The sequence below is a fragment of the Ctenocephalides felis genome, unplaced genomic scaffold, assembly GCF_003426905.1.
Source record: "Ctenocephalides felis isolate EL2017-DRISC unplaced genomic scaffold, ASM342690v1 CF-g0.4_SCAFFOLD_03570, whole genome shotgun sequence".
NCBI lineage: Eukaryota > Metazoa > Arthropoda > Insecta > Siphonaptera > Pulicidae > Ctenocephalides > Ctenocephalides felis.
In genome coordinates, this window is record NW_020539724.1 from 4,310,238 (window position 1) to 4,453,066 (window position 142,829).

Here is a 142,829-nt window from a genome sequence, read left to right on the forward strand (position 1 = left end):
CCATTAGAACAATTTTAATAAAAAATATATATTAAATAGAGATAGACCAACACTTAGGTTTCCTTCTACAAACTTGCTTCTGTTCTGATCGCCGTTCAAAAACAAATAAAAAATTAATAGCAAATTATCAATTAACCACCCAACAATTTTCTTTGGCCTCTATTTTCATTACAGATAATAAATTACGTCTTAAGAACATTACCGTTACGAATTTTAATAAAGAAATCTAATTCAATTCGCAAATTGCTCTCAGACGGTAATGTACAATATAATCATTATGTAAAATCTCGATCACGTTCTGACCAATTGACCTTGTCTGGTTCATGGTAATGGACAAAGTAATTTTTAAGTTATGCATAAATGCCAAGACTGTTATTAGATTCAAATTTGAATTGTTCCAACATTATTAGCATGAAAAAAAAGTTAGGAAAACACTTATTGTATTTTTGAGACGGTTGATTCAATGATATAGACCTCCTGGGGTTCAATTGCATTTATGAATTATGATTCAATATTTTGTCTAGGTCTCAAGTTAAAGAACAACAAGATTTAAAATTTCTGAAGTTTAATTATTTAGATTCATGGATTAGCATTCGAAACTTAGTAACATAACAAGTGCTTTAAATATAATTATTGAATAAACTTATGTAATATATATTTGTTTGTTCCTATTCAATATAAAGATTATTTAAAAGCACATTAAAGCTATCATTAAAAAATGAGAATAATAATCAAAAACGTGTTAATTATATCACACATTTTTTACATAAGCCCTATACGAAATTTGCCTGGTTCATTTTTTATCGGTTTAAAATATATTGAGTAATACAAAATACAAACTCTAAAATTCAAATACGAGCGGTGAAAGTAAAAAAATATTCAATCATTGCGTCTCGGACAATCAAAGACGGTTATGTATGACTAAATTACTGTCTCATTATTCCATTATGAAGCGATTTTGTTTAATATAGCTGAAAATGTCGTGTAATAAGACGTTCTTTTTCCGACATGATAATTCATATTTTCTATTGTGGAAAATAGAATACTAGTTGGTCACTTTCGATGACCTGATGCATGATTTTTTATTAAATTGATATATAAATCTACCTAGCGATAATTTGCCAGGAAATCATTTTTGGCAATAGGAACTTGTTCGGAAAGTACAAAAGTCGCCTCGAAGATCATCCAAGCTCACTTGCCAGAGAATTCGACCAGAACACAACCAGGGCTAGATCTCAAAATCACCGTAAATGATCAGCAGATTTTGTATTTTTAAAGACTTTACAGTTATCCTTCTCAAAGTGTTATAAAAAATATTGTGTGATAAAGAAACTATTCTTGGCTGGATCATCGACCTATATTTTTTATTCAGATGGCGTTAGGATTTTGAATATATTTTTCGATTACGAATGTATGAACACCATCAATATGAGTTCGTATTTTTAATTTCATAAAATATTAATCTGCTGATTAACTTTTCCATAAGTCATATATCCATGATTGCCCTCAAGACAGCTGTACACATCTCACTCAGTGGTACACATATCAATTGAAAGTAAACCAGGGTCACAAATCTAGATCTTGTCTTAAATTCAGATCAGAATGACGCAACTAAGTATTATGGAATAATGTTTATTGTTAATACATGTCGTTGATTTGTATTTGCACGCCTTCTCGCAAAATACTTTCTGATTTCCTATTGTTGCAGAACACGAGAAACAATTCACAAATAGTAATAGTAATAGTCAATCGGTAATAAATTGATCAAAATTTATTTTCAATAGCTTCTTCGAGGCTTGAAGGACCTCACAGTTGTACCAGGTTTGATTTCTGCCTTGGAGAGCCATGAGAAAGCAATTTGGACCAACATACGTCTTATATGCAGGCATAATAATTTTTAAGTTACGTGAAATCCTAATAAAACAGTGTCAAACCACTGATTTCTGGTTCATATCAGTCATTATTTATGACTTAATTTAGGGTTAGCAACATGTCCAAGAGATAACAAATAACCATAGACCAGAGATATAAACTTGCAAATAACACTATCCACCTTAAGTTCAAATCTGCCATTCAATTCCGACATAGATTTAGATCCATTAATCATATTTAATAACTTTGAAATAATTATTTAGCAGCACCAGATAGTCAATTTGCGATTATTTGTCAATTCTGCATTATCAGTCGCCTACAAGATCATGAGAATAAATTGCTGGAGGTGCTTCTATGGGCATTCTTGCATTCAAACCTTGAAAATCGCGTTGTTTAATTAAAATTTTATTGATGTAAACTGAGATATGCAGTACATAATCATGTATATTGGATATTTAGACCATAACGTATCATAAATCTTTTAACTCCATTAAATTATGATCTTTATCCTGCGGATTCCAAATGACCAAGGGTTTAACTTCAATTTTAAGTTTCTATTATATAAAAAAACAATGAAATAAAAATTAAGCTTTACGTAAAAAAGCTTTTTTTACAAATTTTTTAGTAATATTTTAAAGATTTTCAGAAAATTAAAAATACAAGGTTATGATGAAACCTAAAGGGTTATGATGAAACCTAAACCTGGCAAACACAGGTCATCATTTTCTTTCCTTTAAATTAACTATTTTTCGAACTAAAACGCGCTATTTTGTATGAATACTGTTGAACAAATGATTTAAAATTATTTATCCTGTGTTTACATTATTTTCTACAGGTAATATAAATATTTAATTCGATTATAAATAAGCCAAATGGAACGCCGACGTATTATTGCGTTCATTCAATATGTTGTTATATGTATTGTAACCCAGATATTGCAAACTATAGACGTTGAAATTAATCATTACTACATTGCTCAGCACATATCGTAAGATTTTCATTAAAAATCCAACGAATCAGTTTAAATAATAAATTTAAGTTTAAATAATAAATATATCATTAATTATATAAGTGCGAGTTTTTAAATTTCACTGTTCGACATAGAAACTTATGTAAAGCATATTTGAATTCGATGAATGAATGGTAGTAAATAAATACTGTTATGTATAAAAAGTAGTCCAATGGTAGTTAATTAATTTTAAACATTAATAATAATTTTGCGATTGTAATCCAGTGTTTCTGAAAGGCGATATTATAATTTTAACCCTTTCGGTATAAACACAAGGTTATTGATATTGAAGCGATGAATTAGATAATACTGTAGATTTTGAATAAATTGTAGAATTACATAATGACTTATCATTGGTCAATAATTCAGTATATGCTTTTAGAGATGTTATTATCACTTATTATCTTATTATCAAATTATTCAAGAATTTATACAGCAATCGGTTGTTGTGTATAATTAGATTAGATTAGATGGATCAAAGATAACATAACGTAAATGATAAAATAGATTTATTTGAATAAAAAGTATTACTACGTTATACGGAGATATTGAGTTGACAAATTAAAAATTAAGGATCAGGAGTGAGTAACAACATCAATCATGCCAAGACAACATCGATTTTTTTTCATTCGCAAGACATTCATCCATTCATTCACCACGAAGATCACTAATGTTGGTTTTTGAGCCAAAAATTCGCAACAATTGTTCTTCGTAATCATCAAAATTTCTTTTCATTAATTCCATACAAGGTCCGAGCAATCGCTCAAAGGCATCGACGTCCAGAAATGCAAGTTTAACGTTATTGTGGGCATAGGCTGATGCTGCTCGTGGTCTAGATAGCAAATTAAATTATGGAATAGCGGTAAAAAAAATTCTAAGTGGATTTAAAATTTCAGAAATTGTTCAGATTTATAGACAGATGTTTGTGGACGACTTTTGAAAAATGTGCAATCGCTTTGTGCAAAGTCATAAGAAAAAATACAGATTTTGGGGTGACAACAAACAAATAAAATCAGGTTTGAATAATTTGTGAAGAAATTTCAATAATTAGTAAAAATTTAGAAAGTGTTATATAAATTTTCAAATTTTTAAATATTTTGCATGTTAAGCAAAATAATATAACATGATAAATCTAGCTAGATTTAGCATATCTAAAGCAAAACTTTAGTATCAGGAAATATTAATCTTACAAGGCCTTTGTACAGAATTCCAGTATTCATTCAAGAAATGATAAAGTAACGGTTCGGTCGGTTCGATACACTATTTATATTTAATTATTAAAATATCGGTAAAATTTAAAATTTTTAAGTATTTTCTAATTAGCATTTGATAATAATATTAACTTCAACTGTAAGAATATTAACTTTAAAAAATAGACGATTATTAGAATCAATGTACCAAATCAATGGTTAAATATGTTCGAATTTTGTGATTTCTTAGATTAAATCCCTATAAATTAGTTAGAAAAATAATTTTTCACTTACCTGTGCGTCACCAAAGCTAATTCACCAAAATATCCGCCTTTTATAATTTTATTCACTTCTATTTCACGACCATCATCTCCATGAACTGTTATGGTAACCACTCCATCTTCCACAAAATACATTCCATCTGCAGAATCACCTTGTCTGTAGGACAGAAATTAAAAAAATTATAAAAATTGTTAAAAATAATTTTAAATAATTAAACTCACTGTGTAAAATTTAATTTTTGCATATTTATCCTAATTTTATCAATGTGTAATTGATTCACTATACTATTATCTACTGATAAAAGGTATTTCAATTTAATTCAATGCACTTAATAAATATACAGTTCGTCTATTTTTGTGGCACATAATGCAATGTCGTTGCTTTGGTAATGTTTGCAATAAATAATGATAAAACCATGAAAGTATAACGGTATTTATTTTGTCTAGCATTTTAATTTTTAGGCAGGTACCCACCTGCTATATCAAAAGTTGTACAACTTTTATGAAAAAAGTAGATCGAATATTCGAATTAAAAAGTGTTAATTTATAGATAACAAGTGACCATCATAAGATTTTTTTACAAGTTGCAATAAAAAAGGTATCTTTATATTTTTAATTTTTCTTTTAACAATCGCTAGCAAAATTTGCATATTTTGAAGGTTTGAGAAAAACTTACTACTAATTATTAAATTTTTTTACTTCAATCCTCTTATTTATTTATACATAGTTGCACTACTCCTAACGTGCATATAACTTGAAACTAGCAAAATGCTAATTAAATGGCAAAAGTGAATTCGAACATTTTAAATCGTGAAATGTCAAGCGGAATAAATTCAATGTTGTCGATTTCGTATTATAAATGAAACAACATTTCAACCATAAACTGTCATTACTTTGTCATAAATAAGAGCCCCTGAAAAGGACTTCATTTGAAAACTAATTTAGGCAACATTGATCAAGTTTAGTGGTACGATAGTTTAGCATGAAATTAAATACTATAAAATTTTTGTATTTTAATTTATACATACTTTATTATTTGCTCTTCTGGTTTATATTCCTTTGATACCAATGCATCAGCAAGATTCATTCGTTCATAGGGCTGAAGACATTTTAACATAGGAACACTGTTGATGAGATTTTCATACATTTTGCGTTTTTTGAAAGCGGTTTTCAAAAGAATACGCCTAAACGTACACCTGTCCATAGCCCATAAAGAGCCATCAGTTATTGCCTGTAGTAAAAATATAAATTGTTAAAAAATATATTATTTTTTTTCTATTAATTCATAATTATTACTTGTATAGTAGCTGCTCTAGGCATATTGTAAAGTAATGCCAATTCTCCAAAACTACCGCTGTTTTCGTATGTATGAATTAATTTCGGCTCTTCTCCGGGAATGTTGGTTACATATGCTTTAAAAGTTCCGGTTTCAACAACATAAAAATTGTCTCCGTCATCACCCTGCAAATAGACAATAATTTTCCATATAAAAATGGCCTTTTACCAGCATATTGCTGCATCGAGTTATAAATCATCAGTATTGGAGAAATTCTAATGATACAAGTATATTTGTTACCATTGGTAATAAACAAATTATTTAATAAGTAAATTACTAAATCCAAATAAATTTTACTTGTTTAATTATGTAATCTCCAGAATGCACCCTCTTCTCAAACATTGCGTCCAGCACGATATTCATCTGCTCTCCGTCCAGAGATCGAAACAGTATTATTCCTTTCACAGACTGCATATTTATTGATCATTAATTTAATTTATTATATTTATAAATGAACAATATTAAAAGTTGATATGCAAAATACAGTTTATGGGGACGTTATGTGGTTATGGCTTAGTGACAAGTGTTGAGAGTTATATAGTAGATTTGTTGAATGGTTAATAATTAATAAATAGAAACAATATAATTTAATATTTTAAATGAGTCTTTGTCTTTATAAACTAGTCAACGCAATCGGATGGTTTTTAAAATTTGGAAATTGGTTTTATATAGAAGAAAGATCAAATTTTGGTTCACGTACCACATGCGTACAGGGTGCGCCATTTATATGTGGTCAATGGAAATGTTGAATAACTTGAATAATTTCTAATGAATTTTGATAAACTTATTTTTATTTCCAAATTTAATGCTTTACAATTTTTTCCAGCTAGGTTTGAAAAACAACATCGATCAAATGACCCCCTTCATTGCGCAAACAAAACTTCAATGTTTCTATTGACCTATTGATAGATTCAATGTTTCCATTGACATATTGATGGCGCACCCAGGAATGACTAGCAAGTCGGATTTTCTGGTGAAAACTTAAGCTACTCATTGAAAAACTTAAAAATAAAAAAATCAATTTCTACCTGTTCCAATCGTTTTCGTTGGTCTTCAGATTTTGGGTAGATTGCCACTTCATCACTGTCCATTGCGGGATCGTAAGTTTCGGCAAAAACAGAACGCCTACGTACGTTGAAAGTCATATTAGATAAAGGTTCTGCTAGTTCTGGTTCTTCTAATTCACTCTATATTCAGAAAAACATCCAACTTTAAAAATATCATCAAAAGACTCGTGTTAAGATCAGTCTCTCATATTTACTACAGATGATGGTTCCATAGTTATAGTCACTCTGTTTTCCTTTATTTTTGTAAAATAATCTATGGCATAATCTACTACATCAGCTGGCTGCTCAAGAAGATAGCTCATCGTGAATTCCATCAGAACTTCTCGCAGATCATCAGGAACAGTTCTGGCAGCACGAGATGGAGTTCCTGGACGAGATGTATCTTGTTTGCCACATCCATACATTTTGGGACTAAAGAAAATGTAAATTTGTTTTTTGCTCATGTAGAATTCATAAATATTGATGTAATACCTTTGCTTGTTAGCTGAATATTGTGGATCTATTTATTATTCTCTGCATCCGATTTCATCGGTCAAATTAATTTTGATACTACTCATTTATCGAGAGAATACTCTAACGTCAAATTTAAAATAGGCATATATTTTTGAGTAACAAAAGCCGGCTTTGTTATTTATAATAAACAATATAAGTAATTTGAAAATTTTTGTTTTTTATCTAAATATATAAATTTCGTATAATTGTTAAAAACTATTTATGATGCACCATAAAGAAATATTGCAATGTATATGAGATCAAACACATTTTTATGTTTTTTGAAGAAGATGATCATCATTTCAATAATTTCACTAATACTAATAGTATATTTGCTAATTGATTCAGCTACTCCAGGGAATGGCTATTTTTACTTGTAAACATTTTCAAATAAAACAGATATCACTACTGCTTGATATCAGGCTTGCCTTATCAATTCTATATTGATCAAGTTGTTAATAAACTTTGGAAAAAACTCATAAAAACGATTTATAAACTAAATCTACGATACTTCCGAGGTCATTTTTATTATCTTTGTTATCTTGTAAGTGATATGTACGAAACATAGATAAACTCATTGCGGAATAGTAACGCCAGGTATGCCAGATCATAAACATGTTTTAAAAGAGATTTTTCTATAAATTAATACTATAAGTGAATTTATTTATTGTTATTATTATAAGTCGAAATCTTTATAAGTGAAGAAGTGAATGTGTGAATATGATACGATTAATATTGTTCTTATCTATAGGGATTACTCTTGAATTTGGTAAGAAGCTTTAAGCAAATACGAAAGATATATTAGTTGGAATTTTGATAATTTTATTTACATTGACAAAAATGTAAACAAAAAAATATTGAGATATGTATATAAATTACAGTTTTAATGTTCTGTTGGAAATTTAAAGGCATATATATATTACATTTCTTATAGAAATGAGGTTAATGCTCTATCCACATTAATATAATTAAAAAATATATTTTAAAGAAGTAACAGATGCATTGTATTTATTACACCGCATTTCGAATCAGAAAATCAGTTTGAGAAAATATCAATCCTAATATCATTTTTGATATAAATTTTTGCTGCATACAAAAAAAAAGTCATCAATGGGGTTGGGTTGCCATTTATAAGCCCACGTCATTAAGAAGTCATCACCACAAGCTCCTACGACTATTGACTTCTTACTGCTGTTAATTATTAAGTTCATCTAATTTTTTCCCAGGTCAAATATCATGTCAAAACAGCGAAGAACTGGATTTTCAACTATGTCCAAACGGACAATACAGTATGTCTACCGGAGAGAATCTGCATGCCATTTGTGTCCCTTGTCCATGTCCAAATAGTTCTAATTGCTTGCAACTACCAGATGAGACAATGACATGTCTAAATTGCCCAAAAGGGTATGCAGGTCAACTATGCGACAAATGCGATTCTGGTTATTTTGATAATTCTGCTCTAGAATTGTCTGAATTTAATGTCAATTGCGTACCTTGCAATTGCAATGGTAATGCGGACATTAGTGATGCTGGAAGTTGTGATAGGCAAACAGGTAAAAATAAGTGAAATATAGAAAATAATAATCCAATAAGCTAGGTTGCTCATATAGATATCAAATTCAGCATTAATTTTTTATTCTCAGGTGTCTGCTATAAATGTCTAAACAACACTACAGGTGACCATTGCGAGAGTTGTGCGCCTGGATTTTATGGAAATGCTCTACAAAGAGATTGTAAACCTTGCTCTTGTAATTTATGGGGCAGTCTGAAACCACCAAAATTAACTAGTCCAATACAATGCGATAGAGACACTGGTGATTGTTTATGCGTACCCCATGCCAAGGGTAAACTTTGCGATGAATGCGAGGTAAACAAAAAAATATTTATTCAGAGAAAATTTAATATTATTTGATTCATTAAACTTTGAGCTCTTTGCCCACGTCATACCGATATCAAGCAGTAGTGATATCAGCGTTCACTTAAAAGATTTCAAATGTTCCTAAGTAAAAATAGTCCTTCCTCATCACTATTAGAGAAGGTCTTAAAATAAAAATCAATCGAATATAGATGATGGAAGCCACGTAGATTTTTTATCCAAAACTGTCATCATAACAACTCAAACAAAATTAAAAACTTTTTATAGGAAGGCTACTATTTTCAAGGCGACAATGGGTGCAAAAAATGTGATTGTGATCCAATTGGAAGTATAGGTGAAAATTGCTCTGCTGAAACTGGGCAATGCAAATGCAGACCAGGAGTTTTGGGCCAAAAATGCGATGTTTGTGCTCCTTTACACTATGGATTTTCATCTACTGGCTGTACTGAATGCAATTGCCATAAATATGGATCCAAGTAAAAAATTCCCATAAATAAATAGAAATACATCTCTAAAATCAAAATCATTCTGGATTCTAATTTTGGATATATTCATTGAATTCACGACCCGAAATAAACATCTTAATTTTTGTAAAAGAAATTATATCTGAAATTATTTTATTTTTTAAGAATTTGATTTACTATAATTTTATATTTTTATCTTTTCAGGAGTACGCAGTGTGATGAATATGGACGCTGTCCTTGCCATGACCAGGTTGAAGGAAAAACTTGTGATAAATGTATTGGCAAAAAACTAGGAATTCGCAAAGGCTGTTTCGACTGCCCACGGTGTTATGACTATGTGGAAGCAGATTTTACAGACTACAAGCAATTGATCGATCAGAAAAAACAGGTACAATTTCAATCTCTTAAAATCTTAAATACAATATAAACAAGAAAGATTTTACTTAAAGGATCTGAATGATATATCTGCGGATAACAGTACCGATACTGATTTCGACAATGAGTTCGGAGATTTAAAACAAATCGTTGATGATCTTAAACAAGATACTATTAGTTCAATAAGCGATATCAACGACAAAAATACGAATCTTACTGAACTAGCAGCCTCCATACAAACACAGTATATATTATAACATAATATTGAAATAATTTATTACTTGGACCAATATAATTTTAAATGTAATTCACAGATTTTTAGATTCTTTGCCAAAATATATTGATGACCTAAATGACATAGCTCGAGACTCGCAGGACCTTATTAATATGCTCGAAAACGAGTTGCTCAGAGCAAAAGATAGCATTTCACAAGCTGAACCTGAAGTCGAGGTAACAAGAATAAATAGACAAAAAATAAGATATTAGTTATTCAATAAACATAAAAATGCAATCTCTCTTAAAACATTTTATTAATGCATCTGGTCTCCTAAAAAATGTTCTTCATTGAACAATTAAATGTTCTTTTGTTTCATTTAATAAAATTTATGCACATAATTCTAAATAACTCGCCTTCCTGTATTTGCTCAAGGTTTTACATTTGAGGTAATTCTAAGTAAGATGAATAATTTTAATTTTTAAAAAATTTAAACAATAATTATTAAGTTAACAATATAGATGAAAAATGCATTCAAAATCTGAATGATTGTTACAATTTTAGGCCGCTTTGACCTATATAAAAACTGAAGGTAAAAAAGCACTGGAAGATGCAGAAAAGTTTTCTGAAACAGTTAATTCATCTAAGGATCTGGAAAATATAGCAAAAGAAGCCAAAGATCTAGCAACTGAGCTAGAAAACAATGTTAACACAATTACAGATTTAGCAACACAAGTTAAAAATATTTCCGATCAACTTTTATCCAAAGAGCCTGAATTAAATGAATTATTCCCTAATGAAACTGAGTAAGTAACTTAATGTTTTTATTTTATTTTTTTCTAATAAATGTATTAATTCAAAACAGCTCCTGGCTAGAGTACTTGCAGAATAGAACCGAATCGTCAAAAAATGACATGCAAGAGTTACTCGAACTTGTTGATGATACGAAGCAACTTTTATTGGATGTTTGTATTTTCCAATTTGTAGTATACAATATTTTTAAAATTAATAACCATCATTAAAATCATATATTCCAGACCAAAAATGATTATATCGAAATAATACAGGATATAAATAATGCAACTGTTCCTGAAATTAATATTCCCGAATTTGGTAACCGCATAGAAGCTATGAATAGAGTGTCTAATCGGATCATAAGAGAAGCAGATGATTTTTTAAATGGACCACATTTATATCAAAAAATTAAAAAAGAATTAGAAACAAATTCTAATGTTATGGAATCTTGGAGTGAATTGGTGAAAGAATGGAATGCAATGTTGGAGAGCGTTAATAATTATAACAATATGGCAAAGGAAGCGATAAAGATGGCAAATGATGTGTTAGAAAATGCTAAGAAAACACTGGAAGAAGTATCGGGTAAGAAACACTTTATACCAAAAATGATTAAAGAGAAACTATTATAATTTTAATATCCCAATCTGTATCGAACGATTGTAGACCTATGCCAAGCACATAAAAGCTTTGGATTCCAAATATCAAGACAACTGGATATGAGATGAACATAATAAAATATAGTTTCAAATATATAGGAATAATATAGGAAATTAAATTCACGAAAACACTTACCAGTTTCATATGTTGTAGTACCAATCCAATCCATGCAATCCGAAGTTTTAATGTACTGATGGCCCAACTCTCTTTTGTAGTAGATACCATCAAAAAATGCCGTTGGAAATCACGATTAGCCAATAACGGATCATTTGCTTCACCATCACCATCATTTACCACTCTGTCTAAACTGTCTATTAACGTAATGTAGCCTGCTTCTTGTTGGAGATATTCCCATTTTTGATAATTTCGAACAAAAAATATATATGAGTCTCACCATCAATTAGCACTTCAGCACATAACAATTACTTCATTTTTTCGTCCTTTAATTTACTCTATGGTCACTAAAGCAATGAACTTTATTTTATAAACCAACTAAAATATTGTTGAAAGCAGAACTATCGAAAATTTACATGGATTTCAATATCTATGGGGAATGTAAATGAAGTTTCCTATTCAATTCTAAATTTTACTTTGCAGAGAACAACAACTTGAAAAAAGTGAAAGAAGCCGCTAAAGATGCACTTAATGAAAGACAACAAATAAAAAATGATATGAATGAAATATCAATTGAAATTAATAATTTTGGGGGAAGAGTGTCTGAAATAAAAAACAACATAGAATACTTGAATATATCCGTGATTAATGGAGAGATTCAGGATTCTAAGCAGGTACTTTGGTTAAATAAAGAGATAACAGTGATCGAAAAAATAAACTATATATATATAAAAAGATGATTACGTTTTAGCAAGTTAAATCCACACAAGATGATGTAGAAAATATCCAAGAAAATTTAAATTCTACGGAAGATACTCTTCAAAATTTAGATGATTATCTAAAACTGACTGAAGACCGGTTTGTGAAAGAAAATGATGTATATAAAAAAGATGAAGCTTTACTAAAAGAATCTAGTAAGAACCAAAATAAATTGCATTCTGATATGGAGTCATTCGCAGAAACTTTAAATAAAAGACTATTAGAACTCGAAGATATAAGAACAAATTTAAATAACCCGATAGAAATTGATGAACAAACTCTCAACAAATTAGGTAAATATAAAATAATATAACTTTAGATGATATATAGTTATATACGTTCATATACTTCAGAAAGAAGAATTAAGCTGCTAGAGAAACAATTAAATGATGATGATATATCTGGTCAGATATTAAAACTCCAAAATATACAAGTAAAACAAACTTATTTAATTTCGATGAAAGAAGATGAATTAAAACTTTTGGAAAACGAAGTAGAAAATGTAAAATACATTGCTGCAGCACTGCCGGAGGCATGTTATAAGCCAACCGATTTGCAAAGATAAGATAAAAGATAATTATAAAGTATTATTCATTAAAATAAATATTATTATATTCCAGAATATACATGTCGCAGATTAAGTTATTTGAAGCTTATTATTTATTAACCTTATTATAATTTTTTTAAGTACTTTGTTAAAAAAGGATGATTTAACAAGGTTGTTAATTTGCATCTATCCCATTAAAACCACAATATTCTAACAATATTTTATTAGAAATATAAAATTATACGACATCTAACTATAAATTTCTTATCTAATCATATAAAACTCTATCTTTGACCAAGTCGATTAATTCTTAAATGCACTTTGTCCTTATAAATATCTCGTAGAAGCACAATTTAGATTTAAAATATACATATAAGACATACAACTAATGAAATACCTGTAAAAAGTTGACTGTAGGTGAGAATCAATTAATTCTATCAGTTCCGTAGATGGCACAAATAATATGCAAGAGATTCTAAGAGATTTATGGCGAAAAAATAATAAAGTATAAAAACAATAATAGAATATTGATGCACGATAATTTAAATTTATAATTCGGTGGTATCTATCAATCCCGAGATTGATCATTTTGTTATTGCATTTTTTAAAGATCTTTTAATTAATATGGTTCAAGGCGGGCTCTCTTGAAGCAGCCTGCTGGTAGTGCATCTGCAATTGCTTGAACTGCTTCTACTTCCGCCTGCAATCTTTCCAATTCGTCTTTGTGATCGCGTATCCAACCCTGTTGCTTTTTCTGAGTAGCTCGTAATTGCTCGATCCTAACATCCAAGTTGGCTGCTTTGATAATGTTTTCGGCATCGGTAAGTTTTCTCTCTGAAGATAAAGGTTAACTAGGTGTGAGTGGCTTTTTGCCTTGAGGCAACTTGCAATAACCTCACGATATGTGAAGATAGAAGTTCGTTCAAATCTTAACACGACCCATTATTCCAAATATTGATGATATTTTATATAACTAAGCCACTAAATCTTCAAACAAAATTATTTTAACAATAAATTACGAAGTAACGTCCCGACCAATCTTGACCAAAAACTGATCAGCACAATTTCCAACTGATATGTTTCGAATAGCTTTCGAATTTTCAAAATCCGTCCCATTTTTAGCGAAAACACGAATAAAAAATGTTGTACTTACATACTTGTAAACTGTAATAGTTTTTAAAATTTAGAAATCGTTGCAGCTGGTTTTGAGAAAACGTAGATAAAAAGTCAAACCATTTTATTTCCAAAAGCTTCAGAATGGCTTGTAGCGTCAAAAAAAAATATAAAATCGGATATAAAACATATATCGTTACCCATTTTTCCAATGAAAAGAACAACTAACAGATAAACAAAACAGTAGTAAACTTGGTTCTTAACCAAATCTTTTATCTCACTTACCCAATTCTGCCAGATCTGACTCATCGATGTCTGGTAACTTTTCCAGCTCCTTCTTTATATCCTCGACATCTCTAAGCGCCTTTTCAACTTGCTTAGAAGCCTCTTCAGCGTCGCTTTTAGCTTGGCCCACCAATGTTTTGGCGGAACTGGTAAGATCTTCTTCATCCTTGGCCTGGACTTCGAGTAACTCTATACGCAAAGCGGTTTCGTTGACACGTCTATCTAAATCTTTTGATTCGGCATCATATCGATAAACCTCTGCTTTAGTGCTATTTGCTTGTTTCAGAATTTCGTTGGCCAGCTGTAATTGGTAAAGGAAATATTAGGTAACAATTGGCAAAAAACGATGAAAAAATAGACATTTTTTCATATATTTACCTTATTAGCATTTTGTGCCTGAGTTTGAGCCTCCAAAGCAGTAGCTTTTGCATTTTCGGCATTACTTACAACGCCAGAAAGGGCAATTTCAGCAGTAATAATTTGGTCTGTAGCTTCTCTAATATCATTCTCGATTTGTACTTTATCTTTGGTAAGTGCTTCTTGGGCCGCGTTACGTGAAGACTCAACTTCCTCATGGAACCCTAAGAAAAAGATTGTAGTGACGATGTATTAGTTAACATTAATCTTCAATAATAATAAATAATTTTTACCTAATAATGTCTGTAGAGTTTTTTGTGCTTCGGCCAACGTTTTATCTCCCAACTCCACTGCTTCTTTTGCAAGTTGATTCGAAGAATCAGCTTCTGCTAATAGGGCATCAATATCATTTTGCTGATTAACGACACGATTGACTAAATCTCGCGCGTAATCAATTTGATCTTCAATTTCTGCCATTTTATCTCCACGAGGACCTACAAACAAATCTTCAGCAGCTAATTTTATTTCTTCAGCTTCATCCATTATATATTTTGCATCTTCGCGAAGCTTTGCAATATCTATCTCGGGCAAAGCGGCATTGTCGACTTCGGTGTAAATGGCTAGAGCATCTTTTTGAGCCTGGTAAAAAAATATTATTCAAAAACAAAACACATAAACGGGGAATAATTTAATTAGATCAAACCATTTATAAAAATCAAAATATTGTCATTTACCTTATCAGCGAGTTCAAGAGTTTCTCTTGAATGATCGAGTGTTGTTTCCAAACGTACTCTTGCATGGGCGACAGCTGCGGTCAGTCCTCTAATCGAATCTCTAAATATAAATGTTAGAAATACATATAAAAATTGATTTTAAATTTTAAAAATATTATTTTCATAAAACATCTTTCTTACGTCACATTGTCTTGCAAGTCCAAGGCCCCTTTAGCAACATCGTAAGCCTCTGTAGAAACGTTTAGAGCTCGTTGAGCAGTTTCTCTAATAGTCTTATCTTCTTCTTCTAAATCATGTGCAAGTTGTTGAGCTTCTTTTACAATATTCGACATTGCTTCAGATTGATGACCGAGTTGCTGACTTCTATTTGTTGCGCGATCTAAAGCCTTAACACCCTCGTCGGCCAAAAAGTCCAACGCATCCTGAAAGTAATAAATAATTTTGGTTATTTGTATTTATTTATATAATTCCATTTTTACTCACATTCAATTCCTTTGTGGCAGCTTCAATTATAGCTTGAGCGGCTTCTAGATCTTGTTTTCCCATAGCTGCTGTTTTTCGACCTTCGTCCGCCAATAGATTCACTTGATCGACTAGTGCCTCACATTTTGATAATCTATAATTGTGGGAATAATAACTCTATACCATTCGCAAAAAAATATATTTAAAAAAAAATTAAAATCTTACCTATCCTGAAGTTCTGAAACATGATCGAACAAACTCTTATCTCCACCTCCTGTTGCTAATTTAGCGTCTGCCGAGAGCTTATCGACTTGTTTTTGAATTTGATTAAGTTTTTCGTCAAATTCAGTATTATCAACAACTGTGGGATTGCTCTTAATGTCGGCCAGTACCTGAATAAAAAATAATAAAATGTTATTACGTTGGAATAATAAAAAATCATTTATGTTTAGATTAATTATTAATTATTAAATATTATACCTTTTGCATTTCATGAAGTCTATCACGATGTCTATGAACAGCGTCTCTCACCAGGTTGTAACAGTGCGGACAATCAATACATCCTCGTTTTCTGTCGTAGGTATTTTCTTTGCATCGATCACAACGTCTACCTTCTACATTATCGTTACAAGGACATTGTCCATTTACATCGCACTGCAAGCTCCTAAAATCGGAAAAAAAAATATTAGAATTTCATTTTATTTAAGAAAGGAATGTACAACTAGAATATATAAATATTACTCACTGAGATCCTGTTTCATCGCAATCACAAGGCGAACACCCGGTTGAAGAGAAACCATATTGTAAAGGTGCGCAAGAGTCACAAAGTTTTCCAGTTACACCTGGCCTGCATTGACACTGTCCAGTATCAGCATCACAAGCTGGGCCTACAGATCCTATCGGATTGCAATTGCAATCTTTGCAACCATTTCCACTTGTCAAATCATAATAACCGACCTGTAAATAATTCGAAGTTATTTGAAAGTCCACAGAATCAATAAGCCAATAAATTTTTAATATTATATTTACCTCGCAAATATCGCAGTTCTTTCCTGTGACATGTGGTTTGCACATGCAATGACCAGAAATTTGATCACATTTTGGTGGTCCGCCCTCTTTGGTATATTCAGTTCCGTATGGATTGCAAGCACAACGTCTACAATCGCCTTGGGGAAGAGCAAGGGCATCACCGTAGTATCCAGGCAAACAATGGTCACAACGTTCTCCGGCCGTGTGATGAATACATTTCAAACATGCACCTTGATAAATTAATTTTCAGATTTATACATAAATTTGTCAATACAATAAACAAAACTTTGTAAATTATTTTTTTATTCAAAATTAAAATGGGGTACCTGTGGTTCTGTTACAATTTCCTACGGCATTAACATCAACATTGTTATTACAATCGCAAGGTCTGCAAGGTTCAGCATAGCCTGTCTGTCTTCCCGTAGGGTCTCCATAAAATCCATCTGAGCAAAGATCACAACGAGGACCTGCATATCCAGCAGGACATTCTAGACAAACCACAGTCTCATCAGGAAGCTGTAAACAAGCACCTCTTTCTGGACAAGGGCACACTTTGCAATCGTAAGGTGTACCGCCAAGGGCACTTCCATAATAGCCTCTTGCGCAAAGTTCACAATTGTCACCGGCAGTGTTATGATCACAAATACACCGACCTGAAAATTATCCATTTAATATTACATAATGATTTTAAATAAATATAAGATATTTTTATTTCAAATTATCAACCTGTGTCAGAATCGCATATATCCGTATGACCATTACACTCGCAAGGAACGCAAGAAGCAAATGGTCCTCCGTTTGCAGGTGTGTGTCTAAAACCTGGTGCACAGGATTCACAATACTGGCCAATATAACCAGAAGGACATGTACATGTCTCAATCCATGTAGCTTGTTGACCTTAAAATTTATATAAGCAATTATTAAATAATCGAAAATAATCGAAAATGATAGATTATTTAATAGTAAGTTATATTTCAGTTACCCGCAGAACCACGATGAGCGGTTTCCAATTTTACATCATCCAGAAAACCGACAGCTCTACCACTATATGTTCCTCTAACTTTAATCGCGGTCAAATTACTCAAAAGTGCCAAAAAATTTCTCTGGCCTAACCGCGGTTGCCAGCCATAATCTGGGTGTTCATGTAATAAAAATGAGTATCTCTGAGGCCTGATCGAAGGAACCTGGTGTCCTTGTGCAAAGATCGGAAGGGACACGTGTCCACCTGATCCTTCTAAAATTACATCAGTCGCTGATGGAGCTGGACCTGATTCCCCAATTCGAAGTGTAAAGCTTAAATAATGATTGTACGAAGCGCGCTGATCTCCTAAGAAACGATCTGGTGCGGTGAAGAATAAAGTTTCGCCTCCGATTGATGATACCCCTTAAAGATAAGACATTTTTATATCTCATACTCTTCAAAATTTTATATTTAAAAAAAGAAAAAAAATTATATACCAATATTTTGTTCCAAAGCCTTGTACTGCACCGGAACGACAGCATTTCTGTCATCTCGAGCTGTCCATCTTTCGCTACCTCTAGCGAACATAGACTCAGTAGTTACCTGTAATACAAAAACAATATTACATAATATTATTTAATTTAAAATATAGCATTTAAAATATCAACTAAATATTTTTATTACTTTTGAATAACCCATAGCCGATGTACACTCTGAAGAATGATAGTAACAGAAACAGGGGTACATCCGAACTTATTGTCGACATCAAGACTGAAATATCCTGGCTTACACCTAATTATTAATTAGTAAAAAATTACTGTAGTTAGTCGAATATAACATGTATAATACATTGTGAAAACAATCTTACTCTCGACATTTCTGTCCTTCAACATGCTCTTTACAAGCGCAAACACCAGTGTGAGGATCACATGAAGGCTGATTGTTCAAAGATCCTGCAACACTACATTCGCAAGGACGACAGCCACGTGGACCAAAATCGTAATGGTCAACATCGCAACGATCACATTTATCGCCTGCTACACCAGGTTTACATTGACATCTACCGCTGGCATCACATTGGAGCGATCTGGAACCTTTAAGAAAAAATTGACTAATTTTGTATAAAATAATAATAAAACTTAAAATGTTAGTATGATGTGAGTGCTTTACCTGTAGGATCGCAATTACAAGGAACACAATAACTATCTTCGAACTGATGGTAATTTTCTCTGCATCTTTCGCAGTTTGGTCCATCGCGATTGGCTCTACAATCTAAACAATGACCGCCATGGCCAGTTTGTTCATATAGAGCCCTGTCAAACACGCAGCGATCGGAAAAACCGTTACAATTACAAGCTATAAGCAATAAAATAGTTATCTTAATTCAAAATAATTAACAATATAAATTCTATTTCTTTTCAAATACCTTTGCATTCATGTACATTTGTAGAAGAGGCTCTACCCCAAGGAGCATCATTATAAAACGGCAGACATTCACCACAATCTGGACCTGCAGTATTGTGTTCGCAACGACATACTCTTCTGCGAGTACCGTCCGGACCTGATCAAATAAAAGCAAATCATTTCAATGTGATAATTGCATAGGTAAATATACTGGTCGAACAATACTTATAAAAATAGGTGGTATTAATAATTTTATTCTGACTATTACCTGAAGAACTGACACATTCCGAAGCGTGGCCATTACATTTGCAACGAGCACCAACAGCAACATCGGCAATTGCATAGAAATAAGAACGCAATACCTGGGCATCTCCAAAAACTTCATCACCAAAACTGTTAAGACGATCCAATGTTATTCTAAGTTCGGTAGCTGTCACCCATTCCTAATATTGATAAAAACAAACGATTTTTTTGTAATATTAAAAAATTACTAGGGCTATTTATTATTTTACCTGCAAATCTGCGCTAGAATCGAATTGATAGGCACTAGGACGTCCTTCAAGGGTTGAAAAAGCTACATTTCCGCCTCGTAATGGTGAAATATCACTGTATTCACTTGTACAAAGTGCCCTGGTTTCAGCTTCTCCTCGACTAGCATGGTTATTGTCTGGTAAGCCGTACATATCTCGACAAGTGGCACTAAAATAAAATAATTATAAGTAAAGAATTATAGTAAATTAAAAGCATGCAAGCTTGATATTAATTGCCTTACAGATAAGTATATGATTAAATTAATATTGTCGTTTTAATGAATATTTTTCCAATTATAAGTTAATTATTTTCTACAATGTTTACCTGTAAAATTGATATGGTTCCCAAGGTCCATTGGCTTTTGTTCTCTTGTAAATTGCAAAACTTTCAGGCCGAGGTGAGTAGAACCATAAACGAACGTATGTGATATCGAAAGCCTTTCCTACAATATAAACAGAGAGCTACTATGAAAAGCAATTTTTATGATGTAAATAAAAATATTATCCAGGATGCAATATTTTAAACTTCTAATTATTACAATTAAATATTTAAGCATAGTCCTGCATATTCTTACTTAAGTTGAGCGTCAAATTCACTTGGCTAGGATACTGTATTCCCTCATACATGGTTGGAGATTGCCACCACGTCTGGTTGTCCTGGTCGTGCAGATCCGTTAAGTACCTGGGACCGTGGTCACCTGCCCTGCACACATCGCATGATTTCTTAGCTGAACTTCCCGTCTGCACACAAAACTCAATGGTGCCATCGTCACCACAAGTTTCAGTCGCCTCCATCAGCACTCCATAGGCGGCATTTTCGAATTCTGGTATACATCTCTGGGATAATAAAGGATTGAGAACTAATTATAAAAGATAAAAATTATATAAAAAAGTTTCGAAAAATCAATAATATATTGTAATTATATATTTTGATATAATTACTGCTTCTCTAAAGCTTTTGAACCATGTGACCTAGCAAAGAAATGCCTCCCTAAAAAAGCTCCTGTTGAATTTGGTTTTAAATAAAATAAACAGTTTGAAATCTTTTAGGAAAAAAGCATTATTGAGCCGAATACTCTCTAGATATTTGAAAATTTCTAGAGAAATTATATTTTGTGGTGGTTAAATTGTAATCTTGTTTAATAAATCTCAGCTAATTTGTAAAATAATAGACGTGGTTATATTTAATACAGAACATATATGTAAAATTAATTATTAATTAATTTAGATAAAATACATACGAGCTTATAATTTGCAAGGGCGTTACAATTATATTTATTCAGTACATAATTATTTACCATGATTATCACAATAAAAACTCTAATTAATATCAAGCATAATTAGGAAAGAAGAAAATCATGCTTGTGTGATTAAGTATAAATTGTAGAACTATCATTCAGTATAATTAATATTGAAAATAATTAAATTGAATATATATATATATATATATATATATATATATATATGAATTAAATATACATTATAAAATTCATACAATGCTCAAAAACTCAAATATATGTTATTATCGGATAATGACCCTGCTGGACAGTGTGAAAGGTTAAAGATATGATTTTGTGTAATCAGTTGTCTTCTTCTCAAAAATGGTACCTACTACTTTATAATACATTTATAAGACGTTGAATTAAATAATAAAATAATCTGTCACATATAGTTCGCAATACATACATAGAATATATTAGAATGATAGTCTAAATTTAACTTGTGGATAAGTTAATCAAGTTTTGAATTATGTAGAGTAGTCTCTATATAAAACTGAATAGATAACTACTATTGGAAAGTGTAAGTAAAATGTGGTGAAATAGCTACTTATGAATAGAATTCGTGTAATTCGCAAAATTTTACAAACATATAGAATCGTGCCTTAAGGCAAATTGCAGAAACTTTCCGTACCAAAAATTTAAATTTTTAAAAAAGCTTCTATATCAATTTTTTTTGAGTTATGCCAAAATGATTAGAGAGCTTTGAAACGTAAAGATATATAAAAAAAATCTTTTTGATTTTTTTGAAAATAAAAAATCAAGTAAAAATGGGAAAGGTTTTAAAACATCAAAGTTCCCATGAGCTTTAACCTACAACTTTGCCATCATCAATGGATATAAATAATTTAGAATACGAGCAAAAAGCTTGCTAAAGATGTTATTTGCATTTTTTTATTATTAATGTAAATTATTCCTGTTTTCGAAATTATTTATATCCACTGATGAAAAGTAAGCTGAAACTGCTGGGAAAATAAAGATGTTTCCAGGATTTCATTCATATAAAGGTTTTCGTGTAATATATAATATATAGTTTAACACAATAAATTTAATTGTTACAAAGATATGTTTATATGCAATACAAAATCTGTCGTTTTAAAACAGTGTGCCAACTGTATTTAATCGGAAATATTTACTGTATCAACACACATCCTGTTCTTATCTGTAGCAGGTCTTTCAAACGAAACACATGATCTCATTATATTCTCAAATATTCATTTAAATGTGACATTATAAATTCAGAAACTGCTGCATGAATTCAATTTAAGTAATTTTATGTACTAAAAATACTGCACGGCTTTAAAAAAAATGTATAAATGCTGATAATAAACGGAAGGAAAGGAAGATGATGCCAAAGGCCATCAAATTCTTAAATTTGATAAGAACAAATATAGTAATAAAGAAATTATTTTGCTTAAAAAAATTAGCTGCAGGATGTATTTTTTGTATATGCTTTATCTTTTTCTACCTTAAAAGTTTTAATTTGATATAACCATAACAAAACATCAGTTTGTAGCAATATGAGTACTGAAGAATTTAATATTGAATGAGTATTTATACTATGCAAAAGCCTTATATTATCAGTACATCAAATAAAAAATGCAACATATTTTACTGAACTATAAAGCAATAAAATTGACTAAATTGACTAAATGACTAAGGATAATTAAAAGCAATTGTTTGCTATATAATAAGTATAACAATAATTAACAGTTAGGTTTACTTCCTAATCTATGTGATTAAATTGCAATACAATTAAATTAAAAATTTATTTGATTTAGTTCCAAAATCAGTAGAGTATTTTGTTAAGCTAATTATATTTTAATGAAATTGATAGTAACGCTATTACCATCAAAGAGCTTTTAATTCCACGCAAAAATAAATTTGGCTTTTAAATTATTAAATTATTAAAAATTAGTTAAGCATGTTGTAAACATTTTGTGATTTGCTAATAAGTTTTTAATAAAATTTACAGTAACTGTATTATTTTATTATCCAAATTAAGTTCTGTGCTAGCAAATAGTTTTAGATCCAATGCAAAGACAAATTTGAGCTTTTAAAAGCACAAAACGTGATATTCTACTTTTTTCTGAACTTCCATTGAGGGTTGAAAATTAATGAATCAAATGAAAATTTTGTAAACTAATTAATTTTTAATCAAATTAATAGTGACTGTTTTATTTTTTTACCCAGACTCATTTCTGTACTATCAAATAGAAAATTTGATAGTTGTAGAAAATTTGAATTTCTGAACTTTGAGGATTAAAAATTAATCAATCAGACGAACATTTTGTGAACTAAGATTTTGATTTGATACAAAAACTCGAACTCTTTTCTGAACTTTGTAGATTGCAATTCAACTAATTATACGAGTAATTTGTGAAGTAACATTATAATATTCTGCACAATTAGATACTTTAAAATATTATAATAATATTTTCAAAACTCTAATTTGTTATTTTTGGATATATAAATTTTACAATATTATGATAATATTTTCAAAGCTTTAATTTGATATTTTTGGATATTATATATTTTAAAATACTATAATAATATTTTCAAAGCTTTGATTTGTTTAAAGTGTACAACAGTTGGAAAAGTGCATATTTCCAAGACTTGGTTCTATTAACATTAGATGAAGCTGTGTGTACTGAATTAAATGATTTTTGTTAATATATGATATTTTCATAATTTAGATAATGATATTTCATAATTTAGATATGATAATTTCATAATTATTTTTTTTTAAAAGTGAATAAATGATATAAACATGAAAATAAATAGTATACAGCAATAATAAGCAAAAAATATCATTTAATAGTAAAATTGCCTAAAATTAGCATTTTTACTAATAAAGTATGCAAGTTGTTCAACTTTCCATAAGTGTGTAAGAAAGATAAAATGTACCTGAGGTCTGTTGAAGTTATCATAGCATTTCGTGGAACCTCCATGCCCATGGGATTCTTGACCAAGCACTGTTCTCATGCAATTTAATAACAAACTAACACATGCTATATAGCAAATAGCGTTAATCCCACTAAACATGGTTATTTAAAACTTAAAAGCCACAACATACACTAATTCACGGGTGTGATAACATTTTTAATTGAACATTTCAGCTTGAATTTATCCACTTTTCTATTAAAAGCACAGTCGTGTGTATGTTTCATTCACAAAACTAAGAAATACTAAATACTAGGCACTGGCAGGCGTCGAGTTAAAGCATGTTTACTTGTATGTATTAGATGTTGGAGATCAGATGCACGTTGTGTCTGCTGGAACGAGGAAAAGAATAAAGAAACACACACAAGCGCGGCGGCTGTAAGGCTGTTTCTCTGTACCATTTCATTACGACTCCCACCACATGACCAAAAGCACTCATCAACCAAATAAGAAAAGACGTGCGTCTGAAGCACGAGCATTAAGTTTATACTTTATAGATGCAAATGGATCTGTATGATGCATTTGTTCCAGATATACAAATGCAATTTTGAAATATCTGCTTGTAAAGGGCAGACCGATGCACTACTGTTTTATATACAAGTGTAATACAAGCGCCAGTTAAAATAGCTTACTAGAAATATTACACAGTATAACCATTTATACTTATCGTTATTTATCTCTATGAGTACAACCCATTATGTATTATGGTATTAAGACTATCAATCGTGCTATTTGGACTATCAATCAATATTTAATTTTTCGTAAGGTAAGTTTTATAGAAATCTCAAAAAAATGAAAATGTAAATTTTTATGTACTGTTACGTTTCAAACATTTCTGAACATTCTGGCATATCTTAGAAAAAATTGATGGTTGTGTGTGTGTGTATGTATGTGCGGATACAATTTTTTCGCCGCCGATTTAGAGAGCACGGAACAACCGATTTGAATAATTCAAACAACATTCGTTTTGTATTACTGGGAACATGTGCTGATTAGTTTTTGGCAAAGGCAAAGGTCCAGGCGTTTCGAAGATACCAAAATGGTATAGGGCAAAAAGTGCCAAAAATGGTAATTCAGTTTTTGAGAGAACGGAGCGTCCGATATGAATGATTCAAAAAGCATTTTATTCGTAAGACGAAGCGAAGAACTGCTAAAATTTTTGGGAAGGCAGGTCCAGCGGTTTCCGAGATCCAATAAAAAATGTAAAAAATGCCATTTGGCGGTCAAAAATAACAATTAGACATTTGCACATCAAATTAACAGATATTTTATAGAGATTTTGATAATTGATACAAAGTTTGTTCATATTTCTATAGGTTCCGTACCAATATTAAATCCTTTGGGCAACGACGCTTCGATATCTGCTCTTTAAAACAGCTAAGCAGAGCGAATGCTTTGACAAAAGTTCAAAATACTCAAAAATTTTCGAAATATAAAAGAACTAAATTTTTCAAGTTATTTTCTTCAAAATTCTCAAAAATAGATTTTTTTCAAAATTTTCGAAAATTTTTAGTTTTTTTAGAAAATTTTATTTCAGTACGAGAAGTTCCAGCAACTTCCCTTAAGGCACGATGCCATGCATTACTAGCACTCCGGCTCCTTAAAAATCCTCTTAACAGAGTGTTTCATTAGGAACAACTTGAAATATTTATAAACTACTTGCAGGGTTAGATATAATAATCGTCAAAAAATAGAAAATGAATTTTTTTGCATATATTTATACTTTACAAAAGTTTCTGAACATTTTGGCATGCCTTAGAAAAAATTTGATAGATGTGTGTGTATGTATGTATGGATACAATTTTTGGTCCACGATTATCAATTGATCGGCCCAACCGTTTATTTAAAAAATTGATATGTAAAATAATAATTTAAGTTTTTTATTAAATTTAAAATTATGAATTTACCAAAGAAAAAGTTTTTTTATGCGAGAAAATCCGATTTTCTGATTTTATGCTTTCTCCATATGTTAAATTTCATTTGATGAAACTCAAACGATTTGAGTTGATTAATTTTGTGCAGCGATCGCTCGCGCCGTTTCTTTAACATTAATAAAAATGTGCAAAATTATTAAGATGTTTTAGCAAAATTTAGGGCAATAATAAGACAATATATACCATTGTCCCCATACAACAGTTTTTATCATGAGCGGATGGAGAATTCTTTTTGGCCATGTTATCTATCATGAAATGACCCGACGTGTATAGAAGCCGGATATTTGTTATCCAAAATGCGGGGGACAGACGCCTGATAAGGATCTTAAGTTTTTCAGATGCTAAATTAATAATTTTGAAAATGAATTGCCGTAATTATTTTAAATCCAAGATAATTAGAATACTAAACGCAAAATTCAATTTTTCAGAAAACAACCACGTGTTTATAAAATTATTGTAAAAATAGAAAAAATATCTATGCTAATTTGAGTCATGCCTATAATATTTTATGAAGTTAGATAATATATGAACTTACGATGCAAAAAATCAGTAAAATAATAAAATAAAAATATGAATTAATTACCAGAAGTGGCCAGGTCGATCTGTAGCAAAAACTAATCAGCATGATTCCCAATTGATATCCTTTGAACATGAGATTTGAAAACTGGTACTTGACTTACAAAAAAAACTATTTTCACCTTATACAAAATACGACACAGGAACAATTTTTACCACTTGCATATTGCAAAATTGCAGATTCCAAATTAAACTTTTTTTCATACGTTTAAAATTATCATCATAAAGCTTACTCAAAAAAAAAATATGGCAATTTATATTGATGCACAAATAACCAATTATCACTGTTCCTAAATCTGAACACACAAACCTATGCATTTCAAACTAGAAGGGAAAATTAAATTAATGACAAAATAAAGTTTGTGAATTTTTGAACTGCCCTTCAATAAAATGTGAATATTAAAAATAATTCCTAGCTATTAAGGCTACAAACATTAATTTGTTACAAAATGTAAAACATCTCAATAAAATTATTTTGGTAATTATTATGGTATTACAAAACTTATGGTATTTCCATAAAAAATATAATTATGATTAATAAAATTGAGCTGAAAGAGAAAAATCTGATATGAGTAAATTAAGGTAATGACTTAATAAACAACAATTTATTAAAATAATTTTATTAACACAATAATACAGCATATATAATATATTCCATTATGTCTCACCTCAATTTGCATCTTACCTGTAATAAAAAAAAAAGTTTTAGTAATGCTTCATTAACATATGAATTAAGAAAGCTAATTATTAAATCAGCAAATATTTTGACATCAAGATTCAGTCCCGAAAGATGAAAACATCATGATGAAATAAAGTATATAATTAGAAATTAATTACAAACTCACCTTCACCAGTAGATTCTGCATTCTATAACAGGGATGGTGTATACTCTGAAATAAGAATTATATTGAAAACATGCCTTAAGTAATACACTAAATTATACTGTAATTTGAATAAATATGCTCAGCTTAAATTGACATCAATAATAAGTCAGTCCCGAAAGATGAAATACCATCATAGCAAATAATTTTTTTAAATTCTTTAAATACATACCTCTTCACTAATGCAGGATATATGTACATACATTATGTATGGATGTGTATTTGAACAACCCTGTAAAAAATAATATAAACTATAGTAAATTTCAATCATTGCAGCATAAATTTATTACAAAGCTTAATATGCTCAGCTAAAAATTTACATCAAAGAATTCAGTCCCGAAAGATGAAATACCATCATAGCAAATAATTTATATTGAATGTTACTTAAAATACATACCTTCTCATCAATGCAGGATACATGTGTAGACATGAGATGTGATGCATGTTTTCAAGAAGCCTGTAAGAAATAATAAACTATATAGAATTTCAGTAACTGCAACGAAAATCTATTACTATGCTTAATTTGCTCAGCTAAAAACTGACATCAAAGAATTCAGTCCCGAAAGATGTAACCATCATAAGAAATATTGTATATATATTCATTTTGAAGAACATGTGCTTACCATTTATGGTTCCAGGTGCTTCTCTATGCTCAGACAGCATAAACTGTAATACAATCATGTAAATATTACAAGATTGTAGAGATTTCCATAATAAATAAGAGGGTGTTCATTAATTCAGTCAAAGAGTTAACATTCACAAACAATCAGCCCTCGGATCACGATAAACATCATGAAAATTATTTATCAGGAATATATGAAGGCAGTACTTACACCACATCCTGAACGAGTTAACTGGCGCGGTTACAGTTATCTGAAATAAATATCTCTTGAAATATTGCAAAAAACAAATAGAAGCATAGATTCATTAGAAAGTAACTCAGCAAAAATTTGACATCAAGACTCAGTCCCGAAAGATGAAACCATCATTGTAAATTTAATAATTAAATAGAATTCGAAATTATTGAATTTTAATACGTGATTATTCGTAGAAAAGTACAATGAACAAATATGGAAATAGTTAGCTATTAAATACCTCGTGGTCCAGATTTTTCCTTATCATAATATCAGATCATCGCCATCAACCAAAATGGTAGGCTGGCGTCTACATATATAAATATAGCCTTTCGAAACTAACACCATTATGAGATAATTAATTTCCACGTTTTTTTTAATCGAGCCCGACACACACGTCCTTCCATGTTGAAAAATATGTGGCAATGGCGTCTCAATCATGTTCAGCAACAAACAAGGTTCAAATATCCTGTGAAGGTAACTTCTTATCTCCCATGTTTACCAACATTAAAAAATGTTCACTCTACTGCAAAGTTGGCACAACTTATTGAACAGAACTTCATTGCAATAGTCATGCAACAGTCATTTTCAATTCTTATTCAAACTGTCTTTACTATTTAAACAAGAAAATTAAAATGCAATTTATTGAATACAAATTTTATAGTTCTATTTTTTTAGTGTACGTTATATCTTGGATATGAAATTTAGAAATTATTTGATTGACAATTTTAACACTGACTAAACATAAATCATTCAAAACAATCAGTTATTCAAAGTGCCAGTTGTGTCAATAATTCTAGCAAATTTGTGAGCCAATATATTCAAGTAAGTACAAATAGAAAGTAAAATAAACAATTGTTAAAATTTTAATGTTTATTAAAATATTACAAATTACCTCAAAACATGGTAACTACTATAACATTAAGGGATAATAAATAGTCTTCATAAATTCATAAATTTCAATAAATGCATATATCACAAACAATTGCATTTGCAGCAGTTATGTTACTATGATTTTGTTACTAAACATTTGCGTATCTCCATGCCAATTGCACGAGCTAATGGTGGTGGTACTGCATTTCCAACTTGTCTATGTTTATCAACAATATGACCATAAAATTTGTAGCAATCAGGAAATCCTTGAGACCTTGCACATTCACGGACACTAACTACTCTGTGTTGCTCAGGATGCAAGACTCTTCCTTGTTTTCCCATAGGTTCAGGATTAGTGATGGTTGTTCCAAAGTAACCATTCCAATCCAAACGACCTATAAATCAAGCATAACTTACTACTATATTCCTAATTATTAAATTTGCACAAAAAACTAAATAAACAAGATAATTTAGTGAATGATTTAAATAACATACCATAAAGTCCAGCCCAATTATTATGCCTATTAGCTGTATGAGGTAGACACCATGGAATGAGAGTGTTAAATTGTCTATCATAAGAATTGCAAGGCCTTTTAGAAGCACAAGCACAAACACCACGTTTTAAACCAGACGGACTCCTTCCATTTTTCCGATCATCATAACTATAGCGCAATAACTAAGAACATATGTTTCAAGTGATAAGTAGAATTACTATTCAAATTTTCTGGTAAAATTAAAAAACTTACATCACACATTTTTCCATCCAATAATTTCATGATTCGATTGGGAAGATCCCTCCAATCAGCTCCTACATGTGTAGGGATTAATGAAATTCGTGCTTGGACCAAAGCTGATTGATCTTTTGCTACATGTTCTGTAAGAACTTCTTTACCATCAAATCTCATCATACGTTGGAAATGGCTGACAATTAAATATTAAAATGAATAACACAAATAAAACAAATCATCCGATGAGATGTTTATCATTTACCTCTGGGGAATGTTATCATAATCTTGTTCAATGGTGTTATTTCCACTGGATATAGGTGGTAAATCTGACATAGCATCTCTAATAGTGATTGTTCTGTAAGGTGCTTGATCTTCCCAGAATATGTTATTGGAATACTTTTTGCCATCGATTTGAACAGACAATGTGCAAGCTCTCCTATTGAATACATGACTTGGTTCTGGATATGTCGGTAGTTTTTCTCCAGGTGCAGCGGCCAAAATTATAAGTCTATAATTTAAGAATGAATAATATGTTATTCAAATTTACTTGAAACACCTTTCTTATGAATTACCTTCTTCTTGTCTGTGGAACACCATAATTTCCAGCTTGTAAAATTCCAAAAGTGCATTGATAACCCATTGCAATTAAACACCGTAAAGTTAGTTTCAAAACCATACCTCCTTTGAAGGCCACAAAATTGCGTACATTCTCCAGAATGAAGAATTTTGGCCTGCAAATAATTGTTTTTGAAGTAACATGCATGTCACAAAAAAATTATATTTAAAATTACCTGTAGAAGTCACAATATGAAAGATATGTAGCTACAAGTGAGTTTTTGAATAATGAATATTCCAATTTATTGAATCTATTCATTCCGGAGAAACCTTGGCAAGGTGGTCCACCGCAAAGCAACTCTACTTCACCTCTTAAAGGTATAGGCTGGTTTGATTTTGTATGGGTTATACCTAAGAATTGTATTTTTTTTTATTAATTTGAGGAATGTGTAAAAGTTTATATGATTGAAAGCAATAATCTAAGATTGCTTAAATAAATAACATACCATCCATAGCATCTCTTAAAATATAATTGCAGTCTTCATTTAGTACAACTGTGTCTGGATTATTTAGTTTATAAGCAGATGCAGCAGATCTATCAAATTCAATTGCCCATTCTGATTTCGATATTCCTGATTGATGTAAACCTTCAGATAAGCCTCCACAGCCAGCAAATACATCCAAAGTTCTCAGTGGTGTACAAACTTCTACATATTCTGGCATAGGTTGCGTGTTTGGTTTTTTCTCTGTTACTGAACTCTTGAATTTACTACTGCCCTTCCCGCCTTTACCGCCCTTGCCTACAGATCAATTTAAACCCTTAAAATTCATTTTGCTAGATTTATTCTAATACACTTATTTAATTATTTGTTAAATTTTTCCTTATAATTATTGAAAGAGAAAAACTATCCAGTTTTTGAAATTATATTAATATTTAGAAGACTTATTATTCATAGACTTCACATGCCATTGTTATTTTATATAATTACCTTTGCCAGAGCTTCCAATGCTGGCAGGAAGTCCTCCAGTAACTGGCTTGATTTTTTTCTCTTTATAATCGTAAATGTCTTTGAAATAAAATCTGTAAGGACCTTTTGCAGTCCACTCATCTATATCTATATCTGTAGCACCAGCATATAATAAATAACATTTGCCTGCTACATTTTCCAAGAAATTTATACTTATCACTGCAACAGGAGAAAAAAATTCATAAGATTGAAACAGTTTTTATGTAGTAATTTAGTTAATAACCACTTACTCTCATCAGACCAATAAACTAAATTTAAATCAAGCATACTATGCTTAATATTAGGAATGTTTTCTGGACGATATAAACGATAAACTTTCATATAAATATCTGATGCTTCTGAGCCCTGAAAAATTGATCAAATTTATTAATTAATGGTCAAAGTTAATTAATTGCATTTAATTAACTTTGACCATTATACTGAAACTTACCTTATGTTTAGTATATATTTCTGAAATATAAGCTAGACCAAATGGTTGAGCTGTAAATACATTAGAGCCTCTCATGTTGTTATCTGCCTTCCTATAATATTCAGGATATTCAGAATCATCAACATTTTCAAGTTTAATCGCCTGAAACATTTTTTCTCAGTGAGTTTGATACAAACACTACTAATATTTTAATCAATACCTTAAGTTGTGTTTCTTCATTATAATTTTTCAAATCATATTTATCTGAATTTAATAAAATGGCATCACCAACAGAAAATCTGCAAATTTACAAATGCATAAATGAACATGTAATGTTTTCAATAATGATAAAATATATTTAAATTCAATCAAGTTACATTCAAACTTACATCAATCCTCTCCACAATACTGCATCTTTTGATTCAGTTAAATGAGGCATAAGATAGCCTTCTTGAATTTTATTAAAATTGCAACTTGGACAAAAGTCCATTTCTGCATCAATTTTAAATTCATTTATCAAAATATCAGGATCCTCAAAGCGAGCAGTTTTACTGAAGAAATAAAATAATAGAAATGGATTAATACATGAAATAGTATATCAACTAAATACTTCATTTATGTAGAAATAAAAAATGATATTGAGATGGATATACATACTCGTCATATCTCTTTTGGAAGAAAAACATTGAGTCATCATAATCCACATCATCTTCATCTTTGAAACCCCCCAACATAGCCCAATTTTTGGGCGGCACTTTATGATCCACAATTACCTTCTTACGAATAACATCAAGCTTAAGCGATTGGCATGAATTTAATATAAAAAGCTGAAATTAAAAGATGTATCAACATTCATACATATGAAAATCTGGATGTGAATTAAAATATTACCTCTTTCGAATGGCTTATACTTCCTAATATAGTTTCTGATCCTCGAGCGTAAAATTGAACATGAAACATTTTTGAACCAGATTTTTCATAAAAGTACATTATCTGAGCTATGGTTTCTGATGAATCTTTATGTTCTAGCATAACAAAATCGCCGTTTTGGTAAACATTTTCAGAAATCTATGAATTTAGAGCAAAAATACATAATATTGTACAGTGGCAGCATTTTAAGACTGCAATTTACATTTATTTCTATGTATTAAGACTAAATGTTGATTGAACAATTAAAAAGAGTATAGTTGCTGATGTTATTCACAGATAGAGATAATCTAATACTAATAACTCATTTCAACTATACCTGACAGGAATTATAATATTTATAAGAGCCCTCAGTCCGATACTCTCCTAGCCATGAAGCTTTATTATTTCCTGGTACAGAAATGAAAGACATATCAACAGTGTCTTTCTTTTTCTCTAAAATGGACTTTGCTTCCACTTTTTCATTATAATCTTCCTCATCTTCAGGATCTGACTCTTCAGCTTCCTAGTATTCAAAATATATAATATTTAAATATTGAATATTATTATATTTAAATAAATTTTTATCATTTAACTTATTACAAAAGGCATTAAATTGCATAATTAGATACTAATAGTGGATTAATGTTTATAAGAAAAATGCACAAACAAGGATTTTTACCTGTACGGCCATGTTAGGACAAATTCTATGATGGCAAGCCTTCTTGGTCCTTCCACTACCTCCAAATTTAACCATGGCTAAACAAGCTGTACATTGTCCACAATCTGGCTTTTGACAATTATCACAAACACCGCATCGTTTGCGTCGCAATGTTAATGATTTGTTTTCCCCATCCAATTGTTCAGGGAAAAATGACTCAAATATCTATTCCAATCAAAAAAAGAAACAACATTGGTTTGAGTATATGTTTGAATAGATTTTGTTTGTACAATTATATTTGTGATGTAAATATTATACCTCCTGTACTATAGCAGTAGTTGTAGCTTTAGTAAAAACCCTCTTTCTTTTCAGTGCTGACTTATCAGACTTTTTTGTAGCTGATTTTGTGAATTTTATTCCTACCAGATTAATAAGTGTTCTTATACACCGTAAAGTTATTAAAGGTGTTTCTTCAGGTTCACAGGAGTCAATGGATGCAATCTAACAAACCAAAATGATATAAAATCTAACTTATATATTTATATATTAATACTATAATACCTGGTCACAAATAAATTGTGCATGTCTCAAAATAGATTCTTCAGTATAAGGATCAAAACCTTGTGGAGGTACACATGCTTGCAAATGTGCCAGCATGTCCTCATAGGATGGGTCAGTTTCACAATTATCCAACAAATATTCTATAAAAGCTTTCGACATAGCAGCTTTTTCATAAGTCGACTGCATTATATTGGCATATTTTTTGCTAGGTTTCATTAAATAATATTCAGCGTATTCTGTGGAGAAGCCTACAACACTATGCTGTGTCCCATCATATCCAGAAATCCACCTGAAAAAATATTATTGAGACAAAATAAGAACTATTTTCTCTAAATTTGATACTGCCTGTTTTTGAAAAATATACAAGGCAAAAGATAACAAAATTTGGAAAGCATCAACTGAAATATTTACCATTCCACAATAGGAGCTTCGCTGTACATTGGTACAGCTGAATCTATACCAGTACTTTCATCAATAATACATTTCATATATCCCGAAAAGTAAAGTTTGACATTCTTTTCAATTAAACCTGTATCAAAAGAACACATATGACTAGATTTACAAAATACTGAAAATTCTGTTAGTTTAAACTGTGCTCGTTCCAACTCATGCCCTTCAATCAGTGCAACATTTTTGTGAAACATTGCTTCTAATTCTGACAGAGCTCCAACAGGATGGCCTTCATAGTATGAAACGTTGCTATGACCATCTATTTGATAGCAGTCTTTACATCGCACCGTTTCTAGAATTGAATTCCATAGTTAAAAATATAAAAAATTTTAAACGCTGTGAGAAGGTGATATATAAATTTTAAAAAGAAAATGAAGTTAAATTATTATTACCGGACATCTTAATTTTCTTCATAAGACCTTCATCGTTTGTATCTTTAGATTCTGGTTCAATAAGACTCTGATTTTCATTACTTTTATCAGATAATGGTTTAACATCATTGTCTTCTGAAGCCTAAAATAAATATGGCAACTAATGTAATGAATATTCTCAATAAATACCTTTCGACATTTTAGATTGTTGATTTAATACCTTTCGTTTACGTTTGAACATGCTTGAGATAGTCGGTTGTATCGAATTTGTGCTATTTCTGAAATATAGAATTATGATAAATAATTACTCTTAATTTTCATTTATTCTAATTACAAACATACTTTTTCAGAGCCTTTTCTTTGTCTTTTTCAGTTATTAGTTCATTGTTTCCATTTAAGTTCTCTTTTAAGTCTTCTTGTACCACAATAGATTTAGTCATATTGTTTATTTTTTCAAATTATATTATAAAACAAAAAATTAAAATAACAATAATATAAGAACAATCAAGTTATGCAGTTAAAAATGATTTTTATAAAATATGATTCATAAAAGCACACTCCTCATTAACATAAATAAAATTATTTCATATTAAAAATAATAGTTATGATAATAAAATTAAAGAAACTGAAAATTCAACAATTGACGAACAGCTTAACCTCACATGTTGCAGGTGAACGTTTGCGCGGACATCTGACATTTAAAAGAGCGCCAAAATAATAGTGCAAAACGTGGAACAAACCAGGGGTAGAAAACCGTTTATTTTATTAAATTTGATTTTATATTCTATATTTTTGAAAACAGAACACATATTAGAATTATCGTTGAATTCGTGATCTTAAACCTATATTATAATTTTATGAAATCATGTATATATTTGATTCATTAAAAGTAAACCTCAGTTTAGAAACAATGAAATATATTTCAAAGAACACTTCATTATATTATGAAAATGTAATATTATAATATGTTAGCTATAATATAATTAGATTAGCCTATTGTTCACAACAACATATATAGCATACTTATATATATAAAAGGAATCACAGTTAACATTATGTATTACTCAATAGAATTAATGAAATATTTATAATTGTATATTTGTCGCTAATTTATTGTATTTCAGTGAAGGAAACTGTACTTTAATATTGATCAGTTGTTAGTTATTCAGTATACGTTTCTATATTAAATAGAATTTAATTATTAATCTGATTGATAACATGAGTGCAATATGAATACATATGAAATAATTAATGCAAGCAATATTATCATGGATACAACACAGTGATCGCAGTTATTTGAGCAATTTTCTACTTAAATTAGATGTTCTAAAAGTTCTTCTAATTTATCTCTCCGAGTTCCCAAAATCTTGGCCTCTTTGGTTCCAAAAGCTTTGTGATTGCAATCTAGGAAATCTTGGCTGCTGTTCGTATTGGTGTCCGCCCTGCCTTCCAGTCTGATGACGATTATTTCCACTATTGTTTCGAGGATTTGCTGGATTTTTTCCGCGCTGACTGCGTTGTGTACTGCCACCGGGTTGATTTTGACCAGCAAGAGCAGCCCTTAATGTTGCTAACTGAAATATAAATTATAATGAATTGATATTTGCACTCAATAAACTTAATCTATAATACTAACTTCTCTTCTCTGGTCATCATTTTCTCTTTGAAGACATCTGACTACTCGTTCAGCTTCTTGTAATGCACCTTGAAAATTTGGATCCGATTTCTCGTTCTCGTCCATTTTTCTGTAGACAAAAATGTTTTTATTTTCAGTTTAAATATAAACTGCACTTATTATATATGCAATTTACCCGTTTTGGTGCCAGAAGTTTTGTGTAGGAAGTCTTGGAAATCGTTGTTGTTCATATTGGTGACCACCTTGTCTTCCTGATTGGTGATTGCCCATATTGCGGTTGTTTCCTGCGTTGTTTCTTGCATTAGGTTGATTTCTTCCACGTTGGCCACGTCCATTGCTTGCGCAAGCTTGATTTTGATTTGCATTCTCCTGACCAGCCACTGCGGCCCTTAAGGAAGCTAACTGAATCATAACAGTTCAATTATAAAAAACAAAAGTATAAAAATAAGCAGCATAGTAATGGAAATATTACCTCTCTTCTTTGTTCGTCGTTTTCTCTGCGCAAGCATCTCACAAGTCTCTCAGATTCCTGCAAAGCATGTTGCAAATCTGGATCAGGATCTTTTTCTTCGGAGCCTGTAGCTCGTAATGCTTCGATTTTTCTAATAAAAAAATGTGATAAACAAAAATTTACATTTTTGTTACACATTATTATAAATGTGTAACAAAAATAGTAGTTGGAAACAAAAACTTACTTATTCTGCTCGTCGACCAAAGCGGCCAAACACGCACTTCTTGTGTTCGCATGTTGTAGAGACAATTTAGTTTCCGATAACTCTTTTTCTAAAAGCTCAACTTGAAGCGGCGATTCATTGATCTCTTTTGGGCTTAAAGAAATCTAAACAGAGTGCAATCGATAATTATAATTTAGTTAATTAATATCGTATATTATTAGGATGAATAAAACAGACCTGAGATTTAGAATCATCTTCCGGAGACGAAGGAATGCTGCAAGGGGCGTTTGTCTTATTTTTGGAGAAAACCAATTGAAACTGGAGCTCTAAAATATATTATAAATGAAAATTTTATTTTGATAGCATTAAAGACTCGAATTCATTGGTATTATTCATGGTCTTGTAATATAATTTAAATCAACCGTTCTAGAACACTATTTACCTGTATTTTTCTTCTTTAGAGACTCAATCTCAGCATGCAAACCAGCTAACATCAACTGATGTTGTTCTTGCAAAAATCTTATTATCGGATCCAGAGGTCTTGGTGGGTACAATGGAGGAGAACTTGGTTCATGAACATTGCGCTGGTTATTTTGATTCGCTTTTGTCGGGTTACCCAAATTTGATTTGTCAATTTGTTGTTGATAAGATTCGTCACCAGTATTTCCATTGTTGTTTTGAGGAATATCCTATAAATATTAAATAATTAAGTGAAACTCATAATAACAAATATAAAATTGATAGGTTTGTTGGTATACTCCAACTCAACTATTTAAAAATTCCAATATTTAAAAAAATATTATAAACATGATATCATTCTTAACATGTTCTAATAATTATCACTGACTATTTATACATACCTGTGGAAAAGATACCGACGGCATTTTTACTAAAACTTTTGATGCCATATCGAAAACGATCACTGGATTATTATATTAAGTTATTAGGTTCACAATATAATTTTAAATACTGAAGTTTAGATTTTATTCTCCCAAATTTTAAATATTTATTTCTGAAATAATATATAGTATAATAACTTCCTAGTGTGTCGATAGAGTTCGTGGAAATGAATGCAAATATATGCACCGCGATGATATGACTCATAGGAAAAAATACTACATTACGTTATAGTGTCATATGTTTATATTTAAAAATTGAACAATAATTTACTGTAACAAGATTAAATTCTCTTAATTAGAACAATTTAAATAATAATATTTATACGGCGCCTAATAAAAATATGCTACTTAATGCAATATCTAAGAATATTATTAGACATTAAAAATCTTATGATTTGAAGCCTTATTCTTTGCGGGTTGAATTTGACAAAAATTAGGCAGCTGATCCAATGTTTTTTATATTTATAAAAGCAAGATATTTTGATTTTTATTTCGTTTATGTAAATGGGATTGAATCAACTATTTCTACTATTGATAAATAAGAAACTGGTAAATCACAAACACCGGCCGACTGATCACTCTACCTTCAATAATAATCCTTTCATTTGAGCAGACTTACGCCCAGGCTTGCTCGATTAATAATTACCGTTCAATTAATCATTTTCACATAAACCAATTAAGATTTTGTTAATTTATTGTATCATTATTATTGCACAAAAACTACTAATATTAGTCTGCATATGGTCAAATCCACGCCTTTTTACAAGTACTATGTGCATTTAAGGGCGCATGCGTCATATTGATTTTGATACTGGGAGGAATCACCTCCTACACATAGTTTGCACAAAAACAATATTTAAGATATCAAACATTTCTTCTTATTAGTTTTTACCATTAAATATACAAATATATTAAATATATATGGATATATTTATTCATTTAACAGCAATCAAAACTTCTAGGTGATCTAAGCTGTACCTTTAAAACACGATGCGCATAATTTTTTTGTACATTCAGTATCAATTACAAAATTTTTAGACAGGATTATGTTTTTACTAGAATTTTTTCGGAATCACTTGTAATTTGTGGTAATGTGTAGTCATTTACCTCAGTTTAAGGGTGGCGCAAATACAAAATGGTTAAGAAGAGAATCGATAATAATATACGAATCAAGATACTTAAAATATTTTTTACTTTATTTTACATATACTTACAGAGATTATAATGAAGAATACGCAAATGTGTTTGAAATTGCAAAGTTTATAACAATTGCATTTAGAATTATATAATTTGTATACAAACAATTACAGGCCTTTTATTTATTTCCAATTAAAATGTCCATGTGAGAAAATTTTGAAACAATAAGTTAACGCTTATATTTTCTAAAAATTACTAAATGTACTGCCATTGGCATCCTTGATACCAAGCAGGTTGCACAACATTTTTCCATCAAATAAAAATTAATTCAATTTATTATTATTACCTTAAGTGTTAGATTTTCTAAAACCGATGGTTCTAATTCCAGCAAAGGTGCCACCTTGTGAAGAACAAAAGTAGGACGTTGTCGAATTGGTGGCAATTTTATTCTCGAACAAACAACACCATCGGCAGTTTTAAATGGTTCTTTATTTTGAAACATCTGTTATTTTCTCTTTGAAATCATTAATTTGTTCACTTTTTTTTCTATCATGAGTACCTATGTAGTTTAATCTATAAACTACACATGACTAACCTCTAAAATTCTGATTCACGATGGCAATTAATTTTATTATTATGACTGTTACTATAGGAACGAGCGAGCATCGCTCGAACTTGGCAACATCATACAACATTAACATATGTAAACAGTTATCCAAATAATTTATTATTTATCAGCTTTATTGGCAATATATTTCATAAAGTATAAATATGGTCGATTTGTGCGAAACTAGTGATAATTTTGAGCCTGGTGATCAAATGAAGGTAAAGAAAATGAAATGAAGTGGATCACTACAATTAGCTCTACTAATAAAAAATATATATTTTAAATTTTATTTTGATGTTGTAGTATGTAATAGAAGAAGATCTGAGTCAAGTTATTAAAAAAGTACAACGAAATCGACAAAGGAAGTCAGAACTTCGTATTTGGGAAGATTTCCATGAAAGCGAAGTCTTCAATGCAGAAAATCTATTTAAAGATCATGCGCACTGGCCTGATTGTTCAAAATCTAGCTATTGCCCTAATATACTTCTGGTAACTTTTAAATATATAATTAACTAATAGGATCATATATTTATAATTTTAATGCAGCAATGTCCATGAATAAATCTTTTTATTAATATCAGGTTGTTTGCAATTTGAATATTTGAAATTTCATAAATTGCGTAGAAAAAATGACATCAGATTAATACCTATGACAGTTGACAAGATTTTTCACCCTAATTTCAATTCAATAATTTTATTCACTTCAGTATTTAATAAAACCATTATATAAAACAAAAAATAATAAAACACTAATTTTTACCTCATAGCAAGAAAATATAAAGAACACATGCTCAAAATTCCTGGAAATTTCGTTGGACGAATCTAATGAAGTAAATAGACCAAGTATCGTCGAAATAGACTCAGAAAGTCTACCAGATATTAGAATAGGAGAAACGAGGTTACTCAAAAAGCAAAAATCAATACGACCAAAATCATCACCAGTTAAAACTGATTTTAAAATAAATTCAAAATATTTTGTACCTGAAATCAATCTTGAAAGTCTGAATGAAGAACTCAATTCTGAATACTTCGATAGCATAACTGAATTGGACGAAGATATCAGCAATAATTCAGATTTATTCAAAAATTGTCATATAGATCGTGATAAAATTTTGGAAAAATCACGACGATTAAGCTTTAGCACAGAACAAATACTCCAAGAGTTATATGAAAACGAATCAGACGACATTGAATCATTCCATGATTTTCATTCATTCAAAATGTCTATTAACACAGATTTGCGCAATAATTCTTCAATAACTAATGAGATTGATAATGGAAAAAAGATACTTAGTTTGAACGATTACATAATTGCTGACCCATTTTTTAAGGATAAAATTGACAAAAGTCGATTCAAAATTGCGGAAGCTCTCGATGAATTGTAATTCAATCAATTAATTTAATTTTTAAATTAGTTTTCTTTATTATGATAATTTTACTTGTAGGAAGACGATATCGCCTAAGAGATATTTAGATGCTGATTCACCAGAAGAACTGCTGAAATCACAAAAACGAGACATAGAATTTTATTCAAGATTTTCTAGAAATTATGTTTATGATTTTCAGAGACAGGTAATGTTAAGAACAGTTAAGCAAAATAATATTAATCGCAGGATAAATAAATGCCGATTTATTTCACAGATTATTAAGTTAGGAAAATTGTTTACCGCCGCCAGGAAAACAGAAGTTTTAACTAACGAAACTTGCCAAAAGTTGCTCGTGGCTCACCAAATTGTTTTAAGGGGACTTCAGGTTATTGAAATACGCATTTTAAATTATTTAAATAAAAGTTAATTGAAATATGGATATTATAATCTCTTAGCACTTTAGTATCAATCTTGATCTTTCATAAGAAATAAGACTCCTTTGACTGATAAGTTATCATTTCAGGCTTACTGCAAACACGCCCAAACATCTCTTATAGACGAAATACCGGAAAAAATACACGAATTTATAAACGATTTTATGAAATTATCCGAAATGTGCATTGAACATGGCATTTTAATTGAAGACGTAAGTATTTAAATGGATATACATACTTAAATATATTCAACTGATAAATGAATCAACTTGTCTATTAGGAACTGAGGGAAAGTTGTATTAGAATAATGGAAGGACCACTTAAGGAAGAAATAGATAAACTCAAATTGAAAACTGCAAAAAATAGAAGAAATATTATTAAAGTGATTATATATTATTTTTACTAGTTTATTGTATATCAAATTATATATAATGTAATTTTTTTTAAGGATTTTCGCAGCTCGCAAACAGCAAGAATCTACACAAGCGTCCACGATTCACCTTATGCCAATAAACCATGTTTTAAGAAAAAGTAAGAATGCCAGTTTTAGTGCAAGTAATTAAATTAAACAAATAATAAAATTTGAAGTATTTTTAATTTTAAATTCAAAGTAACTTGTTTGTTAATAATGCTAAATGATAGTAAACATTTTTGAACTTATTCTATTTTTATTGAAAACAGGGTTAAAAGACGACTGGGTTAACATTCAGTTCGGGTTTGGGTTTCCCTCAGAAGCGCTTAAAAGCTGCAAGATATTTCCAGAAGTTAGATTATTTAATAGGTATAATATTAGAATATTAGATAGAAAATATTAAGTATTAAAATAATGTATGAATATCTACAGAAATTCTAAATAAAATATTTTCAAAAATATAATTTAAATTTTATAAACACTACTTCTATTTTATGTACCCATTTTTCATAGACTACATTAATGATATGATATTCAGATAGTTAGGAAATAAAGCTAAGAAATTATTAATAATTATAAAATATTAAAAGTATTATTCCAAGAATTTTCTGAAAATAAACAACCAATTTGGAACATTTGTATTATTTTCCATGATTTCTTTGAAGCATTTTTACACATAAAAAGAGCTTTATAATTAAAATTTGGCCTAAACTTTATATAAGATTCGTTTTGTATAAGGGAAGGTATGCTATAATATTTGGATTATTAGATTAGTTTTTCTACTTTAGTCCTTTATGCATATGTTATTAAAATATAAAATATGTTAGAAATTAGAAAAATATAAAATTTAATAACAATGATGATTGTTAATTACAATTACAATATTTTTCGGTTATGTGTATATATGCATATGTATTCTAGAATGAATATACATAAATATTATAATATATATAATGTAATATATATGTATATAATATAATAAATATATTAATGTGTATTAAATTTGAATTTGAATAACGGATTTATTCACTAACGGATGAGATTGGTACAACTGTTTGCTGCAGCAGGGATGTTTTGTTTTGGTTGTCATTTTACAGATATCAGAAATGTTGTAATACAAATGTTACTAATTAATTAATTAAAATATATTAAATGGATTAAAAAATATAAATGTCCTAAATTTAAAGTGCATCATAAGTTTCATAGACATTTATCAGCAATGGATTCCAACAATGAATCGAAACTCCAGCGTTATTCTATATGGTAAATATAACCTAAAATCGTTAATAAATATTACCAGTAATGTAATAATTATCACATATTTGATAAGAGTGTAAGAACTTAATTAAAGTTCTTTCATTTAAATTAAGATATCAAGTCCGTATTTTATAGAAAAAACGAAAATTTTCTTCTGATTAATGCCTACTTGAAAAACCATTGCTATTGAAAAAAGCTGTCCAAAATTATTTTGATCATTTACAATTTATTAATTAAGAACCAAGAAAGTCTTTGCTGTTAATATACGATTGTATCGACAGAACTATACACAGACTATCCATATCAGTAGTTTTGTCGACAGAAGGGTTACCTTTATTATTTTTTGTTTTCCTACTTAGGACAGTTTATAATTCAATAATAAAATACGTAGCCGAACTCTATTTTTTAATTAATTCTTATTTTAGCTGTACAGACATACCAGAGGCATTACTTAATAAGGGGGTAGCAAAGCAACATTTTGCACAATTTGGCAAAATTGCTACAATGTATGTTAGACCACAGCAAATGAGTTGCACAATTGATTACGTTGAAAGAGATAGTGCTGAAGATGCAATAGAGTATGGAGGAGAGTATGATGGATTTTTATTTGACATAGATTGGGCATCAACAAAAAAGTATATGATAGGATCAAAATATTTGGCATTTGTACAATGATTTTGTTAATTTTGTTCATATTTATATAATTATTTAAGTACACGAGCAAAAGTGGTTGATCCAGATTGGTTGCCTGACCCTGAAGTACAAGCAGAATTAGATGCCATGCAAGCACTTGCACCAGCAGCTCCTAGATTAAGCAGGCAACAGCGTAAGATTATATCTCAAACTTTTCAAAACATTTAATTAAGGATACTTTTTATAATATATTATTATTTATACCTTAGCTATGATTATTGATCTCACTCAAGACGTTGTTAAAAAGCCTGCTAAAAATCAACTATCAAAACCAAAAAAAGTCAAGCCACAAAAAACTATTGATGTTGATACTAAACCGATATCAATCAAGTCAGCTAATATAGATAACCTTAAAGGTAACTTACTTCTGTTAATTTTAATGAACAGTTACTTTAACCGTATTTAATTTTCAGATATTTTAACTTCGCCAGCAATAACTATTGAACAAAAATATAGGGCACTAGATGCCCGAGATCAACTTATTAGATTACAAGATTCAAATGAGGCTTCTGTTAAATCAGATCATATTAAAGGAACCTGCCCTGACATGTGTCCTGAAAAAGAACGTCTGATGCGTGAATATCAACATCAAGTATGCAAAATATCTCTTTGTTTGGTTTTTATTTAAATCTAAAGATAATTTATCATTAAATGATCTTTCAGATTGCACAATATGAGCAAAGTTTACATGATTCACGTGTAATGGATCATTACGCAGCAGTTAAACAATATTCAAGAAGCTCAGCTGATCAAGAAATTCCTCTGCCTCATGATTTAAGGCCTGTTCCAGTATTAGAAAGAACTATGTCTTATCTTTTGCTGAAGATTGCTGATATTAGTGAGGAACAAAATGTGAATATTACCATTATATATTATTATTATTATTGATTCATAAATATAAGACTATCATTCTTTTTTCAATTAAAATGCCAATTCGTTCTGTTGAATACTAAGTTTACAAATGGCATGTGAGAAATGTTGGGAGAGTATGAGTTTTTATATAACTATTAATTAATTATTAAACACTATTTATTTAACTCAACATGAAAGCCAACTTTATAAAAGTTTTATCTACTCATATATAAGGAATATATTAGTATTCATTTTTTATGATAATACAATTAGTACACTTTATTACATGAGAACATAATTCGAAGTTCATAGATTTTTGGAGATATTATATTGTATAAAAAATATTATATAAATTTTGTTAAAGGTGAACTTGAACGATTGGTATCATTTCTTCTGGGATAGAACAAGAAGTATTCGAAAAGATTTAACCCAACAAGGTTTATGTTGTACAGGCTCTGTAAAATTAGTTGAGCAATGCGCGCGTTTTCATATTCACTGTGCAGCTCGACTTGCAAGTGAAGACGTTTCAGTATTTGATCAAAGAATAAACACTGAAAATCTTACCAAATGCCTGCAGTCCCTAAAATATATGTATCACGACCTTGGCAAGAGAGGAGAAATTTGTGAGAATGAAGCCGAGTTTCGAGCTTATATAATATTATTAAATTTAAACAATTGCAATTTTATGTGGGAAGTACAAAGATGGAGCCCTGCAATACAACAGTCGCCACAGGTTCAATTTGCCATCAAAGTGTTTTTGGCAGTGGACAGTAATAATTATGTGAAATTTTTCAAACTAGTTCGTGAAACAACCTATCTTAATGCTTGCGTATTACTAAGATATTTTAATCAAGTGCGAGCAAAAGCTATCACAATCATTGTGAAATCATTTGTAGCTAGAATTCCTACTACATTTTCTTTAACAGATATGACAAACATTCTAGCATTTGAGGACATTGAACAATGCATACACTTTGTAGAAAATTATGGATTATCTTGCAATATTACAGAAGACATCATATATTTAGATAAACAAATGTTTGCTGAGCCTGAGTTTTCTCTTCAATCGAACAGGTGCTTAAATATTATAGAATCCAAGCGTTCGTGCACTGTTGGTGAAGCTATTTATGGAGGCCCATTACCAGAAATGGATTTCTCAAGATATGTACCTCATAATAGCTTTGATGAAGAAGGTTACTTAACTTCTGAAGCTTTATCAGCTAGCGATCAGACTTTAACAAATGATGAGGCAACCATTTGTTCACCTAGCCCTACATTTGAAAGTACCATATTTAAGAAAATTAATCCAGCGCCAGATGTTGAAAAGCCTTCATCTTCTGATAGTAGTTTAGTTGATAAATCTAATAATATTTTTGGTATGAGCAGTTTTGCACAGCCTAAAACCAATAACAATGTCGAATTATCAACTAATTTGCTTCAAATTCCTATTAACAATAATCTTTCAAAAACAATAATTACATCTGCAAGTAATTCATCACAATCTACTAACATTTTCAAAACTGCTTCAACGACTTCAAGTAATATATTTACTGATACTTCAAATCCAAATATTTTTGCATCTTCTGGAACGAATATTTTTTCAAAACAACCTGATAATACACAGTCAAATGTTTCTAATACCATCTTTAGTCAAACTGCTTCTAATCAAAATAATCATTCATTGAAAATAGATGTGCCTGGGGAAAAATCAGTATTTGCAGGCTCTACTACTGGATTAAGCATATCAAATAGCCCCTTTTCTTTCGCAACATCTTCTAACAATAATAATGTAACTTCACATACTAGTACACCACAAAACAATACAAATAATATTCATAATTTTACATTCGGTTTAGTTAAGCAACCTGAAATTCAGCCTGAAGCAATATTTTCCCAACAAAAGAATTTGGAGCAACAAACATCCAAAGAAACCGAAAACAAATATATTGATGTAAAGAACAAAAAATTAATTGACTTAAATAAACTTGAAGAAGAAAAAGAAAAACAAAAGCAAATTGCTGTTGAAAACTGTATAAAAGAAGCTTCAAAGTTATTTGATGAAATATTAACTGAAGAGATTTCACAAACATGTAAATCTCAAGCATTAAAGGAGCTGCAAAGGTTCAATAAAATCTGTAATAGTGCTATAGAATTGACTGATCAGTTTATTACAGATATTATAAAGACAGTTTTACATGAAGAGGTATTGTTAGAATTGAGGGTTCATAGAAGTCTTCAAAGTTTACAAACTAAAAATCAACAACGAATTGCTAAAAAATATTTCAATTTATGGTTAGAAAATGTATTGATTAGAAAGTTAAAACGAAAAGCGATTGAAGAAACTCCAATTTGGATACCTGCACGATCTGTGGATGAAGAAGCATCTTTATTATATCGAGAAAATCAGAAATCCGCTCTCGAAAATATATTGAATTATAAAAACTTTTCTGTTGATAGTATATTTGTTGAACATGAAACAGTTAAAAAAATAAACCAATTGCGCGAGCTCTGTGAAAACATTATCACTTCTAGTCAGAATTTAAAACCGAAAAGCAAAGCATATTGGAAAGTGATAATATCTATTCCTGATGAAATAGAAGGAAGTTATTGGTCAAAATATCTTGATAATTGGGTTGACCGCGCTTTTAGGGAGACAGATGATTCGAAAGATAAAAATCAGTTACATTTGAATGAGTATTTTGATAGAAATTACGCTACTTCTGTAGCGATTTCGTATAGAAAAAATATTGGGTGTTGTAATAATATTGAAGACCTGTTAGGAATGAACAGTATGATATTCTTCACTATGAGTGATAGCTTTTCCCAAACAAGAATGAAAGAAAGACTCATGAAGGTTCTGAAACATCGTGATAGGCCAACATTTTCATTTATTATTATATGTGTAAAAGCTAAGCATGACGCAAATTGTGATGTCGAAGAATTTGATAGTTTTTTGCGTGATAACGGTTTCAGTGATCGATATTGTATTTTAATTAGTGAAGATCATAAATTTAATACCCTTCATAGCTTGTCTACAGAAGCTTTGGAATGGTTATCAAAACTTCGCATACCTGATTCACATTTACAAATGGATAGTTTCGAATCATTTATCTACGATTGTCTTGGGAGTGAACTTATTCAAAAATTGGCTTTTGCCTCTAGAAATAACTATGTATTACGGAAACTATTTTTAGATCCTAATTTCATAATACAGTTATACAACAACGCTGTTGGAAAATGTTTGGAAATGATATCCGATGAGTCCCTGCACGAATATAAGGATTTTGCGCCGGAACTGAGGCGTTTTTTACCCGAACCATTGAGTACGACATTGACTTACGAATATTTTCCGGAAAACTGGAGGAATGTAAAACATCTATGTAGGATTAGAAGCGTAATAAAAAACTTTGAAATGCCTTATTTTGATGATACCAGTTACATACAAGACGCAACAGAATTCAATACATTTTTGATAAAACATTGTGCAAAAATATTACCAGGTTCAGAGCAAGTTGAAGCTTTGGCATCGAAAATGTTCTGCGTTGCCTTCAAAAATGTAAATCATTCACCAGATTTTCAAACACAAATGAAGAACATGTGTTGGACTGATATAATCGATGTATTAGTTCGAGACCTAGTCACTGAAAAATTGAACAGAATTTTAAGTAAAGATCCTTCGTTATTTATTGTATATAACACTAAACTTTTTTTAAATTATTTGAATGAGCCTTGGTGGTTGAAATGCAAGCAATTTATTCTACAAAACAGAGCTGATCAAGAGAAGTTCGAAGTTATTGAAAAAGATTACGAGTATGACAATAAACGGAAAAAACTAAATTCACATATTTCAACAATTGACGAAATCGGTGATAGCATTTCAAGAGCTTTGAAAACATTAGACAGATTTGATAGAGTATTTGATAAATCTAGACGAACTGCCAAAAAAGAATTAATAAATAAATATGAAAGATTAAATTTAACACTTCAAGAACAAGAAAGCAAGATACGAGCTTTAAATAATTATTTAGACACAAATGCAAAAAAATTTCTTAATGACTTTAGCTAGTTTCAAAATCAATTAGTTAATCAAATTTAAGTTTTTTTATTAATATTTATTACTTTGTAAATCTGTGATAAGCTCAATTTCAAACTTATCATGGATATGAATATAACAGCCTGCTATGATATTCTTATTAACATGTCAATAAATAATTATATAAGTTTTATTATGTGTTTTTATTAATTTACTGATTATTTTAATATACAATAAACCAAAAACCTGTAAAATAATATGCACATTCGTATTTAATCGGAATTTTTTATATTGTCTGAAATCTTGTAAATTTTAATATATTGATAGATCGGATCGCATTTGTTTTGAATGTCATTTTAGTTAATATATTTTATATAAAACAAGAATATGTTTAATATATTCGTTAACAATAATATACGTCCTGTCACCAAGTATACTTGTATAAAACTATTTTTTTTAATATTCAGCTTTATCGTAATATGCGCTTCTTTAGAATTTGAAGACGAGGATGATATTCATGTTGTAAGAGGTAATATTTATCATCCTGAATTAGTGTATTATAATAAATTTAAATGTGAATTGTGCTTCGACTACTTTTAATAAAATAGGACGTTATACAAGAGACATCAGCAATTTTTATGCGGTTGTGCCAAGGAGGGTAAATGCTGATGGAGACTTTATAGCTTACCACTTACCTAGGAAATATGAATATTATAGGTATGTTGTACAGTTAAAATAAAACAATTATCCAATATAAATTGTTCACATTTTCAGGAAACGAAGAGATGTATCGAAAGAAAATACAATTAACTGTGCAACGAAGGAAAAATCTAAATGCTCCGTACACTCTAGTGAAAAAAACGGTATGTCTCAAATTATATTCATTTTGTATTAATTAATACTTGTAAAACATCATTTAATCATTTTAATTGATTAACAGAGCAAAAACAAAAAACAAGTTCTATAGGTAAAAAGAAGTGTAGAGACTCTAGTGTAAAAAACGGTATGCCTTTCAAATTATAATCATTTTGTATTAATTAATACTCTTAAAACATCATTTAATAATTTTAATTAATTAACAGTGCAAAAACATAAAGCAAGTTCTATAGGTAAAGAGGAGTGTAACGACTCTAGTGTAAAAAACGGTATGTCTTTCAAATTATAATCCTTTTGTATTAATTAATAATTTTAAAACGTCATTTAATAATTTTAACTGATTAACAGAGCAAAAACATAAAGCAAATTCTATAGATAAAAAGAAGTGTAGGGCTACTAAAAAGTTCTCTGATACTCGGGCACATAACTTTAAAGAATCATTAAAAAAAAAGTCAAATGAGGACGATGATCAGAAACAGGAAGAAGACGAGTTAAATTGGGATTTTGATCAAAAAGCAAAACGATCTTCTAACGCACTAAAAACTGACAATGCAAAATTGATGAAGGAAAGAAGCGTTTTGGATTCCGAAAAAAGTAAACATGGTGAAATGCCAAAAAATTATAATATTTATTCGCCATTAGCTCAAAATTCTGATACGAATAATGAGCAAAGATCAGATCTTGCAGATCTCACTAACATCAATTACATTGATATTCCTGAAACTGGCAATGATTTATCAAAGTCCAATAATCATGATCATTCTAATTATGAAGCGAATAATGGTATAAATTTTGCTGAATCCTTTGTAGACGATAATTTAGATGAAGGGGTGAAAATTTTAGAACACCCAAATGTATCACGGAAAAAGAAAGAGATCTCAAACAAAATAAATACAGTTATTAATGCTGACCATCTCACAGAAAGTGAGCCTCAGTATGAAATCTTTTATCATACTAGTACTAAAAGACATAAAAGGGATGTTACAAGTAGCCCAATACCTTTAAAACATTCAGATGTGCAGGAGACATTATTCAGAGATTCGGATGTAGATTTGAGATTTCCAGAATTCATAATACCTTCGCAAGAAGAAGCTGCAGAAGAAATTTTAGATCATGCTAGTTTAGTTAGAAATAAAAGAAATGCTATGCCTTATGAAGAAAATGAAGAGCAAGACCTACAATCAGATAACCACGATCATGTTTTGGAATCTGCGCGTGAATCGAGAAGCAAACGCGAAAACATAAATGAAACTCCTAATGTGATAGAAGCTAGCAAATTGAAAATAGATTTAAAGAACAATAAAAGGTTAAGGAGGCAAATACTCGACTATTCTAGTACATCAATTAAGATCCCTGACAATAGGCCAAATGTTAATAATGAAAACAAGAATGCAGATGCAGGTGCTCAATATGAAGATTTGCTTGCAAATAACGACGGTGCTTGTATATTTTATTAATAAATTAAATTGAAAGATATTAAAATATCACTAAATGCTTTTTTTCTAGTTCCAGTGCCAAAATCTGTCGGATCTTTCCAATCGTCACACAAGTTTATACAGCCTTATAGATATGAATCTGGTAGCGCTGAAGTGAAAAATGAAAATCCATTGTATCTGGACCAACTAAATGATATTTTTGGTGAACGAAATGATATTCTGGGCCAACAAAGTAAAAATACAAATAGTAATAAACATTATTTGAATAAACGCCAAAAAGAAGACGAATCCTTTAAAATGACTAAACCATCACTTTTTATGGAACGCGAAAGTGAACCTGAGGAACATTATATGATTCCGATAGGCCCAGATGAAGAACTTCATGTGGAATTATGGCCCAATGATCGTTTTCTTTCGCCAGACGCAGTAATTGATTCTAATTTTGTTTATAAATTATTATTAATTTATTAATAATCTTAGTTATCGTTAGAATTGCTTTATATGACATGATTTTTTGTAGGTTTTAGAAAGACATGGTGCTGAGGCAGACAGAACGGTATCTTCGAGAACTTTAAATAAATTACGTCCATTACAATGCTATTATACTGGAGTAGTACGCGGGGAGCCAGGTTCAAGAGTTGCTCTAGCACTTTGCGAAGGAATTGTAAGTTTATACTTTAATGTTATAATTTAACAAATTTTAATGTAAAATCTGAAAAAAATGAATACCTATAAATATGATTATATTATATTGGTATTTGTATAGGCGGGTTATATAAGAGCACCCTTTGGAACGTACTTCATAGAGCCAGCGCTCGATCATGAACCAAATTCATTAGGGCAGCATCTTCATATTGTACATAGGCCGGAACAATCTTTTCTTCAAAACATTGAAAAATCAAAAAAATTTAATAGCAAGCCTAAAGAAATACAGGAAACTCAAGAAGAAAATTTTCCGATTCCAGGAAAAGATAAAAAAAATAATATTGATTTCTTAAATACTGAACCATCAGTAGTTTTAGATAAACCATTACCTGAAAATGTAGTTTATATGCCTGAAGGTGGAGGTAGGCTTGCGAGTAGTAATTATATGGTTGTTTTGTTTTAAAAATATATATTTTTTTATAATCAGGAAATCAAACATCTGATGCTGGGAAGGAAGACTTTGAAGAGAATTATATAATACAACCTCATGGTGAAGTCAAAACAACGGCAAATGCCGCTGATAGCACAACATATAAAACAACTACTCACTCGGAATTTAAAAGTATAAAGGGAGATCTACATTTTCCTACGTATGAGAAACTGATATACAAAAATTAATTACAATCTTGAATATTTATTCTAATTTAAAATATAGATTAACAACAGTAGACACTGACGATGATAGTTATATCTTTTCTCCATATTCAACTGCTTCTAAACATGGAAAAAGTAATGAAGAAAACGCACGAGATTCTGAACAAAGGTAAAAAATATTTATAATTAACGTAGTATTGCGTTTTATTAATATAAAAATGTATTAGTCGTCATCATGATTCATACAGTACTGGAGGTAATCGGTTCAAGAATTTTCGTCACCACATCCATCGTTTATTATCTGACCGTCATAATCAAGAAGTTTCTGATTGTAAATATAAATTATTGATATATGATAAAATCGTTCAAATATATTAATATCTCGATATTAATTAAATGTTATATTGCAAGATTTTTCTAAGTAATGTTTTTAGATGAGAGACCCCTGAATCGTCGTAAAGGCAAACATACTGATCAACAATTTTCTAAACGAGAAAATTTATATTCACGACGAAATAACAATAAAAATTTTGAAATACCTGGTCAATGTGGTACAAATCAGTGGGAAGAAGGTTGGTTAAGAAGATTCAGGTATGATATGGTTGTTTTAGACAGCAAAACCATGTAGATACTTAAATGATAATAACAAAATTGTTTAAATCATTTACAGAAGCGAGGAATTGAAAAAGCGTGATATTAATCATAAAAAATCAAGCAGTATTAATAAAAAGTCTATGGAATATCCCCGAAAAATTAAAGATAAAGTAAAAAGTGCTTCAAGTTCTCAATATAAGAAGCGAGGCGAATATGAAAGCAAACACAGATATTTGGAAACTTTAGTGGTGGTTGATAAAAAGTTTTTGGATTATCATAAAGACAGAGATCACGAAACTTATATAATGACAATCATGAATATGGCAAGTTGTATATATAGTTATTTTTATTCATTTTTATATATACAATCATTTTATGCTTATAATACTCTTCTGTTATTATATGGATTTTTATTTAATTTATCATTCTTTATGGATTTTCATTTTATTTATCATTTTTAAGATGTTATCTCTTTTATTATTCATTTTTCATTTAGGTTGCTGATTTTTATCACGATGCCAGTTCTGGCAATCAAATGGATGTCGTTGTTGTTCGTTTAATTTACTTAGAGCAAGAGAAAAAAGCGATAGATTTGTCAATAAGTCAAGATGCCGAAAAAACTTTAGATAGTTTTTGTGCATGGCAGCAAAGTGTCAACCCTTCAGATATTCAACATCCTCATCATCATGATATTGCTGTTTTATTCACAAGGTTTCTTAATAATCAATAATTAATTATTTTTTGTTTATTTGTTGTATGTGGATAGCTCTCACCGTTGTAGTAGCACAAATATTTTATATTTTTAATAAATGACAAGAAAAAAAGTAGAAAAATTACAACATTCAGTTCAATAAATTATGAAAAATGAGATTCACCTGGAATTTTGTTTGAAGGTATGATATTTGCTCCGACAAAATGAAAAATTGTGGTCTTTTGGGCCTAGCAAATGTTGCAGCCGCATGCACCGGAGACAGATCTTGCGCTATCAATGAAGATTCAGGACTAATGCTTGGCGTAGTTACTGCTCATGAAATGGGACATGTGTATATACTATTAATTTGTTGCTAACTGTAATGAATAAAATTCATAAAAAATGAATTTATTATTTTTTTAGTATGGGTTGTGGTCATGACAAGCCCGAGGAATCGGGCTGCCAAGCTCAAGCGCCAGATAAAAGTTACCATGTTATGTCTCCTTTTGTTCATTTATCAACTGGAAGATGGTCCACTTGTAGCAAATCATTTATGACAACATTTTTTGAGTAAGTTAATAACTAATTGCATTTTTGTTCATAATTTTAATGTGTGTGTTTTAGAAATAATTTAGGAGAATGCTTAAATGACAAACCGCAAGAATCAAAGTTTAAAGATTTGGAGATGCCACCTGGTAAAATATATTAGAGAAATAGAAAGTATCTGACATAATATAAATAATTCACTAATAATTTTAGGTGCTATATATGATGCTGATTATCAGTGCGACTTAGATTTTCCTGGATCTACTGCCTGCGAAGTAGATCAAGAAAAATTTTGCAAAGTATTTTTTTTATAATTATTTCAATAGAGCTTTTTCATGTACATATTTAATTAAATGCCTAATATATTGACAACAGATGCTTTTTTGCAAAAACAAGCCATCTTCTTGTTCATCTAAGGGAGAACCACCAGCTGAAGGTACAAAATGCGGAGAGAACAAGGTAAGTATTTAATAATGTTTAACGGATAAAAATCAATTCGATTTTGTTTATTAATATATTTGTTTATTTTTATAAAAATTCTTTTATTTTTATAAATATTTTTTTATTTGTTTTGTAGTGGTGTTACAATAGGACGTGCGTTGAAATAGGAGCTCGTCCTGGCTCGATTGCGGGCGGTTGGGGCGAATGGGGCGCCTGGGGAGAATGCTCACGAACTTGTGGCGGAGGAGTATCAATATCAGAGCGGGAATGTGATAATCCTATTCCACAAAATAAAGGCCGTTATTGTCTTGGTGATCGCAAACGTATCAAAATTTGTAATACGAAGGTAAATTGTGTTTTACTTATTCATCAAGTACTTACAGATAGTATGAGCTGTGGTTTTATTTTAGGATTGCCCGCATGATTCTCCAAGTTTTCGATTTGTTCAATGCAAAAAATTTGATGAAAAACCTTTTAACGGTGAACTGCTGAAGTGGTTGCCTTATACAGGCAAAATTAATACCGATCCTTGTGCTTTGTATTGCATTAACAATAAGCACATTTACGTAAAGCTCGCACCGCGAGCAAAGGATGGTACAAAGTGTAAAAGGGGCACTAGAGACATGTGCGTGGCTGGTTACTGTAAAGTAAGCAAAGCTATCGATTACAGTTATCAACTAAATATAAATTAAAATAATTTATTACAGCAAGTAGGCTGTGACTGGGAGTTCGATTCAGACGCTGTTGAAGATATATGTGGCATTTGCGATGGCAAAGGCACTGAATGTCAACGAATTGAAAAAGTGTTTAAAGATAAACCAACACCAGGTAATATATAATTATATTTTATTTTGTTATATTATTTGTTCATATTGAACTTTAAACAGGATATGTTAAGATTGCGACTATACCTAAAGGCTCGAGAAATATTATAGCAGTCGAATTAGCTGCCTCTGATAATACTTTGGCAGTTTCGGCTGCTGATGGTACAACATTTTTCCTCAATGGTGATAAGTAAGCATAAATAAATTATATTATTTTTGAAAAATCAGAGCATAATACCATTATTACATTTTTAGTCGTGAGAATGTAGATGGTGAAAAAGATTTTGGTGGTGCTGTTGGCGTCTACACTCATCCAGAGCCAACTAGAGAAGAGTTGATGATTGGGGGACCACTTACACAAGACTTAATACTACAAGTAAATTTTATCAGAGGACATAATGGCTTTAGGATTTTTTTCATTAATTAGTTTATTATTCTAGGTTTCTTTTTATTCTGCTAATAATCCTGGTATAAAATACGCATATTCAACGCCTGTATCTGAGAGTGAAATTGCACAAGCAGAAAAAGAAGTTCAGACACGAAAAAGGCAAAAAGCGGAAAGGGAGGAAAAAATTCTTAATGCCGGAATGCCAGGACAAGAAGGCGATTCTGGTGATAAGGAGTCTGAATCTGTATCAGATATGGTTACTGCACCGACGACTGAGCCTTCTAATTTAGGTAACTTAGAATTAAATCATATATATATATATATATATATATATATATATATATATATATATATATATATATAGTATGTTTCAAAAATTAAACTAAATTTTAGATCACTTTTTTGCAGATCTTTTAACATCATCTGATACTCCAGAATCTCCGTTAAATATTGAGGCTCCAAACCCTTATCATTGGGAATTTTTAGAGTGGTTACCATGTTCTGCTCAGTGCGGAGGAGGCGTCAGCATATCCAAGTATAAATTGGTCTAAGAGGCCCATTAAGAATTGTAATAAAAATACTTATTATATTTTTTAGACCCAATTGTGTTCAAGATAATGTCGGTAGAGTTGGACCTGAAATGTGCGATGCCGGTGCTAAACCTGATCCTAAAACCAAGTTGTGCAATGATCAACCTTGTAAAGCCAAGTAAATCAACCACTATCAAAATTTATTCTTCTTATTAATTCAAATTCTCTCTGTTCTATCATGAGATACAGGGTTAGTAAACAAATAGAATAAGAAATTTAATTATTTTCAGATGGCGTAAAAGCGAATGGGGTCCGTGTACTGGTTGCACTTTTCGTTCTGGAATTAGAAAACGAACAGTTCAATGCGTGCGTGAATCTCCTAAAATCGGTATGATTTTTATTTATTATTTAAGCGAGTTGTAATTATTAAAATAAATGTTAAACAACACAACTTTTTTTTTCTCCTCTTTAGGTGAAGACGATATTATAGCAGATCCTGAAGTATGTTTGACTGAAGTAGGTCCTAAGCCTGGCGACAGAGAACTATGCACAGTACGTAAAGAATGCCCCGAAAACTGTCCGCCCAAAGAATCAAAGGTTACTAAATTAAATTATGGTTTTAATGTTACTAAAATCTAATTAAAATTTAAAAAAATCTTTATTTGTTGGTTACTCTATAAAATATACAATGTTTCATAATAGTTTGTATCTTATCAACTTAATTCATTTAAGCATATATTTCTGCAGAATAAAGCCTATCGGCTTTCAAGAGAAGCTTATGAACATTTATGGAGACACATGCGTTATGCACACAGCAATAATGACGAATTTGATGAGAACGATAAACAAATTGCAAATATGGAACCGATAACAGAAACATCATATGAGGTATGATGGAAAAAAATAAAAGTACTTCAAAATCTAGTTTACAAATACATTATTAACGTAGGACATTGGAAATGAGGTTTATTACATGCAACCTGCTGAGAAAAGATTGCGATCTGACGAACACCAGAAAGTCGAAGATAAAGCATTAGATAGTGATGATTATGAAGAAAATGGACCAATAGAGCATAAAGAACGCTTGTCACGACATGGGTATGTCCGATACAAATTTTCATTTTTATAAACGATTCACTGAATTTCATTTGCAGTGCTACGACAATGGCATGTGAAACCACTCTTACCCCGCCTACTGAAGGAATAAACTCAAGTGCAGTAGCAATAATAAAAATTGCCACACCAAAAATTTCTATTGGAACTTCAGTAACTAAAGCAACGACTTTCCCACAAAAGATGACAACATCACAAGTAATTGTAGCGTCAGCCGCGCCAGCAACTACTGTTCAAAGTGCAAAAGGACAAGGTATTAGAATATGTTCTTTGTTCATATTCATTTATATTTCGAGTCATCAGATTTATATAACATTTCGAGCTATCAACTTCATATATTTTGGTATACACATTATAATTTTTCTGGAAAGAAAATTATTAGGTTGGCTTTTTGAGAATGCTGTAATACATTTTTTTTTAAATCTAGGCAATTTTAACAATTCTTTGATAACAATGTCTGCTGCAAATACTACCTCTGGTTCTCCCACAAAAGCTTCCTGTGTTCCAACTACAATGGTCCCTATCAAAGATATCGAATGTGCCAAAAACGGTACGATGTTCTCATTTGCATTTCTAAATATTAATTTAATTCAACAAATTCAACGAATTCTTTCTGCAATTCTTATTTAAATTAATTAATAATAAGAAAATTAAATTTGTTATATTGCTACATAAGGTACACCAGGTGAGCAACCAATACCAAAAGCGAAAATTGAAGCTTTCTTTAATAACACAAAGACAATTCTAGATCGTGTACCGAATGAGGAGATAAAGGTTAACTATATGTATATAAATAAATTAATTAATATATTAGTATATAAATAAATAAATTAATGCATATATATATATATATATATATATATATATTTTATTTATTTATTTTAGTTGATTGAAGTGCCTCTTAAACCGAAATCCGAAGATATTTTGTCTGATGAAGCGATATTAAAAGTTGGAGATAAATTGAGTGATCAGCTTGATATGTGTAAAGGAGTCATTCATACTGGAGAAGATGCAGCTAATTTACTAAAACAAGATATATCTACAAGCACAGAAGGGAATTCCGAAACTACTCTTATGACTAGCGAAAGCACAACTATCACCACACTATCAGATGATGAAAATTATAAAAAGAAGTCCATAAAATTTAATATATAAATTATATAGTAATAATAAGGAATATAAATTAATATATAAGGTATTTTTCAAATTTAACTATTTCTCCAATAAATCCTTTGTATCCATTTCATCTATTAGATATTGAAAATTCAAAAAAAAGTCCATAAAATTTAATATATTAATTAAAGAGTTTATATGTAAGGCTTATATATTAATATATAAGGCATTTTTAAAATTTAACCATTTTTCCAATAAATCTATTGTATCCAATTCTTCCATTAGAATATATCAAATCTAAATTTCTGACTTATGTATCATGATAATTATTATCTATATTACAGACTAGAGTTATATGAAAACTTATTGGGAATCGTTTGTATTCACTTATTTTCTTTTAATTTAACCTTTTAAGATAATAAATAAGATTTATTACTTTTAAATTTGATGGTAACATATACACTACAGATAGTTTATTATTTCAAATGTTAACGGAAAAACTCATCGTGCGACTCTACATACGTGAAGTTGTTAACAAAATGTTATCCACGCTACAGGTGTTTGTGTTTTTAAGTCGTTGCTAGTGGTTTGGTGTTTGTCATCAAACTTATCATAACCAAAGTGTTTTATTAAATGTTTTAAAATACATAATTATTTCGCGAAATATGTGAATCTGACGGTGACGTCTAAACACGTTGTTTTCTAAATAAAAACATCCAAGATGAGTGACACAATATTCTTTTCTCGGTTATTATTCTTTGGGTGTGTCATAGGATTGGGCGTTTACGCCCAGTACGAATGGCAATTACGAGATAGTTTCGATGAAATTCGAGCGAAAATGGACCAGGTTACGCCAGATAATTGTCCAATTCAACATCTTGGCGACTTGTATCTACCTGAAGATTCTGTGTCTCACTTGCCTGATATCAAAGACCTGAATATAAATCCAGTTTTCCCAAATCGAACTGCTCTTCTACATTTGCATAACATAGCCATAAGCAGATCATTTTTTTGGAGTTATATTTTACAAAGTAGATTCATAAGACCAGCAATTAATGACACATACGATCCTGGAATGATGTACTATTTCCTGTCAACTGTTGCCGATGTTTCAGCAAATCCCTTTGTAAATGCTAGTGCCATATATTTTTCACCAAATAGTTCATATACTTCATCTTATAGAGGCTTCTTTAACAAAACCATGCCTTTATTTGCTCCAAGAACTTTTCGAGCAGATGATTTTAATGATCCTATTCATTTACAAAAAATATCTACCTTAAATACTTTTACTGTTCGAGATCTTGGTGCCATCAGGTCTGATCAATTGAGTTCTGATTACACATCAGATTTTTATAGGTATAGACTACAATTTATATATAATTTAAATTCAAATTAAATTTTCAACATAAAATACCAAATGTGTTTTATATATTGATTAACTACATATTGTATTAAACTACCTAGAATCAATGAATGGTACAAAAAATGGTTGCCCGATAATGTTGAGAAGAGACATGATACTAAAACTACATACCAAATAGAAATACGTTATGCCAACAATACCAATGAAACATTTACCTTCCATGGACCTCCACGGGCTGATGAAGTACCTGGTCCTGTTAAATGGACTAGACCTTATTTTGATTGTGGTCGCTCAAATAAATGGATGGTAGCTGCTGTGGTTCCAATTGCTGATATTTATCCACGTCACACACAATTTAGACACATTGAATATCCCAAGTATGATTTTAATATAAATTATATATTTTGTTGCTTTATTTAGAACTTGGATTGAAAATATTTAGTGATATTCAAAAAAAAATGTAAATCACTTATAAATTACTACCTTTGACGTTTTCAAATTTTAGATATACTGCTGCTGTAGTATTAGAGCTTGACATGGACAGAATTGATATCAATCAATGTCCCAAAGGTGAAGGTAATAGTGGCCCTAACCGATTTGCTGATACTGCCAGATGCAAAAAGGAAACAACTGAGGTAAAATATTACTGCTATGATTGGCAATGCTTCATATTTGTAAAATTAGTTTCACCTTGATTGTACATATAATATTGTTAATAATGAAACAATTATAAAACTTTTAGTGTGAACCATTACATGGTTGGGGTTTTAGGAGAGGTGGTTATCAATGCCGGTGTAAACCTGGTTTTCGTTTGCCAAGTGTTGTTAGAAGACCATATTTAGGAGAAATTGTTGAAAGAGCATCATCAGAACAATATTATAATGGGTTTGATTGCAGCAAGATAGGATGTAAGACTAATTAACACATATTTAATGAATCTTGTGCTAAAAATTTTAAATGATTTCAGGGGTGAATAAGATGCCTATACAATGGGAGATTGCACATCCCTATGTACGAGAAAAATATTTGGAGAAGTTTCATGAATATAGAAATTACTCATCAGGATCAAGCTCATTACATAATAAAAGAATGAACATAGATGAGGCTTTGAAATTTATTAAAGGTGTAAATTATAAAACATGCAAAAAGTAAGTTTAGATGTTTATATTAATCTAAATAAAGCGTTTACATATAATAATTCAACTCAAAAACAAATTTTACAGTTTTCATCCTCAAGATTTAATGTTGCATGGAGACATTGCTTTTGGAGCAGAGCAACAATTTAGAAATGAGGCTTTGATGGCCGTTCGGTTGGCTAATTTTATTAGTGCTTTTCTGCAGGTAGTTTTCATATGGATTATATTAATGTATACTTAATCTTTCTGCTTATTTACATCTATAAATCAATGTATTAAATTATTATAGATCTCTGATCCTACTGAAGTTTATTCTGGGAAAAGAGTAGCTGACAAACCACTTTCAGAAGATCAGATGATTGGAGAAACATTATCACTTGTACTTGGTGATACAAAAATTTGGAGTGCTGGTACATTTTGGGAGCGAAATAAGTTTACAAACCGTACTTTCTTTGCACCATTTGCATATAGAAAAGAGTTAAATAACAGGCAATTTAAAGTAGAAGATTTAGCTAGATTAAATAAAACTGGTTAGTTGATTTTTCTGAAATGATCATTTTGTGAAAAGTTGTTATATTAACATTTGAATTTTATATTGCAGAAGAATTATATACAAATAGACAATGGTTTCAGTTCTTGAAACAACGTTGGTCTACAAATTTTGAAGATCTTGAGAAGTTTGCTATGAAAATTCAAATAAGACATAATGAAACTGGAGAATTTTTGATGAAATATGAAAACTATCCAAATTTTTATCGAGCTGCAAATATTGATCATGGACATTGGACTGCCCCACAATTTGATTGCGAAGGCAAAGTGAAAAAATGGCTTATAACATATGCATCACCATTCTTTGGATGGGATGGAAAAAAAGTTAAACTAGAGTTTAAGTATGTATTTTTATTTAAACATATTTGATATTTTGTTGTTATTGTTATTTTAAATATTTTATATTTTAAATTATAGGGGTGTTGTTGCTGTTACAATGGACTTGCAGCAATTAGATATCAACCAATGTCCAGATGACTTTTACGTGCCAAATGCTTTCAAAGATACACACAAATGTGACAAAAAAAGCTCATATGTATGTATAAGAAGCAGATGTTGAAGATATTTAATGCTGGTATTATTATATGTATTTGTATTACAGTGTGTACCCATTTTGGGCCGCGGTTTTGAGACAGGTGGTTACAAATGTGAATGCAACCAAGGATTTGAATATCCATTTGAAGATTTAATTACATATTATGATGGTCAATTAGTAGAAGCTGAATTTGAAAATATTGTCAAAGACAAAGAGACAAGGTATGATCTTTTCAAATGTAGACTGGCTGGTGCAAGTAGTATCCAAGGTGGAATTTATATTTTACTTGCAGCTTTTATGTTTTGGAACTTAATTCATAGATAATATTATTATCTATAACAGTTAGTTTTAACATGTAGTTGTTAAATTATTGCACTATTGTAATTTTATATTTTTTAATGTGTTCATCAGTATTAGGATTGTTATTTTATAAATTCTTAGGACATTCCTTATCTCATTTGAGAATTTTATATTGAAAAATAATCTTAAGAATATACTCTCCAGATATATTAAAATGTTGAAACTGAATCCGTCCAACATGTGATTACTTTTATATTTTATTGTACAAACTCAGTTATGTAAGTATGTAAGATATATTAAATAAATATTATTAAACAGATAGATAACAGTATGTAAAATTATTACAATAATACAAGAATGTAATAGAATTATATAAAATAAGAATATTTAACAAGCAACAGTATTTATTAAAGGTGTATTACTTGCAACAATATTCAGAACCCCAGAACAGCCATCAATTTGTAAAGTTGCATTACTAATGAGGTCATCCTCATCAGTTGGTGGTTCAATATTTTCATCTTTTACAATATCTGTGCCATATAAATATCCAGCCAAATGTGCAGCCATTTCTTTTTTAGGTATTCCAATATCTTTACGTGGCTTTTGCTTTTTCTTTTTCTGTGTCTTTTTAGGTTTCCAACCAGGTTCATGTGTTTCCATATGAATTTTTAATCTTCGATTACTTACAAATCGTCTGCCACAATCCTTAAATGTACATACAAATCTTTCGGCATCATGATATGATTTTATGTGATGGGAGAGGTTTTGAGGGTAGTAGTAATACCTAGAAAAAAATAATTTTATCAGTTTGTTTTGTGTATTAAAAATGTTAAATTAAATAACTTACTTAGGGCACCCATCATATGTACATTCATAAACTTTTCTAGTATCTGTATGAATCAATTTATGTTGTTTCAAATTCACTTTAGTTCTGAAGATCTTTGAACAAATATCACAATTATATGTGCTGATATGTTGTGTTCTTTTATGACTCATGAATTTAGTCCAGCGATGGAATACCTCGCCGCAATCACAAGTGAAAGTTTTATGTCTTGATATATGTTTTTTATAATCTGCTATATTTTCATAAACTATGTCACAATCTTTGCAACAAATTTTTTGATCACTTGTATGGGAAAATGCATGTGCAGCTAGTTGATTCTTTTTTTTAAAACTTTGTGAACAATGATCACAAGAATATTTTTGTAAGGAGGGTGAATTTTCTGAATGAAAATATTTTATGTGCCTTCGTAAAGAAAAATCAGAGTTCAACTCTTTAGTACATCCTAAAAAAATAAAGAATAAATTACATTGAAACTCTTCAATGTAAATACAATAGCTAATGTAATTAATTTACCTTCATATACGCATTTGTATTTTGGTTTATAAAATATTTTCTCATGTACATTATTTACATGTCGCTTCAAATGCCATGAATAACTATATTTTTTATTGCAATTGGGGTAAGAACAAGTAAATAATTTCTCTTGGGTGTGAATGCTTTGGTGCCTTTTTAATTTGCTAGGACGTGAAAATTCTTTATTGCAATTCGGAAAATCGCATTTATGGAGTTTTCTTGCTACATTCACTTTAGGGATGGCATTTTTGACTTGGTTCAAAAAGTTTTCGTCCGATGATATATCGGAACTTGATTCAAACCCCATATTTCTTTAGTCACACCCTCATAATTTAATCATATTTATGAATTGCTGTAGATCATATTTATGAACTTTTAATTATATTTTGCAACTATCAGACATGTGCATTAAACTAAGATGTTAGGAGGTTATGTTTCACATTCAAAATGGCTTCTCTGGCAGTAGTCGTTAGGTCGTTGTAATAACTTATGTATTTGAAATATGTATTTAAAATCAGTGTTAACGAGTATTTAATATAAAAGTGATAAATATAAATTAATAAGCAACAAGTTATTAAAAGAAATGTGATGACTATTAATTATTTCAAGTAAGTAATATGAAATATTTTCACGTCTTTATTTAAACGTTTTGACACTTGATATGTGTCATCATTCAGCATATCACACCAAGAAGACCAAAACTCAAATTGAAAACAATATTTTAATTGAAAATGTTACTTTAATTTATGCAATATTTTTATATTTAATTTAAAAAATGTCAAATTGCACAATCTCTTCACATTCTTGCTCATTTTAAATTCTGTAGTTCAGAAAATCAATTTGAAATGAACTCAGGTTGTTTATTTCTAAAACTAACAATTAATTAGCAAAAAACTACAGCAATTAATGGATCAGCCTTTATTTTTATTAAAAATCAGTAGTTCTTCATCAAATGAATACAATATGCATTACATGTAACAAAATCAATTAATGATAAAAAATACACATACACTAATTTTCTAAAATATCTAATACAATTTAAATTTATTTTATAAAATAATATATTAAACATATGTAGAATTAAAATTTTTTCATAAAATCTTAAATATTATTAAAATTAATCATAAAATTTACTATTTACAAGTATAATAAAAGCTATTTAAAGGTATGTTTCCACTGATACAATGTTGTTTATTAGTTTTCATATTTCAATTGGAATACTGAAAGTTCTAATTAAGCATTGTGTTGCAAATTTAGGATTTGCGAAAGTTCTTGGATGTTTCCTAGGGAGCCCATAGTCTGGAACCAAGAGCGGCTCAATCATCTTTACTTTTGATTTTATATTTTTCCTTAAATTGTTTTGCATAATATCGAGCCTTGTAACTTTTTTAGCAATTAATTGAAGAGTTTTCTTGCAATCGTTTTTGTTAAGGACTCGTTTTACAATCTAAAGTGTAATACATGAGTTTATTAAATGACAAAATAAATTAATTGGTTATTAAGACAATACTTACCAACTTGAATTTTTCATGCTGACCAAATGTCCATAAGACAGTGCAAATATTGCAAAATAAAAGTATTTCCTTATCACAAAATCTTGATGCCGAAGTAAGTAACTCTGGAATTTGATCAGCCTATAATGAAAATGAGAATAGTAAAAGAAAAATGAGATAGTAAAAAAGATTGATCATGTACTTAGCACTTACAGATAATATAGACTGTAGTGTATTTGGGTGTTTGGACAAGTTGACAAGAATTTCAGAACATTTTCCAGCAATTATTAGCTCTGGCACGGATCTGTTGTTACTTATGATTGATATGTATAAACTTATTGTTAAAAATCTTGCAGATGCTTCAAATAAGTTTGGACATATACGAGAGGCGGAAACTGTAAATAAATTTTTTTTGAATTAATATTTGATTACATACATTCTATAATCAAATATTATCTGTTTTAAATCACTGAAATTGGTATTAAACAATATTTAAATTTTACCTAAAGCATCATAAACAGCTGTTTCTTCACATTTTGTTTGACATAATATCATTTCAATAGCCCAGTTAAATTTTGTTTCAATTGATATTGGATCAGGATCCTTACATGCTTTGTGCAGTCTATTTCTAATGGTTTTCAATTTTGTGGGCATTTTTCTTCTTACTTGAACTGCTCTCCACCAAGCCTTTTTGAATAAAATTAGATAATAAATAATTGACAATATACATTTTTAAATTATAATTGAATTACCTGTATTTTAATAACAGTTGAAATTGATATCACTCTTCGTAATTTGGGATCGTGTTCATGTATTAATACATGAGTCATTCTAAATATTCTTTGCATCCGTAGCACAGTTCTTCTTAAAGTTTTGTATTTATATAACTCTTTCCTCATAGCCAATTTGGCTCTCCACAAACGTTGAATGAAGATTACTTTTTTCTTTAGCTCGAGATAATTATGTCTAGCCACAATTGTTGCTTTACTTGCTCTATATCTTCTCTGTATATTAATAGCAACTTTTCTCTGTAGATCATATTCATATTTTACTTTTTTACTGATTTGATTAGCTCTAAATTTTTGTTGGATATAGATGGTATATTTTTTTAACAAATTGTATTGAATGAAACATTTCTTCATTGCCAAATGTGTCCTGTACATAGTCTGTATTTTCATTACACTTTCCTTAAGTAAAATATATTCCTCTCTTGCTGATTTCATAAGTTTTTGGGCCCTATATTGCCTTTGGATAATCAAAGCTGATTTTCTCCAAGAAATGTATTTAAGTTTTGTTTCCCTCATTAATAATGTTGCTTTCCATTTTCGTTGAATATATATTATGGAATCTTTCTCTTTATTATAATTGATTATACATTGTTCCATAAGTTTTTTTGCTCTATACCTCCTTTGAATGATGATTGCGCTTTTAAGAAGCAGTTGATATTTATTCCTATCACTCAGCATAGCCCTTTGTGCTCTAAATCTATTTTGTATAACTATAGCAGAGGCTCGCAATAATTTAAATTCAGCCATAGCTTTCCTAATTACACACTTTGTTCTGAATTTTTTCTGAATTATTATAGTGTAATATTTTAATTTATTGAACGTATTTCTATCCTTTCTCATTGCTAATTTGGCTCTGAATTTATTTTGCAATAATATCACGGTTTGTTTTAATTGCAAATATTCATGTTTTTGCACCTGCATTTCTCGGTTTGCTCTGAATTTTCTTTGAATAAAAATGGTAGATATTTTCAATTGTGTATAGTAAATGTAGTCTTTTTTCATTGCAACCTGTGCCCTGTATCTAGTTTGTAGAACTACAGCTGCACTTCTAGTATTTAAATAATTTGTTTTTATAGCATTCATAGCTTTTTGTGCTCTATATCGATTTTGTATAAATATAACAGTATCTCTTAATGACAAATATTCATTTCTTACTTTTTGCATTAATTTAAAAGCTCTGTATCTCCTTTGAATGGTTATTATTGATGTTCTTATTGAATGATAATTATTTAAAGCTTTCCTCATGTCTAACTTTGCTCTGAATGTTCTTTGACACAATATTACAGTTTTTCTTAGGTTTAGATAATTTAAACGCGCTGTTCGCATAGACCTTCGTGCTCTATAATATTTTTGAATAACTAAGGTGGATCGTTTGATTGCAATAAATTGATTTCGCATTGATTGCATCATTTTTTGTGCTCTGTATTTTCTTTGTACTAATATTACAGTGAGTTGTAATTTTACAAAGTAGTTTCTTTCAGTCACCATTGCTAATTTTGCCCTGAATTTTTGTTGTATTAATATAGTTGCCAATTTAAGTTTGATATAAGCAGCTTGAGTTTCTTTCATTAATTTGTTTGCTCTGTACCTTTTTTGAATTACAATGGTTGATTTTCGGAGTAACTGATACTTTTCTTGTTCATAAAGCATGGCTTTTTGTGCTCTATATCGTTGCTGAATTAAAACTGCTGCTTTTTTCAAAGTCAGATAATTATTTCTAATCTGTCTTGTACAAATTTTATTTCTATAATGCCTTTGCACAAAAATTGAATATTTCTTTAATGTCTCAAATTTTTCAAATTCAACTCGCATTGCTAGTTTGGAACGATAATGTCTTTGGACAAAAACAGCTGCATTTCGTAATTTTAAATAGTTATTTTGTAGCTGCCTGGTAAGCAAAACAGATTTTACATGTCGTTGAATCAAGATTATGGAATGTGTGTATGTTTTAATATAAGCTCTAAGACATTTCAAAAACCTATAAGATTTATATGCTTTTTGAATTTTCAAAGCTGCTTTATTTTGTTGATATAATTCATTAGCTTGTTTTTCTCTATAGGCACTCCAAGCATTTTTAATGATTCTAGTCGCCCTGTGGACTTTAAAACGCAAAATTTTACATTGCACTCTGGCTTTGTATCCTCTCCAAGCACTCTGAATAAAAGTAGCACTAATTTCTTTGAGAAGTCTTTTATGCTGAAGTTCTCTTCTCTTAATGATAATTCGCTCTGATCGCCACCATATTTGTATAGCTGTTGAAGCTTTAACAAATAAAGGTGCTTGAAACTTATAAATAAGTTGCCAAAACAAGGACAAAGTTTTCTCCTTGTATCCATCTGTTATATCCCTAGGTGTTATTCCACCAAATAAAACAAATCCTATTTCCTCTAAAGCTTTGAATGAAATACTGACATTAAAAATTTTTTGAAGTCTTGATATTGGTGGTGCTCTGAGGTTGCACACCAGGTCCTTTCTCAAGAGAATTATTTCCATAATTTTAGCCAAACGAATGCCATCCCTTATATCTACAGCCAAATTTTTTACAGCAAAGTCAAATTCATCAACATAAGACTGTTTATGGGTTACTATATAGCCTATGGTTTTCAGAGGTCTTGTGATATCACCAATTCCTGCAACCAATTCCTTAGCAAAATTAATCAATATTTCCCGGCTTTCTTTAAAAGGTGCTGTCTTCGCAAATAAGCAAGGATCATGAGCTATTAATTTAACCTTCTTTGCATTATCCAAAAACAAAACAAACATTAAAAACTTTTTCAAAACAAATTTTTTCAATTTGTGTATGAACTCTTGTTTAAAAATATTGCTTTGTTTGCCATTAACATTCTGTCCTTTGAATAATCTATTATAAATGAAAATGCTAAGACCATGAATATCAGAGTTGGAGGATATATTAATAGGTTCATTGAAAACAGTTTCCAAACCGATTCTCAACCAAAGCGGGTTGTAACAAAAGAATAATTCCATCACATATTTCTGCAATGAGACATCTAGATGTAACTGTTTGTCTGCTCTTATAGACAAAACTTCATTTTCTACAAGATTCGTGCATTTTGTTAATATAATAATTAAATCAGGTTGTTTCAATAATTTTTTAGCAGCAGCTCTTAAGCTTTGCAATCTATGACTCACGTGCAGTTTATGTGAAACAGTTTCTTTTGTTTGTGGCAGCATCAATGGCTTATTTTTCACATCATTCCAGATTTTACCTAAGTTTACTTTCCCTTCGACTTGGCATTGCAGGTCAGAAGGTGGTTGGAGCAATGCATTTAACCACTTTAGAATATGCAATTCTTGCTGCTCAAAATATTGTTCATCATAAAACATTGTACTGAAAATAAATGGATCGACGGTTTTATCATTAGGAAAATCAACATCTCTAATAATATTATGAGAACTGGCTTCTGTGTAAGTAATTTTTACTTTTGCGCTCTTCTGTGTAACATTCTTCTTCGCATTTTCCAACAATCTTCTTTTTCTATTAACTAAGTAATCATCAATTGCCGCAATGTCATCATGAATTTCTGGTGATGTACATATTTTATAAGTACCGGAACTAATATTCAATTGATATGTTGAGTTTTTAGGTGCACCATCAGTTGTCTCTTTAGAAATACTATCAGAAGATAAATTTATCGGTGAGCTCATCCTTGAGGATTGTAAATCTTTTACAAAACCATTATTATATTGAACTGTGTATGTGTTATCAACTTTTTTTTCTTCAAAAGGTTTCTTTCTTATCATACTACTAGAATGAATAGGCGTGAAGCATAGGCTGTTAATTTTGCTCTCAAGAGAGCTGTCATGAATTGCAGAGACTTGCTTTTTATTTTTACTGTTGCTTAAACTTATTCCACTAACATTTAATGAGTTCAATGGCAAACTTCTATTTAGTAATGGCGTAAGTTCATTTGCACTTTTATTAAATTTATCATTAAACTTATAATTCTCAGTATTTGGTGTCGACGATATATTAATTCTAGACACAGGAGACATGCGTGATAATGAAAATTCACTTGAATCTAAAATCTCACAAAAATTAAGATGCCTAGAATGATCAATATTATTAGTGATATTTTCCTTATTATTAAGATCTTTTTGTTGATAAAATTTTTCCCCAGTTTTAACTGGATTTTGAATTTTACAATAGCTTATTGTAGGTATGGTTTTAGATAATGCTGTTGTTATTTCTGTGCGTATTGTCTTCTGGGTAGCTTGAATAACTTTTCGAAATTTGCTACTTTGTTGTGCACATACTAAGGGTTTTTTAACACCTCCCTTAAGAGTATTGTTTGCCTTCTTCTAAAATATCAAAGAGTTTATTTTTAAATTTATTGAAAATGAATAATCTTAAGAATACTTATGATCTTTAGAAAAATAATTTCAACATTATTAAACTAAACGTATGTAACATAAGGGTCATAATTTTTTTTATTGATATTTAAAGCGCTATACCTTCACAATAGGTTGTATAGATTTAAGAATAATCGATATGTCTTTCTTCATTCCATTATCTGCTTGAATTTTTATCACAGAGCATCCTGAAAAGGCTTTTTCTGGTGTCCATGATATTGAAAGTACTTCTTCTGAACTAGCTTTAATGATAATAGTTTCCCATGACAAAACTAATTCCATTTTTGGAGGATTGACCCAAACCTACATGGAGAACACATACTATGTCATGTATTGGAAATAAATAATGAAATAAAAAAAAAGTTGTATAATGCTGTAGTACCTGAACTTCACAAGATGTAGGATTTTTAATTATAAGTGATGTTGTTGATGTACAACCGATCATAACATCTTGAAGCATTAATCGAGGAGTTTTTGTGAAAGGAGCTAGGACTACAATATCCAAAGGCTCCTCTATAACGGTTTGCTTCTTAACAGGTTTTCTTTGAGGTGGAGAAAAAATCTAAAATAAAAGATACAAAAATTATAAATATTAAGAGTGCATACGTTTTAATCCTGGAAAAATTATTCGTACTAAGGCCTTCTCCATGTTTGCGTCGTAACAATAATAAAATATCAACAAACTTGAACTGTTTAAAAATTAAAAACAAACATGTTAAAGTACTATAATCACTTGTAAATAGTATAAAAAATATAGCAATGTCGGTTATTTCAGAATGAGGACGGTTGGTTGCATATGATTTGTTGACAGTTGACAGTTGGACACAGCATGGTATGAAGTAGGCTCAAATTCATTTTACGCGCTCAATTTAAAATTCAACTTGAGAAATTGGATGTTTAACAAATCATTTTAAAAAAAAATTCTATATGCAAAATGTATAAAGTTTTATTTATCATTTAATTAATATTTTAATCACTTTGAAGAGGCTTTAAATATATTAAGTTATTTTACAAATAATATTATAATTTATTGTTTTATTTGTTTTAGAATTTGCTAACAAATTATTACTCAATACCAATATTTACTAAGCTTTGAAGTAATAATAAAGATCAGAGATTATCGAAATCGAGTTCTATTTATAAATATAAATATATGTTATAAATATCAAATATTATGTATGATTATCACTTATTGGTATAAAGGACATGAATATATATATATATATATATATATATATATATATATTGTATAACATTATATATATATATATATATATATATGTATATATATATATATGTGTGTGTGTGTGTGGTTTTTATCAACAGTTTAAAAAATGAACAAAGAATACCTATTGAAATGTGGAGAATGTTATACCTAACTTTATGATAAACACTCGGTTCATGTTTATTATTCAGAAAGATATTTGCTTCTTATCAGTATTACAGTTATAGACAAACAGTTGATAACTATTTTATTCAATTGAATCGTAAACATCAGCAGTTTCTGTTATATCCTAATAATAAATTCGTGCTTTGATAACAATGTAAAACACTGTTAGAATCTAAATCCGAAAATTCCCACGTATGTAGAATTTTTCAAACCCTTGTATCCTAAGAAAGTGGACATGAATACAGTTTGAGATCACAGTCATTAATTATTTAAAGCATGAAAATTACAGTATGCATATTTTACTATACACGAGCATAGTTATCTTTGTTTATTTTATTTTTATAAATTTTAAGTTTGAGTAAAATGTAAACTAGCTGTTTAATTATCGGATAATTTTTATCTATGTACAAAAACGCGTATTGCTATCGTTCGAACTCATCCACAAGTGCACTGTAGGCGCAGTGCAAGAATCATTAACAACAATTTCAAAAGTCTACAAATACAATATAATAATAATCTACATTAATTCAAATTAATATCAAAATGGCTCGAAATCTATTAAATGTTGGCAAACAATTCGGAAACAGATTCTCAAAGAGAAATTATGCTAGTGCGTCTGAATATTTAATTAATGACTCAAAATATTCGTTTTTGAGACAACTGGGCTTGGACAAAAGCAATCAAGGTGTTTATGATGGTCAATGGTTTGGATCTGGCCCTGTAAGTAATTAAATCATATTTGAATATCACATTTCAGATTCTAAATTATTCTAATTAAAATCTAATTAAATATTTGTATCCTAAAGTGCGTACGTTAAGAGAATTTTGATTTTTAATTTACCCTACATATGGTAATAGAATTTTTCTAACATTATTTATGCATGCTTAAAATATTTTCTAAAAAAATTGTAATAAATTAATATTCATTAATATATGAATATAATTTATTTAATTTTACATAAAAATAATAGTAATTTTTAATAATTTTAAATAGCCCACAGAGGAGCTTCAGAATGTCTTAAAAATACAATAATATTATATAATTTAAAATTTAACTAATAAATTAACATGCAATTGAAGACAAAAAATTAACGTAAACAGATAGTAATTGATTGTCGTATTGATATATCAAGAATATCAGTATTATATAATAAGAATTCTTATTATATTAAACTTTCCCAAATGTATATTAAAATTTAAGATTGTTCATTATTAATTTTTAAAAAGCAATCAGAACAATTTACAATGCTATAAGCATTTACAATTAAACTCAAATGCAATATTTGAGATTAAAAAATAATAATGATATGATTTTTATACTAATTTTTTTAAACATTGGGTCTACAAAATTGCGATTTCAAGTTTTATTAATATGTAATGGAATTAAACCAAGGATCCATTATTCAAAGGATTTGTAATATTGAGATAACATTGAATAATTATCTGTGTTACAATCACGAATCTTGTTATCAGACCACGTGCATGTTGCTTGTTGATATCTAATTGATAACTGCTTTATTATGAAATTTCTATTGCGAATCAAATCACATTACCTAAGCCTAAAAAATTAATTTTAGATATCTCGTTGCCAGGTGTTTTATTTATAGCAATAATGTACCTATATCTACTTGAGAAAAGCATTTGAGTAAACAAGATAATTCTCGAAGTACTAAATTTTTCAAACAACTGAAAAAAGGTTATTTATATATTTATGCAATAAATATGCATATTTATTCTGGTTTTTACTGATAAATTAATTTTTTAGTAATACAAAAGCAATCAAGTGCAAGATTTTTCAAATAATTATATTAAATGATACCTGCTTAGAAATCTGAGAAACCTGATATAATTATTATAAAAATATAAAAGCAGATATTTGTGCATTTTTTGCAGTTATATAACTTATTGCTATACAATATTGTAGTAAGAATATATCTATATTTAGACAGTAAAATCAGTGTGCCCCAGCAATGGTAAAGTGATTGCAGAAACAGTATCAGGCACAATCGCTGATTACGAGAGATGTGTGAAAGCAGCAGAAAAGGCTTGGCCAGAATGGGCCAGCTTGCCTGCTCCAAGACGAGGAGAAATCGTAAGGCAAATTGGAGATGCTCTCCGAGCTAACTTGCAACCTTTGGGACAGTTAGTTGCTCTTGAGATGGGTTAGTAATGTTAGCTAAACCAAGTAAAATATACTCAAAATCTATTCTCTAGACTATTTTTCTATCATATGGTTTCAGGTAAAATTTTGCCAGAAGGTGTGGGTGAAGTTCAAGAATACGTTGATATCTGCGACTACGCTGTCGGTTTATCTAGAATGCTGGCTGGTGCCATCCTGCCTTCCGAACGACCAGGACATGTCTTAATGGAAAGATGGAATCCATTAGGTTTGGTCGGTGTTATATCCGCTTTCAATTTTCCAGTTGCTGTATATGGATGGAATAGTGCTTTAGCCATGGTAAAATTATACTTTTATAAAATTTGTTTAATACGTTCTATTAGAGTTTGAATAATTAAAATATTATTCCAGGTCTGTGGTGATTCGGTTTTATGGAAAGGCGCTTCCACAACTCAATTGACGACTATCGCTACTGGCCGTATTGTTGCTCAAGTTCTTGAAAAAAATGGTATTCCAGGCGCAATTGCAGCAGTTTGTTGTGGTGCTTCTGAAGTCGGCGCAGCGATGGCTAAGGATACCCGTGTCAAATTGTTGTCCTTCACTGGAAGCACTCACGTTGGCCAGCAGGTAAATATTTGGAATTAAATATAAAAAATTTCAGATCAAAGTTGTTTATATATTTATATTTTTCAGGTTGGTGTGGAAGTACAAAAACGTTTTGGACGTCATTTATTGGAACTCGGAGGAAATAACGCCCTAATTGTAGCTGATGATGCTGATGTAGATATGGTTGTAAGAGCAGCAGTATTTGCCTGCGTTGGAACTGCTGGTCAGAGGTGCACAACAACCCGACGATTAATCGTACACGATAAAGTAAGATAATAATCTCTTGAAGATCTAGAAAACCTCTAGAAAACGATTATTCTTATATTTACTTTATAGGTTTACGATGAAGTGATCTCACGATTGAAGAAAGCTTTCGCCCAAGTTCTTACAAGAATTGGTGATCCTTTGGACAAAGACACTTTATATGGACCTCTACATTCTGAAAATTCTGTTAATGAATACAAGAGAACGATTGAAGATGCTAAGAAATTGGGCGGTAAAATTGAATTTGGAGGCAAGGTAAGTGGCGAAATAGAAATTTTACCTATTTTTATAAAAAATGAGTTTACCGTGTTATAAATATAGCTTTTATTATTCAAAATCCAACGATATCCAATTCTATTAAGCTGCATTTATATCAGAATCAGCAACGAAAATTTTTTATTTTAAGGATATTGAAAGAATTTACAAAGAATAAATATAAATTCTGGATATTGAAAAGCTATGTCTCATAGAGAGCGTAAAGCTCGTTATAATAAAAATTGTTATAATACGGGCATTTTTAGAAGTGTTCTTTTTAAAAAAAATTGAAACACTATACTTTTTTCAAGTGGAATAATAATTAAAGGTTTTGTAAGAACATCACATGTATGTATACATCAATACATCATTGTCATTGATTAAGACCAAAAGCAAACAAAACGTGAAAGGGAACACTTTGTCTGAAGAACTCGCAAATAATTACGACCTTTTGATAATTTGCATAACGCTTTGAGGGATTTGTTGTATAATTAATACATAAGAATCGTAATGTATTATAAGAGCTTAAAAGTAAAGATTTATAAGGTAACAATATTAAAATAAAGAAAAAAATCCTCGTTTGCGAATACTTGAACATATGTTGATTACAAAATTTTTATGTAAGCTGAGAGTTCAAAGTGAATACTGGTTACTGAAATGACTATTAAGTCATTATTTTATGTTTTTAATATTTAAAATTTATTGCTGACTTCTATTTGTGGATGCCATATCGCAATAGAATCGATTTTCATTGATTCCAATTAATAAAATCAATTATGCATATATGTATTATTTATGCTCTATTTTAATTATTAAGCAGTTTATAGATATTTTATAAAATAATTGGCATAGGTAATATATTACCTATTTACAATCTGGAAGTTATTTTTGAAAATATCTATGAATTTCTTAATAATTACAAAAGAGCATAAAATTTATTGCAGAAAAAATCAAATATTAAATAAACACTTAAATAATAAAAAAATGTTGGATTTCCTTAAGAATGGCCAATTTAACCTGAAATAAATAAGTAAATATAATAGATAAAGTTTTTTAACTGATTTTTATTTAAAATGGAATAAATAATATTTATAAAATTAAAGTGCTATATACATGATAAATATCACAAGTAGCTTGTAAATGTTTGTACCATTAAAAAATTGAAAAGGACGGCAAGAACATGATATATGCTTGTGAAATAGTCTAATGGTGGTAGACAGAGTGTACTGGAGCATGGGCGTAAGCCAATGGAGCAGCATGGACTACTGGATGAGCAACTTTCACTACTGGAGCAGAGTGAACTACTGGAACATGATGAGCTACTTTGACAACTGGAGCAGAGTGGACGACTGGCACATGGTGGCAACTTTGACTACTGGAGCTGGGGCTACGACAGTTTTCAAGACTGGAGCAGAGTGAACCACATGGGAGCTTGAGTGAGATACTGCTACTGGGGCTGAGTGGAATACTGGAGCAGAATGCAGAACTGGAGCGGAATGCACCAATGGAGCAGCTACTAAGGGTTGTCCCACATATCCGGGGGCTGCTGCTGCTACGGCCAAGAAAGCGGATACTACTACCTAAAAATTAAATTTGGCACGTTAATAAACTGCACTGTTTTGAGAAACACGCTGATATAATATTCAATACACACCAATTTGAACATTTTGGATAAATTGTTTTGAGATTTTCTCAGAGAAGATCTGTATTGCTTGAAAGCTGATGAACGTTTGATGATTTGGGAAGAATTCATATGCTTTTATACTGTGCGATGTCATTGATATAGATCGGAGCAAACACATACCGTGAAAGGAAACGCGATAGTTAAAAAGTTTTTAAATAATTTTAACAGTTGCGTGTCTTTTCATTTTACACTATAATTAATACATTTTTTCTTATTATTAAGTGAATGGTAGGTTGAGAAGTTCAATGGGTGAATGAAGTAATATAATATTTATATAATTATGCATTTCCACGTTTTGACATAATATTAAAACAGCAAAGCTATAATATATCTGCTGCCAATGCATTATCGTATTTAATATATTATTATTTTACTTATTCATTTTATTTATATTCATATTTTTCTGAAAACTATTCTTCATTATGAATAAACCTACGTAAAGTTTTATATTGAAGTTTCTACCTTCGTTAAATTTAGCTGTAATTATAATTTTTCAATTAGTTAAATTTTTCAGTTTTTATATTATGGTGTTCAATGTAATTTTACTTTATTTGATTTTTATTGGCGATTTTATAATCTTAGCATATTCAAGGTTTAATATGGCATTTGAGGCGTATACAAATTTTATGTTTCTATATCTTCGATAGTATCTTATAATTAGATATTTTGTTGGTCTTGCTATTTTTATATATACATTTATATATATAATATATAATTTAATTATACTTATAACGTCGGTATTGTTTTATAATAATGATGTAATTAATTATTTCTTTTTTTTCGAAATTTGAGATATTTACTATTTTTTCAGTTCCAAGAATGTGAGTATCAAAAGAAAATATTTTTATCTCTTAGATCACTTAACAAATATTATCTATTACATATTATCATTCTCAAATTTCCATATAATATCAAAAAACCATCTACGTAAAAACTGCTAATTATTTTATTTTGACAAAGCAAACAACTCTATTATATGAACGCTGGAATATCATGAGGTGTTAAATGTAGCAAATCGGTATTAGTACAGCTATATTTTTGACAGATTTTTGTATAATCGTTTTTTTCTTCAATCATAGGAATTTATTTCATACAATCTACGTTTTATTTAACTTTACTGTAATAGAATTTCTCTAAATACGGATAGAAGTATGTTTTATACTCATTAGGGATAAATAATGGACAGTAAATCTTTCCTGAAAAGTTGATATTACTACCAATAAGATAAATTTATATTTTTCTATTTATACAATCACACATATATTCATATGTATATATGTAGAAGTATATAAAATATTTATTTATAAATTTAAAAAATAATATATTAACATTATCTAAAGTTTAACAATTTGTGAGAAAATAACTTTTTTTCAATCCGCGTGCGAATGGAAAGATATTGTAAAGTTTATGGAATTGCCAAGGTGCATTTTTCAGAGATAATTATTCTTTAATAATATATATATATGCATGTATTGTTAAACGTTTTTTTATCCAAATTGACGAAATGAAATGCGATAAATATTTGAACTATTTCGACATGTGTGTGTGTGTCATAATTTATCAAGTACAAGGAAAAACACACAAAAGTAAGACATTGTTTTATATTAAAACAAGAACGAATTAAATAGAGTCAAATCATCTATCTTCTCTCTCAATACTTGATCTTTTTTTTCACAAAATATATAATTATTTCAAAATTTTATTACAAATTAAAAATTAAGAAAATATAAAATTGGTATTATTTAAATAATTATTAAATATCCACTATAATAATACAAAATTTCTGAGAAAGCTAAACTGACGCTTAAGGGTATTAAAGTTCACATGAGGGCTTTATTATGTTTTTATTGTCTAATTCTTCATATGTATACGAGAATATACATATTTGAACTTATTTTGGATCACATATAAATTATTATATTCAAACACATAAATAAATTTGAAATTTTTTATTGGAATGATATAAATATTTATAAAATGTAATGCTATTTACATGAAGAGTAATATCACAAAGAGCTTTTATAACGGCAAAAGTGTCGGTTTATGGACTACTGGCAAGATATGCAAAATTCTAAGGATTTTTAATGGTGGTAGACAGAGTGTACTGGAGCATGGGCATAAGCCAATGGAGCAGCATGGACTACTGGATGAGCAACTTTCACTACTGGAGCAGAGTGAACTACTGGAACATGATGAGCTACTTTGACAACTGGAGCAGAGTGGACGACTGGCACGTGATGGGCAACTTTGACTACTGGAGCTGGGGCTACGACAGTTTTCAATACTGGAGCAGAGTGAACCACATGGGAGCTTGAGTGAGATACTGCAACAGGTGCTGAGTGGAACACTGGAGCAGAATGCAGAACTGGAGCCGAGTGCACCAATGGAGCCGCTACTAAGGGTTGTCCCACATATCCGGGGGCTGCTGCTGCTACGGCCAAGAAAGCGGATACTACTACCTAAAAATTAATTTTGGCACATTAATAAACTGCACGATTTTAAGAAACACACTGATATAGTATTTAATACACACCAATTTGAACATTTTGAAGAAATTGTTTTGGGATTTTCTTAGAGAAGATCTGTATTGCTTGATAGCTGAAGAACGTTTGATGATTTTGGGACGAATTCATATGCTTTTATACCGTGCGATGTCATTGATTTAGACCGGAGCAAATAAAGACTGTGAAAGCAAACGCATTGGTAAAAAGATATTTAATTTAGTTCGCATTTTTTATTTTAACTAAAAGAATGTATTTTGAACCTATTGACGAATAATTATTATTATCGAATATAATAATGATCCAGTTGATAAAATTAATGAAATAATTTTTACTTTTACTATCCAAATTAATTATCAACTTATTACAAAACCTTATCAAACATTAAAGAGGACTTACGCGTATTATTATAAAAAGACAAATATAAGAATTTAGGTAATTTTAAATTTTTTCAATTTATAGTTATATTTAACATATTAATTGTTCATAGTTTTCATAAGTTGTATTTAACTATTGGCTTAGAGTGGTATAACTCAGTAGAGAAAGAATCTTTAATTACCTCGTTATATTAAAAAAAATCTGTGGCATACTGTTGCATATTTAGTTTTGAATAGTATATGAGTGTTTCAACACCGAATTTACGCATTTAATTGAATATGTAGATAATTAATATGATAATAAATAACGGTAAAATAATGCGAATTTATGCATTTGAAAAAATCTAATTTAAATTAATAGGAATTCTGGCATTAGTTAGTTACTTTATATTTTTATAAGTTTCTTAATAATTATAATTTTTTTTAATTTTTCATATTATTTTTTACCGATTCAGAGTAGAAATTCTCATTGAGAAATGACTTGCAAGAAATATACTTTTATATTCAACAGTCATTTTTCGTTAATTGGATCGTATAAAAATTAGTTATAGCAGCAAGATGTGAAAAGTCATTTTTAATGATATTAATTCGAATATATTTAATATATTTTTTTTCAAAAACAACCCATAGCAAAACGTTTTCATTTGCATTTTCATATAATGCATTATACTTTATTTTAACTATTTTAATGATATTTATAATAAAGTACTTACTTTTTACAACATATCTATCAAAATTATACTTTGTGGATATATAACTATTTTTTGTAAATTTATATAGTTTTGAAAAAAAAAATGAATTATACAATTTCTGATAATATTGAATTAAAATTTTTATAAGTGAATTAAAAATTTTAAAGTATTTGAGTATTTCACATAAGGGAACTTTTGAAACATTTTTTTTAAATATTTAGTTTCTAAACTATGCGCAGACATTTTTCCTATATTTTACAAAATATCTGTAGATTGTTTCTATATTTTCTAAAATGATTTTCAAAATTTTTCAAAATTTGTTCTGAAGAAAATTAGGTATTCTCTTCTCTGGTTTTAATTTTGAAATGTATTAAAAATAAAGAAAATATTTTATTCTAACTTTTATTTTCACCAATAAAATGCATATATAAATTTAAAATATTTTATTGAAATGACATAAATAAATATCTATAAAATTTAGTGCTATTTACATATTGATTGATCGATATCACAAGAAGCTTATTTCCATAACTGTAAAAGGAGTGAACCAACGGCAAACAGATAAAACAGTAAAATTTTATAAAATTTAATGGTGGTAGACAGTGTGGACAGGAGCAGCATGAACAGCTAATGGAGCAGCGTGAACTACTGGGTGGGCTACTTTCACTACTGGAGCAGAGTGAACTACTGGAACATGATGAGCTACTTTGACAACTGGAGCAGAGTGGACGACTGGCACATGGTGGGCAACTTTGACTACTGGAGCATGATGGGCTACGACAGTTTTAACTACTGGAGCAGAGTGGACCACATGGGAGCTGGAGTGGGATACTGCCACTGGGGCTGAGTGAAAAACTGGAGCAGCATGAACCACAGGTGCGGTGTGAACAACTGGAGCAGCTACGTATCCAGGTTTAGGAGCAGCTACAGCTACAGCCAAGAGAGCGGATAATACAACCTAAAATAATACAAAGCATTGATCACAATTCAATATTGAAAAGCACAATATTTTCATGGCTCACATACCAATTTGAACATTTTGGAAATGCTGTTTTTTTGGGTTCTTTTAGAGAAGATGTGTATTGCTTGAGAGCTGATGAACTTTTAATAATTTTGGCACAAATTCATATGCTTTTATACCATGCGATGTCATTGATTTATATCAGAGCAAATACACACCGTGAAAGCAAACGCATTGGTAAATAGTTGTTTGATTGTTCTTATTTGCATTTCTATATTGTAGAGGTAAAGGTACATATATAATTTGGGAATAATATGTCAAATATAGTAAATTTTTATTAAATACTATTTACTATCATTAAATATTTAGTATAAGGTCTATGATTAAGCTACTTTGAAACATATGTGATATATGTAAAGCCGTTTATTCGTGAAATTAAACCCAATGAAATTTGCAATTCCTTAATTATTTATTATCGTTTCGACAATTGATACGATATATCGTTCATGCAAAAAAAGTTTACACCTTTTTATATTATTTTAATTTAACATTAAAACACCAAATCGTTACTTACGTTAAACTTGAAACTTTATATTCGAAAATGATCGTTCCAATTTTAAGAGGTTTTTTGAATTTAGATTTTTTTTTTAAAAAATTTGGTTATATTCTATTCTATTAAATTCTATTTATTTTTTGTTAAAATTGAAACTATATAAAAATGTTTAACAAGTTTTCTACTGATCTGAAGAAATTCTGTCATCAGCTTCCTTATCTTTTAAATTTCTTAATCATATTCCTGTTAATTCTATTTTTCTATACTTTTTCATATTATTTTGCACTGATTGGAGAGATTAAATTCTCATCTAGTAATTTTTTATAAATTAATTTATCTTGCTATTAAATAAACCTATTTTGTAAATTGGATTTATAATACAGCAACGCAAAATATATTCAAAACTTTATCTGAAGTTTTATGAATTTGAAAGATTTTAATAGGTTCTAATTCGAATATGCATATAATAAAATTTTCTTATAAAATTTTTATTGGAAAAACTTGTTTACGGGATTTGACATATTTTTATATAAATACGGAATTATTTATTTTAATTTTTCATTCGATATTCATAATAGATTTCTATTATTCCATTTTTCATTATAGATTTCTACTATATATTCAATAAAACTATGGATATATAAAAATTTTTAATCTTTAAACAGTTTTGGAAAATATTCGATGAAATACTATAATAAAAACTATTCATAATTTAATATGTATCAAAAAAAGTATTTGCTTTAGATTTTTTTGGAACTTATTAGTTTATGCGTTATGGAATAGGTATAAATAAAATTTATAATTTCCAAAATTACGTTGATATTATCCATGTTTTGACAAAACTGTAGACATTTCTCTTCTTATATCTCAGATTTTTTTTATTTTATTTATTTATTTGATATAATTCGTACATACTGTATCTCAGTCAGACAATTGTTCTGGTATGAGAAATCACAGCAATTATTACAAAAATAAAATCTAAATTTTATGTAACAGACTTACATTAAGACATCTATATAAATTTTAAGATAAATATTTGAGAAATATATTTAAAAAACTGAGCAAATAATTATATTTTACTTCCTATTTATAACAATAAAATTCAAAAATAAATTTATAATATTTTATTGAAATGATATAAATAAATACAAAATTTAGTGCTATTTACATAATGATTGATTGATATCACAAGAAGCTTGTTTCCATAACTGTAAAATGCGTCGAACCAATGGGTAACGGATAAAATATCAAAATTTTATAAAATTTAATGGTGGTAGACAGTGTGTAATGGAGCAGCATGAACAGCTAATGGAGCAGCGTGGACTACTGGATGGGCCACTTTCACTACTGGAGCAGCATGGACGACTGGTACGGCATGGGCAACTTTAACAACTGGAGCAGAGTGGACGACTGGTACAGCATGAGCTACTTTGACAACTGGTGCAGGAGCTACTACAGTTTTCAATACTGGAGCAGAGTGAACCACATGGGAGCTGGAGTGTGAAACTGCAACTGGAGCAGAGTGGAAAACTGGAGCAGCATGTACCACTGGAGCGGCGTGGACTACTGGTGCTGCGACGTATCCTGGGTAAGGAGCAGCTGCGGCTACGGCCAAGAAAGCAGATACTACCACCTGGAAGAAACAATATTGTAAATTTTCCTTATTTATACTGGAAAAATTAAAAATAGCAACTTACAAGTTTGAACATTTTGCTGATTTTAGCGGAGTGCTGTTTTGGTTGCTGTGATGCGTTTGCTTGAAAAGCTTATTGAAGTTTGATGATATCGGAGAGGAGTCAGCAGTTTATATACTCAAGTCTGTCATTGATTTGAGGAGATGAATATTCAAAATTGAAATAAAAAACGGTGAACAATAACCTTAGTGAGGGTATACGTGTATTTACGGTATATGTAGTAATGAGCGTCTTATTTACTATACGTCGGACGCGATAAAGTTTAAACTTAATTTCTTTAATGATACGTTATTATTGTATAATAACAGAGTCGCAAACGAGGTTTATATTGAAGCCAGAAAAAATGCTCTAAATATATATATATATATATATATATATATATATATATATTTTATTCAATTCTTAATATGAATATCACTCTTTAAGTTAATGTATATCACATTTGTGAAGTCATTCTAGATCTCCTTTCTGGGATCATCACTAAGATCTTTTCCTTCCTTTTCAACAAGAAGCCTAGAAATTCGGTATGAGCATACACTACATATTTGACCCGTCTATATTCATATTATATGTCTGTTGAATAAATATTTGATATTTATTTTTGTTTGATAGAATAATTTTATAGGTTCTCAAAAACATTTCTACTTGTGTGCAGTAGTTGTTTTCAAAGCCTTATTAATTTATTTTTATTTTCTTATTAATTCCAAATATGGGCCAAATTATGAATTAACTCGCTCGTATCGGTCAATGTAGGTAACTTTTAATTCTGCATATTTTTTATCTTAGATTTATTTACATATTCATAATATTTAGATTATAAAATTACTGTCACAGACAGACGACGTGGTATTTAAATTTGAAGGTTCGTCATTTTTAATACGACGTGCAGATGACATACGATGTCAAGCCTCCAGGCAAATTTGAATGTGATGATAGACGATATTTATGTTCATAAAAGATTTGATTCAGTACTAGAATATGTTCTTATAGAATATTTTTTCAAAAGCTTTTTTTAAAAAAATGTACACTTTTTTCAAAAATGTAGAATTTCTAAAAAATCTAATTTTTTTTTAAATAAAAAAAAAAAAAAATTGATAGGTGAAATACCAGCATTTTGTCTTAAGACAAGATGCCATCATACACCACTAGTTTTATACAGATTTTTGGCATATTTAGAAAATTGATTCAAATTAAAAATGAATCAAAAGTATATTTTATTATTTGTTAATATCGATTTATTATAAGGTTTTGTATTCATTAGAGAACGGCTTTGCATTCAACCTTCCGCAACAAAGTTCGGATGTAAGGTCAAGTCTACAGGCGGAGATGAGAGCCCATTGTACTTAAACGAAATATTGAGGGTCACCAGATAATGTAATCGAAAATATTCGATATTTATTTGTTACCGGTTACTGTGACGCAGTTTCTTCGTAAAGGGCTATAATTTAAATGAAATATTTTGACGGTTGTATCAAATTTATGGTTTGTTTTTATATTTTTAATTTTATGGTTTTGAGAAGTCTTTATTAGCGGCAATAACATACAGGTGTTGTTCACTTGAGTGTTTATAAAATTAAATTGTTAGAAAAATTAAGAGGGACTCGGTACTAAAAAGTTGGAAACCACTGCGATAAGGATTTGTGATGATTAGTTTTTCGCAATGGTCGACCGAGCCGTTTCTTTTCAAAAAGCAGATAAATGCAAAACTTTTTTTATATATTTTAGTTAAATATCCTTAAAATTTCAGAAACAGTATTAAATTTCAAGATAATTTCAGAAAGATATTAGTTGGGAATGTGCTGATTAGTTTTTGGTAATGTCCGGATGAGTTTGAGTAAAATGCATTAGCAAAAATCATGCCATCTTTAGGGTTTATTTTTTTACTCGAAATTTTTCAATTATAAAATCAGGTTCAGGTTCAAGTCAGGTGCCATTTTACAATTAAATGCGCCAACTTGTGATGGTACTTGCCAACACACTTTAGTACATTTTTTTTTAAAGAAAGCCTCTCAAAGTCGAAATTTTGAAATTTTTAAATTCATTATTTAACAAAAAGTCTTAAATCTTGAAAACTTTGGTATTTGTATTATTATTTTTTACTCTGATCCTAGAAGAAATGTTATTCATGGTTACGGTTCCTAAGATCAAATAAACAAAATTAATAAAAATTTAACCCAATAACTGAAAAGTTATGGTCATAATTTCATCAAAGCTTTAGGGTGCAAGTGCTTAAAAAGCTCATAATTTCCAAAATTCCAATTTTTTTTTCCATTTTTTTCGGAACAGTTAGGTCAATACTATCATCCCGTTTCGGTTGACGTCAAGATCTGGAACACCCTATATAATATTTTAATTTTAATCAAAGTTTTTATTTATTTAACATCTCTATATATTCATTGATATAGGTCGCTTCTCTTAACAATTTAAATAAAGAGTTTTAGGAAAAAAACCTTCAAATACACAAACAATCATTTTTTACAACACATAATTTTTTATACCACACCTCGCCTTCCGGGAATTACAAGATGTTCTTTAAATAAACCCTGCACTTCCTAATTTAATAATACTCAACAGTCATACCTAATTAACAGATTAGCGCCATAAACATATAATAAAATGATAGATTACATATAAAAAAAGCACTTGAATTAATAATTAGGCAGTTGACCTCATATATTACTACAATCAGAATCTCAATGTTATGCAATGTGAACTCACAATCAGTTTCTATTATGGTTTAAAGATCTCACACGGAGAACGTGTTTTAGACAAGTCTAAGTAATTTCTTCTATTTGTATATTTGGTAATTGCTTTGACCAAATATAGGCTTACTTAAGTAACTCAGCCATTGAAATAAATATGATAAAAATACTGTGTATTTAGATAAATATTTTTGCCAAACGCTAATTAAGCAAATTGAGAGCTCAAACTTTTCTCTTATTTGTATCCATGATCTACTTCAGTTTTTTGTATTATTTGCCTTATTTTCTCTTTTTTAATTTATTAAATATATGACTCAAATTACAAAATTACTAATATAATGTCTATGTTTTTTTTGGATGGAGAAGGCAACCCAGCAGTCAACTACTCTGCTTTTATGTTAAAAATCTATATTAGTGAGATTATAGGTAAATGCCCAGAATTTTGCAAATATGCCTAGAATAGGCGATTTTACTTAAGATTATATTTGAGATCTATAACCTCAAGTGAAAATTTAATATCATACTGCTTGATATCGAGTTGTCTGAGGTTGGATATGTAATATAATGTAACCAAGAATACAAATTTTATTTAATCGAGTTTTAAGACAAAAAAAATCCTTTTTATATTCATTTTTATTATTTATTTATGGTATTGGTTATTATTACACCAGCAAATATATTTTACCTCCTCTTTATGTCCTGACGATTTGGCACACAGCCTTGAATCTCTCTTCGCATTTTACGATATATTTTTTTGTATTTTTATCAATGAGTTTTAAAGGCTACTTCAAAAAACCTTTAACGGATTTAAATATCACCATCGATTAATTAATGCAAATTTGCCTGTCTTCAGTCTTCTTTACTACATTATTGCAAAGTAGGCTGTTCAAGGTTTGATAAATAAAAAAATATTGACATAGTAAAATTTGTGCTGTTTGCCAATGAGTTTGTGTTTTACTACTTTGTTTGATTTTTGATTGCATGATAAAAATCATAAAACGATTTTTAATAGTCGACAAATAAAAATTCGACTGCGAAATCTGAAGATATCTGAAATTTGAATTTGTATATTGGGAAATATTTAAAAAGTAATTGATAATGGATTTTAACAATATTAAAGAAAAGACATCTGAAATTATAAAAAATATTATAATTTTGTGCAATATTGCAGTTATGTAAATGCTACTATAATATATTCTATACAAAACTATGGTTAATGTAAAATTCTCTAAATTCTCTATTTATTACTCTATTATTAATATCATTATGATTTATTTGATTTTGCTATAAAATTCGATGAGCAATTTTTATATTTTCAATATATTTTTACCTATTTCATTTTTTTAGGTGGTAGACAGGCCCGGATTCTTCGTCGAACCCACAATTGTTTCTGGATTGGCCCATGATGCCCCTGTAGTTCGCAGCGAGTGCTTTGCCCCAATTGTATACGCCTTGAGAGCCTCTTCTGTCCAGGAGGCCTTCAAATGGAATAATGAAGTTGACCAGGGATTATCATCCAGTCTCTTCACCCAAAGTATTAGCAACGTTTTCGATGTAAGTGAAATTAAATAAATATTTAAAAACTAAATTTTTTCTAAAAACTATATTGATCAAACAACTGATCTAACTAGTTGAAATTGGAAGAGACAACATTATAATCGCATTTATATTCAAACATTTTTCTATTTTAGTGGATAGGCCCATTGGGTTCAGACTGCGGAATTGTGAACGTCAACATTCCCACATCAGGGGCTGAAATTGGTGGTGCATTTGGTGGTGAAAAACACACCGGTGGAGGCCGCGAATCCGGATCAGACTCCTGGAAACAATATATGAGAAGATCCACTATCACTATTAATCACAGCACCGAATTACCTCTTGCACAGGGCATCAAATTCGAATAGATTAAGTTTTTATTTTTAACATTTGTGATTCACTGTATTATTATTTTTATATCTATCTTATTATATGCCCAATAAGCTGGATTAAAGATATTTCCTTGAAGAAGAGGAAATATTATAAATTTAATTTAATTTGATTCTTTATTCAAAAATTGCAACAACATGAACTCAATAGGTGATAAATGAGCACTTTATATCAAATTATAATCAAAATATAATATTATTGCATATTCTAATATCAACGCATAATAAAATCAAAACGTTAATCTTTTGATTATTTACTTAAAGATGAACAAAGTGGGTTATTTCCATTATTTCTAATATAAAAACAAAAAATTTAGTTTTGATTATAAAAAACTCTTATTATACAATTTTTTAATATACAAAAATTCATTTGAAACATTTTAATATTGAAATGACATGAAAAACCATATAAAGTAATTAATCATTTGAGAAAAAAAATTTAAATTTACCGCGTTGCATGAGAAGATGGCGCTGAAATCAACTTGAAAATATAAAAACATAAGTGACTAACTTCATGCATAATATTGTGGTGACAGATCGTACACTAATTTAGTGAAGCAATTACGATAAGTTTTATATTTTTTATATGATAATAGTAATAAATAATGTAAAATAACTAAGTTTATGTGTTGTGTGTGTATACTTACTGTTTTAATTAATATGAACTTTGAAAGTTTGACATAAAGAATAATATCTAAGTTAAGGTCTTGTTATGGCGTTACCTCAATCTAATGCTCAACAAGGTAGTTTATTTAGGCTATATAGTTAAAGTTGTTATATAAATCATAAACTTTATATAAAAATATTTTTTGAAGATACTCGTAAAATTCTGGAAGAGCTGCAACAGAAAAAACAGCAATTACTTAAAGGAGGTGCTCCTAGTTTGACCACAAGCATATCAACATCTAATTTGTTAACCTCACAGGTAAGTCTCCATTGTTATATTTGTAGTTATATTTTAATACCATATTTTGAGAAATATCAGCAACGATATACAAATTTATTGCCTTTATAAATAATTTCGTTTGAAAAGAATATCGCATATTTATCTTTGATTAGGATACTTCATTTACGTTTTTGACTAAAACGAAAAGATTTTGAGTGTTAGTGCAAATTATTGTGATAAGTTAGATATAGTGATTTCAGTGATAATCATTAACTTATTGGTCATTAATGAATCATACATACAAAGTAGTACCAAAACTGATCCTTAGCGTATTCGTAATCAAAAATTTCTTCCAGAGCATTCTGGCTGGAAATGATACGCATATGATTAATGCTACCCAACGTGTTGCTCTGAGAAACGCTAATTCTACTTCTTTTGGCTATTTTGTTACCACCGACTCATCTTTTGGTAACCAAATTCTTCCCGTATTGCCTAGAATTGATAGTGAATGACTCGAGTCCAGTAGGTAAAAACTAATCGATTTACTATGTCTGCTTGTATGAAACTACGTGAACTTGAAGAGTGGTTGCAAGATTGTGATGTTTTTGAAAAACCAAAAATTCTGTTAGAGCAATATCCAACACAGCCCCACATTGCCAGTCATATGCTTCATGCTATTCAGGTTTGTTTTTTTTGTAATTAATTAGTATTTTAATGGTTCGCATGGTTTTATATCATTTTGTTTTGAAATTAGTCTCAATATGAAGATATTGAAGGAAAACTGGTTGCTGATTTAGGAAGTGGTTGTGGTTCTTTATCAATTGGTTGTTGCCTATTGCAAGCATCGTTAACTGTAGGATTTGAAATTGATCCTGATGCTATAACCATACATTTGAATAATGCTAATGAGATGGAAATTGAGAATTATGAGATAATTAATTGTGATGTATTATCAGGTCTTGGTGAGCGGTATGTTGTGCACTAACTAACTATTTTTATATATTAGATCATAAATAAGTGCTGGATTTATATATAGGTGGAATTCTCTTTTTGACACTGTAGTTCTAAATCCCCCATTCGGTACAAAACATAATGCTGGAATTGATATGAAGTTTCTTCAGACTGCGCTAAGAATTTCGAAAGCATCTGTCTATTCCTTACATAAAACTTCAACAAGGTAGATATTCTAATATGTATTTGTATATAATAATTGTTCTTTTATATAATTACACATTTCATCTTAAGCATGAAAAATAATTTATTAAGCATATACATTTTTCTTTTATATATTCATAAATATTATTTGCAGGGCACATATATTAAAAAAAGCTAGAGAGTGGAATGTGGAAGCTAAAGTAATAGCTCAGCTTAGATATGACTTACCATCTACATATCGTTTTCACAAAAAAACATCAGTAGATATTGATGTTGACTTAATACAATTTAAAAAATAGTTAAAGAATTTTGTATTTTAGTAACAATTTTGTTCAACACATTTAGAAATCAACTATTTGATAATTGAAATATACTTAATATAATTTATAATAAATTTAAAAATAATGCTTAGATATTTTACATATATACATATAAATTTAATTATATAAAGCAAAATGTATGCAGATATATAGAAATATATTTCCTAAAAGCAATAATTTATTAATGACTAGTCTATAATTGGCAGATTTTTTAAATTTTATATTAAATTCAATGAAAATGAGTAACTAATTTAAATGTAGAAAACATAAAAAAGATGACATAAGTTTGTATTTAATAATTGAGTTAAATTTATACAACAAATAGTAGTTAAAATGCATAAAAATAAAATTGGTATGAATTACTTTTCATTTTTATAAATAAGGCTCGTACAATATTATACAATAATAATTTTTATGTTTCGTTATTCCTTCTTTATATAACTAACAATAAGTTTAACTTACTTATAAAATGTCATGATGATTACCTTTTTTAAAAATAGTTTCAGCCTTACTTTATATGTTTCATTTTTATTAAAAATGGATATGCTATTGTTTTGTATGGCTCTTGTGCGATCTATGAATAATTCCTGAAGAAATTGGTCAATTGCAAGTGTTTGGTGCAAATATAAACGTACGTACAACATGCAAGGCTGATGTATTAATCAGATCTGTATAGTGTGTGTCCTAAGCGTGTTCATTCCCACAGCATAATCAAATCAAATTAAATATTTCTGTTTTCCTATCGTATAAATTTGGTGCTGTATTCTAATATTAAAAATGGTGTGTTGTTAAGCATTAATAAAAGCAATCTAGCTTTTAGTTTGGTTTTCCAAAGATGTGGTAGCGGTAACCGCAACATTTGATGGTCTTCTAGTTTTAGCGCACCCTGTAAACAAATGGGTGAAATGTAAAATGTTTATGTGTACATGCTTAACTTAAGCGGAATTTTTAACTATCATTGTTTATATTAGTAATTATTAATGATGATTGCTTTGCACCCCATTAAATTAGTTTAATCTTCAGTATGCAAATGCAAGTTTATGTTTATTGCTGCCAGTGTATAAAGCTGGAATTATATATAAATGTACTTATAAATTTAACATCTGAGAGTTGGAATGTTTGTTGCATTTTATCTTACTTTTGAAGAACTTTTAAATTATGAAACTGTATAACGAATATTTCTTAAAATTACGTTACACATGTAATTACTCTACGATATTGTTAACACCTCAATTACTCACCTAATTTTGTCTTTATCAGTTCAAAAACATTTCGTTTGAGAACAAATATGATAAAAATGGGAATGCCATACAGAGCATTTATGTAGTCTGCAACGTACCAAAAATATTTCTCTCTATGAATTATGCCTGATATAAATTCTGAAGACCAAGCGACCCCCATCACCAAAAATAGTTTGAGTGTCACCATAAATTTGGATTTGTCTGCTTCAAATTTTTTGGCCATTTCGCAATTTCTTGATTGCATTCTGTTAATTTCTTGTTTGACTCTTATGCAGTGTCTCGCAGTTAGGATGAAAAATACAATATTTGCTATGCTGGTTATCAATAAAGGAGTTACAAAATGAACTACATTTGATAAATTATCTGAAAACAGTAAAAATATTTTACTAAATTTATTGAGTGTATGATGAGTTCCATGATGAACTGCTCGTTTTATTTGTATATATTGTTTTGCACAAATTATTTTCTTACTTGAAATGAAACATTTTTTATAACCAATATCAGGATTGAGTTTGCTATCATGTCCATAAAAGTCCCAATGATCCATGACTCCAGTATATGTCGTTATTATTGATGGAACAGAAAATGAATATAAACTGTAATAAAGAAACCTTCGTTTGTCGCGTTTCTGTCGCATTCCTCCCATATCTGTTATAGACCTGTAAAATAGTAGATAATTTAGCAATTTCAGTATCAAACAATTATTCAACAGGTCTATTATTTTGCTTACCCAAAAGTCGACCAAATATCATAACACATTACGTTTAACCAGAAGAAAGCTACCATGAACGAAAAATATATAAAATAACCTGTAAATAAATTCCGGTTACAAAACTAAACCATAAAGGGATTCTAATTGTTTGGAATTAAAAGTTTGATTTACCTAAACCTTTACAGGCTTTTTTGTCTTCTACACGGATTTCTAACTGGACATAACTTAAGGCTGCGGAAGCAGCCAACATTGCACCTAGATAACAAAGTAATGTTTTTCCATGGAGATTTCGCAATTTAGGTATCAGTAAATAAACCAGAATTGTTGCACCAACGAAAACACAAGAAGCAATCAGCGCTGGAAATAATAAAAATCACATAACAAAACAAACTTGAATTTTATGGATCATTTTTTGATGATTTTTACCCAATGCCGCTCTCCGCAACTGTTGCTCTTTTGGTAAATCTTTGTAACAAAGAAATGTGTACAATCCATCCATATGTGGAATTTCTGTAATTGATCCATTTGCATCACAACCTACTTTAAAAACTTGCTCCAAACAATATTGATGATGTTCGTGTAGTGAATCTTCATATAGAGGAACAATAAGGTGACCACTTTCGATGTCTAGAAAACTAGTGTCGTTCTTTACGCCTTTGTTTAAGGCAAATTTTCTGTTAATTATGCAAGGATCTCCAAAGATGATGGCATAATCTAATAAATAAATGATATATTACAGAGCAACAAAATTTATTTGGAAGAAAAAATTATTTATTTCAGAATTTCTGTATAGTTGAAAAAAATGAGACAAGGTCATAAGATGAATTTAAGACAGACTGATACCAAAAAATGCATTCTAGGTTTACACAATTTTTTTTTATATAAAATTTAAATATTACCTGAAATATATATGTCATCAGGGATAGTGTAAATGTTTTCTTTTCCTGAAACTTGGTGAAACATTGGAGTAAAACCATAAGGTTTTGGCTTACAAGTTGGTTTTTCTCCACATTGATCTACCCAGTACATCTAAAAACGTAAATTCACATGCTCATCCTTGTTGCACAATATTTTATCAAATTAATTTTACATTTTCAATTTAAGACAAAACAAATATTTTTATGATTCATGCGGTATAAAATTACCATTTTGAAAACAAAAAGAAATATACCAAAGCTTTCCAACTAATTTCGTTGATGACAGAGTTAAATTTTGTTTATTATGAGTCTACCATAAAGTTTGTTTAAAATTGCAAGATATTGTTTTAATGTTTCATTTATTTATAATATGCTCTAAACTTTGAGTTAAAATAAATATTGCGGAGATATTTTCAATGTAATGGTAATAAGAGTAATGAGTTAAAAATGTATTTTATTACTAAGTAATCCTATATTGTAAAGGAATCTATAGTCTGTTTGATACTTCAAAGAATTATTATCATATTGTCTAGGCCTCAAAGTGATAGCAATATAATTACGAGATATTTGTTTGTAGAATAATGTGATGGATATTAAGAGATACCAGAATTATTGAAATACAGAGATATCTGAGAAGCTATCGACTTTAACAGTTATTAAACAGACCATAGGACATATTTTTGATAGTGGAGGATTTTTTTGTTCTATTTGAACAGCAAGTGTAGTATAAGCAGTTATTCTGAAACTCAATGGTCAACTACTCTTATTTTTGATAGTGAAGAATTTTTTTTATTTGAACAGCAAGTGTAGTATAAGCAATTATTCTGACGTACATCTTACCTAGATCTCTTGGTCTTAAGAGGAAAACCCTATGGTCAACTACTCTTATTTTTGATAGTGGATGATTTTTTTTTTGTTCTATTTGAACAGCAAATGCAGTATAAGCAGTTATTCTGACGTACATCTTATTTAGACCTGTTGGTCTTAAGAGTAAAACCCAATGGTTATCTACTCTTATTTTTGATAGTGGAGTTTTTTTCTATTTGAACAGCAAGTATAGTATAAGCAGTTGATCTGACGTACATCTTACCTAGATCTGTTGGTCTTAAGAGGGGAACCCAATGGTCAACTACTCTTATTTTTGATAGTGGAGGATTTTTTTGTTCTATTTGAACAGCAAGTGTAGTATAAGCAGTTATTCTGAAACTCAATGGTCAACTACTCTTATTTTTGATAGTGAAGGATTTTTTTTTATTTGAACAGCAAGTGTAGTATAAGCAATTATTCTGACGTACATCTTACCTAGATCTCTTGGTCTTAAGAGGAAAACCCTATGGTCAACTACTCTTATTTTTGATAGTGGATGATTTTTTTTTTGTTCTATTTGAACAGCAAATGCAGTATAAGCAGTTATTCTGACGTACATCTTATTTAGACCTGTTGGTCTTAAGAGTAAAACCCAATGGTTATCTACTCTTATTTTTGATAGTGGAGTTTTTTTCTATTTGAACAGCAAGTATAGTATAAGCAGTTGATCTGACGTACATCTTACCTAGATCTGTTGGTCTTAAGAGGGGAACCCAATGGTCAACTACTCTTATTTTTGATAGTTGAGGATTTTTTTGTTCTATTTGAACAGCAAGTGTAGTACAAGCAATTATTCTGACGTAGATCTTACCTAGATCTGTTGGTCTTATGAGGGCAACCCAGTGGTCAACCACTCTTATCTTGTGATATGTATATCTAATAGTCTTAGCTTATATATTTTTTATATGCAGCTAAGCCCAATGGTGGATGAATAATAACAATTGATTGGCGTCAGGAGTTTTTTTTTACTTGGTTATATTTACTGGCGTCCGATAGTTGACCACGTCTAGAACTTGATCATCTACCCCTCAGATTCCCTCTAATAGTTTGTTTTAGTTATTAGCTTTTAACGAACTTAATAAAACAGCGTGTACAAATTAAATAGAAATATATACACAAATGGTCTATTAAATAACAATTTAATGTCCGTCTAGGAAATGTGTGAACGCAATTAAGCTCTTTGTGACGAAGTGTCAATACGATTCTTTGTTAACGATTGGCAAACGACTTTAATTCGGAAAACTTTGTACAGGGAATATAATGACACAGCAAGCAACATTTTTAATTAATTTTATATGTTTGGATAGTCAGTTAATGGTATTTAATAAAAATTCCAGCATGGAATCAATAATTATAAAGTTTGAACATAAGATTGGAGGAACATAGCTTATAATTATATATTTTATTTTAATTTTCTTGAAAACAGTATTTTTGGCTTGTTAAAAATATTTATGGTACTCTACGTGAAAATTTACCCAAAATTTTAAAATAATAAGAATATACATATATTTATATTTATACTATTTTTCGATAATCTCTATACTTGTGGAAAGTTATGATTAGTTCAATGGGAGATAGAAAGAAAACTGGAAAATTAATGGATTCTTTTGAATTCAATTTTTAAGTTTATAGTAATTATTATACAATGGGCATAATTTTTGAACAAAAATTCTTATCGCACACCTTGCCCGCAAACTGTTTTTAAAGGTTAATTTTTATCGCTTGATGCATATATAATTACTTTCCCGTGAGTCATGAGCTATTTGTGAACAAAATACTTAATTAAATCAAATAGTATTTTGGGTGTAACGTGGATACAAGTCATTATACTCTGAATAAATAAAACACAACCAAAATAATAAACTCTAAATACATTTTTAAATTTATTAGTATGAGAACCGATTATTATTAACACATGATTGCTAATATTTTAGGTAGATTTGATAGACTTTTTTGAAAATTTAGGAGTTTTGCTAGCGTAATCCAATAGAAAGTTACAAATATTTTGAGACGAATTTTACGGAATCTAATACTTCATGTTAATTAATAACAGTTTATGAAATAACTTATTCTACTTTTGAATCTCAATGCTTTCTTTGAAATTTAAAATTTGAAAATTAACGATTGTTTTTAGCAAATTCTAATTTTTTTACTGTTTCTCAATATAGGACAATTTTACCTTATGGTGAGCCAAAAGCTCAGTTGATATCTACAGTTAGAAAAGTTTGAAGTCAGTATATGAGTTTCCAAAAAAAAAATAGGTGGAAGTAAAAATTTTCACTTCTAGTTAAATTATCAGCTCATTTACCGAAATATAAACTGTCAAACTTAATCAATATATTTTTCCACAAACTTAATTTTGAATTGTGACATCTACGGTTTTACTAATCGATTTTAATAATCAAGCAAAATCTATATATTCTTCCATAAAATAACAAAAAAAATTCTGGTACAAATCCTGTTCCATTGATATGTCCTATAAGGGCTAAGAGTTAAGTTGAGGTCTCCAGATTGGTATTAGAAATTTTTTAACATAGGTAAAATAATAATTTTAATAGTAGGTTTAATAGTAGTAGGTCAAGTAAAATCAATATATTCTTCCATAAAATATCAACAAAACATGATATAGATCCTGTTCCAATAATGTCCTATGAGGGCTTAGAGTTAAATAAATATATCATGGACATTGATGGAGTCTTTGAAAATTTGAAAAAATGAAAACTGCGAAAACTTTGTTAAATATATCATGGAAATCCTATGCCATTGACGTCCTCAAAGGGCTAAGGGTTAAGTTCAGTTCTCCCATATGGTATTAGAACATTTTTAACATAGGTTTAGTCCTATAAGAGCAGAATCAATATATTCTTCCATAAAACAGCAAAAATATCTGATTCCATTAATTAATTATTGAATTCCTATAAGGGCTAAGAGTTAAGTTGAGGTCTCCAGTATGGTATTAGAAAATTTTCAACATAGTTAAAATAATAATTTTAACATCAATATATTCTTCCATAAAATAACAACAAAATCTGATACAGATCATGTTCCATTGATGTCCTATAAGGGCTAAGAGTTAAGTTGAGGTCTCCAGTCCGGTATTAGAACATTTTTAACATAGGCTTAAATTAAGTCGAGGTCTCCACTTATAAGACCTCCAGTTAAGTTGAGGTCTCTATTTAAATACTCTCTTACAGGTTTACTTTTTTTCTGAAATTACGTAAATATGTTCATGAGAGTGAGTTAATTCCGATTCCATTATCCAACCAAAATCAATAAATTCTCCCATCAAAATTAATTTCAGTTAATAAAAACTCCTGATACAAATATAACTGACTCCTCGTCACTTTTTTGACATAATCTCCAATAATTCCAAGGATCGCCGTGATATTAATACCCATAGATAACTTATTGTTTTATAAACATCAATGTGAATGTTGTTATCGCGTTTTTGCTACCGCTACTGGGTTATATTAATGTTTGTTTTAATACCGATAAAAGGTGTTATTAAATCATCGAAAATATATTCACACGTATCTTGTAACGGATACTATGTTTACGTTCGGCAACTTAATTTTTCGTAGATCACGGATTTTATGAGGAAAATCATAGATTCGCCTAATTTATGACGAATTTCCTAGATTCGCGTATTTTAACTTTCATAAATTGTGGAAATCTCGATTGCGCCACAGAAATGTATTTCAAATATAATAATTGGAATTTTTAAACTATTAGAGATCGTTTTTTTGTCTCACTTGATCAACATTATTTTTATCCCAATTTTAAGCCCAATTAGGCTTTCAGTCTCACTCTAGTTTTGCCAACTAATAAATTACAAAATAATGAAACAATTAACTATATATGTTATATATAACATTATATATATAATATATATAATATAATATATATATATATATATATATATATATATATATATATATAATAAATTTTAATGATTGTGATATATGCGATATTGGCGAAAGTTTTCAATATATTTACAAGGGAATGTATCAACATATTTTTTATTCCGACAATCCTAAACAATTCAAAACTATGTTCTCTGAACATGTCATTTTAAATACTTCTTTAATCAAAAATCATCTCACCATTCATATGAGTAAAAACAGACTGACCTCAGAACATTTGCAAAATCTCGATTTATTTATTTAAATTCTTCTACAGTTTATAAATCTGATATGATTTTTAATATTTAGTGTTACATTTTCACATTCGTTTTTATTTTTTGGTTTTTGAGGTTTTGGTCAATTTAAATTTTGATAAAATTTTTGTTTCGTCACGAATTATAATTTATGGTTTTTTATATCAAAAATAAAATTGTACTAGAATTTTGTAACATTTTTTGTTTGTTTTTGGAAGCCTTTTTCTGCTTGATATACATTATTTTTTTCAATTTATATATTATTTTGTTGTTACTATTTATTTTATTTATTTATTTATTTATTAAATAGCATGTTTCGAAATGAATAAATAAACAAATGTGTATTTTTATTTATTTAAAAGTTGAAAACCTTCTTAATCTATAATTCTACTAATTTATGTAATTTTTTTTTTCAAAGAGTATATCCACTTATTAATCGGTATTACAATTTGCATCGAGCAGTGGTTGTTCAATTGATATTTAATATATTTAATTAATTATTTGGGTATATGGCAAACAATATTACATCAATTATTTATTCATTATAAATATTCACTAACTGATGATGAATAATTAAATTAAATTAAATTAAATTATATCATTTGTTTTGTGATATTACTTGAGCTAAGGCCAATCTTTTTTACTTCAAGCATTCTATGTACTTTGAAATCAAATCCTAAATATATTTTATTCATACATTTAAGTAGAATATGAACTAAAATAATTCTATCTATTCTCTAAAATAATTCTATCTGATCTATTCTGATAAGTTAAACTTATTGTTTCGCGTTTATTATTAGATTTCGTTGGAAATGTACTATAAATTCTGTTTGCTAACTATGAATTTTCACAAAGTAAACAATTTTCATAGAATGATCAAAATAAATATGTTATGATTTCCATATTTTTGATTTACGAGTTTTCTGCCTCAGTAGGCTGTCACTTTTCATCTATTACTTGTGAATAACTTTGAATTTCTACTTCCAGTAAATATTTATAATGTTCGAGAAGAAGGCGTGTGAATTATTCTTTAACGTATACATTTTATATATATAAACTATTCATGAATAAAAATAGAATTTATTCATAAGAATAAGAAATATGTAGAGATGCATATGTGAAATTTTAAATTTAGAATAGTGGTTTATTTCGCCTCATTTTTAGAATTTTATTAATAGAATTCTTTAAATGATAAATGCAGCTCTGTTAATTTTCAATTGTTATGTGGGAAAGCTTTTACTGATATTCAATTTCGGAAAGGTCCAAAGTTATAAGGTTTCCTTAATTTCCTTTCATGCAATTTTATTTAGGCTTCTTCTTGAAGAGAAATATGTGTTAAAATTAAACATAGCACATAATAATAAAAAATAACTTGGTTGCTTTTTCGATGTTGAAGCATATTTGTTATAATTTGCAGCAAATTTATACATTTTGACTCTTATTTTATGTCATAACTCAGTAAATCAAAGCAGTAAAAACCAATACACAAAATTAAACAATACTGACATAAAACAAGTATATTCTAATAATTTTTACAAAACAATGATGCTTAATCCATTATTACCCAAAACGAACTGTGGCAGTTTTTCCTGGTCTGATTTACTGGCTTCTGATAAATAAAAAAAATCCTGGATTTTTTAATAATTTGAATGAATTTTATTTCCCGAATAATTGATCGAATAAACAAAAAACAATAAGTTTTTTTCGATTACGACGTTTCGGAACTAGATACGTTTTATTATCAGATTTTTCTACAATATATATATAATATTTTCTATAAATCCATATCACTCATTTTTTGCAAGGCATTGGTATTTTTACAACTATTTTCTAAGTGAAATGAAGTCAAATATTCAAATATTCTGCAAAAATGATTGATATGGACTTATAGAATGATATTGCAGAAAATCCTGATAAACATATCTAGCTCTGAAACGTCGTAATTAAACATTTACATAAAACTTACTATTTTTTATGTATGGGATTGATTCTTTGGGAAACATATATATAATATATATTATATCTGTTTTTGTTTAAATTAGTTTCCGGATATTTTGGTATCAGAAAATATAAGTATTTGTCTAATCGCTAACTGAATTCAATTATGCTTATTTAATGATTAAAACTTCAGAAATGCCATATTTATAGTTTCGTAGACGAGAAGCAGATAAAATTTTTATTATGTGTGATAATATTGTTCTTCACTTCAAAATAAAATACAATAATAAATCATGTCATGAAGAATATGATAATATACATGCATATACACGTATATAATACATATCTATTTGGAATGTATTGTAAAAAATATTTTGCAAAATATTTCACCAACCTCGCCATCATTGCAACATTTTCTCACACATGGTCTGTCAACACAAACGGGTTGATGGTGTTGATGACAAACCCTGGCAATAGATTTTCCCTCACTTGTCACATCACGGCAAAAAGTTCCTTTATCAAATATCATATGTTCATTTCGTTTCCTTATAGTCACTTTGAGGTCACCAGTTTCTTGGTCCATAGTTAGATCATAATTATCAATAGAATAGTCGACTAAAGCGTACTCACATCGCGGAATGCTGATGTTTACATAGAACAAAGCTGGTTCACGATCAAGTATGATGTACGAGTATTTTTCAGTCAGAGTCATTTCGATTTCGAAGTTCTCACACTCATGTTTTGTGGCATTATAAAAACTATTTTCCGGGCAACATTTATGCATTTGAAACGGTTTTTTCACTACAACTTTTTCGGAAAACTTAGCTTTTTCTTCACCACAATGAAGCACTTGCGTAATATTAGGATCTGCACCAAAAGTATCAACACAAGAATCTTTCGGGTACCTTTGTCCATGGACCAACACTTCATGAATCACCTCGCCTGAACAATTCGGTAAATTATATCCGGAGTCAAATCCGTTTGAACGCAGGAACCATCCTGTTTCCGAAGTGTCATTGCATTTAGGTTGTCCCTTGAATCTGACGAGCGATTGGCCAGCCGGGCAGCATTTGTTGAAGGCATGCGTAGCGGCTATGGCCAGCACCAGGATTGTCCAGGATTGAAAGAACATTAACATTAACGACCGTACCGAGCGATCGCGAACTCAAAACTGACGCGGAACGAGCGGCCGTATGGCGTCGGGAAAATCGGCCAGGCGGAGGCGCGCGCGTCGGCTGCTGTCAGCGGCGAAGAGCTGGATGGTTTACATGAAATCATGATCAGAGGTTCCTAATCTTGCCTTTTGTTGCTTTTGGCAATTGACTCGCGTTTTATCTTTTAACTCAAATATATTTATAACTAGTGGAGCGCATGGCATCGTGCCTTAAGGCAAATTGCTGGAACTACCCGTATCATTTTTTTTTAAAAAGATTAACATTTTCGAAAAAAAAATTCTCTGAAAAAGTAGATTTTTGAGAAACTATAAATTTTTGACAAAAATTTACTTTTTTTTGAAAAAAAGACTTTATGAAGAAAAGTGTATTTTGAAATATTTTGCAAATTCTGAACTTTTTTTCAAAGCAATCGTACTGCTTTAACTGTATAGAGACGAAATATCGAAGCGCGTAAGCACCGCGCCGCCGTCTAACGGATAAGCATTGGTACGGAACCCATAGGAATGTAAACAAAATTTATACTTATTGTTAAAATCTCTATAAAATATCTGATAATTTGTTGTGCATATGTCTAATGATCATTTTTGACCGCCAGTTGGCATTTTTTTAACTTTTTTTACTAGATCTCCGAAACCGTTAGACCTGCCTTTATGACTTAACTTAACTTTATCACTTCTTCATCTTGTTAATACAAGTAAAATGTTTTTTGAATTATTCAAATCGGACGCTCCGTTCTCTTAAAAACTGAGTTACCGTTTTTTGCACTTTTTACCCCATATCTTCGGAACGGCTAGACCTGCGTTCGCCAAAAACTAATCAGCACGTCTCTTTATCAATACGAATCGAATGTTTTTTGAATTATTCAAATCGCTTCATCCGTGTTCCCGAAATCGTCGACGAAAATTTGTATCCGAACACACACACATACACGCACACACACACATACATCCATTTTTTCTAAGGTATGCCAAAATATTCAGAAACCTCTGAAACGTAAAGATATATAAAAATTTTCGTTTTCGATTTTTTTGCGATTACTATAACTTACCCTACGGGAAGTTAATAATTGATCAAGCGAATTTAATGCATCCATTTATTAAATCCAATTCATATAACTTTTGGGCACTAATTTTGGATTAAGAGCAAAATTTTACTATTTTATCAGTAAGTCATTAAAATTCTGAAGCTGCTGGATACCAGATCAAATTTTATACAGTGTTGTCTATGTAAAAATGCACACATGAAATTTATATTTTGCAAAAAATGCAGCTATTATTTCGTAAAATTCATTTAAAATTAAAAATATTGCGTTGGAACTAGTGCCTTCCCATTCAGGTGATAAAATTTTTGAAAATTAGCAAAAAATCTTATTTCTACAATGATGATTTAGCTGGGAGTTTTAGTGAACATAGTCAGATAGCTGTTTGTTTGTTGAATATATTTGTTGCGATATAATTGGTTTGATTCCCACAATATAATCGCTCAGGTTCGAGTTGGACCTTTGTGCCCCGGGTTACCATATTACATTATATAAATATAATAGATTGCAAATAATAAAAAGATAAAGATGAAAATCGTATATTCTACGTCGATATAGAATAACCTTAATCCGACTGTCACTTTCCAAATCAATTTCATTTCATTGTTGTATTTTCAATGTCCATCATTCTGTCTTATCAGAATCAATTCTCGTTTTGCTATATATATATATATATATATATATATATATATATATATATATATATATATATAATTTATTTGAATTGCGAAGTTTCACGTGCGTTATAAATTACACTAGGCGTTATGGATCCTATTTTTTCGAGTGTTTCCAATAACAAGATAACAAGAACGACGAACGGATTTTATATGAACCACATTTTGTCATAGCATAATGAGGTATATCCATAACAAAATAGTGTTTGCCTTGGAAATTGCTTCATTGTACAGTTTTCCTATGCAGGATGATATTTCAGTACATACTTCTTTTGGGACAATTTTGATATTTCGCAACGTAATTGGACAGTCATGCTCTTCAATAAAACATTTATTGGAACATTGAAGTATTTTAGATACTTTTGATAAAAAGTAATACATCTCATTGAAATGACTTCAATAGAATACATCGGCATGGCTTATTTTCTTCAAATAGATTAATAAAAATGTCATATTATCCTAATAAAAAAATGAACGAGTTCTGAAAAATAACGAGCCATCGCAAGCGTATATATAGTAAATACTCTCTAAATAAATAATGTCTTACCAAAAAACGTGCTTTTGTCATTTAAACATACTTCAATATTTATATGTACAATTAATTTACAACTCAATTATTTAAAGTACATTTTGTTAGTGATTCATGAGTATTACTACATGAGTAATATATAGAATACTCACTTTATATAATTTAGTCAAATAAATGCATTAAATAAAAAAAAAGATTTTTAAATTAAATTTTCAAATTTATGAATTTTCAAACATTTCAGTTTATCTTTCGATAGCAACGTCAGGAGAATCAAGGTGATGGCTGGTTATACATCGTTTTCCTTCTACTTTCAAATATTGTTCTTAACAAATTTTTAGCTTCACTTGTTTTTGAGATATCGGGGGTGGTCCTTTTTACCCGCGGACTTTTAAGTCCTGCTCTACTTCATCTAATAATAAATGAAGGCAACACTATTTTATATTAGTCATGAAATTCTTCAGATCACAGTCTTACATCAAATTGTTTTCATTTTTCTTTTTAAATTGGTGAGCCATTTTTGAGAAAACGTCCACGATTGGTCAACTTGTCTTGCATTCCCCATCACAAACATAATTCTTACAATGGTGTTGGTGTCAGATGATTCAGAATGACCTGAAAAGTAGGGCAAATCGGATTTTCTGGCGAAAACAAACTTCTCCTTCGTGAAGTTAATAATTTTCATTTCTATCAATGTTTGTCCTAAAACAATTCCTCCTGGGAGTATCATTTCTCATGAATCATCATCTGTAACAATTAATTAGTATGATTGCTCAGAGCAACTGAGGTGCTGTCAAAATAGAGACGTATTTTCATTATTCTGAGTGGAGTAACTAATTAGCCGATTATTGGAAGATTTCATTATGCAAATTACTTAACATGGTGATAAGTGACAATGGCGGTTTAGTGCAATTTTAGACAATTCCGACTAAATACCGCACCTTTGTTTGATGATAAGAAATAGTTGGGTTTCTATTGTTGAAAGTGTCGATATGGAGGACATAGAATCAACAATGGGAAGACGTATAATATTTGTGTATATATATATATATATATATATATATACTCGTATATATATATATATATATATATATATATATATATTATACAAAAATAACATATTTATAAAGCTTATGTTAGATCATTTTATTTTACTTATTTCACTAGTTAAAAAATAGGTTTCATATCCACTTACTCTATTATTTTTTCATTTTACAACTTTATTTTGAAAGAATAGCTTTTATTTCATTTTCCACAAACATCAAGCAGTCAAAATAACCTGAGCTGGCCATAAAACCAAATTGCTTCTATTTATTGTGTTTGTAATGGGCTGTTATAATTAGTTACTACATTGCTTCCAAAACTGCTATCTAAGTAGAAAAAATGAAGAAATAGAATATGTATGACTAAAATTGTAACATTGAGTATTTTAAATTATTTTTATGAAGTATTTAAAATGTTGGCGCGTAATTTTATTAACAAGATTCTCATCTAATCTAAACTTTTTCAATTAGGAGTAAAGCCTTTATTGGATCAGTAAAAGAATTAATATTGTTTTCCCTTATATAATCTTGAGTTTCATGTTGATATAATATATCTTGGTTATGAAAAATGAAAAATAACTATAATAATTAAATCAAAGTAAATACATGTAACGAATTATGAATAAAAATCCATCTAAAATATTTATAGTTTGCTAATAATTAAAACACTATTACTTCATGGTACAAGAATGGTGAAATATATATTTTTTGACATCACAAGTATACATGAATACATATAATAAGATATCAAAACTATGTTCTGACTATTATCTTAGTCTAGAATAGAAATGTCACAGAGATTTATATTTATATACATAATACTTATATTTCGAAAAGAATTTATTTAAACGAAGATTTATAGAGGGTTTATTCTTGCAGTTACATAGCAACAAAGTCATAAGCAAACGAAATTTTAATATTAATATTTTTATTGTAAATTGTAAGTACTTTTTATTGCTTTACTTTTGATTTTTGAACACTATTGTTGCTTATTATATTTTTTTTTAAATTTTAGTGAATGAATGTAGTTGAATGAAACATCCTTCAGAAAAACGGCATTTTGAATAAATTTTCTAAGGGTAAAACTGCAGCTGAAATGTATTGCAAGGAAATTCGAAAATGTCCATATTAAGGACCACCCTAATATATATGTATATATATGGTAGGTAAAGGATGAATAATGAGTTAACTAATAATTTATGGCTATTTTGAGCGGGATCAAATGATTTATATATAATAGTATGTAATGTAACAAATGAGGTACATATCATATTTTGTAATAAGAGTCAAATTTGATTCCAATTGAGCCCACAAGTGTAATAAATATAATTAGAGAGAACATCACGTTTCAATCAATACTGCCAAATTTATTATTCGTGGATCCAGTTTTAATAAATGATTCATTTTTTAAAGAAAATAATGTGGAAATATCATTGTTTAAATTAAGTTGAGTAAATAAATGAAAGAGATTGCTTACAAACGAAAACGTTTATTCACATGGTACATAGGAATAATATATTGTGGTTCAAACTTGTGCAGCAAAATGAGCATCTGCAACTGTTTGTGACATAGTGTTTATGTTATATCTAAAACTGTTTAAATATGATTTTACACACACTTATACACCTACACACGCACATGAATATATATATATATATATATATATATATATATATATATATATAATAAATCATATATTGTATTTGTATTATTAGTGGAACGAATATTAATTATATGAGTATGAACACACTATCTATGCACTAACTTTATTTCATGAAATACTAAATTTTGAGGTCATGATTTGCCTTAATTAGCAGCAAAAATTTTTTTAGCAATAACTCATAATTTTTTTTCCACTGATGATTACATTAAATTATGCATTTATTGCAAATTCTTCATCCCTTAATGTTGACTGGAAATGAAATTTTAGATTTTTTTTCCCTTGAAACATTTGAGATAAAAGAGATTTTCAATACGTATTAAGCGTTGATGATTTAATTTCCTCGCAAGCCCTGACACGGTTCCAATTTAATCTAAAATAGAAAATTCCATCTGTAGATAAAATATGTATATCAATTCCTATTTGAGTAAAAGTTTTATTTTCACTATTTTCTCATCTACGAAAATGGTTTGGGAAAGATGGCCTTTGTAGTTGGTTTTTAAGGATAACTCCTTAAGAAGGAAGATAATTTTCTCATATGGAACAGTATGCTCCAGCTCTATTTTGTGCCAACCATCGTTATTTTGAAACTTCAAATTCTTGAGTAGGTTTTTTTAATTCTAACATAAAATGAAAGCTTATATCCACTTTAAACTTATATTGAAAGAAATATTACCAGAGTCATTTATAAGCATAAGACTGTATTCACCTAATTTAAATCACTTGTTCAGAATTTTCAATGTGCCTGAATTGCTAGCAAGCAATAATACATTCAAGTAGTCATTATATATAATAAGATTTACATCCAGTTTGAAGACATAATTTTAATATAATCGTACAATTTCTTATTACAGATTCTGTGCAAAAACTCAATTAAAACACCTAGAATTTATTGTGTCCAACCTTGGAATCCAACTTGAATTGGTAAGTGATAATTTAGTTTTGTAACTTTTATATACTTTAAATTTCATCAGTGGCGATTAATAATTGGGATATTGGAATTCATTGGATTTAATTGGAATATTTTTGAAAGAAAATTGATGAGGTTTTTCTAAATCGTCCTAGGTTTTCTATAGTTTTATATTACCATTTCTTACCATTCTTAATATTTATATTAATTTTTATGAAATTATGGATTAAAATTCCATTCTATGCTACATAATTTGTTAACTATATGTTTGATAGTATATACTATGATTTTATTTTTGTTTCTGGCTACTGCTAATTTTCAAGAAGTTTTTAAAAATGTTTGACGATGTCCTTTAAAACAGTCCTGATATTCCTATATCTTGAAAACGGTGTTGAATTATCGTTACAATACATTTTATAAAAATTATTAAATGTATTAAAAAAAATTAAATGTAGGATTATATTATATTTTTTTTTATTATTTCAACTTATACTATGATACTGTAGTATAATTTTATAGAGTTATAGTACATTTATTATAGTATAGTATTCATAGTATATTTATCGTATTATACATACTTACTATGATATATATTCAAAAAAAAAAGCTTAAAATTTATTATTTACATCAACTGTGCAACTGTTACTATATCGTAATTTCAGATGGTAAACAAAATGTGATATATATTTTTATAAATTGAGAAAATAATAATAAATAGAGATAAAAATCCTATAAGCTTTTTATCTACGTAAAATATGATTTATGTGCTTAACAAATTTTTGCACATTTTAAACAGGTGTCACAAAATGTATAAACCATTTATTGTTTGTTCAGTTATAAGATTTTAAAGTTTGACGATTTTTTTCGTCATGTTTTTACTCTAAAATTTGAAAAACGGTAAATGCAGATGTATGAAGAATTTTATAAGCTTTTCATCAATATAAAACAAATTTTATGTGTTTTAACAAATTTTTGCACATTTTAATCAAATATTAATAAAACGTACAAACATTTTGTTTGCAAAGTTATACGAACTTAAAGTTTGACGATTTTTTTCGTTATGATTTTGTTCGGAAACTTAAAAATCGTTAAACGCAGTTATGTAGGAATTTTTATAAGCTTTTCATCTATGTAAAATAAAATTTATGTGTAAAATAAGTTTTTCCACAATTAAAAAAAAAATGTCGAAAAATGTGCTCGCAAAACAATTCTTATCGATTAAGCTGATTATTTACCCCTTTCATGCAACTTGCCTTAAAGCAAAGTGCCACTTACATCTAATTAATTTCATATTTAACATTATATATGTTTACATACTGATTCCTTGACCACTTTTCGATTTATTTTTTTCATTATAAATCAAGGTTTGTTGAGTTATAATACTATTTGTAATTCCTTGAGAGACTCGAGCTTCTTTGATAAACTTTTTTCGTTTATTTTATCCTTGTTACTGAAGAAATAAATTTTATATATTAATTGGAGTATATTAACAAATTTTTAGAATGTTGTTCTGCGACCAATCACAATGCTCGAAAATGACGTATGTTATTAGTTAATATTGTTCGTTCGGTTTTTTTCGTTTAATTTCGTCCCTTTCGCATAGGTTATAAATAGGGGTGCGCGAAGGAATTCGTGGCAGTCGTCGGCCGCGGCCGGCGCCAGCGTCACCTAGGGCGGCGCTGAAAGCCCCCGGGGCACCAGACCGGCGGCTCCCATCGGAGCTGGAGTGGTCAGGAGCCCTGGGGCATCCGCCGGAGGCTCCCGGCCACGGAGATTCCGTGCCACGGAGACTCCGAGCCACGGGGACTCCCGTGCACGGAGACTCCCGGGCCACGGAGACTCCAGGGCCACGGGGACTCCCGTGCACGGAGACTCCAGGGCCACGGAGACTCCCGGCCAGGGACCCCCGGCAACCGACGCAGCACATTCAAATTATATTCTTACAGTATTCGAATTGGATTTTTCCAACGCCCAGCGTCTCCATGACCCGGAGTCTCCGTGGCCCTGGAGTCTCCGTGCACGGGAGTCCCCGTGGCCCGGGAGTCTCCGTGCACGGGAGTCTCCGTGGCCCGGGAGTCTCCCCGTGGCTCGGAGTCTCCGTGCACGGGAGTCTCCGTGCACGGTAGTCTCCGTGCACGGGAGTCTCCGTGCACGGGAGTCTCCGTGGCACGGAATCTCCGTGGCCGGGAGCCTCCGGCGGATGCCCCGGGGCTCCTGACCACTCCAGCTCCGATGGGAGCCGCCGGTCTGGTGCCCCGGGGGCTTTCAGCGCCGCCCTAGGTGACGCTGGCGCCGGCCGCGGCCGACGACTGCCACGAATTCCTTCGCGCACCCCTATTTATGGACAATCCGAAAGGGTCGAAAGAAAACGAAAAAAAACGAACAGCATTAAGTAGCTAGCCAATCATAACCAGCGCTAAAATCATACGTCATTTTCGAGCATTGTGATTGGTCGCAGAACAACATTTACCTAAAATTATTTACTTAATTGTAAAAGAACATCATCTCATTACTTATCTCTAGTATAATGGATAAATGAACTTTTGATGGCAATATATTTTATAAAGAGTTTTTAAAGTATATAAAGTTGCTATAGTTCGTTATAGCGTGTTAGATAATATTGTAGATTGTTTAATTGTACACACATTTCCCGAAATAAACATTCGTTTACATTAAATGGTCTAAAAGTTATTAAAGATAAATGACGTAAAAGACTAAAGAAAAATGCGTAGAAACGATAACGATAATTTTTGAAAACAAAATATGAATGTATTATATTAAGTAAGGTATACATTAATGTATACCATAACAAAGAAAATTTTATAAGCTGTACAAAACCCTAATTCAATTATTAACCATTTATACAAAAATATTGTGTAAAAAATATTTTTTCAAAAAAGTGCACTTCTTTTACAACGTTAATAAATAACAACTTGTGTTAAACACAAACAAATATATTTATGCATATATAAAATTCTTATGATAATTACTTACATTGATATTTTTCAATTAAATTTCAACTTTTTGTGCAATATTTTCATATTTTCAGTAACTTCAAACAGTTAATTTTTGGAAATATATGGAAATATATTAAAAACTGTCAAGTTATTCCTTTCTTCCTAATTGTTCATAAAATCCTGCAAAAACCCTAATAACCAATTACCCACATAACTATATATATATATATATATATATATATATATATATATATATATATATATATATATATTATAGAAATTTGTGACATCAGTGGAACGAATATTAAATGTTAAATATTAACAAAGCAACACTCAGATTTTTAACACAACTTTATTTAATAATTACAAACTTTTCGAGACCATGGTGTGCCTCATTTTCAGTGTAATTTCAAAAAACAGTTACTTATATACGATACATTCTTTAATGTTTTATTTGAACTATATTTAACTTTTGAATATAAAAAACACCAACTATTCCTTGCATTGACAAGTGACAATTGTTTCAGTCAATGCTTGACACCGTGCTAAGACACATATGACACAGAAATATTCGAAACAAATCTGAAGTATCTAACGGAGGCAGGTTGGGTAACATAAAAGAAAAGGAATGCGCTCGCATACAAAAATCGATAAATATGAAATATACATTAATTTATTGAAGAGAATAAGATAAATGAAAAAATTATAAATTATTAATGATGTTTATATAAGTGTCGTGTTAAATATTTGTGTCGGTTCTCAGATTTACGCTATTGTTAGTCATATAGGCCAGACTTGCCAGAACTTAGAAAAAAGACTCAGGCAACATGAATTATAATGCAAAAAAATAGATAACAAAAAATTTGAAAGTACACTTGTGGATCATCCTTATATCAACAACCATAAGTTTGATTTTAACAATCCCCAAATCTTATTCCAAGAAAAAGACTTATTTAATTACATTCTAATTTTTTTTATATCATTTTCCATCTATTTATGTATCCTATTCTATATTCTTCTTAATTTTTCTTTTCCTTATTTCCTTCAATTCTTGCTCTTTTTTGAAATTCCTAATTCTATTTAACTTTCAGCTTTATTCCACTTTTTTTTCTTCATTCTTCTTTTAAGTTATATAAGTTAATAATAATAATAAGTTTTAATATTTAAACGGAGCATGGCAGAATCAATGTTAATAGTTCGGACTAACAATAGTGTAAATCTGAGAACCGACACAAATATTTTACACGACACTTATATAAACGATGCCATACACCACTAGTTTGCACTAAAAAATTAAAACGTAAAATAGTCATTTAGATAACCAGGTATGAACGATAAAAGAAAAAAGCAATTGTTTTCTTTATCTACTGATTTTTTTTAAATTAATTTTTCAAAATGTTATGTTTGAACTACAATTTGCGTCTGTGAGTGCTGTTTTTTCTTCTTAATCTTCATAGAAACAGAAGTGATTTTAAAACTAGTACTTGGGTTTGGATTCAATTCTGTATTGGAGTCGCTCATTATAATTTTGCCTATAGGGAAAGAATTATTTGTTAAATTTTATAAATAAATTAAATTTGAAAAAAATAGTTATTTACCATTTATGTCATAGCATTCACGAGTTGTTAGAATAAATCTGTTATCATATGTTGTCTGAATGTCTACTTTGCAGCCTTTGCTACCTTCTACACATTTAAGACCTCCACATATTACAGTACCTGAAAAATTTCTAATTTTTTAATAAAATTGCTCAAAAAAATAGAATAACAATTAAAAATCAATGTATTGCATTATAACCCATTATAGAGTAATCTTATCTTAATCACAAAATGATCTTATAATTCATTTGATTAAATTTATAAATAATTAGTTAAGTAATTTTCGCATTCTTTAATTTATTGTAATTTAGTGAATACATTTTGCTTGTGCATTGATATGTTTCTACGTCTCTCAGTCAATATTCAATTTGAATATTGAATATTGAAATTGAACTACTATGGCTATGTCTACACATCTGCAACAAAACTTGCCATTTCATTACATTTTGATAGAGAATAATAATTTCTGTATGCAACATGAGAATATTCTATTTCTACTAAAACATTTTGATTCAAATAATTATTTTTTTTTATAATTATTACCATTGGCTGTTGTAGTAATTGCAGCCACTCCTTGATTATTTTGGTAATAAACTGCTTGAGACTGCATTATCGATTTTCCTTGACATATCGATAATTTATTTAATATAAGTAATAAAAGTAATATGATGAAACCAGGTCTTCTCATCCTGGTGAGTCAAATAATATCTGCAATAAAACTTTATTGATTATACCTTTATTTTTATTCTATTGGGACAAGCACTCATTTGACATAATTTTACACAAATTGCAACAAAAAACAAGTAACAGAATTTATTTTATTTTATTGCATTTTAAATTTTATCAATTATTCTGCGTTTGATAGAAAATCACAAAATATCACATGGAGGAAGGAGGGGTCTAGTAAGATATCACGTGTATTTATTTTTTACCTGAATTTAAAAAATTTCAAAATTTTACGATTTTTTCATGAATTCGTAAAATTTATTCCAAAAATTTTGCATAACTAAAAATACACGTGATGTTTGGAGGGGGAGGGGGGATAATTTTAAATATCACAAAATTTTAAATAATCCAAAATCCCTAAAAAATTGATCACGTGATTAATGGACACCCCCCAAATGGACCGTCCTCCGACTCATAATTTATACTATTTCTTAATAATTAATAATAATTCTGTTATGTATATTTTATAAAACATTTCGTGCAATTTTCATTTTGATATATCGTTTCCATGATACTCTCTATTTTTGGAAAAAAATATATATTTATGATGGAACAGTCTTCTGTACTAATGACTACTGCAAACTTATGTTTACTGTTAATGAATAAATATTAAATACATATTACATATAACTTTTTTCTAACAAATTTGTCAAATTTGTAATATTGATATTTTTTTAGGCTTAAATCAAAATGAGGCAAATAGGATTTTTTTATATCCCATGCATATATTAAAATTAAAATGATATAGCTAGACTAACATATATGAGCATGAAAAATCTAAAAAATTATTTTAATATATTTTTTCAAGCAATAAATATAAATTAAACTATATACGTTAATAGACACAATTAATGATACAATAATAATAAATTGATATAAATTAATTATCAACATTATTAGACAAGAATTATACTTTGATTAGCTACCAAAAAATTGTTTAAGTCCCAGTAGTCAATAAATAAATTTTTAAAAATATTGCTTGAAACTATTAAAAAATCTTTAACAATGGCGATTTCAATAACAATATATTAATATACATTGATGTCATTTATTATACCTTTTACAATATACACAAAGGTAATTACAAACTCTTAATAATGCAGTCTCTTGCAGTTGCATAATGAAAATTACATTAATGTTTCAGAAAATTACCTTGTTTTTTCGTACCAATTAAAACCTGTGGTAATTCTATATAATTCCCAAGAGTATGTGTTTCTCGGTTTATAATTTTCTTAATATTTCTATATAACTATATAATTTAATTAATATTATTTATAATAACTACTGCGTGCATGCAGTTTTACTATTTGTTTACCGATGATACTATTTGCTTGCTTCCATAAAAGATATATGGCGTGCATTTTAAGTAATTATGCAAAAATGCATTAACATTTTGATAAGATAAGGTCTCGGTCAAATCATATATGTAACTGAATATATATTGCTGGGAAATTTGTAGTCTTTGTTTAACAGAAATTGTGCGCAAAAAATAGTATAAATATACGTTTTTAAGTTTATGTGTATTTTTATGCATCATTGGGAAATACTATAACTTGCATCTATATATGCATATTTTAAAAGATTTTATATTTATGAACTGAAGCCTTCTTTTCACTCAAAACATTTTTAAAAAATTTATTTTATTTTTTAAATATTTCATTCATTGTGGGATGTGGGATACTCTTCTTCAGGTATTGTTAAAATACTGTTATCAAAAAATGCATTTTTTAATTATTCATTCATTCATTCAAATTAATTAATTTGTTTATTTCAAGTGGTCGTTTATATTACTATATCAAAATATTTATCTTTCCCATATATTAAAAAATAATCATCACTAAATTATCTTGATCTTCGCTCTTGATTTTCTATGAGATAATCTTTAATAGCGACTGACTTGCATTTTATTGCTATTTTTACAGATAAAGCGAATTATCTTAAATCTAAATAAAAATGTTTTGAAATATAATCATAAAAGCATTATGGTTTATACTATCTTCTGTTATAAATCTTTTGGACTTCTGCACTTTTTAAACGTGACGCAAAAAGATAAATGAAACTTAATGAAAAGATATCACGTAAAAAGAAAATCCTGGGGTCTACTGAATAACTTTTGTATAATTTTATACGTTGTAATGAAACTTTCAGAAAATGTATAAAATAGGTTAATGCTTCTTGTACTTTTATCTAGGTTATTAAATTATTTACTTAAGAAAATATTAAAAATGCATCACTCGAGATAACCTGGAAACTCATAATAATAAATAATACATATTTTTATATCCATATATTTATATTTAATACAATTATAAAAGAAATCTGAAAAGTCCCCATCGTTCTGGTGCGAGCTAAAATATGGCACTAAGTATATAATATAAAATCTTGCGTGTATTTTTAGATGTATAATTTGCTCGTATCTTTTTCAAATTAGAACGAACCAAATCAAATTATAACCTGCCAATCAATTTACCATCTGTATATCAATAATTTTATTCAAATGAACGGCATTGACTTCTAGATTGTGGTGAAGAAAAAACACGCTACGTCGTATTATGTCTATTTGCAAAAGTTAATTATGTTATGTAATAATCAGTAGAAGAATTGTGATATCTAAAAATAAATAAATCCAAGAGGTGCTTTTTGGTATCTGAAGTTTTTTTAATTATGCTTAACAGTCTTAACGTGGTCAAGAGATTAGACCTGAGGCAGTCGCCGGAGGGTCTGCGATTTACTGAGTTATATTTGATTTAAATTGATTTGAGTAAGTAATCTAAACTTAGTTAAATTTATAATGTGTAGATTGAAGATGATGTAATATTCTTACCTATTATTCTCTTTACCTCAACCACTTTGCTGGGTAATATTTTAAAATAATGACTCTATACAAAGACCACCAAAATTACTGAATGCCTTTCCAGGCATTGTGTAGTTTTATGGAAATTTTTAAAAAATTTAAGAATGCACATAATGTTTCTCTTTTATGAATAATCTTATTATTATTATTTCGCTGAAGAAACTAGTAACTTTAGAAATTAAAATTCATAATATTGCTTTAATCTTTCTTTAATGCAAATGCTTGTAAGTTGTTTGCAAGACTATAAAGTTAAACTCGCTCTGATTATGTTCTTAAGAAAATATTATGCATAAATTCGAATAAAAAATGTGTTTCAAATTTTTTTTAAATACATTCGAAAGGTACACACATTGTTTGACCTTAAAATTAAAAGACATTGTTTTCATTCGCGAGATAATTCATAATTCCTCTTGATCTTGATAATAGCAAAACAATATTCTTATCACAATTATCAGCGTAATTTTTTGTATAATTTGGAAAATGTCCTTAATTAGGGTCAATTAAATGATTTGTAATGAGCTTAAAAGATTAAAAGTTGCATTGTTATTTATTTGCGATTTAAGTAAAGATTTTATTGCGCGGTTTTATATGATTTAGATAAAAATAAGAAAACATTTTACTTAAAAAAATTGCAATATTTTGATAAATTTATTTATTTTATTTTAACCATAAATAATAATATGGTTATATAATAATCTTTTTAAGTATATTGTAATATATATTCATAACCAGTGTAAGACCTAGCAAGATTTATTGTTAATTTTATTTATTTAATCTTAAAATATTATATGTAACTGAGGAAGCAGAATCTTTTAATTTTGGAAATAGCGTTTCATATATTTTATAGCAATGAACATATATTATAATTTTTATCTATATTAATTAGCCTGGAAATATATTAGACAATTTTCATCTTAAGTTGATCAGAATTATTTTTATGGACCTTGAAATTTTTGCTAAAACTATTAACGTAATTATAGTTATACCAATTATTTATTATAAAAAATATATAATCATAAGTTCGAGATATTTCTTTAAACTAATATAATATATATTTTCGATCTTTCCCAAAGAGTCAAATATTATTTAACAATTGCGTCTAGTCAATAATTTAATTTCGGTAATGATATTGGAAAAATTGTATAATTTTGACTAAATTAGTACCTGGATGATGAATAGCCGATATTTCAATTTGAGCCAGCTTGTATATTTATTATGTCAATATCAAACGATAATCACAAAAAGCATTTGATAATAAATGTAAACACGATTAATCTATTGTCATAATAAACGCAGCACGATTGGAAGTTAGATTGATGATTTAAAGGTCTTTGTACACCAGAGATTCTTCTTGTTCTTGGATATTAGAATATGACTTGGAATGGATGGCAAAAAATGTTGTACTGAACAACATTGAAACTATTTTTTATAATTATTATTTTTTACTGTGGATGCAATCGTACATCCTAACCTAATATTTTTTCCAGCGGTCAACCACTCTATAATAAAGCAAATAATTTTCGTTCTCAAGTGAAATTTTGATATCATACTGCTTGATATCGAGGAGGTTTGATATTGAATCTGGAGCTTCTATGTTCTAGCCCATTATATCACCAAAGGCTTTATTAATCATTATACCACGAAGGGCTCTAATTAAAAATTGAATTTATCATCTCTGCCAGATGCAGTTTAGATAGAAAAAATGGTATTTATAATCAAGAAAACTGAAGATTTAAAACTTTCCGCAGACCAGAGTTTTTTTTTGTGAATATTCTCAATATCAAGGTTGTCCACTTAATTTATGTTTAGAGAATATGGTCATGTACAAAAATCAGTACTTGACATTTTTTATAGTTTGAACAAATATTGTATGCAAATTTATGTACTTATTATAGATTCTAGCAGTACATAATATTAGGTTGAGATATAGATATATATATATATATATATATATATACATATATATATATATATATATATATATATAGTCTGAAGTGAAAAGAACTTTTCGGGGGCATTGCTGTAACATATATGCACATCACTATTAGATAGCCAACCATTGGGTTGCCTTGTCGAAACAATACTAGGTAAAAAAGTACAGTAAGAAAAATACCTTATTAAAACAAAATTATTTTAGATTACCAAATGCTAAAAATCTGATCATTATCTGACAAAAAATCACAAAATATCACGTGGGCGAAAGAGGGGTGTAGTAAGATATCGCAAGTATTTATTTTTTAACTAATTTTTTTTTTAAAGTTCAAACATTTTCAAAAAAAAATCAAAAATTTTACAGTTTTTTCACCTAACTAAAAATACACTTGATGTTGGCGGGGCAGGGGGGGTGATTTTGAATATCACCAAGGGGGGGTCTAAAAATCGTTAAAAACTCGCTCACGTGATTAATGGACGTCCCCTTATTGGAATGTATAAAAATAAATAAACCTACCATATTTAATTGGAATTGTTCACCTGTGTGATATAAATACAATAATAGCATTCGTAATCATTTGATGGACAGGTAAAAAATCTAATATTACATTAATGAATACGGCCCTGAATGATCGCACGTTCGCTAAAATTGTGTTAACGCCATACACTTGCTTTGCTGTCCAGTATACACTTGGCTATTACATTTATCAGTGTCATTCATAACACTAAACATTCATTGCTTTGAGGCGGAAGGTTCGAAATATTCAATTTTTTATTGAAAAAAAAATTCAACTTTTTGCAAATTATCATCAGATACAGAACTCTTCCGCCGTCTGCAATGAATATTAGTGTATCAACGCCGTAAAAATCTCGAATTTATTCTAATTTCGAATCAAATGTTGAATTGGTAATTATTGGAAAGTGAATACGCGCTGTGATATACGTTTTAGTAGTTTTTTGTTTGGGAAGTTGTGGAAGAATTTATATAGTTTGCGAAAAGTGATCTCGACGAATTTATAATGAAAATGTGAGTAAATCATAAATTTTAATTCATAATTAATTAATAAAAGCTTAGAATTAGTTGTCAGCGCATTCTACTTCAACTTGTTTAATGGTTTTAAATAACAATTATTTGTTTTTTTTTATTTCACCATATAATTTATAACTGTCTTCAGTCGACATCTATATAGTAAATTTAAAGAAAATATAGTTAAATCACAATAAATGACAATTGTAGAAAACCCCTGTTTTACTTCCACTTCAAATATACAATATAATTGTATGATGATCAATTATTATTTTTAACACTTTCCACTCGCGAATTCAAAGATTTATATGAATTTTACCGCCGGAGCAGCGGCATCCGTGTGGGAAGGGTTAATATTTTAAATCTTATACTTTTAAAATCCTCTATTTGCTAGTTTGTTTTCACATAAATTCTAATGATAATGATATTATTCATAAGAAACCCCTTTATAAACATAAGATATCTGACTTTTTAAATAGCATTAATTTTTGAAGAAGAAATTTTTCAATTGATCCATTTAATTAAATAAAAATAATCTGTAATTAATTAGGTTCAAATAATCAATTCTTTGTAATCGTAAACTAAAAGAGCATATTTCTGTAGATTTGTTATTATTTCTTGAGTTGTGAAATATTTTTTATTTTATTACTTTTTTAATCCTGCAATTGTTTGACACAGACGTAGTTTATTATTTCTGATTAGGCAATTTGATTGAAATATTAGAATTTTAATAACCAAATCAAATGTTTGTGTTAATCCTGTGTTTATCGAATTATATAAAGAGATATTATTTATTCTAAGAACTATTAAAAAGTACTAATAGAATTTTAATTTAAAGTTCATCCATAAACGTTCTAATTATCTAATTGTTTGATAACACGTGCAATAAATTAACAATCACCGGTTAAAAATATCTACATACAACTTTACTGTTCATTATAAATATCAAATTGACTATTAGCAATAAATTATCGTTATTAACCAGCACTTTATTGCACTTTAAAAATATATTGGCAATTAAGAAGAAAGAAAATTTACAAGTGCATTGCTTAAACAATCTTATTAAGCCATTCTAATTTTATTGAAGTTATAATATTTTATTAAAAGTTTAGGGCTTCTTTCATTAGTTATAATTTATAAGACAATAGATCTGTGGTCTTGAAATACAAAATATGTGAAGACATTTAATAGAAGCTTGTACCGACATTGCTAGGTAAAATTAATTAAAAACTAGGAGAATTTATTATAAGAAAACAAAAACGCCGAAACTCAATAAATTATAACAAATCAACGGAAACATGCTTAATAATTATTTATATAATCTAAAAACCAGTAATTCTATAATATTTAATTATTTTTGGAAAACGATATATTCAGTAATTGATTTAATATCTTGGTGTATGGTTTGATATACTATATTCAAAGTAGTTTTGACTTTATATTTTTATCCAGAAATAACCCCTAAAGGCTATTTTCACTTGAAATCATACATTTAATATTATTCTACTTGATATCAAGCTGACCGAGGTTGGGGATTTACTATTCCACGTCCTTCACCATTACACGATGGCTGGCTCAAATCTGAATTTATAATCTTTCAAAATTCTGCCACATAGTATTTTTTTATTTGATTAGTTTCTAGAAGAGTTTGTTTATGTTAAAGATCTAATTATCGTGTGTAAAATTCACACATCGCTCCTAATTAATACAAATTGATGTCAAAACAAAAATAGTAATAAATTAACACTACTAAGAAAATAATTATATATAACAATACAAAATATTATTTGGAAATAACAACTTATAAACGAGTACGCATTTTGGATTTCATAGAATAATATAATAATAATTTCTTGAAAATCATCAGAAGAAATGCAAATATTTGATGAGAAGAGATTCAAAATATAAAAAAGTTGTGAAAGCATATAATTGCACTAATTCGTTATAACCTGAAATATAATTATTAAAATATTATTATTATTAAAATATGTAATAAAATAAAAGATATTAAAAATCCTAATTAAAATGTATAAAAATTTATTGGAAAATCATTGAATAAAGATCACTATATATATATATATATATATATATAAGTATTTGGTATGAAAAGGGGCGTCCATTATTCACGTGATTGATTTTTTAAGGATTTTTGGACCCCCCTCGCTTTGGTGATACGTAGTGATATTCAAAATTACCCCCCGTCTCTTGTATAAATAATTGTAAATTTTTTCATTATTTCTTTGAAATGTTGGATTTTTTTTTTAAATTCTGGTAAAAAATAATTATACACGTATCATTTTACAATACCCCTCCCTCCCCCACGTGGTATTTTGTGATTTTTGTCAAACTCCCCCCTTCCCCTAAAAACCTCACGTGCCCCCAAATGGAAAATGTTACAAGTGGCAATGCCAATACAAAAATTTCTTTTGAGTCGCGGTATGCATTTTTTTTTTTTTGAAAAATAGTACTCTTCAGGTGTTCGTACACATTTTATGTATAACTGAAATACCGTGAATTTCTATTATATGAGAAGTACTATTGTGTCAGCACGATGGCACAAATGCAATAAATATTTACGCAGTTGTATCACATATATGTTCTGATGTAGTTATTTACAATTTCCAAATGACAATGAAATTTTGCATTAGAGTTGATTTCACACTTATAAAATTATAAGAATGGAATCATTTAACACAATTCGTATTCATTTACTTCGAATCTGAATAATTAGCATTTGCAAATATAGGCGACAGTATTGTAATTTATGTTAATATGGGATTTGAATATAAGTTTCGTTTTTTGGAATGCCGTGTTGCTATGGAAGTGATCATAGAAAATTCTTCAAAATATTTAATAATAAATAAATCGGAGAAACAATGTAAAGGCTGCAAATAAATTCCAAATTTTATTGAATTTTTAAGATTTTAAGGATTTATAAAAATATAAAATTAATTCATTAATATAAATTTGCTATTTAAATATATTTTGTATAAAAATGAACATTATCGTGATAATAATAATGATCTTATTCTAAATTGTCTTGTACTACTTAACGAGTTAATACCTTAACTCAACTTATCAATACATTATTGGTACAATAATATAATAATAAATATAATATAATTCTTTATGTTAAATATAATAATAGTTAAATAATCTTAAATTTAAAAGTATTCTAATTATTACAATGATGATACCTTAATCAACTAAATATAGCTCTTTGATCTTTGTTACTATAAACAGAATTTTCATAACCATTTTCGACATGGCGCGTTTGCACTGCTTCTCTTTTTCCGCCTAATTAAGGGAAAAAATTTACGAAAGGTTATAATAATATATAGTAAAATCTCGTATATTTTTAATGAAAATTATACATTATCATTATTACCTCTGCCTAATAATTGTTTCTCTAAAATCAATATTGGCGATTCGAACGTCAATGACCAAACCAAGGCAACTGCCAATCCTAAAGTTATATCACTTGCAAAATTTATAAACTGAAATTTTAAAAAATACTGTTAAATTTATTGTGTCACCAAATCAAGTGATAAAATCTAAATTAATTATTTTACCAAGTCTGCATCCGAAAAGTTTAGATTAGTTCTTGTGGCCATCCATATGATCATTTGAACATCCATATGCACAAGATATAGGGAATATGATAGTCTGCTTATAGGTTGCCAAAATCCTAGTGATAGGAACCAGTTGATAGGACCTAGATATGGAAAAATATAATAAATATTCATAAAAAGTAAAATTGTCTAATGTATTTTATGTAGTTAACAGATGATTGGCATACTTGTTGATTGATTTGCAGGTGGTTTTATCTATTGATTGAAGATTAATGTAGAATATTGAAGGAATGGTAATAAAATTAAGCACTTTAGAAAATTGTAACTGAAATTTAGCTGTTGAGCAGAAACTTCTCCTTTCTTCGTATTCTTAGATGGTAACCCAATGGTTAATACATATGTATTTTATGATATTTTATTATTAGAATTTATCTAATAGGTCTGATATTATTTTCATATCATTCATAAAAAAAGCTATTACATTTCATATATTCGCCTATTGCTTATGTGTCTAATGATACTAAAAATGATTGATGTATGATAAATTCAGATAAGAAAGATTGGATTCACAAATTCAGAATGGTTGTCAATATTTTGAAAAAATTCTTCATATAAATTTAACATTTAAAAAAAACTGTCGTTATCTTTTAATTGCAGATTTATGCATTCGTAAATAGGGCAAGTAATTTCCATAGTAGATAAAAATCATATGTAAAGTGCGTTTCCTATATACTAATTATTAACTAAACGTGATTCACATCGAGTGCAGTTTTTTCTTCGAAAAGAGTTTTTAATTTGGTGCTATCTCGTATTGATCACATATTGACCAGATATGATCTCATATTATTCACATATTTATAACAATTTTTTTATTATAAATATGCATATGTATCCTTTATTACCTCCATATCCATTTTTGCATGCAAAGACTATCCAAGCAATACAGATTCCCCAAGCCAATCTGTGCAAGGAAAGAAATGCCACATTTTGGCTCAAAGTAGAACTTCCATCTAATTTATAGAAGGGATGTGCACCTAATACTACAGCAAGCAATGTTGCTAATACAGCTGCCCAGGTGAATCCAACCACATACTGAAAAAGAAATGTAATTGAAATTTAAATATTCTAGCAATATCAGGAAAATGAGATGTTCACTAATTCCAAATTAATGGAAGACTATTGAAATTCATGCAAAATATAGTGCAAGAGTCTTGATTTGGTAACTGCAGCATTTTTAGATTAGGACGATTAAAATTCATGCAAATATATAGTGCAAGAGTCTTGATTTGGTAACTGCAGTCTTTGCAGATATTCTTTTTGATAGGATCTTTTCAGGATCATATCAAATTGATCATCATAATTGATCTCAAGTGAAAATTGGTATCATACTCATGCTTGAAAGCTGAGGTTGAGATCGAACCCGGGACTTGGGATTGCTAGCCCACGATTTTAACTATAACACCACGATGGGATCCATCAACAAAATACAAGTAAAAAAATCTACAATTATTACTTACCTTATTCATATCAAGTCTAACTTCCTTAGTTCTATGCAAAAAGTATCCGAGTAAAACTCCAACCAACCAAGGCCCATACCTCGTATGTGTCGGCATGTATATATATTTCATATTCAGCATGAAAGGGTCTCTCCTAAAATAGACAATCCATTTTTGAATTACCAAATATTTTCTATGATGTTTTTTATAATTAGTATTACTTACGGATCCATTATACCTCCAGGATATTCATCTATGTACGAAATTATTGCTATGATTATGACTGATGTGAATATCAACGTAACTATTGCCATTAGGGTTTTTTTGGGCCATTTCCATAAAGGTAGAAGTATGAATGGTGACATCCAGAAAAGTTGGGTGTCCACAGCTAAGTACCAGGATTGGCCAACACACTATAAAAAATTAATAAATTTAGGAAGTTATAAATATCCCAAGTCTAGTTTCAATGAGAATCAATATATAGTTGCAACCTAACCCTTTCCACTCTGGCGTTTCAAAATTTGTATGTATTTTGTCGCCGGAGCGGCGGCATCGGAGTGGAAAGGGTTAATATATTAATGTAATTATTAGTAATATGAACCTGAAATTTTAAGAATAATGAAGTGAAATAAAATTGCAGTTAAAATTTACGTTGTTCGGGTTTTGGACGTTTCAAATAATTCTGATCAATTTGGTAAAAATGTACTGATCACCGTTGATGTCCACTGTTAAGTAAAATATATTTATACACAAAGTAGAAATTTTATTATATATCCCGGTTTAAATATGACATTCCAAATTATGGTGATAATATTATCATGAGGAAGTTTTTTTTGTAAAATTTGCAAATCACATAGTGTTTATCAGTGATCGTTCTCATTATTAACGCACATTTTTTCATAGTTGCGCTAATCTTTTGTCCGATATGATAATTTTTGTTTAACGAGATAATGATAATTTAATAAAAATTAAGAATCATTATCTTAATAGTTGTTTATCAATTAAATTCATTATTTGATTTAAATGAAAACAAGATTTACTATTTCTGAAAATCATCATATGCCGCAATAGATATTCTAATTGGAATATCTTAAGTATTCTAATTGGATTTTTTAAATAAATTCAGTTCAAATGTTGCAGATACTAATAATTTATACATAATGCTAGTCGATAAAAACAATAAATTTGATAAAAAATTATTAACTTACGATGCCATCAGGATTATAATAATTCTGTATATACAATAATGTTTGCCACCAAGCTTTTTCACAAGTACTTTTCAATACTTTTACATTAGTTTCCCACAATGGACCATCTCGCATTCTTATTAACAAAGTTGCCTCAAAAAGAACAACGGCCGCCAGGGCCGGAGTGAGACGTAGAAATCGATGCAAATAAAACATGGCAGGTTTAAAATCAGTAGATGTTCTCATTTGCTTCAAAAATATAAATGTGAGAAGCATTCCACTCATAACGAAAAATGTATCCACAGATACTGTAGCACCTGTAAGATATGTGCTGCCTACATTTTGTACCCACTGAAATAAAAAAATAATTGAAGAATTTAAATTAATTGGTAAGGGAGTAGGTAAGTATACCTTGGTAAACACATAAGTGGTATTCATGGTGGGTCCCATTATAGCAACACTAAATCGGTGCCCCAAAACAACCCAGAAGATACTCAAAGCTCGGATTCCATGGACACAACTTATTTCATCTGCTGATTTATTTGGAGGATGTATAGTTAATAAACGATTTGCATTTGTGTATATAGAAAAAGCAGTCAGTAAGGGTTTTTTTCTTGAAGAATCTGAAATAGGATATTTAATATAATTGCTGATAGAAGAATTTGTTTTAAAATCGAGTGTGATGAATATATAGTCTTTACTCATCAATAAGTCGTACAACGTGCTGGACAATAGGAGGATTCCAAATAACGAGAACAACAATCTGAAATATAGAAAAATATATTGAAATTTGTACCATTTGTATATATATATGATATGATATGGTGTACATGGAAATTTGGCAGGTCACGTGTAAATAGTATATGTTTTACAGCCAATAATATCTCGCTTAACGCGGATGTTGATCGATTTACCTCATCTAAACCTGATTCTACCATGATGCCAACCATAAATAAAGCAGCGTTAATCGGGATCTTACTTTATAGCTACATAAATTTAAAATTTTTGGTTCTGTTTTTCTAATTTTCAAATTTTTAGCACAATTAAAAAAAATAGATTGCCTTTCTAAACAAATCGCAATAAATTAAATTAGTTTTGAATCCATAAATTTAATTTGAGTTTGATTTGATATCAGCTATGATGTGAAAAAGTTTGTACAAATCCATTAGTCATCCCACGAATGTATGTTATTATTAGACGATAAAAAATTGCTATTGTATATCATAGTAACCTTGATATATCAAGGCTTCATGTTGTCGAAAACGTATAAACCAGAAAATAAGTTCATTTAATATTGAACCACATTTGTATAATTTAGAAATTATAAATTTTCATTTTAACTAGTAATAACATATTACATTTTAAAGCTAAGAACAAAGGTTGACCGTTGGGTTGCCCTCTTGATAAACATATTAGGTATTGGGTATCATGGAACGTTCTAAGCGTTCTACCTCTCGAACCAAGATTAAATTTTTAATTACATTTAGATCTATATTCCAAGTGAAAACGTATATCACTACCGCTTGATGCAAGTTATGTTACAAAAATATTCGAACGATAATTTAAATCTTTTATGATTACTATTACTATTACTTACATTGCAAAAATATCAGCACCACTATACTTAATATTATTTTTAATATTACAATTTAAATTTGAAATTGTTACAGGCAAATTGATATTCATTAACAGTGAATTTAAAGAATTCGTGATATTCTCCAATTCGCAAACATGTGGAATGCATAAAGCCATTTTTAACTCCAAAGACGGCATCATACCATCCCTGAAATAATAGATAGAATATTAGAATATAATATTAATAGACAGAATAGATAGAAGCCAAAATCAAGGCAGAATTTTCTAATATTTTTTTTATGTACCTGGTTTGGGTAACCAATTGCCTGGTCATTTTTTTAAGCATTTGCTCCTTTTGCAACTGTGGATCTGTAGGAAAAGCACTTGCATTAACTCCAACTGATATCATACAATATTTTCCTTGTAATAATCCATCTTCAGTCATATGATTAGCATCGACACATTCATCATATTCTCCTAGATTATACAGATTTCCATAAAGAATTCCTGATTGCAATTTGCTTGAAGCGTCTATCACTAAAATGGAAAAAATACCATTAATAATTAAAACAGTGATATAATTAAACCTGGGAATGGGTCTTCTCATAAAACTGTAAAAAATATAATAGTCATAAACAAATACTTCTTGCAATCTTTGAAAAATAGTAACAGTCAATGGTTGATCTTGAGAGGCAAATATGAATTTGTATTAATATTAATATTAATAATGTTTAATGTGAAATAATTATATACTTACTGTCTGTTGCATTAAGTAAATGAGGCATAATTTTTGCACAGCTTTCCGACACATTTCCATTTTTCAATTCATTAAACAACCTTTCCCTTAAAACTTCTACAACATTGTTCAAGTCCATTCTTGAAGCACTGCCATGACTTTCATTGATTAAAATTAAATAAATAGTAATAAATACAAATAGTATCTTCATTTCGTAATGAGATTCGTAAACAGTTATGTAAAATTTTATCTTGTTTTGGAAAAATTAAATTTTTATGACCTTTCTAGGCCGCAAGACCAGCAATACTAATTTTCTGGTTGCACCGATCGTTGTATTTGTAACATCAATCAGAGTCTAAATTTCCGATTTTGGTCATTGAGATAAACTTATTGAGTCACTTCACGAGAACATTACTATTATTTAAACACCTGCAAATCGTATCACAGATTTAATTTGTGTTAATATTTTATCAGTTCATGAAAATCATTGCCCGTCACGTAAAATCATACAGAGGACAATAATTAAGCGCAAAAAATTAATGCAGGCGTATATCATTATTTTTATAGTGTTGGTTTTTACAGATTTTTATAAAATAAATATCAAATCTGATATACTTTAAATGGTGATTTGTCTTGCCTCGTGAAATTTATTACATTTTATCCAAATTGGTACAATTATTAATGTATAGTAGATCTTATGTAAAAAAATCCATGAAAATCAATTGGAAAATTATATCCATATAATTTTCCAATAGATTTTCATGGATTTTTTTTACATAAGATCTTATTATCTTAAAATTATATTGATATAACCTTTTTTTAATTCGACGATTGGAAATATATATTTCTTATATATGTATATTTATATATATCTATATATATATATATATATATATATATATATATGTGTGTGTGTGTGTGTTGTGTAGTTTGGTCACTTGATTTGAAGTATTTAAGTACATTATAAGTTTTTCCATTATTTACTAACTAATTGAGACTTCTTATCATTATTTGCTTGCATCTTGAACAAAATCCAAACAACGCTTTTTTTCAAAAGAAATAAAATCGGAAATCGCCGGACTTTTTATCAATTAAAAATCATTGGAATTGACTCACGTAGTCAGGTACCATAATAATATTTCTGTTTAATTATTGGATGATTATATCTGATTTGAGCAAATCTAATCAGGAACATGATTTCATTATTTCATCATAAATAATAAATTCAGTTCGTGATCTTAATAGTTTCATAATAATAAATAAATCATGAAACTGATATGAGTTCAATTTTGTGTGACTAATTGAAATTCATATTATTATCATGCTACTCTCTGAAACAACAAAATTAATAAAGAGAGAAGTCAAAAAGTAGGACTTCACCATATAGTAATTAACTTCTGTATTACCATGTTGTTTTTAGAATGATGTCTTAATCTATTTATTATTTTTATTGCAGAACTAAACCGAACAAAAGAAAATTAATTCTTTGTCTTATTGCTGCAGTAGTTGTAATTTGTGTAGCTCTTGCACTTGGTTTAGGATTATCAGACAGTGATGATTCCAGTACATATAGCGAACAAAGTCGGCTTGGTGTGTTTCAAAAAGCAGCAGTTGCAGCAAATGGAGCAGAATGCGCTGCAATTGGACGGTAAAATAATAAAACTAAATAATAATAGTTAATTTTGCTTTTTTGCACAAGCGTCGTCTATAGGTGGTTTATTATATCTTATTTTTAGTCATATTTTGGAGAAAGGTGGATCTGCTGCAGACTCTGCCATAGCAACTTTGCTCTGTGAAGGAATAACATGTCCTCAGAGCATGGGCATCGGTGGCGGATTTTTGCTCACAATTTATACTAAAAAGACAGGGTTAGTAGAAACCCTGAATGCTAGAGAAATAGCCCCTGGAGCTGCTTTCAAAGATATGTTTGAGAACAAGACCAGTCAGGCCAAGACAGGTAGATTTTATTATACCTAAAATATTGGAAACGTTTCAAATGTACTATTTATATAACGCGATGTGATTTTTTATTTTAGGTGGTTTATCAGTAGCTGTACCAGGAGAGTTAAGAGGCTATTGGGCTCTTCACCAACGCTATGGAATCCTACCTTGGAAAGAATTGTTTCAACCAGCCATAGATTTATGCAGGAGAGGTCATTTGGTTACACCTTATCTTGCTGGCGTACTTAAAAAAAGAGAAGATAAAATTAAAGCTGAACCTTCTCTTAGGTATTCCATTAATAATAACTGTTAAAAATTCATATCAGTTGAAAATATAAGAAGCACTTTAAAATCATAATCAAAATTTTAACAATCTGTATTTTTTTCAGGGAAATTTTTATCGATCCCAATACTGGTGAGGTATACAAACAAGGTGATAGAATAAAAAGGCCAAGATTAGGCGCAACTCTACGAACTATATCAAAAGAAGGTTCTGGTGCTTTGTATAACGGTTCGTTAACTCAAAACTTTTTAAATGATATTGCTGAAGCAGGAGGCATTTTAACAGAAAAAGATATGGCAAACTATAAGTAAGTGAGACAAAAAATAAGTATAATAAAAGTAATGGGTTTCCTAAATTACTTATATTTCTAGAGTCCGTTGGGAACCTCCAATTATGGCTACACTTCCAGGTGGTATGGTTCTGCATACAATTTCTCTGCCAGGATCAGGAGTTTTACTGGCGTATATACTTCGAGTGCTGAAAGGTCTTTTACCTGGTAGTCAAATTGAAAATACACATAATGAAACAATAGTTTGGCAGCGTATTATAGAAACTTACAAACACGCATATGGAGCAAGAAGTAATTTAGGAGATATGTATTTTGTCCCTGGAATGAAAGAGGTAATTAAAAACACTTATTGTTGAACAGAGAAGTTATTGGCAATTTATTGGTGTTTTTTTTATTTTTAGTACATTGAGAAATTATCGTCTACTGAGCAAGCTAATGAGACTAGATATAAAATATCAGATACGGAAACTCATAATAATTGGACGTATTATGGAGGAAACTTCTCCCAACCCGAAGATCATGGTACTGCTCATGTCTCAGTCCTTGCACCTAATGGAGATGCTGTAGCTGTCACTAGTACTATAAATTATATGTAAGAAAGACGAGACAAAATTTAAAGAATAACAAAAAATAGATATAAAATTTGATTGATATTTTTTCGTTTCATATCAAATGATTCGTAAGGTTTGTAATGTATTATACATTTTTTATATAAAAATTCTTTCTTAAATAGATTAGGCGCCATGTTCCGCTCTCCGAGTACCGGTATTATTTTGAACGATGAAATGGACGACTTTAGTATTCCAAATGCAGATAACATATACGGAGTACCACCTTCCCCTGCCAATTATATAGAACCAGGAAAACGACCATTATCATCGATGTGTCCAACGATAATCACAGATTCTTTAGGGGATGTTCGACTAGTAATAGGAGCAGCTGGCGGAACTAAAATTACAACTTCCGTTGCCTTTGTAAGTTTTCGGCCATCTTTCAAAATATCCTTAATTCGCATTATTTTCATGATCCAATAAATGACGGTGAAATTGACCTTAACTAACATTTTAATTTTAATTTTAACTACTCGTGCCAAAATGTATGTCACATTATTTTTTCTTATGTAGGCGACAATTAGACACTTGTGGTTCAATGACACATTGGTGAACGCAGTTGATGCAAAAAGAATGCATCATCAACTATTTCCAATGACAATAGAACATGAAATTGGTTTTGATAAGGTTTGTAATTCATAGTTATTGGATTTTGTTTAATATGTTAAAAGCATTTAATTATTATTTATTATAGGAAATTTTGCAAGGGTTACAAAAAATTGGTCACAACACAACAGAAATACCACCAGACGATGGTTTTGCAGCCCTGACAGCGATTTCCAAATATAAGGACGAAATCCATGCAGCTTTCGATAAAAGGCGAAGTGGCAGCGTGGCAGGTTTTTAAATTTGGTAAAAATAGTTTCAAAATTGAGAGATCTTATTTATTACATACAATCGTTCACAAAATTTAAAAAATTGCAAATTACCTAAAAATTAGATCATGTCTATTTCCAAAATTTGAAATGAGTAATATATTATACATATTCATCACATAACATCACAACCAATTTACATATTTTTCTTAAATTTGTATTAAATCATGTATTTATATTTCGGTAAAACCGTGTACATGCAATTTGAAAATAATGGGTTAATAGCTTTAAGAAATAAATCAATTATTATTATTATAGTTAAATTTCCCAATAAATTTAAATGATATCTTTTGAATGTACAAATTACCTAGGTGGAATAAACTAATTTCTTTGTTGCTAAATAAGATCTCGAATTATGTACAATTGTTAATTTGTTAGCGAAATTTTTGTACATATACGTATATAATAGTGATAATAAAATTGTTATTTTTTATAAACGAATCTAGTTTCTATAAATATAGTGCATTGCTAATAAATGCAGAGTTCTATAAATGCAAAAAAATAAATTTATATTTTTATCTATCCCCTCTAAATATATTGTATAGATTTATTTATTTCTAGAACTCTGATGTAAATGTTTACCGCCCCTGGTTAATTCCTTCTATACGTTTGAGATTAGCTGAAAGAATTATGCAATATAATACGGTATTTAATTTCTTTCGCTGGTTCAGCAGATATTTTAGCATGTCAATAAGGTTGTTTAACATTTTGCAGTGTTAGTTTGTCAGATACACCATGAACATTTTCATTGCCATGCATATAAAAATATTTTGATCAAATTCATTAAAATTATTATGATAAATATAATATCTTTAACCATTTGCTAGTTATTAAACTAAACATGTTTTTATTTATTTTTAAATATATACATATTTTTGTTTTAATATTCCATTCGAAATGACCTACTTCCCTGGATTTTAAATATCCCACCATTTTACCTCGATTAACACCGAAAAAAATACCATTGTCAGTGCAATTTTAACTATTATTTTGTTATAGCAATTTATACCAGTTTTAAAGGGATGTAACAAACCTAAATATGCAATAGTGAAGTGTTCGTAAAATAAAATAATGATAAATAAGAAAGATTTTATTTAAATTTGACAAAATTTCCATCCAAATGATATAATGTTTGTGGTTTGTTTACTTTTTACGATGTTGTGGAAATAATACCAACATAGTGCTATGTCTGCTTTACAAGAACGTCTTCCTACATAAATGGTAATACAACATTATTTGTTTGTGAACCAGTAACACCGAAGCATCCATTTTATTTTATTCTATTTCCATTTTATTTTTATCTTAGCATTATTAACAATCATTTATACATGTGCTAAAAGTATTTTTAAAATATTAATAAATTTGTGTTAAAAATTATGTCTTATTACATAGACTTCTGTGTACAAAATGTGTCTAAGGCGCGAGATGAAGGAAGATGCCGAGAAAGTATAAACGGTATGTAAGTTTTATATATCTAATTAGAATTATATATCTAATTAGAATTTGGGATCTGAGTATTAATGCATGTGATCTGTTTTTCGAAGAATTTTAATTAGTTTTCGATTCTAAATTTTTACCTCATGGTCTAATGCAAAAAGTCTGTCAAATCAATCTGATCAGATACAAACGTACGTTCCGGCAGTGCTGGAAATGGGTATACTTGGAGTATCGAAAAAAAATACATTAGAATATGATAGTTATTGATTATTATATTTAATGCGCTTATTTTTGGAACATATAGTACCTTAACCCGTATAATACGCTTTAAAGCTTAAGACACATTTTAGGACCTTCGGGGTCTGGCCCTAAAATAGTTTAATACTAATTGGAATCGTCGTGAATATGTTATCATATTACATACAGTATGTGTTTTCGATTAAAAATGTCGCCATGCCAAACTATATCCTGATCGACCGATAGCGGCTAGTAAATATTTTAAATAATTCTGTATCAATCAAATATTGTCTAATCCTTTCAATTTTTTCTCCGTTTTTTATTTTATTAAAAATCACAGAGATGTATTTTTTCGGAAAACTACTAACAGTTTTTCTTTTTTGTTATATGTACATCTTGTTATTTCAATTATTTTTATTTAATTTTAATGCCCTATGTTAGGCCAAAACTTCGTTTAAAAATCTGTGGATAGATTGAGTATTTGATAAAAATAAAACGGCCAAAACTTTGTTTAAAACTCTATGGATAAATATCTTTGAATATTTATATATGAATATATATTTGAATATAATGAATATATATATGAATATATATTTGAATATGAATTCATAAGAATAAAATGGGCAAAAACTTTGTTTAAAATACATAATGTAATAAAAGATTTCAAATTGCAATAAAAATCGATTTGAAATGTTTGTTAAAACGCTGATAAGAAATGATAATGAAAAAACACAGATAATCTTATGATAAAGTTCGTTATTTCAAGTTACGTTATGCATTGTAATAATTAAGTTAATTTTATTTTCTTTAATTAATTAATACAACAAATAAAAATCGATTGGCAATTTTATATAAAGTATTATTAAATAAGTACGTATTTCAAATTCTAAACTAGTGCTATTGGGCCCTTACGAGGAATATTAAATGTTTTCAAATAGAATATTATAAATAATGTAACTTTCATTACTCTTATTTTATAAAAAAAAAGTATCTCACCAACTAATATTGCAAAATCATAATTCCACATATTAACATTTATTAAAATTGATGCTTTCACTACTGTCAAAATCGCGCACATGTTAATTTCAACTACAAAACACAGTTAAAATGGGCGCGAACAATATTGAGAAGGACTGATAAGAGGACTAGCGTTTATATAGAATATATAATATCGTTCATGTTAATTTAATAATAATTAATATAATATAAATGATATAAATATACACTGAGAGTTGTTGAATTTATTCTGAAGCCAGAATACTTCTTATTAATTTGGCATGACAGTTTGACTAGCATTCATTAACATTCTTCAGGTGGTCCTACTGATGTACAATCTGTGCCTAGTTGGTGTCAATTCACAAACGTTATTCTTTCTTTTGTTGTTGGTTTGTTTTGAAGAACATGTTATACTCATAACTTATTTATTTTCTTGTGATTCGTGTAGTTTAAAATATATTTAGTACATTTTATAATGGACGTGTTTTTATTATTATAAATTGTAATAAGATACTTGAGTGATACTTTCAGATACAGGACAATATTTTAACAATCGGATAAATAGTGGAGCTGATATGTGGAAGTAAGTACAGTTCTATAAATAATGATAATAGAAAATTTCCATAAGATTATATTTTTATTATCACAAAAACTTTCAAAATATGTAAACAAAAAGTAAACCTAAAATGTGCATTGTTGTGTTTTATTAGTTTTGTTGATTTGTGGATTAAATTGATTTATTTTTATATATACTTCATGGAAGTATTTGGATACTATCTTTGTTAAAAGTTTACACTAGTATTAAATACTTCATAAGTTTCTACTTCCATCTTATAATATATTTATTTAAATATTTAATTCCTTAAATTTGTTGTTGTTGATTAACGTAACATTGCAACTTTCATAAGAAAATTAAAATATACAATTATATGTTTAATGTATTCATTAAGTCCTACTTTCGATAATTAGAGAGATTTCGATTATTAGAGAGATTTTACTTGCATTAGTGGCCTTTCATTCCAAAACTAATCTATTTTATTATTCTTTAGTGCCAGATATGGAGACTATTATTATGATTCAAGAAATCAATTCTTATCTAGACAAGGGCACAGAAGATATTCATCCTATTCTCATGGATATAACATGAATAATTATGATCAACAAGCAATGCCCAATGATTATTATCATTTTCAAAACCCGCCAATGAATCAAACTGGTCAATATAGATCTCAAAGGCAACATAGATATGATTCTAATCTCAACAATAAATATTGTGATAGTTATTCAATGCATTACAACCAAGCAATTTCTTATGCGAATGACAATGCACTTCACGCCAAGAGGTATACAACACCAAAATCAGATTATATTAATTTTACATCAAATGATAGAACACCATCAAACAAATCCAATTGTAAAACACCGTCAAACATATCTGATAACGTATCTAGTAACAATATATCTAATAATGTAACCCATAAGCCTACACAAAATAATGAAAATTGTAGTAACGTAGTTGATAAATCTTTAGTGATTCACAATAACAATAAAATTCAGTTTTCAAATAAATGTGATTCAAATCAGATACCTAAGTCAAGTGCAATTAATGATTTAAATCATACAAATAAAATACCTGTGTCAAGTGAAGGTAATGTTTCGATTGAACAAATATACAACACTTCAAACAATATAAGTCACTTATCAGAAAATTCTTATCTTATTTCCATAAAAACTGATGAATCGATTATCAAAAATACATTAGAAAAAACAAGTTCAGAATCATTAAACTTTGAATTAAATAATAAAACCCCAAATACCATGTATCAACAAACAAGCAAATGTGATATTCGCAATAAATATACTCCTCATCATAATAAGAACTTGCAAAATTTGAAATCTACTCCAAATAGTTCTAACTTGGATACTAGTAGTGCTATTAATATTTCTGTTATTAGAGATAATGATAATAATGGCAATAAGTGTACAAATGTCAACTCCTTACATGGAGATCATAATAAAGAGGCAAATACTAAAGAAATGTATAAGTTAACTAATAAACATGATACATTTATAAAAGAAATTTGTAAAGATCATGGTTATATGAACAAGACTGTTGAAACTGATAAAATTAGTAGTAAAAATGATAGTTCCGAATCTTCTGATCCTAAAATGCTTTCATCAGATGTCGAAACTTCTATTGAATCGCAGGCTAATGATGCATTTTATAAGTTTATTAATAATAACGTACATGGCGGTGATCATTATATTAACATTAGTAATTTTGTAAGTGATTCACATGAGGAAATATACTCACCACCTTCAGATATAAATGATCTCGAAACTGAATTATTCGAGTACAATTATTGCACGCCAAGGTTCCAAGAGCGCGCTGAATTATTCAACTTAAATGATTCAAAATCATCAAATTTTTTTGAGAAAGAAATGAATTTTACAAATAAGTTTTATAATGATAATGTGTTAGGTATAGAGAAGTTAAAAACCGCATCACATACAGAAAAAAATGGCGGGTCTATAAAAACGGCCGGTCAACCGAAGTTGGAAAAAACACCTACAACTAGTAGAGAAACATCAAGAATCAATCAACAAAATACTATATCTTCTGGTAATGATAAAAGATCTGATCAATTATATTTAACACCAAGAAGGGAGAAAGGGATGAATGATTCAATTTCTGATCAAAAGACACCGCCAATACCGACAGAATATAAAAAACATGCTTCCAGAATCTCTATTTTCAACAATAACTCACCAAGTTCTGGCAAACGAAAAGAAGCATCGGATTATTTTGATCTTAATCCTAATCCAGAACATGAATGCAAAAGAAGAAAACTAGATGGTTCAACTAGCACTTCTGAAATAGCTTCAGATATTACAACTTTGTCTGTTAATGAAAACCAATCGGCAGAAAAAACGCCTTTGAAATCTTCTAAATTCCATTCAATTGATGTGAATTATCAATCCACTGAGAGATTTACAAAAGTAATTGCTTCGACTCCACATAAAACTAATAATGAAATTGCTAAAAAATGTAAACTTTCTACACCTCATAAAGACGCAGAACAAATTGCAAAAGGAACACCTTATACAAATATAGAAAAAATTGCAAAAGGTACACCCCATAAAAATGCAGAAAAAATTGTAAGAGGAACGCCGCATAAAGATATAGAAAAAACTGCAAAAGGTACACCTCATAAAAATGCAGAAAAAAATGCAAAAGGTACACCTCATAAAAATGCAGAAAAAATTGCAAAAGGTACACCTTATAAAAATGCAGAAAAAATTGACAAAGGTACACCTCATAAAGATGTTGAAAAAAATACAAGGGGTACACCTCATAGAGTTGCAGATAATAATAATTCTTTTGAAATGGATATTTCAAATAATGAAAAAGTGAAACATAATATTAATAACAAAAAATCCGATAAAAATTATATAAAATTAAGTAGTTCCATGTCTGTAAGCACCAAATCTAATGAAAAGAGCTCTGATGAAGCACAGGAAAATATGGATAACAAATGCCGAAAGAATGATATCAACTGTAATAATATTTATAGTAATAAAAAAATTAATAACAGAATATGTGATAAATCAAAAAGTCCAAACAATAATACAATTAATAAAATTCATGAAAAATCAAATAAGATTAAGAAAAATGTGGTTTCATGTAATAAGACAAATTTAAAAGTAAATAATATTAAAATGGATGATGATATAAAATCAAATATCAAGCATATTAAAAGTCCAAATAATACAATAATAAGAACTAAAAATATAGATAAAACTAAATTAATTCAAACTAACGATAAGATTAATGAGGAAAAATTGAATAAAAGTAGAAATGATAAAAGAACTAGTAACAATAATTCTAAACTAGAAAAAGTTAATGTTGTTTTAAAAAATAGCAAAGATAAAGATAAAAATAGTAAAATAGACAAACTAAATAATACTATTAAAAATAAAGATACAAGCATAAAAGACAAGAGCAGTTCAAATCTTTTAAGTGGTGATAGTGAAATAAATGGAAATGATCACATCAGCAATATGGAAAATCATCAAAATACCTCAAATTTTTCTAATAAGAAGATAGTTTCTAAAGACAAAGGTGATAAAACTGAAAAAACTACAAGTACACACAATAAAACAAAAGACAACAAACAGAAAAATAAATCTAAAATTAAACTTAATGAGAACAAAACCACAACAGATTTTACAGATGAAAATAAAACAAATTATAATGATAAATCAACGGTTGACATTGTGAAAAGTAAAAGTAATATTAAATCTGAAGATCATAAATTAAAGGCCATTGGTGATAGTTGGGGATCAAATGATGAAGGTAATATTACATTACTAGCAAATGAGCAACAACTAAGCAGCAAACATAAATCGCCTGGTATACCCGAATCTAGTAAAGAGTCTTTTGAATACAATAACTTAGAAATGGATGATGATGTGATTATCATTGAAGAAGATACTCAAGACGAAGATATACTTGAAATTCAAACTGTCAAATCAACGGTCGACATTGTGAAAAGTAAAAGTAATATTAAATCTGAAGATCATAAATTAACGGCCATTGGTGATAGCTGGGGATCAAATGATGAAGGTAATATTACATTACTGGCAAATGAGCAACATCTAAGCAGCAAACACAAATCGCCTGGTATGCCAGAATCTAGTAAAGAGTCTCTTGAATACAATAACTTAGAAATGGATGATGATGTGATTATCATTGAAGAAGATACTCAAGACAAAGATATACTTGAAATTCAAACTGTTAATGTTACATCACAGCAGATGATGACGAAACATTTTAAAGATAAAACTATAAATAAAACAAGTATCAATAATAATTCAACTGTTATTAGATCCAACCTCAAAACTGTAGAAGATGAAGGAAATAGTAAATCTGAAGAGAATGAATTAGCAACCAATGTAAATACGGTTGATTATAATATAGCAAAGGATGATGTGATCATAATTGAAGAAGATATTCTTGAAATTCAACCTCCTAATATTGTACCAGAACAGACAATTGACGAGCATCAGCATAAAGAAGTTGATGTCTCACTACCAACCATTGAATATTCTCCAGAGTGTTCGCTCTATTTGTTTGCTAAAGATATAAACTTAATAAGTGTTCATGATTCATTTCAATTGAGCAGATTGTTTCAAGAGTTTTTGCCTACTTTGAACAAATACAGTGGAACAATTGCAGAAATTACAAGTTCTCAGAAACTCTTAACGTCTATTTATGACGACCTAATATTTACAGGTTTTATCATTGACCTACGAAATTTGTTTGAGGACGAATACACATATCAGTATAATATTTTCTCCAGCAGAGACTCCATAACTCGAGATGTGGAGTATGAAATTTTATTGAGCGACTATAAAATAGCATACAAAGCCAGAGAAATGCGAATTTTTAATTCAATTTTCCAACTTGCAATAAAGTTACGTTCTGGTTTAGATAGATTGTTGAACAGTAGTTCATTTTTAAATTTAGTATATAGGAAGTTGTGTTCGAGCTGGCATGCCACTAAACCATGTCCAAGCAAAACACAAGTAATGGATTTAATTAGCAGCTTTAATTGTAAGTTACAAAACTGCATTAACTGTTGGAATATTAGTGGTAATGGCTCGGGGGCAACTTTATCTTTTCTACCGACTGGAAGCAACACCAATAACAATATAATAAAAACTCAGGAATATGATGAGACTATAATAGTTACTTCAGATAATGATTCACCTAATAATCGATTTAATGATCAAGTTATCAATGAAAACTTGGTAAGTTTCATTGTCTTGGGGGCTGTCCATTGACCATGTGAAGCTTTAAAGAAGGAGGTGAAGGGTAAAAAAAATCACGAAATATCACAAAGAGGAGGTGAAGGGTAAAAAAAATCACGAAATATCACAAAGAGGAGAGGGGCTAGAGACATATCATGTGTATTTATTATTTACTTTAATTTACAAAAAAACAATTTTAAATATCACCAAAGGGGCGGGGATTAAAAAAATTCCTAAAAATCAATCATGTGATTAATGGACGGTCCCTTTTCACATCTACATATAATAAACAATTTTTCAATCTATTGCCTCATTAACCAGGAGAAGCTTCCTATATCTGAAATCTGTTTGGAACCTTGTGAAATTGACATTAAATCAGAAATCATAGAATTAAGTGATGATGAAGACACAAAGACAACACTGAATTATCCAGTTGGAATACGTATCGGCATTGCATCTAATAGGGTATGTTGTGTTGAATTTTTTATAGAATTCCGAATTATTATCAAATTATTATTATTATTGAAAATTATTATTGTTACTAAATTGTGCATTTTTTAACTTAGATTTCATCTAATATTAGCAGCGATATTAGAATGTCAGTCGACAGTGGTTTCTCAGACGAAGTAACACAATGGGTCAAGTAAGAATTGTTCTTATTGTATTTTTATTTCATATACTTGATATTTTAATGCCATTCTAACAGGTCAACCCGCCGATTTATGTTGCAACATGATCCAGTAATACTTTGCGCATTATGTGACAAAGCAGCAGAAATAAGATGTGCTTATTGTAAATTTACATGTTATTGTTCGAAAGTATGCCAGGTAATTTGTATTAAGTTTACTAGTACTTTTTTCTTTGGTTAATTTTCTAATGTTACTTAATATTAGAAGTTGACATAATTATTATAAATATTTTGTTTTTTTCAGACAAATCATTGGTATTCTGAGCATAACGAAAACTGCCTTAAGAAGTGATTTGATTTTTTCAAAGGAAAATAACTTAATTATAATAAAAAATATATATTCTTTAATTTTAAAATTAATTGAAAAATATTTTAGTTTGTTCTATGAAATGTATATATTTATATTGTTACATTTTTAAATAAATGCTTATGATTTGCTTTTAGAACTTTGAAAAAAAGTTATAAACGTTTATAGACTAAAAAACAAATATTTTTAGATATAAATTTCCTAATTATTTAAATAATTAACTTTAAATTATAAGTTAATTAATTTCAAAAAAATTCAATATATTTGAGTTAAAGATTAGGACTTGCGTGGATTAGTTTTGCGTAACGATCGGCCAGCGCGTTTCTTTATAATTAGCAGAAAAATGCCACATTTTTCTTCCATGATCCAACTAAAAATCCTCAACTAATCTGGAAATCATGGCGATTAGTTTTTGGCAAAGATCTGCCAGGTTGTTCTTTGAAATTAAATGTTAAAAAAAATTTGCTGGCATTTAATTAAACTTAACATGACGATACAGTTCGTAACGTAATTGTTCTAAATATCATTTTAAAAAAATCTAATTATATGATAAGTAGTAGAATAATAAAAATTCATCATAGGGGTCTTTAAGTAAATCATATGAGGTTTAAAAGAGATAGATTGGGTTGACAAAATATTACGTGGGGGATCTAGTAAGATATCACGTGTATTTTTTTCCTGAATAAACTATAAATACGCATGAAGGGTTAATTTTGAATGTCATCAAGGGGGTTCAAAAAACCTTAAAAATCGATTACGTGATTAATGGACAGCTCAAAATTTGGAATAATGTGCCTTGCTTATAAAAATGTAAATCTATTTATCGTATGTAATAACGTAAAATATTAATATATTGACTTCTTATTATTTATGCAACTTGTCTTAAGGCAAAATGGCAATCTAATTAAATTAGATTTTGCCTGTGAGGGAATACTAGTTTAATGGATACCTTGTAGAAGAAAAAAGAAAAATTGATACGTGACACTTACCCCAGGCATAATATGTAATATGGGTCTTAGGTCTAGGGGGGGCTTTTAGGATCACTTAAACATAAATTCGAAACAAACAAGGATATGCAACTATCAATACTGACATCTTCGTTGTAAACTACCTAGCCATTAAATAAGGAGATAAAGAGTTTTTCTTACATAAAATAACACCTGATTAGTTAATATTCGCTTAGCCATCGATAAGAAATTTTCAAAAGGACAAGTAAAAATTCAAAACATAGATAAAAGAAGAGTATAGAGGTAGAGGATAAAAGAAGAGTTTTAAACCACTTTATCAAGAGCAGTAGAAAATGGCCAAGAATCAAAACAAACAAACAAAATGTCTATTTATACTTTCCTCATTTCATATTTCTATTAAATTTGGCGAAAATATAACATAAAATTTATATTAACTTTTTTTTATATTTATTTATTATTAACTTTCGATGTCGCCCTCCAGGATCCATTAAATAAATGTGCTCTATGCGCCTTCATTACTTTGTGTTGTTGCTTCAAACTATTCAAATTCGTGCTCATTTCTTACCGGCTTTGACAACAGCTTTAATAAACAAAAAGATTTCGTAAAGGCGAATGTTGATGATAATTAAGGTAATAACCATAAAGTTATAATGAGAACTATAGTTATAATTTAATATTTAATTGTTATGTTTTTTATGTATATCAATTTTGGAAAACGCCGGGAATTGGCGGTCTTAGTATCGTTTCCCATCAATTTTTATTGTCATCATTAGAAATAATAAATTTCATATAATATAATATAATATTATAGATATAATTATTTTTAGATATTTATTGTAAAGGAAGCAAGATGTTTGAAAGTAAGGACAGTGAAGATGATGATGTTATAATGGCAGAAGAATGTGCTACAATAGATGAAAGTTCTAATATTACTTCAAAACAAAGATCTGATTTAAATAAAAATGTCGAAGAAAGCTTAAATAGAAATAGTGAAAGCTTTCTTGGTGTAAGTAAAATTTCTAATGAGGATAATAACCCTAAAACAAATGCGTCTCATGCAATCAAATGTGGTAGATTAAGTTTTAATACAGATGATAAAATAAGCCT

The 142,829-nt window shown here is 29.2% G+C and overlaps 18 protein-coding genes, 1 long non-coding RNA gene, 2 other non-coding genes and 1 pseudogene across 23 annotated transcripts in view; 10 read left to right on the forward strand and 12 right to left on the reverse strand.

The window, feature by feature from the left end:
- Positions 1-3,529: 3,529 nt before the first annotated feature.
- LOC113383106 (cAMP-dependent protein kinase type II regulatory subunit-like) lies at positions 3,530-7,159 on the reverse strand. Its single transcript, XM_026621358.1, has 7 exons — positions 6,950-7,159; positions 6,717-6,875; positions 5,986-6,096; positions 5,649-5,813; positions 5,381-5,583; positions 4,366-4,509; positions 3,530-3,713 (listed from the first exon to the last, which is right to left on the reverse strand). The coding sequence occupies exons 1-7, from the start codon at positions 7,157-7,159 to the stop codon at positions 3,530-3,532; spliced, it is 1,176 nt and encodes a 391-aa protein (XP_026477143.1).
- Positions 7,160-9,485: 2,326 nt separating this feature from the next.
- Positions 9,486-13,066, forward strand: LOC113383107 (laminin subunit gamma-1-like). Its single transcript, XM_026621360.1, has 10 exons — positions 9,486-9,565; positions 9,792-9,975; positions 10,037-10,206; positions 10,277-10,412; positions 10,741-10,982; positions 11,042-11,141; positions 11,214-11,553; positions 12,226-12,416; positions 12,494-12,794; positions 12,855-13,066. The coding sequence occupies exons 1-10, from the start codon at positions 9,486-9,488 to the stop codon at positions 13,064-13,066; spliced, it is 1,956 nt and encodes a 651-aa protein (XP_026477145.1).
- Positions 13,067-13,667: 601 nt separating this feature from the next.
- LOC113383109 lies at positions 13,668-24,245 on the reverse strand (annotated as a pseudogene).
- Positions 24,246-27,314: 3,069 nt separating this feature from the next.
- Positions 27,315-28,810, reverse strand: LOC113383750. The gene is made up of 6 exons (XR_003367756.1): positions 28,630-28,810; positions 28,158-28,407; positions 27,932-27,991; positions 27,707-27,766; positions 27,499-27,543; positions 27,315-27,338 (listed from the first exon to the last, which is right to left on the reverse strand). It is a non-coding gene; the product is annotated as an uncharacterized LOC113383750 (long non-coding RNA).
- On the reverse strand, positions 27,611-27,678 carry LOC113383942. Its single transcript, XR_003367895.1, has one exon. It is a non-coding gene; the product is annotated as a small nucleolar RNA SNORD2 (small nucleolar RNA).
- LOC113383944 lies at positions 27,833-27,899 on the reverse strand. Its single transcript, XR_003367896.1, has one exon. It is a non-coding gene; the product is annotated as a small nucleolar RNA SNORD2 (small nucleolar RNA).
- Positions 28,811-29,011: 201 nt separating the features above from the next.
- On the forward strand, positions 29,012-42,446 carry LOC113383736. 2 transcript variants are annotated; one of them, XM_026621991.1, is made up of 10 exons: positions 29,012-29,213; positions 40,015-40,101; positions 40,187-40,372; positions 40,651-41,264; positions 41,329-41,455; positions 41,525-41,635; positions 41,774-41,896; positions 41,965-42,066; positions 42,133-42,239; positions 42,366-42,446. In XM_026621991.1, exons 2-9 carry the CDS (start codon positions 40,048-40,050, stop codon positions 42,217-42,219), a joined length of 1,404 nt encoding a protein of 467 aa, XP_026477776.1. In that variant the 5' UTR covers positions 29,012-29,213; positions 40,015-40,047; the 3' UTR covers positions 42,220-42,239; positions 42,366-42,446. The 2 variants fall into 2 exon arrangements, with proteins under 2 accessions (XP_026477776.1, XP_026477775.1); XM_026621990.1 differs by having other exon boundaries at positions 42,133-42,215; positions 42,366-42,445.
- LOC113383725 (DNA (cytosine-5)-methyltransferase PliMCI-like) lies at positions 29,320-35,609 on the reverse strand. The gene is made up of 22 exons (XM_026621974.1): positions 35,273-35,609; positions 35,151-35,208; positions 34,952-35,072; positions 34,521-34,851; positions 34,110-34,398; positions 33,867-34,049; positions 33,570-33,773; positions 33,228-33,413; positions 32,873-33,049; positions 32,639-32,808; positions 32,371-32,532; positions 32,202-32,280; positions 32,003-32,143; positions 31,803-31,917; positions 31,534-31,731; positions 31,051-31,344; positions 30,781-30,955; positions 30,562-30,720; positions 30,252-30,497; positions 30,008-30,182; positions 29,757-29,937; positions 29,320-29,656 (listed from the first exon to the last, which is right to left on the reverse strand). The coding sequence occupies exons 1-22, from the start codon at positions 35,368-35,370 to the stop codon at positions 29,397-29,399; spliced, it is 4,002 nt and encodes a 1,333-aa protein (XP_026477759.1). The 5' UTR covers positions 35,371-35,609; the 3' UTR covers positions 29,320-29,396.
- On the reverse strand, positions 36,040-38,861 carry LOC113383738. 2 transcript variants are annotated; one of them, XM_026621993.1, is made up of 8 exons: positions 38,724-38,861; positions 37,683-37,929; positions 37,478-37,566; positions 37,262-37,404; positions 37,039-37,168; positions 36,742-36,968; positions 36,567-36,675; positions 36,040-36,504 (listed from the first exon to the last, which is right to left on the reverse strand). In XM_026621993.1, the coding sequence occupies exons 1-8, from the start codon at positions 38,742-38,744 to the stop codon at positions 36,274-36,276; spliced, it is 1,197 nt and encodes a 398-aa protein (XP_026477778.1). In that variant the 5' UTR covers positions 38,745-38,861; the 3' UTR covers positions 36,040-36,273. The 2 variants fall into 2 exon arrangements, with proteins under 2 accessions (XP_026477778.1, XP_026477777.1); XM_026621992.1 differs by lacking the exon at positions 38,724-38,861 and adding an exon at positions 38,101-38,161.
- Positions 42,447-43,204: 758 nt separating the features above from the next.
- Positions 43,205-48,964, forward strand: LOC113383110. The gene is made up of 7 exons (XM_026621362.1): positions 43,205-43,359; positions 43,779-43,988; positions 44,067-44,179; positions 44,256-44,402; positions 44,460-44,638; positions 44,710-44,898; positions 45,263-48,964. The coding sequence occupies exons 1-7, from the start codon at positions 43,316-43,318 to the stop codon at positions 48,962-48,964; spliced, it is 4,584 nt and encodes a 1,527-aa protein (XP_026477147.1). The 5' UTR covers positions 43,205-43,315.
- A 90-nt stretch (positions 48,965-49,054) lies between these two features.
- Positions 49,055-59,083, forward strand: LOC113383111. Its single transcript, XM_026621363.1, has 35 exons — positions 49,055-49,098; positions 49,399-49,460; positions 49,540-49,648; positions 49,706-49,794; positions 49,872-49,934; positions 50,014-50,076; positions 50,156-51,250; positions 51,314-51,669; positions 51,764-51,907; positions 52,010-52,130; positions 53,082-53,133; positions 53,324-53,459; positions 53,633-53,847; positions 54,030-54,179; positions 54,251-54,397; positions 54,452-54,522; positions 54,587-54,672; positions 54,749-54,832; positions 54,951-55,160; positions 55,225-55,461; positions 55,522-55,642; positions 55,702-55,828; positions 55,894-56,014; positions 56,079-56,316; positions 56,435-56,561; positions 56,624-56,734; positions 56,847-56,944; positions 57,029-57,153; positions 57,304-57,444; positions 57,506-57,654; positions 57,711-57,922; positions 58,097-58,219; positions 58,346-58,443; positions 58,555-58,802; positions 59,068-59,083. The coding sequence occupies exons 1-35, from the start codon at positions 49,055-49,057 to the stop codon at positions 59,081-59,083; spliced, it is 5,589 nt and encodes a 1,862-aa protein (XP_026477148.1).
- A 284-nt stretch (positions 59,084-59,367) lies between these two features.
- Positions 59,368-62,887, forward strand: LOC113383727. Its single transcript, XM_026621976.1, has 10 exons — positions 59,368-60,138; positions 60,247-60,522; positions 60,651-60,780; positions 60,888-61,053; positions 61,113-61,293; positions 61,369-61,486; positions 61,571-61,811; positions 61,883-62,171; positions 62,248-62,365; positions 62,432-62,887. Exons 1-10 carry the CDS (start codon positions 59,504-59,506, stop codon positions 62,687-62,689), a joined length of 2,412 nt encoding a protein of 803 aa, XP_026477761.1. The 5' UTR covers positions 59,368-59,503; the 3' UTR covers positions 62,690-62,887.
- A 165-nt stretch (positions 62,888-63,052) lies between these two features.
- On the reverse strand, positions 63,053-64,436 carry LOC113383112 (transcription factor IIIA-like). The gene is made up of 3 exons (XM_026621364.1): positions 64,023-64,436; positions 63,513-63,951; positions 63,053-63,449 (listed from the first exon to the last, which is right to left on the reverse strand). The coding sequence occupies exons 1-3, from the start codon at positions 64,327-64,329 to the stop codon at positions 63,053-63,055; spliced, it is 1,143 nt and encodes a 380-aa protein (XP_026477149.1). The 5' UTR covers positions 64,330-64,436.
- A 761-nt stretch (positions 64,437-65,197) lies between these two features.
- Positions 65,198-71,432, reverse strand: LOC113383724 (protein abnormal spindle). Its single transcript, XM_026621973.1, has 8 exons — positions 71,309-71,432; positions 71,057-71,236; positions 70,777-70,977; positions 66,268-70,623; positions 66,019-66,202; positions 65,729-65,910; positions 65,537-65,656; positions 65,198-65,469 (listed from the first exon to the last, which is right to left on the reverse strand). The coding sequence occupies exons 1-8, from the start codon at positions 71,321-71,323 to the stop codon at positions 65,224-65,226; spliced, it is 5,484 nt and encodes a 1,827-aa protein (XP_026477758.1). The 5' UTR covers positions 71,324-71,432; the 3' UTR covers positions 65,198-65,223.
- Positions 71,433-72,504: 1,072 nt separating this feature from the next.
- On the forward strand, positions 72,505-88,554 carry LOC113383734 (putative aldehyde dehydrogenase family 7 member A1 homolog). The gene is made up of 8 exons (XM_026621987.1): positions 72,505-72,784; positions 74,010-74,226; positions 74,305-74,522; positions 74,595-74,810; positions 74,877-75,056; positions 75,126-75,308; positions 87,820-88,026; positions 88,164-88,554. The coding sequence occupies exons 1-8, from the start codon at positions 72,608-72,610 to the stop codon at positions 88,374-88,376; spliced, it is 1,611 nt and encodes a 536-aa protein (XP_026477772.1). The 5' UTR covers positions 72,505-72,607; the 3' UTR covers positions 88,377-88,554.
- Positions 76,484-83,785, reverse strand: LOC113382996 (calphotin-like). Its single transcript, XM_026621253.1, has 7 exons — positions 83,774-83,785; positions 83,356-83,709; positions 81,164-81,520; positions 79,076-79,451; positions 76,963-77,027; positions 76,755-76,888; positions 76,484-76,671 (listed from the first exon to the last, which is right to left on the reverse strand). The coding sequence occupies exons 1-7, from the start codon at positions 83,783-83,785 to the stop codon at positions 76,512-76,514; spliced, it is 1,458 nt and encodes a 485-aa protein (XP_026477038.1). The 3' UTR covers positions 76,484-76,511.
- A 385-nt stretch (positions 88,555-88,939) lies between the features above and the next one.
- Positions 88,940-90,772, forward strand: LOC113383740 (methyltransferase-like protein 5). Its single transcript, XM_026621996.1, has 7 exons — positions 88,940-89,140; positions 89,213-89,322; positions 89,640-89,789; positions 89,825-89,965; positions 90,038-90,252; positions 90,320-90,460; positions 90,593-90,772. The coding sequence occupies exons 1-7, from the start codon at positions 89,110-89,112 to the stop codon at positions 90,735-90,737; spliced, it is 933 nt and encodes a 310-aa protein (XP_026477781.1). The 5' UTR covers positions 88,940-89,109; the 3' UTR covers positions 90,738-90,772.
- A 475-nt stretch (positions 90,773-91,247) lies between these two features.
- LOC113383733 (probable G-protein coupled receptor Mth-like 3) lies at positions 91,248-101,639 on the reverse strand. Its single transcript, XM_026621986.1, has 8 exons — positions 100,984-101,639; positions 93,611-93,740; positions 93,138-93,425; positions 92,883-93,068; positions 92,730-92,808; positions 92,471-92,658; positions 92,000-92,362; positions 91,248-91,644 (listed from the first exon to the last, which is right to left on the reverse strand). The coding sequence occupies exons 1-8, from the start codon at positions 101,371-101,373 to the stop codon at positions 91,568-91,570; spliced, it is 1,701 nt and encodes a 566-aa protein (XP_026477771.1). The 5' UTR covers positions 101,374-101,639; the 3' UTR covers positions 91,248-91,567.
- A 10,270-nt stretch (positions 101,640-111,909) lies between these two features.
- LOC113383746 lies at positions 111,910-112,835 on the reverse strand. The gene is made up of 3 exons (XM_026622002.1): positions 112,715-112,835; positions 112,172-112,291; positions 111,910-112,105 (listed from the first exon to the last, which is right to left on the reverse strand). The coding sequence occupies exons 1-3, from the start codon at positions 112,779-112,781 to the stop codon at positions 111,972-111,974; spliced, it is 321 nt and encodes a 106-aa protein (XP_026477787.1). The 5' UTR covers positions 112,782-112,835; the 3' UTR covers positions 111,910-111,971.
- Positions 112,836-118,499: 5,664 nt separating this feature from the next.
- LOC113383729 (glutathione hydrolase 1 proenzyme-like) lies at positions 118,500-131,361 on the forward strand. Its single transcript, XM_026621978.1, has 10 exons — positions 118,500-118,710; positions 128,733-128,924; positions 129,013-129,233; positions 129,313-129,505; positions 129,607-129,807; positions 129,872-130,121; positions 130,191-130,381; positions 130,523-130,763; positions 130,914-131,027; positions 131,095-131,361. The coding sequence occupies exons 1-10, from the start codon at positions 118,703-118,705 to the stop codon at positions 131,245-131,247; spliced, it is 1,764 nt and encodes a 587-aa protein (XP_026477763.1). The 5' UTR covers positions 118,500-118,702; the 3' UTR covers positions 131,248-131,361.
- A 940-nt stretch (positions 131,362-132,301) lies between these two features.
- Positions 132,302-135,674, forward strand: LOC113383113 (GATA zinc finger domain-containing protein 14-like). Its single transcript, XM_026621365.1, has 4 exons — positions 132,302-132,730; positions 134,477-134,528; positions 134,995-135,593; positions 135,640-135,674. Exons 1-4 carry the CDS (start codon positions 132,652-132,654, stop codon positions 135,672-135,674), a joined length of 765 nt encoding a protein of 254 aa, XP_026477150.1. The 5' UTR covers positions 132,302-132,651.
- Positions 135,675-135,763: 89 nt separating this feature from the next.
- The window catches only part of LOC113383115, an 8,165-nt gene continuing 1,099 nt past the window's right edge, over positions 135,764-142,829 (forward strand). Inside the window, exons 1-9 of the mRNA XM_026621366.1 lie at positions 135,764-136,310; positions 136,428-137,291; positions 137,742-139,759; positions 140,081-140,224; positions 140,326-140,402; positions 140,466-140,586; positions 140,692-140,735; positions 140,892-140,905; positions 142,550-142,829. The exon at positions 142,550-142,829 is cut by the window's right edge and continues 1,099 nt beyond it. Coding sequence (XP_026477151.1) covers positions 135,764-136,310; positions 136,428-137,291; positions 137,742-139,759; positions 140,081-140,224; positions 140,326-140,402; positions 140,466-140,586; positions 140,692-140,735; positions 140,892-140,905; positions 142,550-142,829 — 4,109 coding nt within the window. The remainder of the gene's footprint in view (positions 136,311-136,427; positions 137,292-137,741; positions 139,760-140,080; positions 140,225-140,325; positions 140,403-140,465; positions 140,587-140,691; positions 140,736-140,891; positions 140,906-142,549) is intronic.

Bases quoted from the DNA above. Each gene is read 5' to 3' on its own strand.
- LOC113383746 (XM_026622002.1), bottom strand. From the start codon at position 112,781: ATGCAGTCTCAAGCAGTTTATTACCAAAATAATCAAGGAGTGGCTGCA. The intron at 112,292-112,714 runs GTAATAATTATA...GAAATTTTTCAG, and splicing joins AATTACTACAACAGCCAATG to GTACTGTAATATGTGGAGGT. The intron at 112,106-112,171 runs GTAAATAACTAT...CTTTCCCTATAG, and splicing joins TGAATGCTATGACATAAATG to GCAAAATTATAATGAGCGAC.
- LOC113383725 (XM_026621974.1), bottom strand. From the start codon at position 35,370: ATGACTAAATCTATTGTGGTACAAGAAGACTTAAAAGAGAACTTAAAT. The intron at 31,918-32,002 runs GTAAGTTTCAGT...TCAATTTTTCAG, and splicing joins AAATATATACTAAACATAAG to GGCTCAGAAGCATCAGATAT. The intron at 29,657-29,756 runs GTATGTTATTTA...CTTGATTTATAG, and splicing joins TAATTGGGCTGGACTTTATG to GTCGTTTGGATTGGAATGGT.
- LOC113383107 (XM_026621360.1), top strand. From the start codon at position 9,486: ATGCAAATGCAGACCAGGAGTTTTGGGCCAAAAATGCGATGTTTGTGC. The intron at 10,207-10,276 runs GTATATATTATA...TGTAATTCACAG, and splicing joins GCAGCCTCCATACAAACACA to ATTTTTAGATTCTTTGCCAA. The intron at 10,413-10,740 runs GTAACAAGAATA...TTACAATTTTAG, and splicing joins AAGCTGAACCTGAAGTCGAG to GCCGCTTTGACCTATATAAA.
- LOC113383734 (XM_026621987.1), top strand. From the start codon at position 72,608: ATGGCTCGAAATCTATTAAATGTTGGCAAACAATTCGGAAACAGATTC. The intron at 72,785-74,009 runs GTAAGTAATTAA...ATCTATATTTAG, and splicing joins AATGGTTTGGATCTGGCCCT to ACAGTAAAATCAGTGTGCCC. The intron at 74,227-74,304 runs GTTAGTAATGTT...ATATGGTTTCAG, and splicing joins GTTAGTTGCTCTTGAGATGG to GTAAAATTTTGCCAGAAGGT.
- LOC113383724 (XM_026621973.1), bottom strand. The intron at 70,978-71,056 runs GTACTACAGCAT...TTCTCCATGTAG, and splicing joins CTACATCTTGTGAAGTTCAG to GTTTGGGTCAATCCTCCAAA. The intron at 65,911-66,018 runs GTAAAATTTAAA...ATTTATTTACAG, and splicing joins AGCTGTTTATGATGCTTTAG to TTTCCGCCTCTCGTATATGT.
- LOC113382996 (XM_026621253.1), bottom strand. The intron at 79,452-81,163 runs GTCTACCACCAT...ATTAATTTTTAG, and splicing joins ATGCTGCTCCTGTCCACACT to GTAGTAGTATCCGCTTTCTT. The intron at 76,672-76,754 runs AGTATCTCACTC...TAGTCAAAGTTG, and splicing joins TTCCACTCAGCCCCAGTAGC to CCACCATGTGCCAGTCGTCC.
- LOC113383733 (XM_026621986.1), bottom strand. From the start codon at position 101,373: ATGCATAAATGTTGCCCGGAAAATAGTTTTTATAATGCCACAAAACAT. The intron at 93,741-100,983 runs GTTGGTGAAATA...TTACGTTTTTAG, and splicing joins AATGTTGCAATGATGGCGAG to ATGTACTGGGTAGATCAATG. The intron at 91,645-91,999 runs GTGAGTAATTGA...ATTTGTTTACAG, and splicing joins ACTGATAAAGACAAAATTAG to GGTGCGCTAAAACTAGAAGA.
- LOC113383110 (XM_026621362.1), top strand. From the start codon at position 43,316: ATGGATTCCAACAATGAATCGAAACTCCAGCGTTATTCTATATG. The intron at 44,639-44,709 runs GTATGCAAAATA...ATGATCTTTCAG, and splicing joins TGCGTGAATATCAACATCAA to ATTGCACAATATGAGCAAAG. The intron at 44,899-45,262 runs GTGAATATTACC...ATTTTGTTAAAG, and splicing joins ATATTAGTGAGGAACAAAAT to GTGAACTTGAACGATTGGTA.
- LOC113383736 (XM_026621990.1), top strand. From the start codon at position 40,048: ATGGTCGATTTGTGCGAAACTAGTGATAATTTTGAGCCTGGTGATCAA. The intron at 40,373-40,650 runs GTAACTTTTAAA...TTTACCTCATAG, and splicing joins ATTGCCCTAATATACTTCTG to CAAGAAAATATAAAGAACAC. The intron at 41,265-41,328 runs GTAATTCAATCA...TTTTACTTGTAG, and splicing joins GCGGAAGCTCTCGATGAATT to GAAGACGATATCGCCTAAGA.
- LOC113383727 (XM_026621976.1), top strand. From the start codon at position 59,504: ATGAGTGACACAATATTCTTTTCTCGGTTATTATTCTTTGGGTGTGTC. The intron at 60,523-60,650 runs GTATGATTTTAA...TTCAAATTTTAG, and splicing joins AGACACATTGAATATCCCAA to ATATACTGCTGCTGTAGTAT. The intron at 61,487-61,570 runs GTAGTTTTCATA...AAATTATTATAG, and splicing joins TTATTAGTGCTTTTCTGCAG to ATCTCTGATCCTACTGAAGT.
- LOC113383738 (XM_026621992.1), bottom strand. From the start codon at position 38,148: ATGGCATCAAAAGTTTTAGTAAAAATGCCGTCGGTATCTTTTCCACAG. The intron at 37,930-38,100 runs GTATGTATAAAT...TAATATTTATAG, and splicing joins CGTCGGTATCTTTTCCACAG to GATATTCCTCAAAACAACAA. The intron at 37,169-37,261 runs GTAAGTTTTTGT...TTTTTTTATTAG, and splicing joins TTGGTCGACGAGCAGAATAA to AAAAATCGAAGCATTACGAG.
- LOC113383111 (XM_026621363.1), top strand. From the start codon at position 49,055: ATGGATATGAATATAACAGCCTGCTATGATATTCTTATTAACAT. The intron at 49,099-49,398 runs GTCAATAAATAA...TTTAATATTCAG, and splicing joins TATGATATTCTTATTAACAT to CTTTATCGTAATATGCGCTT. The intron at 55,643-55,701 runs GTAATATATAAT...AACTTTAAACAG, and splicing joins TAAAGATAAACCAACACCAG to GATATGTTAAGATTGCGACT.
- LOC113383112 (XM_026621364.1), bottom strand. From the start codon at position 64,329: ATGGGGTTTGAATCAAGTTCCGATATATCATCGGACGAAAACTTTTTG. The intron at 63,952-64,022 runs GTAAATTAATTA...TTATTTTTTTAG, and splicing joins ATACAAATGCGTATATGAAG to GATGTACTAAAGAGTTGAAC. The intron at 63,450-63,512 runs GTAAGTTATTTA...ATTTTTTTCTAG, and splicing joins ACATATGATGGGTGCCCTAA to GTATTACTACTACCCTCAAA.
- LOC113383113 (XM_026621365.1), top strand. From the start codon at position 132,652: ATGTCTTATTACATAGACTTCTGTGTACAAAATGTGTCTAAGGCGCGA. The intron at 132,731-134,476 runs GTATGTAAGTTT...TGATACTTTCAG, and splicing joins ATGCCGAGAAAGTATAAACG to ATACAGGACAATATTTTAAC. The intron at 135,594-135,639 runs GTAATGTTTCGA...AAACAATATAAG, and splicing joins AATACCTGTGTCAAGTGAAG to TCACTTATCAGAAAATTCTT.
- LOC113383106 (XM_026621358.1), bottom strand. From the start codon at position 7,159: ATGTATGGATGTGGCAAACAAGATACATCTCGTCCAGGAACTCCATCT. The intron at 6,876-6,949 runs GTAAATATGAGA...TTCTGAATATAG, and splicing joins CTATGGAACCATCATCTGTA to AGTGAATTAGAAGAACCAGA. The intron at 6,097-6,716 runs GTAGAAATTGAT...ATAAATATGCAG, and splicing joins AACGAAAACGATTGGAACAG to TCTGTGAAAGGAATAATACT.
- LOC113383729 (XM_026621978.1), top strand. The intron at 128,925-129,012 runs GTAAAATAATAA...TCTTATTTTTAG, and splicing joins GAATGCGCTGCAATTGGACG to TCATATTTTGGAGAAAGGTG. The intron at 130,122-130,190 runs GTAATTAAAAAC...TTTTATTTTTAG, and splicing joins TTGTCCCTGGAATGAAAGAG to TACATTGAGAAATTATCGTC.
- LOC113383740 (XM_026621996.1), top strand. From the start codon at position 89,110: ATGGCGTTACCTCAATCTAATGCTCAACAAG. The intron at 89,966-90,037 runs GTTTGTTTTTTT...TTTTGAAATTAG, and splicing joins ATATGCTTCATGCTATTCAG to TCTCAATATGAAGATATTGA. The intron at 90,461-90,592 runs GTAGATATTCTA...TATTATTTGCAG, and splicing joins TTACATAAAACTTCAACAAG to GGCACATATATTAAAAAAAG.